The sequence below is a fragment of the Emys orbicularis genome, chromosome 17, assembly GCF_028017835.1.
Source record: "Emys orbicularis isolate rEmyOrb1 chromosome 17, rEmyOrb1.hap1, whole genome shotgun sequence".
Taxonomy (NCBI): Eukaryota; Metazoa; Chordata; order Testudines; family Emydidae; genus Emys; species Emys orbicularis.
The window spans coordinates 3,298,786-3,425,680 of record NC_088699.1 but is presented as its reverse complement, the minus strand read 5'-3'; the positions used below and the strand labels follow the sequence as shown (position 1 = coordinate 3,425,680).

At 44.7% G+C, this 126,895-nt stretch overlaps 3 protein-coding genes across 5 annotated transcripts in view; 1 reads left to right on the top strand and 2 right to left on the bottom strand.

The window, feature by feature from the left end:
- Window positions 1-20,122: 20,122 nt before the first annotated feature.
- On the bottom strand, window positions 20,123-81,319 carry GOSR1 (golgi SNAP receptor complex member 1). 2 transcript variants are annotated; one of them, XM_065418216.1, is made up of 9 exons: window positions 81,260-81,319; window positions 78,222-78,342; window positions 70,710-70,797; window positions 70,352-70,459; window positions 67,086-67,177; window positions 63,869-63,943; window positions 37,590-37,619; window positions 23,474-23,556; window positions 20,123-22,235 (listed from the first exon to the last, which is right to left on the bottom strand). In XM_065418216.1, exons 1-9 carry the CDS (start codon window positions 81,291-81,293, stop codon window positions 22,111-22,113), a joined length of 756 nt encoding a protein of 251 aa, XP_065274288.1. In that variant the 5' UTR covers window positions 81,294-81,319; the 3' UTR covers window positions 20,123-22,110. The 2 variants fall into 2 exon arrangements, with proteins under 2 accessions (XP_065274288.1, XP_065274289.1); XM_065418217.1 differs by having other exon boundaries at window positions 78,228-78,342.
- A 3,994-nt stretch (window positions 81,320-85,313) lies between these two features.
- On the bottom strand, window positions 85,314-111,086 carry CPD (carboxypeptidase D). 2 transcript variants are annotated; one of them, XM_065418090.1, is made up of 20 exons: window positions 111,029-111,086; window positions 103,399-103,541; window positions 102,679-102,848; window positions 101,738-102,102; window positions 100,512-100,703; window positions 99,107-99,274; window positions 97,752-97,861; window positions 97,055-97,157; window positions 96,310-96,452; window positions 95,437-95,606; window positions 94,427-94,738; window positions 92,052-92,247; window positions 91,392-91,527; window positions 90,424-90,573; window positions 89,863-89,958; window positions 89,710-89,774; window positions 89,133-89,264; window positions 88,623-88,808; window positions 88,191-88,290; window positions 85,314-87,481 (listed from the first exon to the last, which is right to left on the bottom strand). In XM_065418090.1, exons 2-20 carry the CDS (start codon window positions 103,534-103,536, stop codon window positions 87,255-87,257), a joined length of 3,159 nt encoding a protein of 1,052 aa, XP_065274162.1. In that variant the 5' UTR covers window positions 103,537-103,541; window positions 111,029-111,086; the 3' UTR covers window positions 85,314-87,254. The 2 variants fall into 2 exon arrangements, with proteins under 2 accessions (XP_065274162.1, XP_065274163.1); XM_065418091.1 differs by lacking the exons at window positions 96,310-96,452; window positions 97,055-97,157.
- Window positions 111,087-120,485: 9,399 nt separating this feature from the next.
- Window positions 120,486-126,895, top strand: part of TMIGD1 (transmembrane and immunoglobulin domain containing 1) — a 7,759-nt gene continuing 1,349 nt past the window's right edge. Inside the window, exons 1-5 of the mRNA XM_065418503.1 lie at window positions 120,486-120,505; window positions 121,075-121,152; window positions 121,451-121,551; window positions 122,910-123,188; window positions 124,520-124,798. Of these exons, the coding sequence (XP_065274575.1) occupies window positions 120,486-120,505; window positions 121,075-121,152; window positions 121,451-121,551; window positions 122,910-123,188; window positions 124,520-124,798 (757 nt within the window). The remainder of the gene's footprint in view (window positions 120,506-121,074; window positions 121,153-121,450; window positions 121,552-122,909; window positions 123,189-124,519; window positions 124,799-126,895) is intronic.

Genomic DNA, 126,895 nt, shown 5'->3' with positions numbered 1-126,895 from the left:
CTTCGATCCTCTCCCTATGTCACTCGCATAGACTTCACGCTAACCGAACTCAGCATTCGAGGAGGAGCAGGAGAGAGGTAATTAATGCTTCTACAATCAGGGGAGAAGGACGTCACAATGGAGAAGACTCAAGGAGCATGTAGCGTGAGAATCCCCCTGCCCAGAGCGTTAACTGGCAGCATCAGCGAAACGTCACTGAGACAGCTGGGCAGAGGTAGAACATTAGGTTGGCAAAGACTGAAGCCGCCAGCCCCTGCCCAGATGCTGCACTAAAGGGATGGGAGTGCCAAGTGCTTTAGCCTCCTGTATTATTAATATGCCAACCTGATGTGCCCATGAATAATAGATCCATGAGGAAATGGCAAGGGGGTTACGTCTAATTTCCATGGCGGATGGCTTCAACCAAACATTTTGTTCACTTCTTAACATTCGTCTTTGCTTAATGAATTTGCCTCAATTCCAGTTCACAGGGGCGGGAGGGGCAAGGAGAGGAGAAACTTAAGTCAACTCTGCCACGTGCCAGGCTCTGGGAACCCAGAGTAAATTTGGAGGCTGAACACAAGACACTCAAGCCTTTTACATAGTACAGAATTGCACTGATGGGAGTGACCCAGATGCCAAGCATCAGCAGAGCCTGTGGAGCGTGGCACCTACCCCACAATGCCCAGCACAGCTCCCTGGAGCAGGTGCATCATGTCTCTGGTATGCAATGTCTGTTAGTTCTTCTGTTCACTTCTTTGGTTTGTTTTAATGGCGGCTTCAAACGGTTCTGTCCTGTACAAGGAGCTGTGCATGCAGCACAATGGGCAGGGTCTGTGCCCTGCTACACCCCCATTCTAAGTGCTGCCTCTGGCGCTCTCAGGCCTGCCAGCAGCCAGCGAGTCACGGGCCAGGTGACGGAACCAGCGTTCTGAGCCGTGGAAGCGGTCACTGAAGTGTGGGCACAGGCGAATTGTGGGATTGCAGTGGGAGGATAAATTGCAGTGAAAGGATGCTGTTGAGGAACTGAAGCCAGGCCATGCTGTTCCTAAGCCTGTTACACCCCATTCCACACACACGCAGAGGCATGTTGCTTAGCCAGCAGAAAACTGAGACACCTCTCGCTCTGGGCTGGTGACAAGTGCCAGGCTGACAGCCCTGCAGCACCAAACCCTCTCTGTACATAGAACAGAGGTAGCGGGAAGAGGAGCTTCCCCCACGCTGCTCCAGCAATGAGCTGCACACTGCACTGCAGGGACCACATGGCAGGAGCGGGGGACGGGGGGGGGAGAGGGAGTTTCCAGGTGAAGGACCAGTTCAAATGCTTGCATTAAATGCAGAGGTTGCTAGCAAGGGGGCCAGCCTGGGATTTGTGTGGAGGATCCATATCTGTTAGCATTTGGACCAAGCCCACCAGCTCATTTCGTAGAACGGAGGTGAACAGAATCTGAAGAGGTGACCTGCTATCCCATTGCCAGTGCCCAAGCTGGCCTGCCCCTTTGAAGATGACCTGACAATGTGTATTTTTTCCTCTCTGCATCACCAGTCACCAAGTGCAGTTGCTACGTTCGCCTGAAGGTTTCTAGTTTGAAGCTGTTACTGTCCCCCAGGAGTACAAGAGAGAGTTGTGCAATGGCTCAGAAATCCTCACAGCATGGCCACTGTGCTGGAAGCACGGCTGACCTTTCTCGGTGCAGCCTAAGCACTTCCATTGAATCTCACACAAGTTTGCTACTGAACAGAACACTTGCCACATAACCTTCAGTAAAGGGATGAGTGGTTAGAGTTTATGTGACTGAAAGAGCTAGCTTGTAAAGATCAGACTGACAGTTCACCCAGCTCGGGACCTTGTCTTTGATGCCTGTCCCTGCTGTATGCTTCAGAGGAAGGCAAAAATCCCCATAATACACTTTTCAAACTGCCGAGTACTCAAAAGGGAGGATTTCTCCCTGATCTCAGCTGTGCTTAGCTATGCTCTGAAATGTGAAGATTTATGACCTGTGTCATTTTTAGCATAGCTAGTGCAAAGACAGATGCTATTCTCGGTGATATAAATGCTTAATACTTTTGAAACGTGTTGAGATGTTTAATTCAATAAGATCTAGCTGGAGGGTCTTTAGGAGGACGTGCCTGTGGCAGTACAGTACTCTCACCGTCTCTCTCACCACCACCTGAGAATCGAGGGAGATTTTACACTCTGCAGTGCTTTGGTCTTAGGCCCCATTTCATAAACTCCTATCATTATATACTAGTCCACGCCACGCAGCATCAATGCGAACGGATTATTATTTCATCAGGGCAGAGGGACAAGGCAGGGGAATTCGCCCACTCCATTGGTATTCATTGCAGGCCTAGAACCATTCACTGAAGTAACTAGAAAACCATAATAAAAATAAAGGCGCAAGGCTAGGTAGTAAGTTTAAGATATACTGCAGTACATGGGGGTTTTAACTCAAACGGGTTTGTTTCATTTTTTAAACTGCAAAAAGTACCATGTACAACCAGCAACAGCTGCAACTTCCCACGCAAGATTTAACCAATGGAGGATTCCTTTTCCTGGCCCTATTTCCCAACGAAAAATTATCCGAGCCGTATTAAAGATGCAAAGTTTTGATATGAGGCAAAGGAAAATGGGAAGAGGCTAGTAAGAGGAGAGGGAAGGTGGCCCACAGTTCTGAGGGAATGAAGATGAGCGGATGGCAGTGGTATAAATGTTACCAGTTGGAGAGACGAGCCATCACCCGGCCCCACAGGATTAGGAGCAGAGGAGGTTGGCCAGGTCACACTGAGGCTTGTGCCCTATAGTGAACACAATGAACCAGCGGTGAATTAATCATGTCCCTCACTGGCCTATTTCCATAGTCATCGTAGGAAATAGCTAAACTTTGTCAAATGCTCCAGGCACAAAATCACCTGGTTACTCAGTCCAGCCCCTCGTTCCTTTATGAAACACTATCATCACTTGGAAACGAGAAGTTATCAAACCATTTGAGGGTGATTTGGAATCCATCTTTACCACAGCTGCACAAAGAGTTGCAATACTTTTAAACAATATCTTGAACTGACCTCTTAATTACACGTGGGAGTTGATGGGATAAGTGTGTGTGTCTGTGTCTGTACACGCACATATAGGAGATAAAAGAAGATCTCAAGAGGTTTGGCTAATAATCCAAACATTTTGCAGGCAGGGGAGGGTGTTAAGGTTTCCTGCTAACTGCTACTAACATTCCTTCCTAGGCCACGGCTGTCTGGCTAATGCCAAAAGCTACAGCTTGAGAGCAATGACTGTACTGGCTTTTCAGTTACTTCAACACCAAGAGACAAAGCGGATAGTAATATGCAGCACTCAAGGGCCCAGCTGCACACATGGGGATGGTTTGGGACTCAGACCAACGCACAGAACAACGCACTGGCTCATCAACCAGAAACCAACCTGAGACCCAGCCCAGCCAGTCACCCGAAGTTGCTGTCCTAAGTGCCATGTCAAACCAAAACCTTTCTTTTACCCAGTAGCTGTTCTCAGTTTTGCAGTGCTCCTCATCTCATGCACTCAGCTACCTGCTCCCGATCCTTCACGCAGGCCTATCAATAACTCCCAAGCACTGTTCTAAATTAAATACACCTGCCCCACGTGCTGACGTTTCAAACGCTGCTCCACCTAAGTGTAACCCAGGTTATCTGTGCCTGATTGAGACGAGAAGCTCTTGGGAGCTGGGATCAGGTTGTTTGCAGTGCCACACACACTAGCTGCTCTTCAGATAATAAAGGAGTGCACTGGCTGTCTGAACAAGATAGCTCACAAATGGCAACATCCATCAATGTGCAGGATGGGGGTCTCTATAGACAGCGCCTCCGGTGCCTTGGATGCAGCGCAGTGCCTGGCTCTTAGAGCGGGCACCCCCAAAACGGGGTCCAGCTCTTGTCATCCGGATGGTAGTGTCAAAGTGACCTTGCCTTGACAAGAGCGGCCTTGGCTCCCAGCTTGCAAGAGGAAGTTAACTTCTTTCATGCCGAACCGTCTGTCAGCAAATGGAAAGGATGGCTAAGGGGGGCAACGCCTGCCAGCCTCCCTGGCAAAGCTACACACCTCACACCTCTGCCAGATGCACCGGCACCCGGCTACCTGGCATACAGCCGCGGACCAGAGGGGTAGGCATATGGGCTGAGACCTAGAAACCCGCTCTCTGCTCCTCCCTTTCCCCAGATACTCTGCAGTGCAAAGCTTTGATTGGAATGCCCCGGCTGGCTGCTGCCGCCTTCCACGCCAGCTCTGCTGCAAATCACAGCAACAAAGAATTTGCCTGGGAAGCACCAGCTTGGGAGACAGCATGAAAGGGTTAACAGGAGACCGAGCGGGGGAGCTGGGTGCCTGAACAGCTTTGGGTTTTAACATACACCTGTTGGTTCTCTCTCTCCAGAGAGAAGTGTGTGCACAGGCTCACATGGGCACTTTGCACAATACATCACTCAGCCCCCCAGGAGAAGGGGGGTTGGAAAACTGCAGCTAGTAACCCAGAGGGGACTTTCCCTCCCTAGAGAGGTTTAATGATTCCTTTACACTTGCTGTGGTTCATGGAAACCACTGGAAGGGCTCCCAGTGAGACTGGCCAGGGGTCCTCTCGCTCCAGTGAGGAGGAGCAGGTGAAGGCCGTGTCTGGGGTCTGTTTTCGAATGGGTAGCATCACTCCCGCACTCCTTGATGTTAGTAGGGCATGGTCCTGAAGGCCTGAGGCCCAAGTCACTCCCCCGCCCCCAAACGTTTCAATTCAGTGCGGGGGGACAGACGCTCGACCCAGGCGGAGCTGCCTTTACAGGTGAGAGGGAAATGTCCATCCTCAGCCATCCTCTACTCCTGGGCCTCGGGGCTAAGACTCTCGGGTGCGATGGCTGCAGTATTGTAGCCCTATTGGTCCCAGCAAGAGACACACAAGGTGGGTGAGGTCAGTTGTGACAATGACTTCTGTGATGTGGGCCGTCGTCCACTAGGAAAACAAGGACGATCCAATGAGCAGCCCCAAGAGAGGTGCTTTCCCTTGGGCTGGATTCAAACCAGTGCCCTAGAGGGGAAAAGCTCCCTGGATCTAGTCCCAGACATGTGGCTGGAGGGTGAGAGCGTTCTACTCGGTTCTCTCTCCGCACAGTTAACGTGTCGCGTGAGATGGCACCATTATGTTGTCTGAGGGATACCATGTGTCTGGAGCACAGTGTTCATTAGATCAATCTCCAGAGGGACATTACTAGAACGAGTACGTAACAGTCACCCAATTAACAGCTCAGGTTCACCTAGGAGGTAATTACTCATGAAATTTTACACCAATTTCAACTGCACCCAGACAGAGGGGTCCGACCCACCTAAAACATCCGTTTCTTACCCTTGCCAATTATGCTGTGCAGAGGACGTGTCAGGGGAATGAAGGACAAGGGACCTTCCGGATCTCCTGGAGGTGGCTGTGGAGATCTGTCACCACGTGTTAAGGGACCCGAAAAGCGAATGCAAGGAGGGGAAACCCTGCTGGGCGCCAGAGTCTGTCGCTGCTCTGCTGCAGCTGCTACCTACCACGAGGAGAGACGACAGGCCAAGCGACTTGCACGTCCTCCTGACACGTGATTTTTTATATCAGTAATACCACTGCTGTGAATTCACAGCGCATCTCCGAGGAGGCGCCGAGTGGTTTAGTACATAAGGCCACCCACCCTCCCGGAGGGGTGGATATTGTTACAATCATTCATCTGGGAGAAGGATAAAGGGAGGCAGTGGCAGAGCCAGCAGTAGAACCCAGGCAGCCTGCATCACAGTCCTCTGCTCTCACCACTACACTATGCTGCCTCCCTTTATGTCAAGATGAACACGTCCCTTTCCCAAGCAGAGTCCGTGAAACGCACGACCCTGAGTTACTGCCTGGTCTCCCCTGATGTGTTTGTAGAATATGAACGTTTCCGACGTTAGCTCAGTTCCATTCCAGTGCTAGTTTCATGAGAGAGAGTGAGTGTGTGTACGTACATACATACAATACAGTAGATATGGTGAGGGCTTGCGTTGGCCTCCTGGCAACGTGTCTTGGAAACCTAGGAGATTGGATCCCCGGCTCTCACCCAGAGCCCTGTGGTTGGGTGATACCTTCTCTGTCCTACGGCAAACTGCAAGACAATGGCTAGGCCGTTAGTGCAGTGCCAGCTGAAATCAGCTCACTCACCTGGTCCTCCCCAGCCGCGTGGTGAATCCACCTGTTTTCAGGCGGGGCTGTCCTTTCCTTACGGCTGTACGGCAGCTAGTACAATGAGTCCCTGGTCCCTCTCTGGGGCATCCAGACGCTACCTGCAGTAATAAAACAGTGTCTTTGTAGGTAGCATCAACAGTCTCTTCATCATGAGCCAGAGAGAGGACGGTTTTAAGGGGGGAGGAATTGTCTGGACATGCAGAGGTGGCCGAGTCAGCACAGGCCGGAGTGGGAGTGGATAGCACCAGAGGTAGGAGAGCAAGTGCAGGGCAGGGTGCTTGGAAGTGCTGCAGTGGGGTGGACACAAAAGCAGGTGGAAAGAAAGGGCTGGGCCAGCACCTGAGGAGCAGGGATGAGCGTTTGGGCTAGGAACACAGGGTTACAGGGAAAACAAACACCGCGGAGATTAAAGGAGATGTCCAGGCCTCTAGCCACAGGGGACTCCACACAGGTGACAGCCACAGCAGCTGTCCGAGGGCGCAGAGAATCAGCAGCTCCTGCCAGGCAGTGGCAGAGCATGAGGTGTACTGCACCCACCGCACTGCACCGGAGCTGGGGAAGGTGAAAGGCAGAGAACGAGTTCAGCTGCTTGCTCGGCTGCCATCCCCTCCCGCATCCTCCCGGGATCAGCGTGCTGTGGGTATTCCTTCCGCCCTGCCTGGGCAATGGCTTCTTTGCCTGTACACACAGATCTGGACGACAGCTCTCACCACCCTGCCAAGCGCCCTGAGACGCCACGTGGCATCTAGCAGGAAATCAGGAATTCCAAGCATCTGAAGCTCAAAGCTGTCAGGCTGGTTACCAGAGTCGGTTTAGCTTTGCAAGAGGGAAGGGCAGCGCCGCGTCCGCTGAACCAGGAGAAGGTGAACTCTGAGGCACCACAGATGCCCCCTTGCTCGTAGAGAGAGCCCTAGTGCAGAGCAGTGTCCTGAGCTGCACATCCAGTTTTCAGTTGCGAGTCATCTCTCCATTGGAATGTCGTGTTGAGTGGCCGGAGGCAGCGCTCGTGGGGCTCGGGGTAGTGCACTCTGACCCAGAGGGGCTCACAGTAAGGCCAGTGATCACCCTTAACGGTCTCCGTACCAGTGGTTAGACAGAGGAAAGAGCGCCGCCTTTCCCCTCGGCGGTAAGGATCAGTTTCCAGGCTGGAGTAAGGCCGGGGGGGCAGGGGCCTGCAGGGCAGTAGCTTGGTTTACTCTTGGATACAGCAAGCTGGAAAATGGTTTATAAAAATCTTAAGAATCAGCCCTTTGGGATCCATCAGAGAGAGCTTTGCAGATACGTACAGGCATTAACAAAGCAACTGGCCAGGATCCGCATGGGACCTCCCACCCCTCGCCAGTGCCCATGTTTTACCCAACCAGGAGACTCATTCCTAACCAAGGATGGTGGAATGCAACCCCCCGGAACCCTTTAAAGCCACTCCTACATTAGCCAGATGAATCTAGAGAGTAGCTGAGTGCAGCCTTACGGGGCATGCTCCCGTGCTGGGCCAGGGAGTGAGGGGCAAACAAAGGCTCCCTACACCAGATTCCTGCTTGGCTCCGGCTCCAGCCCTACAAGCCTATTAGTTCAGACCTAGCCCATAGGAGCAGCTCTCACCCCTCACCGAGGAGAGCGCAGGACCACCAAGCGCTTAGTGACTGGTCAGGGAGCTCACACGCAGTCGTCAGTGACTCTGCTGCAGTGGAAACACTCCCAGCCAAGAGGCGTTAAGGTGGCCAAGCAAATCCATGGTGCCGCCCAGCGCGCATGTGCTCTAGAACTGAATGGCACTTCCTTTGTACTCTCGCACATGACCGTAACTCCCTGCAAGGCAGAGGAAACTCATCTCATTCTACAAGCCGGGAAAGCACACCAGGAAGAGGGACTAGATCATTCCGGCTCCATTGTACCATACCTTACCCCTTCCACAACTGCTCCCCTGGGACAGGGCTGCAGGAAGGGAAGCTGCTTTTAGAGCAGAAAAAGGGGAATGAAAATGAGATTCAATAACACCTTTCTTCTTGAATGAGCTCCTGACAAATTATCTTTCTTTAGGCAAGCTATACTCAGGGATCACGTCACCCACCCAGAGGCCTGCTCCAAATACCAAGTTGCATTGGTTTCATTAATGGTGTGGACACTCAAGCATGTCTCAAAATGGTTTGATCTAAGCTGGCTTGTATGTGACCTAAGCTAAACAATTAAAGATGTTCAACCTAATGTCCATGCTTTGGCAAAGGAGGGGACCAATTTAATTGCATCAGAAACAGATACATTTAGATCTTCCTGACTGTGCTGTAGACAAGGCCTGAAATGCAGCTACCTCTGGCGTAGGAGCGAACAACCGCCCAACAGTTTAGGGTCAGAAGTGAAGAAGGCTCTCCCCCGCCACCATTATAAACTTACCAGGGTTATGTTAGGGAGACAAATTGTCATGGTTCAAGTTGCAATTCAGCAGGGCAGCATGGTTAGCACCCCATCTTTTACAGAGTGTTCCCCGGAAATACACACACTGCCCTGATGCATTGCGCCATGACCTAGGGACCCACGCAGGCCACCAGTCTTGACCTTTGACTGTCTCCTTACACATCACAAGCATTAACAGTCCTTAAAATAAAGTTCACAGAATGTAATAAAATGTTCACTTGTAAAGTATTTGTTAACACCTGGCCTGAGAGAGAGACCGTGTGGCCAGCACCTTCGAAGCGGACAAGCCAAGGTTTCTTTTTACACCTGCAATGTTCCTGAACCCCCTAGAGCACTCTAAGGAGCCACTCCCCTGAAAACCTGATGCCGCTGCAGCACAAGTTTCACATCAGATACTCTTCATCCGTGACAGGTTACATGCACAGGTATCACTCTCTGAAGGGCACTATCAGGTCAGTGCTGGAAATAAGTTCCCTGTGCTCTCTGCCAGTGCTTGTGCCTCCCAAACCACCAGTGGGAAGACCGGCACTGCCACTAGCTAGTGGCTAACCCAATGGGATTTGGGCCTGCATGCTCAGGCACCTCACATTATGGAGAAAGGAGGCAATAATGCCCCTTTTCTGCGCTGCTCTGGAGAGGAAAAACCCTAGAACTCTGGCTCTGCGCTGAGCACCTGGCAGGTGTGTGTATACAAAGAGAGCCAGGAGGGAGTTAAGAAAAGACCAGTAAATATTTTAGGGGCTGGAGATTGTCCCTTTATATGGCAGTCCTGGAAAGGATACACTGCACCCGTGTTCTGCAAAGGCGATCAACTGATTTCCAGGTGAAGTTTAAGGTGCCTAAATGGTTTGGGTCCTGGCTGCTTGAGATGTTTCCTTCTCATGTGGTAGTTGTGATCATCTTGGGCATTCAGGTTAAGAGGCCCCAGATCTCAAAGGGAGAGGGTTGCCAGCAAGGCATTCTTGGCTTCAGGTCCTCAGGTTTAGCACTCACTTCTGCCGTTGGTCCAGGTGAACCCAGCATTATTGATCTTCATGACAGATCGCAAGATTCACCTGTTTTCCAAGGGGGTTAGTATGGGAGATGGACAGGAGTCTGTGGCTGGATTTTGGAAAATCCTTCCTAGGGAGGTTTTTTGAATGTCTTTGACATCTTGACTATTGTTTAGGTTTTTGCAATATGCTTAGAGAACTTATTGACAGCTTCAGTGGAAAAGTCTGAGTATATACTTGTTACCATCTGCATCTGGGGAATTTTAGCACCTGGAACATTACCAGACTGGATAAAGCACTAAGAAACATACTGTAGGGAACAACTCTGCATTCTCAGGATGATGGACCAAAAGAATAGCAGGACCTTTCCCACCTCCAATGAGACTCAAAGTGACTTCTCATAGGAGAGAGCTGTAGTTCAGTGATATCTGAGCACCTCAGCCACCAGCATGATTCTGAATCAAAAGCCATAGCTTAGTTTCACGTGCCTCCAAAGCCTCTAGGAGGCCAACCAGAAACAGGGAGAGTTTAACTGTGTAACATATGGCTTTTGATCACTGCCAGTAATTAGAGAAGAACTCACCAGGCGCAGAAAGGACTAATATTTTGCAATTCCTCCTGCTCTAATGCTTTTAGTTTCATAGTTTCGTTTCCATGAATGAGTGAAGTAATCAAGCAAAAGTTGGCTGGAAACCTGAAAACACTTCGGAGAAGGGAGAGAATGTTCGAATCCTTACGAAATGTTAACAGATGTGTTGGGCCGGTGATCTAATGGCTACTGCTCTGCTCAGCCGTGTGGAACAGCTTGGTTCAACCTTTGGTCCTGATTTCTGCCTTTGGCATGCTGCAGAAGTTACACATTCTGTCTTGGATGAGAAGAGCACCAGACATTTCAAAGAAAACCCTTGGAGAGGGGCACGCTGCACCCTTTGAAAACATATTAAATTGGTCCTGAAAGAGAATTCCAGCCAAACAGATGAGAGGTTAAATGTAGAATTTAGCTGAAGATCGCAAGTCTCTGGGGTAGGGACTGTGTGTGCTCACACATGCACTGTCTAGCACAGTGGTACCCTTGATTCTGACTGGGGCCTCTGGACGTTACAGCTACATAAATATAAAATAAATGCCAACTTTTGACAAAATGACGCTGTAATTAGATCTGAACAAGAGACCAGAGGTGACAATGAGTATCGCTGAAATGCAGGCCAAATGTTTGGGAAGAAGGGGAAAGCATGTGACAGGATGTACCGCGTGCAAAAAGGGAAGATAAAGAAAACATACAGGATGCAAGATCTCGAGGAAAACGATTATAGAAGATGACACCAAAAACACACCATTGATTGATAAGGGATACTCAAGGGAAACTGAAGACAAAAGAAAATGAGAAAATGACTGGTGAGGAGAGAACAGCAAATTCTCTCTCTCAAGGACGTACGGGGAACATTAATTACAGTTTGAGACCATGTATCCAGAGAGAGTGCCCAGCTTTACTAGCAGTGCTGAAAGAATTCAGGTAGTGAAGTCCAGCAGCCTTAGTCTTACATCAGGAACAAAGAAAGAAAGGCTATGAAGGGCAGGGGAGAAGTTAAGAAAGCCTAAAAGAGGTGGCAAGAGGGTAAAGCATGAGATGTGGCAAGAATCACACATGTAACCAGCAAAAAACAGATCAAGACAAAACAGTCCACAGGAGTTTCTACATTAAAAAGAATTGGAAAAGCTGAAACTAGCAGGCAAAAATGGCACAAACCAGAAGAGCTGTAGATTTATTCAATACATTGTCTGCGACCGGTGAGGATTTTGTTGATTTAAATCTGATTGTTGGATACTCAATTCATAGTAATGAAGAGGTGGGATTTTGATCTGAAGAGCCCACAACATACCTTTCTACCATGATAACTGACATAAATGGGAGTCAACTGTGAGAAAGATTTTAGTGTCACTGGGATTCAATATTAATTCAGCAGAGGTGAGGCAGAAGTGGTAATTAATTTACATGAACCCATGCTTATAAAACAGTTATGAACATATCCGAAGGAATGGGGAAGATTAAGACAAGGATAAATTCATAGCTTGTTCAAGGCATTCATCCCAGAGACTAGACTGCCCCTACAGATTGCCGGCATAGCATCTATGTCTGAATCACCGCATTTTGGATAAATAGTAATTGCTTGGACAATTTTTGGAAAATGTAAACCTCTACCTATAAGTGTTGACTATTTTCCCTCTCAAGATCTTGAAAATTAAATCCATACAGTAGCATGCGCTAAAGATCTCCCCAGTTTCAAGGAAACAGTAGATAAAACACAAAAAGCCTATTAACTCCTGCCTCTTCTTATGAATGTAGAGAAAAATGCTCAGTTCTCTTTCAACAAGAAACCTTCTCATGGAATTGCAACAGGATTAAAGAACTGGAGCACAGCTCATCCATAATGCATCAACATCTGTGGCATTTGATAGCGTCAGGAGGGACATCAGATTTTGATAAGAACAACAGTCCTATTGAAGGTTGATAGTTAATAAAAAATTGTACCCTTGTGCTACTATAAATTATTGACTCTAGAGAGCTGGAAAAAAGGATGCAGATCTATAAATAATTTACCTTTTTTTATTCCAAATGAAGATGGAATTTTATGCAGCACTTACCACCAGCACTGGAAGTGCAAAACCCGTGCATTCCACTGTCTCAGGGGGAGATGAAACCTCCAGATCTTTAAAGCAATACATGGACTTTGTTGGCTTTAACTGGAGGCATGTGACCAAAACCCTTTACCACTCTTTAAAAACATGTGTTAATTGAAGTGCCTCATAAGCAAATCTAGGGAAATGTGGTCTAGATGGAATTACTGTAAGGTGGGTGTGTAACTGGTTGACAGACTGTACTCAAGGAGTAATTATCAATGGTTTACTGTCAAATTGAAAGGACATTTCTAGTGGAGTTTCACAGGGGTATGGTTCTGGGTCTGGTACTGTTCAACATTTTCATTAATTACTTGGATAATGGAGTGGAGAGTGTGCTTATTACATTTGCAGATGACACCAAGCTGGGAGGTCTTGCAAGCACGTTGGAGGACAGAATTGGAAATTCAAAATGACCTTGACAAATTGGAGAACTGGCCTGAAATCAACAAGATGAAATTCAATAAAGACAAGTGTAAAGTACTTCACAACTATAAAATGGGGAATAACTGGCTAGATGGTAGTACTGCTGAAAAGGATCTTGGGGTTATAGTGGATCACAAGTGGAGTATGAGTTAACAATGTGATGCAGTTGCAAAAAAGGCTAATAGCATTCTGTGATGTATTAACATGAGTGTCATATGTAATACACGGGAAGTAATTGTCCCGCTCTACTCTACACTGGTGAGGCCTCAGCTGGAGTATTGTGTCCAGTTCTGGGCACCACACTACAGGAAGGATGTGGATAAACTGGAGTGTCCAGAGGACAGCAACAAAAATGATAAAAGGTTTAGAAACCCTGACCTATGAGGAAGGGTTAAAAAACTGGGCATGTTTAGTCTTGAGAAAAGAGATTGAGGGTGGACCTGATAACAGTCTTTAAATATATTAAGGGCTGCTATAAAGAGAATAGCGATCAATGTTCTCTGGGTCCACTGAAGGTAGGACAAGAAGTCATGGGCTTAATCTGCAGCAAGGGACATTTAGGTTAGATATTAGGGAAACCTTTCTAACTATAAGGATAGTTAAGCACTGAAAGAAGTTTCTAAGGGAGGTTGTGGAATCCCTGTCATTGGAGGGTTTTTTAAGAACAGGCAGGACAAACACCGGACAAGGATGGTCTAGTTCACTTGGTCCTGGTTAAGCACAGGGGCTGGACTAGATGACCCCTTGAGGTCCTTTCCAGCCTACATTTCTATGAATCTGAGATTTAGAATGAGGCTGGGACTGCAGGGGCAGGAATGTTTAACAAACAGGCACATGAAGGCTATGGAAACCTATCCTTACTTTCAGATACTATTAACAAGGCCACAGCTTGGTGATTCTGAAATGTATTATGAAGTGGGCCTCTTTATTTCATGAGCCTCACTGAAACACACAAACTCCCATGTCTCTTGTTGCTATCCAGCAACATGTCAATCACATTCTCTTGCTTGAAACAAATTGCTCACGTGAATGGAAATAAAAGATGCAAACGACTACAAGGCTAGCCCAGGTACAGGTGAACAAAGGTAACTTGCCAAGTGTCCAGGTACAGTACTTTCTGGATTTGAATACCGCAGGGGCAGGACTGCAGTAGCACTCACAATGAAGCTGTACTGGCAGAGGTGTCCTGAAGCAGCTGACACAACCCCACCCTACCGCATGCTACTATGTCTCATACATTCATGACAACAAGGCCAATTTACAAATTGTTTTAAGAACTATTTGTTTCTAATGCAGCTACTGAGGACAACCCGGTGCTATTGAAGACTGAGGTTTGCATGCTTTGCTTCTCTGGTCATGTTGCAAGCAGCTTTATAGTTATGCAAATCATTAAACACCCCCTAATGAGGAACTGCACCATCATTTGTTTTCTTTCCACATCCCACCCTAGTCATTGTTTTAATCATGGTCATCTTGGATTATCACAATATACAGCTCTGAATAAAACCAAAATTGTTAAACAGATTGTTATAAAGAGGTGGGTGATAAATTGTTCTCCTTAACCACGGAGGACAGGACAAGAAGTCATGGGCTTAAATTGCAGCAGGGGAGATTTAGGTTGGACACTAGGAAAAACTTCCTGTCAGGGTAGTTAAGCACTGGAACAAATTACCTGGGGAGTTGTGGAATCTCGGTCATTGGAGGTTCTTAAGAACAAGTTAGACAAAACCCTGTCAGGGATGGTCTAGACAATACTTAGTCCTGCCTCAGTGCCAGGGACTGGACTAATTGGCCTGTCAAGATCCCTGCCAGTCCTCATTTCTATGAAAATCCTGTTACAGGCTCTCAGAAAAGGTGAAAGGATTGAATGAAGCTGGGGAGCTGTCCAAGGTGCTGTAGTTCCTTATCTCAGTCCCTGGAACAGACGGGTGGAAATTGCAAAGTACAGAACAGCTCGACACTAGAATATTGGCTCTACTTGCCCCCGAAATTATCTTATGGGTCTTATGGTAAGAGCCATTTCCTTTGTTTATCTTTCCCTTCTGTCCAGTAGCAGAGTTGCTGTCTCTTATGAGAAGGGTAAATTGAGCATGCTGCCTATTCCTTCATAGGTCCACAGCACATTAACGCTTCCATCAGAATCAGATTACATGGCATTTTATTCTGATTGAAAGAGACTAAATAAAACCTGAAGGCACATTAAAATGATTAAGCTGCCCATTGCTTTAGTGACACAGATATGAAGTCTGTTCTACAGATGGGTAAATTGAAGCACATGGATAAAGTAACTTACCCAAGGTCAAGTATCAGAGGGGTAGCCGTGTTAGTCTGAATCTGTAAAAAGCAACAGAGGGTCCTGTGGCACCTTTAAGACTAACAGAAGTATTGGGAGCATAAGCTTTCGTGGGTAAGAACCTCACTTGCATCTGAAGAAGTGAGGTTCTTACCCACGAAAGCTTATGCTCCCAATACTTCTGTTAGTCTTAAAGGTGCCACAGGACCCTCTGTTGCTTTTTACCCAAGGTCATACAGCGAATCAGTGCAAGAGACACAAATAAACTCTGACTACTAATCCTCTGCTCTAGACGCTATATCATACTGCCTCCCCGGTCACAACTACCTCTACTACAAAGTACTTACTTCTGATCTCTCCCTTCCCAGGAGTCTTCATGGATTAGTATAAGAAAAGCAGATGCCTTGTACCCTACTGGGCAAGCCTATAGGCCATTTGGGTGAGGGTGTGTGTGAAGTTTTAAGATATTCCCACTGGGCGTGCATTACTACATTTATGAAGATAACCAAGAGTTTAGAATGAAATTGAAACTTGGAAGAATTAGTTTTGCAGTTGGGGGTCTCATTTTAATATGACACACACACAAACATAGGCACATGACGTCTATACGAAACAACCTCTGTCAAAGAAGAGGTGTCTAGGACATACAGGAAAGAAATAGCAAGTGACAAAACAAACGAGGGGTGATTAAGTATAATCTTAATTTAGGTGCAGTGCTGCACTTCAGGGCAATGATTAGCTGCGCAAAATCTACCTTTTCTACACTCAGAGGTTTTCTGTCACATCCCATGGCTTACTTATCCTGTTTGAGAAAGTAGTTCAAGGTATTACTGGCAACAATGTGGGTTTTGTTTTTAAACAGAAGTAACAGTGTTATCTGGCTCTCTAGAGAACCCAACAACAATTCCTATTGCCTGCCAGCAAGGATCCATTATTTGCAAGAACATCTTCATTTAAACGGCTGTAAAAATACAGTCGTTTCATTGGCAGTCTCTGGCTGGAGGAAGACGTTAACGTTGCTTAACTTTTAATCAATCAAGTCCTTTACAAGAGAAAATAAAGCTATTTTTTAAGTTCTGCTACATCAGTGTTCAAACAGGCGATCACACCGACTGCCACGATGCACTTCCAAGGCCAGGTGGCAGAGGTTTGTGCCCCAAGATGAGAGGTGGATCTGAATCTCCATAGCCGGGGAAGCTGAGCTAGCCTGAATTAAAGCAAGTGCTAAAAGTGACAGCATGCCCGGCTCTCTCTAATCCCTTTTGGCTATGGACAGGTTTTCCTCCAGTGCTCTGCACAAACATGAGAAGTAGCAGGCAACAGCCTGCTGGCTAGGTGTTACATTGTGCATTCAAATGAAAAGGATAGATACAGGCAGTGACTCAAGGGAGCAGCCCATTTCTATCACTCTGACAGGTAGTCTCAGATGGATGGCAGGACTAGTTGGCATTTATGTGAAAGCTAAGCTTATGCCAGGGGGCCTCTGCCAGGTGGTGGTGAGGGGGGAAGAGGGGAAGCAGACAGACCTGCACTTCTAGGTAGAGGAAAATCAGCTTAGGGAAAAAACACCATCACAAGAACTAAGAATTTCCTGCAGAAAACAGTGTGAAATGAAAAAAATGAATCCACAGTGTCTAAACATCAGTGGGATGGGGAAGGAGGGAATGTGTTAAACTGTGGATGGAGGAGGTCATTAAGTTTCCATTAAATTATACTTTTTCTGAATTCTCGTGTGAGCTGATAACCTCACAAGCATATAAAAAGTAGAGGATTTTCCTAGACTTCTTGAGTTGCTATTGATTACCTCTTGGAGAAAAAATTCAAAGGATTTTGAACCAGTGCCTACATAGATAGGATTTTTCAGATTTTTTGGTACATGTATCTGCAGTTTAATGCCTAAATGAGCACCAACGCCTGTGTTGGCGTAAACGCTTTATAGTATTGGGTCACAGAAGCCTTTTAGCTCACCTTGAAATGAGGAAAATGCTTGCTCCCACTGCCTGAAACCCCGTCAAAGCAGTCACCATCACGATACTGAAGTGATTCTAACGTAAATGCCCACAGCAAAAAGGAGAATGGACCAAATTTGCATGTGTGGGAGAAAGCACATGCATGGCTGTCACATTTTGTTATACTGTCTACTTCAGTAACCAACACCATTCACTTCTGGTGTGAGATGACAACAAATTACACAAGTCTTCAACACAGTATGGCAACTAACAAGGCCAGTGCAATTTTAGTCACAGATGTGGAGGAATCCTGTGGACCTCGTTACCAGAAAAATACTGACAAATTAGAGGGGATTCAGAGAATAAATGAGTATGGGGCTAGAGAGGCTGAGAAGGAAGGAACTATGTCCATAGTGCTGGCCTAGAGAGAACTAAAAGGGTAGGGATCAAAGTCTAACAACGTAATCAGGGTTTAAACATCAAGAAGGGAGAGGAACTATTTAGAGTGGAACAAATGGGTATAAATAGGAGGAAGGGTGTCCATTTCTGCTGTATATGTGGAAACACTTCCAGTCGGGCTATAGGAAGGGATAGAAGTCCTATTGCTTGGGACATTTAGGACAAGATGGAGAAAAACATTAGAACATTTATTCTACGTAACAATCCTGCACTGGTAGGGAGATGGACTGGATGACTTAAGTCTTGTCCACCTCTTAAAACTGAGGTGTAGGCAGCCTGGGACTCTTACAGGGAAACAAAAAAGCACCATCATTTAGAATTCTAATTTATTATTAAATTACATAACAAAGCTTTTCTATACAGACAGAAAATGCACATTAGGTGAGAACAAAAATAATTACAGGTACAATAAAATAGTTAGGTTTCAAGAAGCCATTTGAAAAGCAAACGAATTAGAAAGTGCAATTGGAAAAGAACATACATGGGGCTGGGTTGGTATTTTCCATGAGAAAGAATAACCGTTAGTCTTGACAGAGTGTGACTGGAACGGCTTCCCGCTCTCTGAATGGTGGGCAGACCAACAGCTTACTCATTCAAAGCTGAAAGCTTCACACTGCAGGCAAATGTCCAGTCATGAGACGAGAGACAGGGCACAAGGAGCAGATGTCTCCATGGCTCAGCTTTGTCGGAAGTTGTCTTTCAATGTATTCTGCACATTGTTACATATGCTCCCTTCCCTGCAGGGTTTCGTAACACCAACTTTGTCACTTTCTAAAGGAGGAAATCATTCTGAAACCCTTTGTAACAAAGCCTGTGTCCTCCTTCCCTGCCTTGAATGTTAGTTGAAAACAATAGGAAAAAAATCCTGTTGTGCATCAAGGGTGCTTGGGAAGCAACTTTTAGTTACTTTAGTAGTTTAACTGTGTTGGCTAAATTAACTACATAGCCAAAAGTGCTAGGCCAGCCGTTACCCCCTGTGCAGCAATTCTCAGGGTTCCTTGAGGAATAAAGCCCTGGCAGTTGAACTATCAATGCATGTCTCACACCTACATGCTGCCTACAGATCTACTTTTGCCTTTTTATTTTCAACACCCAGTGAAGAACTTTATGTTCTGCACATTCTGATTTTGTTGGGCCCTTCAAAAGAGGACTTTTGCACGGAGCTGAAGAAAAGCATTGCTTGGTTATCTAATGGAGCGGTGCGAATTCCTAACTGAATTCAGAACCCTATGCCCAGAAGTTCCTAAATTTGCCAGGGATTAATTGAAGAATGAAAGTGCTGTGTTTTCCATTACAACCTCTCAGCAGCAGGCAGACTCAGAAGCACCGTCCTGTCTTATTAATGAAGAGGGATCTGGTGAACATTCTACTGGTCCCAGAGACAGGCTGAGGGAATAAAATAAAACCCTTTGTGCATCCTTACTTTGCACTCTCTCTCTCTCTCTAGTGAAGGATACAGAATAGTGATCAATAGTATTGCAGGAACAGCAGTCTGGTACCGAGGCTGCCAAGCACAGCATCAACAGGCAACACTCATTTGGCATAAAAACGCCTATAACATTTTCAGGGAATTCATTGCTGTGCATCCTACTTACGGGCAGGATTTTCAGGCAGCACTGGATTTTACCAGGATTGCTGCTCGGGTGACTGGAGTCTGAAAAATCATGCTGCAACTTTTAGCCAGAAAGTGGGCCAGGAGACTGAAGAGGAAGAAATGTTCCTGTGTTTATTTGGGGCTGGGTAAAAGAGGGCAGAAGAGCTCTTTCTGGAATTCGAGGAGAGCTGATGGCTTACCAGACAGCTTTACAACGGGTGGCTGGTCACTGACAAACAGCACATGGAAAGAAGTGATAGTAGAGCCCCCGCAGGTCAATGTGTTTCCCCTCTGAGAGGCGATGGAGACTGAGAAGCATCTTGAAAGTGATCTAAGCTTGTTTTTGTGCTTTGGCCACAACTTCTCCCTACAGCTCCTGCTGGTGGATAAACAGGAAGGCAACACTTCCAGTGTCACTGATGGGACTACTGAGGGGCCCCACCTCCAAGACAGGCGCCTCTAACTGGCCTTGAGAACCAGAAAGGCAGAGAAGTGCTGGACACAATGAAAAAATATGGAAATACATTTTGCAATAGGAGGCAGGTGAACAAGCTGCAAAGAGAGGAGCAGTGGGTCAGAGACTCCGGATTAAATCTTAAATCAGCCCATTGTTTTCTGTTTACTCTCCCTTATTTTAAGGTCCATTGTCCCTAATTATAGAGCCATGCTAGAAAGAGACTCATGGCATTTAGCAAGTCTCTCCCCCAGGCCAGCCATTCTATCCATTTTAGAGAGATGCTGGATGCCTGCTTGTGTCAGGTACATGGCTGACAGTAGCTCACGAAAGGGCAATTCTGCTAGGATAATTAAATATATTTGATACAAAACCCTCTCAACACCAGCACCAAATCAAAGTCACTGAGCAGTTGCCAACCACTGAAATGCCACCTCCAATATTAACCCCTCATTTTCAAAGGGAATTCATCATATTTCTACTCCTTTATGCCCTATAACATATCAGCTCCTCCACAGTCCTAACAAATTGATTGATATTTGCTACAATCTGCACATTTTCCATAGCTTTTTTTAAATACACAGTAAGATTAAATAATGCACCAAATCAATTAAGCTCATTAAAAAGACTGGTCATCAGATTAAATAAATGAATTTATTTACGATTTGCAGGTCTTATAATTGCCAACTACATAGCAACCAAATCCTATAAACCCTAATGGAGCATAACTGCCAGTCAGGGCCCTTTGAAAAATCAAAGAAAATAAAGTATCAGGGGAGAAGAGTTTTGATATATAGAGATTCATTAATAAATTTCCTTTATCCTTCAGTCTTTATCAAGAAAAAACCTAATGAGCACTTCATTTCAAAACCAGGGATATTCCCCAATCAACCAAACGACCATCCCTTATTTAAAAAGACAAACCTCAATTTTACTAGCAGTAATTGCAAGTGCCTTCTAATCCCCAAAATAACCGACAAAACGAGTCTTTGCAGCCTGTTTGGCACAAAGAGGGTATTCTGCACATAAGCCTTTTTCAAGTCCAAATGAACAATACAGTTTATACAACTGTGTGGTTTCATACACACACTACACAGGCACAATTCTTTACTCCCTCCAACAGGGTACTGCACATACACTATAAAAGCAGTAATAAAATGAATTATAACTGTTGTGGGTGGCCTGTCTTCTTCTAGCACAGAGGAGGACCTGGAGACAAGGGAAGGTCTCCGGACCGCCTCTGGCAACTATGATTAATGGGAAGACACATTAAATTTGGGAGTGTTGTAAGTCAGTTGTGCAAATAGTTAATCAAGTTCTTCAAAAAAGGCCAGTGCCTCAGAGTTTTGCTAGTTATGGTTATAAGACAGGCGAAGATGGCATAGAACAACTGGAAAGGGGAGAGAACCTGTAATTTGTAGATTTGCTATATCAAAGACATTCCTGACATTAGATTTCTTAACAGATATGCATCTGCAGAGACAAACCCAACAGGTTTTGCTAACAATCTAAAATCTCTGCTGTGTTTGGACAATGAACAATTGAAAAAAATATCTGTGTACATGTGTTTTGCAGATACTAGAGAAGAAACGTAATTGCATATTCAGCCACTCATTCATTTAACTCTTTACTATGAGGAGTTATGTATTTAACAATTTTGCACACAGATACATTGGCCATCAGGCATAACCGATGTATTTTCCCTTTCCAATGTACAGGTTAGACTCCATCCTACTTACAGTGTAAAAATATGAATGCTATTAGAATACCTTTCATCTAAATTAAAATAGACTTTTGAAACTATTATGTCTTTATGAAGCCTTTTGTGATATCAGCCAAAACCAAAATATTGACACCCAAAAGATTACTTTCAGGTGAAAGCGTGTTTGGTCACTTTAAATGACTTAATACTACGGTAAAACTGAGAGGATACTATGCTCCCTTTTTCCAAAGCAGGACTGCAAATATTTCCTGGAGTCCCCTTAAAGCCACAAAAAACCTTGTAAGTGCTCCTCAGATAGCAGTTCAGACATCTTCTGTGCAAAAAGTGAATTCAACAATCCTTATCTGTCTCAGGAATTTGTGGGAAGGAGCACAGTTTTCACAGCACAAGTTAAGTAGAAATGACTCGCAATAGCTCAATCATGAGTAAAAAACGTAGAGGTTGTAATCAGTAACAAACCAACCTGATGGCTTAAAGCTGCAATATCCTTATTATAGGGCAAAAATATCTAGTCCTGTACTTGACCTTCAGGGGAAACTGGCTTCCTGAAGAAATTCCACCTAAGAGAAGCTTAACAATTGTTTCACTTAACAGCCAATGACAGATTTCATTACCATCATCCAGTAGGGAAGATTCTCTACTGAGTCTCATAAATGTTGTATATTACTTACCTTGTAGTGAGAAAGGGGATTAAAAAAAATATTTAAGCAAAATTTGACCAAAGAAAAAGAAATAGTTTTGGCAGGGGAGGAGAAATACTGCAGCTTCAGCTCAAAACCAGTGTTGTAAAGTCTGCCACCATAAACCTTAGACATCATGCTGATATTCCAGCCATCATGTGCAGGCTGTTTATCAGGTCTACTGACTTCCCCCACCCACTTCTCCTTGATGGGTTGGGAGCAGATAAGGTTATCAGAGTCTATGGAGAATGTCCGTCAATGGAAAGCGTATAGCAACAATAAGATGGTACAGATGCCAATAACGCCACCCAGGATGAGAGAGTCCCGTCGCTTCCGTAGGTTGATCCTTTGAATCAGATTGTTCACTGCGGGAAACCGATCTTTGGGGGTCTGAGTTAAGGTCATATTAGCAAGCAGCATCAAAACTGGGCAGAGCCCACACAGACGTGAGCAGCAAAGCAAAGAGTTCAGAACTAATCACAAACCAAAGAAAACAGATGTGACAAAAAGGCCTTATGGCTAGTTAGCAAGATTACAATTTTACTTCATTAATAAAAAACAATGAGAGGAAGAGGATAACAGAAAAGCGTAAAGTTGGTGTTTATGCAGAAGCCTATATATAATCCAGCATGAAATCTGGGCTAGCTGAATACAAAAGGTTGTGAAATTTATTTAGCAGAACACTAGTAATGGTAACGGGAACAACGGATGGTGTTTGGCTACAGAAATAGTTCCTATCCCCCAGATGAAGACTGTTTACTGCATGGCATAGAGGGAAGAACTGCCCTCACTGTAAAATGCGGAGATTTATTTAATGTATAAAAATGAGATCTGCAACAAGTTCGCAAGTTTCAGAGCTTTGTCTTTGCACCCACGAATCTTTTAAGGCTAACGTTTATTGAGCTGCTTTTGTTCTTGCCAGTCACTAAAAACAGTCTAATGAAATTTATGTCTCATCAAGTTACATATCTCCAGGACATATCTTCTGTCTAATCAAATGAGGCTAATGCCCCTCATTGTGCTGCTACAATGGAAAAGAAGAAATAGTAGGAAAAATGGTAAACACGCATGACTTCACAATCCAGCACATTCTTTAGCCTGGAGCATGAAATGGGGGAGATGAAACGAACAAACTAAAAACTTAAAATCAAGAGGTCTGAGTGACACAAGGGGCTCTTCAAGTCATGGAAACATTTTGCTCTGCACTACAGCCATGACACATCCACATCAAACTGCAGCCATTTGTCCCTGAAAGTAAAATGCCAGGAAAACAATAAAATACAATAATACTTCTAGCAGAGTGTATGTAGTTGGAGTATGTTAGATTTTGTTGTTCTAGATCTCTAAATGAAGATTAAATGTTGGCTTATATGTAGTATTCAAAGTTGCATTTAAAAAACCCAACAGCTAAGTTTATCACACTGGTAATCCGAGCAAGACATCTTATTGATGGAGTGGGACAGGCATAATGCAATCTTTGGCTCAGCAGATGTATGATGACTGTGTTATATTGCCATTGCCTGTTAAAATACGTTGAACCCCAAATTTGCAGAATGAATTGTGTCGAGATAGCTTCTTCCTGAAGGCACTCGCAGCACAGCTCTTTCAGAAAGGATACTGGCCAAGGTGTTCATTTTGCTTTGTATTGACTTCAATATCCCTCTCTGCGAAGTCATATTTTCTTTTGTTGCCATGGCAATGCTGGAGGAGGAAAAAAAGAATGGATCAAATCGCTGGTACTAAAAATAACCTGGAAGCTGAAACAACGGAAAAGCAAGGTGTGCAAAGCTCCTTCAGATGAATGGGATGTAGCTACCCTCCAGAGATCACATTTTCTCCACTAATCTTCAACGATTAGCCTGTTGCCACTTTTCCTTTTAATAAGCTATGAGCAGGCAAAAGCGTGCAACTTTGGTAACAGTGCAGATTATTAGAACAAACAAAATAACACAAAAAGATGAGACAACATTAGAGACAAGCCTAGAAACATTCTTATGGCAGAGATCCTAGAATCAGGAGTTTGGTTGAACTGTGGGGATCCACGTTTGTTTCGCTCAAGACAGCACCTGAAAGCCTTGTTTGATACACTATGGTGTGATGGATATAAAAATAATTGAGTAAATGAGAGTTCAATCAATCATAATTAAAAGATTTAGAACAATGTGAAAAAGTGAACTTTCTAACGGAGAGATGATCAAAGTGCAGCCTGAGGTCAAATACAGCCAATGGAACTCTACAAGGATCACACGTAGTTTCTATAGCGTCTATGTTCTATGAGAGTGCTGCCATCTATTCTATTTCATGCAAGGTAGCTGCAGTCCTCAGGCTCCTGGCAAGTTGGCAATGAAGGCTCATCAGTTGGGCTAAGCTTGTCCTCTCCGGTACTAATTTATCTTTTACTAGTGAGTTAGAATGGAGGGTTTTCCTCGTCAGCTGGAGTAGAAAGAGATGCCACATAGTTAGATTACCCCAAAACACTCAATTTGTTTCCATCATGTCACCAAATTCCCTTAAAACACTTGTCCTTGCTGAGACCTCTATCCATGAGCCAGCCAGCTCACGTAATTCTAATCATACAATGCTGTTTTAGCACTAGATGCAGCAGCTACACATTATATTTTACAAACATACAAGAGTATGATCTAGATCAGAGGTTCTCAAACTTGGAGTCGGGACCCCTCAGGGGGTCGTGAGGTTATCACATGGGGAGTCGCGAGCTGTCAGCCTCCACCTCAAACCCCACTTTGCCTCCAGCATTTATAATGGTGTTAAATATATAAAAAAGTGTTTTTAATTTATAAGGGGGGGGTCGCACTCAGAGGCTTGCTGTGTGAAAGAGGTCACTGGTACAGAAGTTTGAGACCCACTGGTCTAGATGATACTAAAATAACTTTTCATAACAAAAGTACATGTTTCTATTTCAAATCTCATTCATTCTGGAAAAGTCAGGCACACCTCCTTCCCCCCTCAATGATCAAGAACACTGTCAATAATCAGGCAATTAAAGATGCTGACAAGGCATTTCAGAAAAGTTTTTTGAAAATTTGGTTTCTATTCTGTTATAGGACAAGGAGATCAAACAGAAAACGAATGGGCAGTCTATTACTTACAACTGCAGCTCAAGTTTTATTTAGCTAACCTGAATGGAATGGCTCTCTCAAGACAAACATTTAAGCTCAGTTACACCTGGGGGAAATAGAAAGATGTGAGAGCTGTGGCTCGTGGAGACCTAGCGTGTTTAACAAAGAACAGGGAAGAGAAAAGGACAACATAACTAGAGAAGTACCAGTCTCCTTGGCTGGTGAAGGTTTCAAGAACACACAGAGTATACGCCATATATACCAATATGACTGGATAATAGCTGAGGATGCAACCCTTACATTTCTGTTGACTAAACCCACATGAGGAGCATAAAGGTTTAAAAATCAAATGGGTCCTGATACAGTTTGAGGTTTAGATTGTCTGAGAAGTTTTGTTTTGGAGGGGGAAAAGATTAAATACTTTACAAGCATTACAACATAAAATAGAGCAATAGGAGAACAAGTTCAATGCTGCCCTTCTCAGAGGGGGGAACCCACATTGTTAGAAAAAGAGCTCTCTCTCGCTGAAGATAGAGGCAGACCCCCAACCTTTTCACAATATTTTTAACTTGCTGAGCCCGACATGTCTTTATACAGAACAGGAGTCCCTGCTAATTCTCTGAACGCTGATCTAATGTCAGCAAGAATGAAGAGTCAGGAATGCATTGGAGATAAAAGCCCAACTCTCTTTCCCAGGTCCCATGGTATATTGCTAAGGTTGCATTCTGTTGATAACCACAACATTGTTAAAATAAGGTCAGTTATGACCAAACTTCGTTGGTTGTGTCTATGCAGCACTTGGAACCCCAGGAGTGAGCCTGCGCGCCTGGATTGAGAGTCTTGGGTTAGTGGGGCTCACGCTAGTGCTCTAAAAATAGCTGCGTAACACCTCTTAGAAGTTGCGGCTCAGGCTCTGAAACCTAAGGAGACGGTGGGCTTCGGGGCCTGAGCTCCAGCTGGAACTGAAACGTCCACATGCTGTCCATACAGCTGTTTTTAGAGCGCTAGCGCGAACCCGTTGGCCTGGGCTGAGAGCTTGCTCACATGGACTCCAAGATGCTGTGCAGACAGAACCTTTGATGCTGGAAATGTTTGGCTCTCAAGAGCAGGTTTATAATGAAAAGGAATTTATTTTGTTTCGGGAAGTTGGGCTGATCTGCACATAAAAACTCATACTACTACAACTATATCAGAATAGTTAATGCCATTCAATCATCCTGGGGTAGGTGCAGCTAACCAGTAGAAAAGTGCTAATATTGGTATAGCATAGAGCTGTACAGGAAGAGGAAGAAGCTCTCTCTGTATATAGCACCTTTATACTGATGTAACTGCACCCATACTAAGAGTTCTACCCATAACACTATTTTGGTGAAAAATAATCACTCTACCAACAAAATCGTTACACTGGGAGACTTTTCAAGTGCAGAACAGGCCTTTCTTGATCTCTTTAAATGTGACAATACATTTTATGGGAACCTGAAACCAGAATAATTAGCAAGGTAGCAATAAAGGTCCTTGAAACAAGACAGTCACCTTGGGACAAAACAGTTCTGGATCATCCTAAGGCACAATATTGCTTTGCTGCGCCTCTGTGACACTACAATCAACAGTAGCAAAGCAGCAGGGAAGATGGACAGAATGGCCGAGTCCAACAGTTGTCTTTGGAGAGCTGTAACAGAGTCAATACCAAAAATCACTTGTATTTCACTAGGGGAACAAACACACACTGGGTCAATTGGTCCCTAAAACACCTCCCTGTAGCATGACACTGCTTTTGGCTTCTTCCACTTTCTACTCTCTCTTTTCCACTCCAAGAAGCCCTTTTTGCTCGTAACTTCACCCTCTCTATCACATGCCATGCATCCTCCCTCCCCTACTTTAAAAAAAATCTGAACTGTATCATTGATCTCTTAGGAGACTCTTTTCCAACTCTCATGCCTCCTCTTTTCTTTTGGTTTTTGTTCACACTCAATTGGAAACCCTTAGGGGCAATGCCTAAGCTACCTGAGAGTTTGTAAAGTATCATGCTCATCTACAGAGCTAGAAGAGTAGACCAGAACATTACTATTAATATTAAATAACAGTACTTTTGGGAAGGCAAAGTGAATCAACCCAACAGCAGTGTTTGGAGGAACATGAAGTAAAAGGAACATCATCAATGGCTTCCAATATCATTGTGGAGTCATGGTATCATCTTGTGTCTTTATGGAGAATGTTTGCCTTTCCCCCCCAAAGCTCCTTACAGTTAATTCTTCTGAATAATATGTATTGACAGAGTAGATCAATAAATTATTTCACTTTAGAGTTCCATTAGCACTAGAATCAAGTTGAAAGCTTACTGGTCAATTGGGAGCTGATCAATCATCGATATTTATAAACAGTTTAGTGACAAGCATGTGTATTAAACTCATATTTCCCAATGACAACTCCATAAAAGCAGACTAACATTCAATATCTACGTTGAAGTTTAAAAAATTCTTTAAGAGAATTGAAAGTCATCAGGGTAGAACTAACAAAAGCCTTAAAGCAATTCCTGTCTCCAATGGACTATTTTGCTTTTGTCAATCATCTTCAGCATTCTTTTTTATATATTCATGTCAGATCAGCATAAAACAAAAATTGCTGGCTACTTGGAGAAGCAGTAGGGATTTCCAGGCATCTCCCTTATGATCTCATCAGATCTTATAAGCTAAGCAAGGCCAGGATGGCTTCAGCACTTGGATGGAAGACAAAGACAAAGCATGTTGCTATTGAACAGAGGTGGTGTTGGTAGCTTTGTAGGCAGAACACTCGTTCAGTAGAGATTTGGAAGAAATGTCTTAGCATGGTGATAGTAGGCAATACCTTGATGGAGGAACCATCTTTCAAAGGAGATGTAAAACCAAGGTTCTGACCACCATTAAACATCCCAAAGTCATTTTATATAAAAGTGAAGTGTTAACCCCAGCATCCTGCTCAAATTGAAATTGAGGTAATGACATTCTGCCTACCAGAAGTTCCAATTGGCTGTGACACTTTTGGCTTCCTGTCTTAAAATGTTCTATAGTGTTGGTGTGCACTATTAACACCTACCCTATGTCACCCCCAGAGGTGGTTGACATGATTCCTATAGTTTGAAAAGTGCTTTGAAATGATAGGAGCTATATAAATGCAAGGTATTCTGAGGCAAAGGGGAGAAAATTAATGCTATCAGTCCAAAGAGCTGTCATCATCAATCTGACCAACGCTTCTTTTTGAAGGGCTTGTCTGACTCAGTTAACTAATGTCTTTCACGTCTACAGGAAGAGCAGAGGGAGGTCACATATAAAAAACTGGTCTAGGAGTCTTTTTGTGAATAACAGAAAACACACCACATGGCAAATCTGTTTGTTTCCATGGGTACCTGAACTAACTTAGCCCAGTGAAAGAGAATGATTCATCTTTATAGTGGAGATCCCTTTCACGTCGAAAATTAACATAGAAGGGAAAGAGAAACAAGCTACAGCAATCTGTCTTTATCCCAATACTACATAAGAATGTGGTGAAAGGATGTTCAACAAAAGGTATTAACAGAAATTCTCAACAGGGCATCAACAGCTGAGTACAGAAAAGAAGCAGCAAGTTATCATCCAATGCTAAAAAAAAGTTTGTAAATAAAAATTGGATGCATGTCAGGCAGTATATGTCAAATCACATGTCATTTGTAAGGTCATTTATATACATTTGTAACTAATGTGACAAAGTTCCTCCTCTATCTTGGTGGGTCCTGCGCTTATTGGCGGATTTTCTTGCCTCAGAGATTCACCATGTGGGTTGGGGAACAGCCCAGAGACCTTCCCCTCTGGAAGAACCCACAGTCCAGGTCAATTGGGAGGTTTGGGGGGAACCCGGGCCCGCCCTCTACTCCGGGTTCCAGCCCAGGGCCCTGTGGACTGCAGCTGTCTATAGTGCCTCCTGTAACAGCTGCATGACAGCTACAACTCCCTGGGCTACTTCCCCATGGCCTCCTCCAAACACCTTCCTTATTCTCACCACAGGACCTTCCTCCTGGTGTCTGATAACGCTTGTGCTCCTCAGTCCTCCAGCAGCACACCCTCTCATTCTCAGCTCCTTGCGCCTCGTGCTCCCAGCTCCTCACACTCGCACCACAAACTGAAGTGAGCTCCTTTTTTAAAACCCAGGTGCCCTGATTAGCCTGCCTTAATTGATTCTTGCAGCTTCTTCTTAATTGGCTCCAGGTGTCCTAATTAGCCTGCCTGCCTTAATTGGTTCTAGCAGGTTCCTGATTACTCTAGTGCATCCCCTGCTCTGGTCACTCAGGGAACAGAAAACTACTCATCCAGTGACCAGTATATTTGCCCTCTACCAGACTCCTGTACCCCACTGGTCTGTGTCTGTCACACTAAGTACAAAAGTTTTTCCTCCCTAGTGTTTTGAGGTTATAATATCAACAGAAGACCCCAGAAAAGTAATTAGCTACTGAGGAAAGCTTCCAGGGAATTTTGGATTACTGGGCGGTGTATAACTCAGTAACTGTAGGTAGGTAGGTAGCTCGGTAACTGTAGGTAGGATTTCACTACTGCACACAGGAAACTTTGTCTAAGAATTTCAGCTTCAGACCTATGCACTGGTTTCATAGTTAATTGTTCAGACAGAATCCTCATGCAGCAGCAAATCCCCTTTTTGCATTAAGCTATGTATTTTCTTACAACACATCTAATGATTCATTAAAGCAGCCTTCAAGGTATTGAAGAAGAGATGGGAGATGACTGCCAGAAGATAGAGTGCTGCTGAGCTATCGACAAGGTGCCCTGGGGAAATAATTATGAGACTTTATTATGGAATGGAGGATTTCATGTTTTAACATCCGATGAGAGAAGCAGCCTACTTTATAAGTGAGGGAATCAAAAGCTAGTAAACTTTAAAGTTTACAGATTAAGAACTTAGAACTTTCACAAAATATAGGGCACTTAGACAACTTCTACTGAAATATTCTCAGGAAAGAAAATGTGAGGTGAGCCCAATTTTAAAATTGCAGTATAAAGGTGCATAACCAAATATTCCTGAATAGTTAAATGGGATTCCAACTACCTGGAGAGGGTGGGGGCGGGAAAATAAGAATTAATCTACAAAGCATTTGCTTATCCTTCATGCATAATTTGAATGTGTAAAACGTGAGTTAATTTAACTAAACTCTTACCCTTTGGAAAACAAAATATTCTTAGCTGAAAGTGCAAAGAATTATTAAAATGAAACAAGGTAACCTTTTGGGGACCTAGCTTCTCAACAATGAGATCACAGGTTCTTAAAGCACATTGCCTGGCAGGGGAGGTCAATTTTAAGGGGGGAGGGGAAGAAGAGCTCAACAATGTAGGTTTTCAGCAAGCTTTGTTAATGACATGTCACCAGTTGGTGATTTGGCTTTCATTCAGAACAGCCAGTGCTGGATTATCTTCAAACTGCAACAAGTAATGAATCATGCATAAATTATACTCAAACATGCAAACAAAATGTTAGGATGTATTAAGAATATGATGCAAATGTTATACTGAAATCACATTATGCCTTTATATACATTGATGGTGCACCCCCATCTGGAGTGGTGAGTTCTGTTCTGGTCATCCTGGCTCATAAAAGATATAGCAGAAATAAAAGGTTATGTTCTTTAGTTAAAAATCAATTAAAAGTGGGTCCTTTAAGAAATTAAGCATCTGTGTCATACTGAGAGTACCTACCTCTGCCTTGTAGTGACACCATGAAAGGGAAACAAAATGAAAACTACTGTGCCTTTAAAAATAATTTTATCTAATCTGAACTACAAATACTAAAACTCATAATTGTAAAACTATTGCACAGCATCACTTCAAGACAGAGTTAAGTACATTGAGTGCATTTCCATAGCTTAAAGGAATCCAAATATGTTAAGCGTAACCTTAACTCTGAATTTATTGGATTTGTAATAAACATTATAGGGAGACTGTAATTATCCCAAAATGAATTTTTATCCTTGTTACAGACCTGTACTCTCGACTTGAACTCCCATTTTAACTTTTTTTTTTGGTCCTGAGATAGAGGGCCTCGTACTTTGGGACAGAAGGCAGCCTCTAGCTGATTGAGGTAAGGAAGAAACATCCCTTATTGGCTGGTTATTTCATACTTGTCCACCACGGCATTTCCCGCACCTTCCTCTGAAGCATCTGGCACTGGCCACTGTCAGAAAATGAATACTACATGGCATGGATGTTTGGTCTGATCTCGTATGGAAATTTCTACAGACAAAACAAGCTTCCAGATCTGAACTTTTTTTTCTTTTTAGAGAAACTGAATTTTGTTGCGGGAACATTAAAAATGTATTGAGTATATACTTTCAGTCACATAAGAGTTACTTGGTTGTCCTCCATCAGTCACAGGAACATAAGGAGGAAACAGCTAGTAAGTTTCTTTTAGAATACGCTAGTTATCTGAGTTCTGGGAGAACCAAGATCCAATATCCCTGGTCTCTCCTGGAAGCCCTGCCACTCAGCCTTCTCTCTTGAAATAGAATATATTTAACTGCATAGTGGCAGATGAATTTTATGGTTTTGAAAGTTAGTTTCTGCTTCTTTAACTCTCCTTGGTTTCTTTTGCATGCTTTAGTGTCTAAATATGAATGATCCATGACGGCATCATAATCTGATTTGTCAAGTGCAGGGCTCCAAGCCAAGTACTAACGTTAAATACATTTAAGATTCACTTCTGAGAAGCCCATAAATGTTACTCTACTTCAACAGAAATGGACTCACACACACATATGTATTGTAAAGGGTTCTGAGATGGAAAACAGTTTTCAAACCTAGATTCTTACAAGCACTCAGAAATTTGCTTCTTGCTGCATGCCCAGCAAAGCTATGTTACCAGGAAAGGGTTTGGCAGAATCAATCTTAAAGACTGTTTCAGAACAGATGGAATCTTAGTTTGACAGTCCCATAATCAGCAGCCTAAGAGCCAGTACATGCATGCATACACACAGACAAACCCCCAAAGCCCCTACCCTTTGCCCCCTCCTCCCTGGGAGTAACAGTGAAGTCCCCACTTCAGGAGGGAAGGAAGTGGCTGGGAACATACCTTCAGACACTTGCCAGGTTTGAAAACGTATACAACCAGAGCAAAACAGTGTTTTCTTAAGGGCATTAAGGGGCACTGTGTTTTTGGCTGAGACCCTAAACCAAGGTCCTCGCCACCAAGTCATTACGAACCCTTACAACTTTTCATAAGTGGAGGGTGTGACATTCTGTTATTAAAATATGACCATGTATATCAGCATACAATTGCAACAAATCTTGTACAAAGTATGTCACGTAAGGGAACAATGGAAAAAAGTTATGATTTGCTGAATATGACTGTCCTATTTGTATGCATGTATCATCTTAAGTTATGAATATTGACTGTATACCAATATTTCAAACAGTGTTTGCTCCTGTGGTAACACCCACAAGGTAGTTAAGTTTACATCCAGTCAGGCCAGCATATTGTGAATGGACTATTCAAGTTGATGGCCCATTAAAGAACACTTAGCTCATACAACAGACATGGAAGAAGCTTATCCCTGCCCGATGGACCTTCCTGAAGATGCTTCAGCCAGAATATGGGTAATGGTTGCTCCTGAGTCACTGAAGCATGCAAGGTCACGTGACTAGTTCATGTGACTCTGGACTCCATCTTGTAACTGGACTTTTCACAAACTAAAACTGAGAGTTTTCCCTCCACATGGGAGAAAGCATAGGCACTGGAAGCATCTCCATTTTGCCTCTTTCTTGCTCTGATCTCTGGACTATGGACTTACACTAAGAGGAGCACTACAGTCAATGGACTGGGGACCTTCCAATCTTTTGGATGTTACCAAGACCAAGACATTATAAGCTAGCAGTTTATTCCATCGCTGCTACAAACCTAATACAAGAACTTTGCAATGAGCACATGTATTTGATTCCTTTGACCATTTTAACTCTCTCCTCTTTTCTCTTACAAATAGGGTGACCAGATGTCCCGATTTTATAGGGACAGTCCTGATTTTTGGGTGTCTTTCTTATATAGGCTCCTATTACCCCCAACCCCCCATCCCGATTTTTCACATTTGCTGTCTGGTCACCCTACTTATAAATAAACAGCTAGATATTGGATACAAAAGGACTGTCAACAGCATGATTATTGGATAAGATATGAGTTATATATTGACTTGGGTATGTGGCTTGTCCTTTGGGATCAGAAGAACCCTTTGGTTGATTAAATTAGTTTTAAATAACCACTCATCATTAAGTCTAGTGTCTGGGTGGCGAAACAAGGGCTGGGATACCTAAGGAGACTGCATTTCTGACTTCTTGTTAGCCAGTGTGAGAAGACAGAAGTTCACTTTTGTTGTTGGTTTGGTATATCTTATGGAAGAATAACCACCAGTCTAGGGGAGAGTCTGCCCTATTTCTCAGGAGTTTGTCCTGAACCTGGCATCCTCAGCTGTGACCCACTGAGACACGATGACAGAGGGGTATTCCAGATTCCTGTTCAGGTAACTATCTTCTGCCCTGGATCATAACGTTTCCCACTTCACTTCCTTAACTGTTGTGTAGCGACGCTCTGCACAGAGTAACTGACATTTCTTTTCAGAGGTGGGGCTCATGATCTCCGTATAGAATTTGTATGTCGCTTTGGGTTCTTTCGGAATAAAAGGTGCTACAGAAATAAACAACATTTGTTTCCAGCAATGAATGCATCCAAACAGTCAAACTCGCACGCAGAGCTACAATTTAATGCAGGGCCTATGAGGAGCAACTGTTTTTACTGAATGTTAAGCTGTGTTTTTTTGCCAGCCATATATGTAGGAGTTTCATTGCTATGTGAAACATACCAAAACGCCTACTTCTTGCTCTGTCAGTTGAGGCTGCAGACAAATCTATATTAATGTGACACTAAAACAAAGCTCCAAAGGAGCAAGACATGCTTTTAAAACCAAATAGTTGATGTTCTATTGGAACACTTCTGCTGATGTTCTACTGGAACACTTCATTATCTGCTATGAACTCAGATCCTCTCACTTGTTACATTTAACTTTATCATAGCATACACGAAGCAGAGGTTGTTTTGCAGGAAGAGGCCTTTTAAACTCTAGTATTAAACTACTGTGACAATTTTGGGTGGGTCACTTTTTCCAACGTGTTTTGTTTGCCATCTTTCTAACGGGTGCAAACAAGGATGAAAAACAAAGGAACATCTGTCCCCCCACTTCCCCCCAAAAGATTTTGCCAACAATTTTCCGTCATGCCTCTTATTACTGAAGCTAAAACTCAAATAAGATCTTCCTCGGTTGCCATCCATCATATTCTGCAATGAAGTCAAAGTTTAATGTAAGTGGAGTATTGCCAACCGCAAAAGTTCAAAAACAATGTCCAAAAATATGATATTGGCCCCCAAATCATGATATTTTTATAAATAGATTAAGTCATGTTTTTTGGTCTGTCTCCTGATTTTTGACTTCTCCTGCTGTGGAATGCTGGGCGTCATGCTTCTTGGCTCTGAGAACAGATTGTCATCTAGCGGTTACAGACACCATAGCCAATGTAACAATGCCCCTGTTTGGGTCACCTATTGCCAGTGAACCTGGCACCAATGGATGAGAAAGCATGATTCTCTATCACTTGAGCTAAAGAACCATATCTCCTAGCATGGAAGCAGTACTAGAGCATAAACCTTTGAATGTGACAGAGCCGCTAGAGGGTGACAGAGTCACACTCAATTAGCACAGATTACAGAAAAATCTAATATACCATGTTCCTTTGGAAAGACTGCAAGGCAGAGTGGATGAGCCTTAGCCCTGTTATATCAGAGAAAGTTTACAGCCAAGGGATGTTCTGTTAAGAGGGGAAGGGAACATTTTCCTTCCCTCTGTCCCATTGAATAAGTCACTCTATGTCTAGACAGAAGTCAATGTATCCCTGAAGTAAACAAACTGTATTGACAATCACCACCAGAACGGAGGGACTTTTTGCAAAATCCTAAGAGAAATACTAAATTAAAGGTATCTATGGAACTTTCTACTAGTCACTGGTCGGACAGAGCTTGCAGTCTGATGTATGCTTCAAACAATACTCCACAAAACTATGTTTCAAAAAGTATCTATGGTAAATGAAAAATACAGTCACTAGTAAGCCATTGCTTCCTATTTTGAGAAAATGACAAAGTCTGAAAGTGGAGAAGAAAATCCGAGATCACTAAATACATGTTTAAATACAGAGACATTTATGTCTAAATCTGCCCAAAGCAAGTGAACACTGCCCCCCAAAGAACTGCCGTGCCAGGCATCACATCCCACACATCTCTGGGCAGAAATATGCTGCTTGAGAAAACCTTGTGTCACGTAAGAGCTTTTAACAATTTTTGTACAAATGGATGGGGAGTTTCTGAAATGCTCAGACCGCCTTGGGGAAGCTATACCTCCATTAGTCACAGGTCCAGCACAAGCACCAGCACAGCAGAGACCATGGCCCCCCTCCCCTACCCATTCCTGTGGAGGGACCATACAGGGGAGTTCACTCTCTGGGCTTATTGACTCCTTAACGTCTCTGCTGAGACTGCCAACCAGGGGGACAGTTAGTGCTAGCTGTGTTGGGTAATGTGGCCATCTGCCCACTGGTAATAGGCCTGAGGTCATCAACAAAGGCCCCCCACAATCACAAAAGGCACTTTCCAATGTTTCTATGTTGGCTGCTTAGTAACAAACCTTTTCAAAAACGATTAATAATGATTTTGCAGCCTTCTGAGTTACATCTAAACAATGAACTACAACAGATGCAACTCTTGAAGACAGACAAGCATTAGTAGCCAGAAAAGCTAATTACATCAGTCACCCAAGGAATCAGCATTCAAACAGCCTCTTCTACACAAGTCCATGTGTTTTAATTGGGCAGCAATGGACAATGCTCTAATTAAAGAGCTGGATGATTTTCTAACTAGTAAATTCCCTGAAGATGCAGCGGGTGTTACCACCAATTAACATCATACCCAAATGTTTGCAATTACTGGAGAAGGAAAAGGGCAAAACAGAAAATCCATTCTGACTTTAAGCAGAGCCTGAATTGTGGTACAATACCTGAAATGAAGCAATGCAAATTAAATTACATATTCTGGTAGCTGCTGCTTGTGGCTACCAAACAAACCAGATTTACATAAGATAACAGAGAAGCTCCTTGGCACTCGATGGGATGGGGAGCCAGCCCCCTCTTTAGAACTAATGAACTGTGCAATGAGGAGCTCAGGAACCCACACTCCCAGAGGCAAAGTTCATCTGTTAATGCAACAAACACTCTAAGTAAAAGCAAAGAGCTCAGAACCCAACCATTCAGTCAACAGACTGTAGGCAATATCGCATCACACGTAGATCTCCCCACAGGTGCTGAAACACAATCCAGAGAGCAGGTGGGGGACTCAACTGATAAAACATTAGGTCACTTTGCAGAAGATCAGACTTCAAAAATCTCAGGCCTTTTAGCCCTCTAGCTAGCAGGTAGCAGTGAGGAGATGATAAGAAATGTGGAGTTGATGCTTAGTTTTCACAGGGTGGGGAGAGTGTCAGCATATAAATGCTCCTTAGCAAAAGTTGTTTTGAGCAAGGCAATGAAATGGGGGGTTAATCAGGAAAGCCAGTTTTTGAAGGTGTCTTCAAACATTGAGGGTGTTGAATCAAGCAAGTGGGGCTCATGTAAACAAATATCCATCTTTCTACATATCACAGTGCTGACCACTCTAATGGTTTCTGTTAGCTTGATGCACCTCACAGTACATTACTGTGTTTCAACCCATTCCCCCATTACACTAATAGTACTGAGCTAACTGTATTTCAGCTTGCTAGCCAGCCCTTAATGGACACACTTCACATCTTGTTGCACCTCTTAGTAGCAGTGTTGATCACTTATCCCATTACATGCATTATCTGAAATAAAATCTTCCCTTCAAAAAAATTTTATGAGAGAGAATCTCAAACTTAGGACGTATTTCAAGAATTCTTAATTATTATTTTGCAAAATCCCAGTGCTAGATGGCAGATTGGAAAGGGCATGTAAGAGAAAAGTAATTTATAATGCTGGAATATGATGCTTCAGAAATCTGACATTGAAATTTCCAGTCCAATGCAAAATGGTAGGATTTCAACCACACAAATAAAAATAAATAAAAAAATGACCAGCCACACAATAGTAATATTCACGCAGGTGTTTGCTTGTAAAAACCTCCTCTCTGATATGAACTGCAACGCTAAGGTAGTGAATGTGGTTAAGGATTACAGAAGCCATGTAGCACTAGTTCCTTCATGGGCGGGAGGTGCTTCAAACTCTCCGAATAGTTCTCAATTCTTTAGCCTGCCTGAACACTACTACACTAAATTTTAATAATTACTGTCTATACAAAATCTTTGCATACAAGTCTAAATTGCTAAATTAAAATGGGCAAAACATTTCAAATGACAGCACTGCATTGCTCTAGAATGGGTGGATGGAATCAAACAGACCTAATTTTATTTGCAATACACTTGTATGACTTAGATTCAGTATGGGTGTTGTATACATAAAACAACTGATTACTTTGAACAGCATCCAGAGCGAATACTGATTCTATAAAAGATAATACAGAAATTAGTAAATCCATTCCTACCTTATTGTTTCTTCTATCAGCCGATCCGAGCTGGAAGCAAAACAAAAACAAAAAAAACAATGGTCAAAAAAACTAACAAGCACTAAATATTTTAGATCACTACAAGCAATGTTTTGCAGAATACAGCCCTTTAACAGTTAGCCCTGGTGGTGATTTATTTGGGGGGGCACCCAAATGAAGACTTGGCCCGTATAATGAAAGTCTTAGCAGAAAATACAGTAGAAAGCCTTCGCAGAAACATATTAAATATATTTGTTTGGCGAGAGCACAACCTCATCCTCTCCGCTATCTCAAATCTTGGGCAAGGCCCAAATGGACCTAATATAACAACAGTTGTCAACATGGTCAAAACATAAAAGCTGAAACTAAATTCCCTTTGACTAAATCTACACAAACTGGTTTGGAACTATTCGCTGAACAGCGTGTGCACTTCATGATGGAAAAACGGGCCACGCTATTTCTGAGACTGGCACTCGGAACCAAAAAGGGCTAGAATATTTATATCCTCAAACTATGGAACGTAGAACTTGAGAGCCACGCACGTGCCACCTAGCTGACCACTGCTATTCAGCAAGTTCCATTGCTACATCCCTAGGAATATGAAGCCCACAGCAGCGCTCTGTGGAGACAATGTTCACGGAGAAGAACAAACAAAACGCCTAGAATATTCAAACGATTTTGTTTTTTTCTATTACTCAGGTTATTGTAAATACCCAGTTTCATTTCAAAGCCATATTTTATAACAAATTACAAAACACTGAAAATAGAAGTGTCTCGTAATAAAGCAGGTAAAACTTTAACGTAGCAGTGCAATGTATCACCACAATATTTCAGTATCTGTCATCAGGTGATGCTCCCATATTTCTAAATTTAAGAAAATCTAGTCTAATATATACATTTTTTAAAATGCACAATTAAATCAACAAACACTCAGAATCAGATTAGGAGTGTAAAAAACAGAAAAAAAAAAAATCTCCCTGACCAGCATGAATTAGCACAAACAAACAAAAAATTCCACCCCTCTCCTCAAATCAACACAGCACATTCAGATATGTGCTGTAGGACTTAAGTGCATTTCTTCTTTCTCTGTGCTCCATACATCACTGTTTAACAATTTACTTGCCTTCATCTTATGCAATGTTTATTCCACAGAACTACATGAACCCTAGAAGAGATGCCGAGAAAGGGAAGTGTTTGCTACTTTAACCTGGCATAGAAATCAATCTAAAGTTTTTATTAAAAACAACATACAGTTCTCCACAGTAAAGTCAAATTTATTGCTGCCACGGTAAAAGGGTTATAAGAAGTAAAAGAGGTACGGTTATCCTCACCTTACATTCTTTTTGCTCCCACTCACTTCCAGGTCTCAGTTTTTCCTTCAATTAGTTCAAGAAAATAAGTTTCCATGAGCCATCTGAAAGCAGAGCTGAGTTCTGCCTCCTCTTTGCAACAATCTGCCCAATTTGAAACTTTACCAGAAACCCCCACACGTACGCCCCATCACACTAGTGTGATCACACCAAAGTAGCAACTTGTGCAGTATTTTTATATATTCACTCTCCCAGGAGCAGATGCTAACACAAGATGTCCCGATTTGTCTGTGTTAAGGAGAGTGAAAACAAACAAGTTGCTATTTTCAGTGTAGTCCATGGCTTGGGTTAATATTATGAAAACATGGAGAGTGACTACAGCCAGCCAAAAATATTCAGCCTGAAAAGAAACAGAGAGGACTCAACTGAGGCACTCAAGATTGTAAAAGGTGTAGTAAAAGTAGATTGGTCCCCTAAGCCCCTAAAACAGTCACTCAAATCAGTGGCAAGTAAATTAGAACAATCTAAAAAACCTGCTTCTTCGCACGATCAGTAGTCAGTCTGGGGAATTTACTATCCAATGAGTGCAGAGAGCCAAATACTGTAGTTATGGAGACTATGTAAAGATAGCCAAATGTCAAGTTTCAGGGCATTCACTGATCGCTAGAGGAGATAGGAAGGAAAGAAACATTTCTCAATGGTACATAACCAATTTGAGAGTGTTCCTTTAGAACACTATCTCCTCTAACTCCAACAGGTAGATTGTGTGGGTGACCCAAAATGATGCTGATCTACAGGAAATAAGAGACTAAATAACAGATGGAAAGCACAACTGTGTACATTTCTGAGTTTTTGTATATTAACAATGAAAAAGACATTGCAGAGTTTGTGAAGTGCAGAGTACGAACTGGTAATTGGACACAGTGTGCATTTATGAATATTCTTTGGAGCCAAACAGTTCCATCAGTGGTGTGACATGATCATTTGTTTGGGTGTCTGGTTAGGGGAAGAATTATGGGCAGTGTTATGGGCACCCAAAAGGCATCTCAAAGTCTGCTACTGTCTACAATGCTGTTATACCTAATGGAAATGCCAATTTTAGTCTGCAGGTATTTTTGTCTCAAGAATGACTACTGCTCCATACATGAAAAATCTTGGAATGGCAACCTCCCCTCCCCTGCCTCCAAAACAAAAAACAACAAAAAACAAAAAACAAAAAAAACAACCCAAAAGTTTTTGCAAGTGTAAAATGTATTCTTGCAGACCTCCTCTTCTGTTCACCATGCCACAAATGACTAGGGTCTGATAATTCAAATAACTTAAAAGCCAGCCATGAAGTGCTCTTTGGTGGTGTATTCAGTGAAAGTGAGACTCCCACAAAGTCTGGGATGGGCCATGAGCAGCCACATGGTGCCTTTGAACCAAAGGAAAGTTACAGCCCTATTTAAATCTATTATAATTTACAGGGGCAAGATGTCACTGTCAGCCTCAGACTGAAGCCTAGCAATACACGTCAGAAATACCGTACAGAACTCATCAGCTCTTTGTAAACCTAAATGGTGAGTGTAGAACACTTTCATTTCAGTGGAGAGGAAAAAACAGAATAGCTGAAATTGTTCATATAGAGACCTAAGTGACTGACATTCTCCCATAGTCTTCCTAAAAGCAAAGGTTTTCAGGGCATGAAGTGATGGCTTGTCATTTCACAGTGGAGCCACTAACTGTTCTCTCTACCTTAAAAAGCAAGCGCTATTTAGTCAGCTTTATTATTTAATCAGAAGATTAAATACCAAAGCACCATATTTAAAAGCTTCAGTCCCACAAGCTGTGCAGCAGATTAACAACTAGTTTCATCATATAGAGCTGATATACTCATCAGCCGCAATATTTGGTTTTAATAAAATATGGTTAAACCTACAGCCAGATTCTAAATGCTGACAGATCATATCCCAGTTCAGTTCAATGCATAGGAGTTTTGACAGACTGCTTAGTGTGAAAAAAGGTATTTCTATAGCAGTAACAGTTTACCATAAAAATATGTAACTATTCAAAATGAAGTTGTGTGTCTTTATTTCTATTCCCATTACATCTGATTACCAAAATGTGTATAAACAGAATCTCTTTTCTAATTAAGTCTTCTTCCAGCTGGATGAATCTCATGCTGTCATAAACAGAGTGCATCTGCTCTGAAGCCACTTTGGTCACAAACACGAGTCAAGCAATAGGCAATGCGTTATCTTATTTCTACTGCACCTTATAGCCCAAAGCACGCCATAAACTATCCACACACACAAAATCACTTCAACTCCAAAATAAAGCTACCTCTGTGGTGAAGACTGGCAGAGGTGGATAATCTGTGCTAACACAGCCATACATCTTTCATCACCTACACCATTCAGGTGGATTAGAAGAAAACTCCACCACAAAAAATGTTACAGCCATCTGAACCGAAATAACAAAAATGCAGCAATTCTTGATTTTTAGAAATGGCAATCATTTTCATTTGTTCCAAAGGTACCAGCTGCATGTGAAAGTCTCTTCAGAATGAATGAAGCACAGGCAAGTAAGGCTGACTTGTGTAGGACAGAACAGACGTGTCTTAGTGTTCTTATATTAGATGGTCGACCCTTCTATTCTTGTCACGTAAATTTCCTTGAAGCTGGGAATTCATGCAAATCTACTGCACACAACTACTTCAATATATCCTTCTTCTCAATGTTCCAAGGTCACTCCTTCCTTCAGCTTCACAGTGAGAGGCAATCAAACAGATTGACAGTATTTTCTAAAGCATACTCCAGTCACCAACCTGCAGCATGTGTACAAACCTCAGCAGAAAGTGAACTAGGATGTGTAATTATGCAGTTTACAGTCACGGTTACTCAGCTGCTTTGTGACTTAGACATTTTTTCTGAGATTTTGTCCATGACTCTTTAAAGAGATAGCAGTAGTTTAGAGACAAGATCAATGTATTAGAAATCTTAAAGTTTAAAAGAAGTATTAAACTTTTCGAGAGTCAAACTTGAGCATATGTCGAATCATAGGAAGTCAGTCCTACTGACAAACCATGATCTGTATTCACATGGTCTCTCTCATCAAAGGCTTTTAAAATGCATTGAACTCCACAACCACCCATCCAAGAGATAGGTAAGCTTTATTCCATCCATTTTACACCTGGATATATCAAGAAACAGGGCGGTTATGTGATTCACCCAAAGTCATACAGTACATACATGGCAGTCAGGAAAAGTCCTGAAGCTGTAACTACTAGACTACACTTCTACATTTAACACAAGTTACTTTCACAAGCTGGTATTACTGTGTGCATACATTTCCTGGAATTCCACCCAAGAGGAGAGGATGGCTAATGCTTCAACCCACAGCACTGTCTTGACTCTCTTCCTGAACATTTGCTGCACCTCAGTAGAATATTTTGTGTTAATCTCTACCGCAAGGATGTTAAAACAAGGAAGCTTGATTTACAGTGTTTTTAAATGACAAGTTTACTATTTTTATATAAGTACCTACACTTTATCCTGCTCAGAAAATAAATGTGAAAACAGAGAATTTAGTATGGTGACCGAACACCTGCACTTGTAGCATGGAGAGAATCTAAGGTATCTGCTGACTTGTGCAAAAATTCTTCAGAGTTTGATTTCAGGTGACTTCAGTAATTCAAAGTACACAAATAAAGCATGGCAGAACAAAATTTTGCAATTTTCCTGATTTGTCTCAAAAGCGTGAGTTATTTCAATTGAAATGTTTAATTGAAATATTTTAAACATTCACAGATATCTAAGGAAGTTAAATCTCTACAGGTAGCTTGTCTAGTTCTATTCAGACATTGTTTGCTTGTGAGGAAATCAGAATCCCATGTGCTAAGGAGGTTTTTTTGTACAAATGTTAAAGGAACAGAAAATGTCTGATCAATACTTTAGGAAGCATGCACTGTGCTTTACTATTAACAATTTAATTTTGTTCAAATTTGATCTAAAGATGGAAGGACATTTAAACTTATGCGGCAGGAGAAAAACAAACCAGACACACTATACATACCTTAATAAGTGGTATAGAATATGAAAAGTATGCAAAGTCAAGAAAAAGAAAATAAGTTCATATTCATTGTTTTAACTAAGCAATTAGTAGCTAACTGAGGCACGAGGTAGTTCATTTCCCTGCTTAACTGACAAGCTCAAAGCATAGACAAATGTGCTCCTTATAAAATATCATGACTTTGCTGTTCTGTTTTCCAAACGAAAACTGCAAATCTGGTGGACATTACTCTGTGAACATCTAAGCAAGCAATGATTGTTCAGGGCAATATTACTCTGATTTGCCATCTGTTTCAATATGCCAGGAATTTTCACCTGTCCACACAGATGGAGCTTTGACGTCGGCATTTAAAAATACCTATGAAAGGAATGATGAAAAGATGCTGAAACAATCAAATACTATAGCACATGGCATGAATCCAACTGTAGCAATAATGCATATGAAATAATCAGGCCTTTGTGCAAGTACTGTAACAATAGGAAAGTTCTTCCAATTTGTCATCCACATAAAGACAGTTATAGATCAAGTGAAACAAGAGAGGGCTTGGGGGATGGGGGGCGGGGGGGGGGGGGGAGAACCCTGCTCACAATACAAAAATTTTAACCACCAAATATCTTGCCTCCCAAGTCAGGTTTGCCAGCTAAATAGCAGTGAATTCAATCACCGATGCAGACTGTCACTTCATGACTAAAAAAGGGAGAAATCTTTGTCCTATTCAAGCCAATGAGAATTTTGCCACTGACATCCCTGGGGCCAGGATTTACCCAGTGGGTTTACTTGACAGGGAACAAAGTTATGTCAGTGTCAGCAAGACCGTTAATTTGTACATACCTCAAAGTCCTTTTATGAAAGAAGGCTAAGGAGGGTACTTTAACCTCTGAGATACAATCAGATGCTTCAAGCATAAACGTCAGGACCCTATTTCATAACAGTAAGAATCATTTTGATATAAATGAGAAAACACACAGTAGACTGGCTAACAGCATTTGCTGGCTCTTTTTCCTCTCTTTCCGTAGCTGGAGCTCATTTCATTTGTAAAGCTAATAGCTTTCCTTTGTTTCTCCCTGTAACGGGCTCACTACACACTGCAGGTCTGGGAATGCAGCGCGCACTGCAACAGGTGCCCCTTGCTACTCATTGGTTGCTTTGCAATAGTCTTTCTTCCAGTAATTTGGCTCTCCAGCCAGGTCACTGTTTGTTCCACCTCTTCTGAAGTTACACAGTTCAACAGGATCACTGTCCAAATGCATTTCCAGACTGGTCAGCCTCACTTTGGCCTGTGTGCCACTATCTCAGTGACTGGCAGGGGAACCCAGGCCTCCCACTACACCGGGTTCCAGCTTAGAGACCCTCTACCAGCAATCTAGGTCCTTAGTCCCCCTCCCCTGTTGCTGTTTCCCTGGGTTCCTTCCTACCAAGCCTCCCGATCCTCTCTTTCCTGCTTCTGGGTTTACCACTGGAGCTTACTCTACTTCCATGGCTACTTCACCCCTCCTAGCTTTGTGTCAGACTCCTTACTCCAGGACAAGATCCCACTGCATACTCTCCCCTTGGGGCTTTCTCCTGGCTCCTGATGACCTCCCTCCTTCCAGGAAGTGACTGCAGATTCCAGCCCCCTTCTGCTTTCAGCCTCTTGACTTTATAGTGCTGGCCTAGCACTTCCCTAGCTGGGCTTCACTCTCAATTAATCCTGGCCCTCCCTTTCAGGTGATGCCAGGTGACCTAACCGGCCTCTCATGCCCTTGTTAACATTATTGGCTGGGGTGGGGTGCACACCCTATCTTTCAGTTGGGGGAGTGTGATTAATTGACAACCTGGATTCCACCAAACTGCTTGCATTAGGTCATTTCTATATTCAGAGCCCTGGGTCACCAGGCTAGGAAACTAGAAGCTTCAAGGAATGTAATATTACAAAATGCATTTAATATTACAAACATACCGACCAGGAGAAGATATACTTGACTTGTACGGCCAGCCATTCAATCGTTTTGAAAAAAACAAGTGGAGGCTCTAAAGTAAAAAGCTCTGGTTGATCAAAAGCAAAGATCAAACATCTCTCTTGTTTTGGGCAAAAAGAAAAAAAACCTTAGATCATTCAACTTTTTAAGATTAAGTAGGGAATGAAAACTAGAATACATTTTATTCTGTGGTAGTGAACAAAATGTTTTGTCCACCAAAAAGGAAACTAAAAATGAAATTAAAATGTCCACCTTTGTAATGCTACTGTCCATAAAAGGGAACACCATAAAAAGAGCCTTGTGCAAACAACAGGAAAGTCCTTGCTGAGCCTCTAGCAAAGTACTGGTGGAAGCAGCAGCTTGAGGTATGTGAAAAGCATATGACAAACAGGGAGGAGTAGGGGGATAGATTTGACTACAAAGTATAAATCTCAGGTCTCCATCAATATACATGACAAAATCTGAAAAGAGATAATCAGTCAAAAAGGTAATGACTTGAGATGAAATGAGTGTTTTCAGGGACAAATGGCTCCTTATACGGAAACGATTTTGAGAGCAGATGGATAGGAGGCACAAATCTCTGAGCAAACTGCAAGCTTGCAGGTTTTGCTTCATGTGTTAATTAAAACAAATTCTTGAAGATAAAAAAAACTCAGAGTAAGAGTTTTCAGACTTTACTTTCTCAGAGGCATAATGAAAAGGTGTAGCATGTCTGCAATCCTCAAGCATAACGACCTGTACAAATATCTTGCAGGCACATGGGACATTAAAATTAAGATATTACACAGATATGCAGAAATCTTGATTGAACACCCCATTTATAGATGCTAAACATCCAAGTGGGCTTGTTCTGCAGATCACTGTAGTGTGGAATTTAACATTTGATAGCCAGAGAGTTTCATGAAGATTGAGAGCAGACACTAAATTGGTAGGGAGACGACAGAGCAATACTGGCACTAAAGAACTTATCTTCTAATGCAACTCCCATCAGCATAAGCAATCTGTTAAATCTGGAGTGAAAGGCATCGAAGTATAATCACTCACGCTGGCCAGTCAGCATACAATGTCACTGGGAGTTTAATTTCTTTCCAGATAGTCACATGCAGTTTATGCATCACAGAAATATGCAAGTGAGAACACAGGGCAAGCAGTCACTGAGTGATATGCCCGGAAATGCTTATAACAACAGCAAGGGGGGGAAGCCTCAAATTTAAAATTCCAACAACATTTCCTAGACAACTTGCCACAAATGCTTTGGCAGAATTATTTATTAAAACACTGGAGACTGAACAGGAGCCACACTATGTGGCACATTCACAGACAGCAGATGTTGGCATCATCTATGAAATGTTTTCTGATTAGACTAGTGTGTGAGGAAAAATCAGCATTATTCAGCTGCTCAGGATACATATTTGCTTACTATTTATGATCTCTCCCATTCAGCCTCAATTCTCTCTCATACCCACCAAAATTGCCATCTAAATCTTTCCTTCCTCTCTCCAAGGGGCTCCTCAGGAAGGACTACCCTGAAGTTATAAATGAGAACTTGTAAAGTGCTCAGATACTACAGTAACAAGCCCAGCATCAATACCTATAGACAGAATACCCCACCCGTTAGTGCTGTATTCTGGGCCTAAAGCACAAAGAGAAACCTACTGATTTAACAAAGGCTACTTACTTTTTGTCCTTTAAAAAAGGGATCCTATAAGGCAGGGGTAGTCAATAGGTAGACCACGGGCCAAATCCGGACCGCCAGATGCTTTTGAACAGACCCTGAAATCTTTTTATTTACTTATCGTCATTAATGTATTTTATTATTATTTTCTCTGGAGTCTGGTCCTTGACCAAGAAAATTGGACCTTGACAGAAAATAATTGACTACCCCTGCTATAAGGCTACCGCCAAGCCACTTATTTCCTGTTAGTTTCCAGTAAACAATTTATCTGAGGAGGACGGTTAAAAGCCTAATATAAAAACAGAGACTATCCCAAATCATCTATACCTCAGAAGTTTAAGTGAAGCAGCTGGTTTCCTATCACTAGTAAGAGCCCAAAAGTGATTGGTTGGATGGCACCAAGATCCCCATAATGAAGTTTCGGAGGCTCTCTGCTCTTGGTAGTACAGGTTCCTGGAGAGACCAACCCTTCCATAATTGCTGTATATTACCCACCGGAAACATACTAAATGAACTAAAACAGGGACAGCCATTACTGTAAGTCATTATCACTAACCACAACTGTCAGAACAATTCCAGTAAATCACTAATGGACTATATCGGCTTTTCTTCAAGTTTTACATACTGTATGCAGCCCCAACATTACAAGTGCTGCTTTCATTACATGTTGTAACCCAGGGAAAAATTGAATATATTTTTGTCCAAGAAACAATCAATACTTAATCATTCATATGTAAACGTTTTAAGGAGCAGCTTCACAAAAGCTGAACACTAACCTGACAAAAGAGATTGGGTCTATCAAGATACAACACTACACACTAATTTGCCTACACCTCTGAACAAGGGGACTGCACAAGTGCATCATGGGGAAGAGCGTTGTCTATTAATTGTACTCTTGCAGACAACAGATCATCATGGCTTCTGTATCCCATTCCTAGTTCAACCACTTACTGTGTAAGCTTGCGTAAGACAGTTCACTCCTCTGTCAAGTGGGCATAATAATGCTTACCTATTTTATAGGTGGGAGAGACAAAGAGAAGGACTGCAAGATTAATATCTTCAAAAGGATTATTGTCCTGCAAACAACAGCCCTAAATGTTGCTCAGGGTATTAATGCAAGTCATTTCCAGCAAAACCAACAAAGAATGAAAGATGAACACTGCGGTTTTTCTTTTAATACTATTCTGTTCACAACTCTATTAAAAAAATCTCTGTAGAAAGCCTTAATGTGCTCTGCCTCCCCAATTCTGTGAATCTTCATCCGCTGTCCCTTTTTTTTTTTAAAAAGAGAGAGAGAGAGAGAGAGAGGGAGAGAGAGAGAGATGGATGCAGTAAAGCATGGGGCTTCCAGCTAGGGATTTGGCCAAATTACTGATATAGCAACTATCTGCCCATTCATTATGTTTCAAAAAATGATTCCTATAATTGCAGGGGTAAATACACAACACACTGAATGTCTGTCAGTTTTAAACTTTAAAGTGCACTCTACATTTAAATCATCTGTAGCCCAAATTTGAGATGCAATTCAGTAATGTATGATGATCTGCAATGGTGTTTTGCCAACTTGATTTCTTGTAAAATTTCCTGCACTCTCAGGCTTGTCTTTTTATCTGCTGATAGTACAAGCTGGCTTTCTTCCAAAGGTGAAATTATACTCAATAGAAACAAGTCTCTCAAGTGAAAGAAGAGCATTCTTCACCTTTAACCTGACAGCAAAGCTAAAGAGGCTGGGGATAGGGAGGGAGATGGAAACTAGTTCTTGTTAACAATGGGGATTTGAAGGAGATCACCTTTAGAAGGGGCGAGCCACTACACTATACCAAAATGCAGACCCCAGGGACATCAAGAGGTCTGTTTCAATGGCCAATGAAATTCAATGGCCAATGTTATGCTGGAGGATTGACTAGATCAATGGTTCTCTGCCAGGAGGCCATGCCCCCCTAGGGGGCCGTGAGCCAGTTTAATGGGTCCATGGGGCCCTGCGGCAGAAGCCCCGGTGCTCCCCGCGGGGCTGAAACCTGGAGTCTCGAGCCCTGGTGCCCCCGTGGGGCAGAAGCCCACCACCCCCAGCTGAAGCCCCATTCACCCAGTCCCGCAGGGCTAAAGCCCCAAACTCCAACCCTGCCCGAAGGCTGAAATCTGGAGCCCAGAGGCCCCCCCCCGGCCAGCTCTGTGGCTGAGGCCCCAAGCCCCCCTTTGCTGAAGCCCTGAGGCCCAGCCCTGCAGGGCTAAAGCCCACGACCCCTCATGTCTGCAGCCAGGAGCCCCAAGCTCCCCGCTCTGGCATCTGAAGCCAGGAGCCCCCCCACCCCACGCCATGGAGTTTTTAGATCGGGGGGGGAGGGGGCTCAGAAAGAAAAGATTGAGACTAGACTAGACTGGATTAGATGATCATCATCCCTTCTGGCCTTAAAGATCTAAAGACTCAACTAATAGTTTTGCTGGCAAAAAAGTGAAAGATGTCTACACTGAAACAGGATCCTTCGCCCTCTTAGATTCTGTTTTGAAGTCAGCTAATTTTCAGAAAGCAGATGGCTTCATGTAAGCAATAAAGTTAACACTGCCCTAAATTATGAATGTCAATTTTAGGAATATACTAATATTCCTAACCCAACATTTTGCATCTCCCATCAGAAGTGTTTACAGTGAAGCAGATCAATATATCAGGTTCACGACGACAGAACGAGACTGCTATGAGGAAGTCCCTAACATGAAGAATGAAATGACATCTCATCAAAATCTTGCCCTTGACTATAAAAATTATGCAGGTTTCTTCTCCACAAAGCTGAGTGCCCTGACACTGCCTCCCTAGCTTTCAGTCTCCCTGCCTTCCCCAACCTTCGCTGCCAGATACTCTGAACACCCAAGCTCTCCGCCTCACCAGCAGCCAGGCTGGAAGGCTCTTGTCAATTTCACTTCCTGAAGTGAAATTGACAAAAGTCTTCAAGGTGGGCAGTTGAGAAGCAGAAAAATCTCAGTTTTGTTCTCCTGAATTTTTCTATAAATCCCTTCCCATGAAAATTTTTGCAGTCCACTTTTCACCCTCATTCAGGATGAACATTTTTTTAAAAAATATGAAATTTCTCGCTAGAAAGGGTTTCCGTTTTCCAGTCAGCTCTGATTATTTACATCTCCAGAAAAACAGGGGATGGATTCAGAAACCATTATTTCAATATAGCTCCATAAGTGTACATAATGCCATCCCAAAGGCATGAATGAGGCTGGCATTTCCAAAGATGCCGTAAGGGACTTAGGTGCCCAAATTTGATTGCACTGCAGTGGGAGTTACACCTAGCTTCCTTGGACTCCTTTGCAAATCCCAGCAATAGATTGGAGGGAAAGGACAATGATCTCAGCAGCAGTCCTTTGGATGGGCTGGACAAGTTTGTTTCACCCTCCTCTAAGAGACTTTCCTCTAATAGAAAATCTGTTAAGTCCTTTGGGGCTAAACACACAACCACTGATGTATAATAGGCATCTACAAAAGTACGAGACATTTAAAGATCCAAGAACATTCTTTAAACAATGTACATTATTTATACTGGGAATTCCGGGTTACTCTACTAGAGTCTGTTCTAAACCCATTCCCACCACTTTCTCAATGAATAAATAATAAAATACTTGCAAAACCCAGTTTTCAAAGGCACCCCACCTCTGCAATAACTTATCAGCCAGAGTTGTGATGAGTTTTAAAACAGGGCAACCCCATGGTAATGAAAACTACAATAATGCAATATCCTGCTAATTTTCACAGACGCACCAAATAACCCCCACACCAGAAATGTAGTCTTAATTTCATGCTAGCTGAAGTTAAATAGATATGAATACATGGTAACAGCATTGTAAGCTCTTTACTTACTGTTTTGCACTAAAATGTTTTTCAGCCCACACAACAGTGCATAAGGGTCTTCTTTCCTGTCAATTAATAGTGTTCACATACATTATGCACACACACAGTATATCAACTATTACAACTGCTACTGTCTTGTTTGATGAGAGGTGAGACTGCTCCCTGAAATAGTAAATACCTACAAAATACAAAGTGATTATAGAAGACATCAATGTAAAGAGTTGCCTCTGTTATGAAGTTTATGAAGAAAATGAGACTGGGTAGTTGCAACACCACATATTTCAAGCATTGGACAAATCACTTCTCAGTACACAAAGCTGACAGTTAGATATTCATTTCATTAAAATGCTGTGCTGAGGTGGTAAGTAAATGCCTTGATGTTACTCAAAACGGGCTTTTAAATTGCTACAGACTGACTGACGGGTACTTCACAGTAAGACACCAACAAGACGTAAAACTACAAACAGGGGAGGCAAATTTTATAAAGCATCTATTCAGCATAAACTCTGAACACTGAACTCAGTGTGGGAGGCTCCTTTAAAAAATAAAATAGCTTTTTCAAAAATTGTAAACAAAAGTGATGCTGCAGAACAAAGCAGTCACTCACTCTGCTCAAGATGTGCTTCTGCTTTATTAGAGCTAACCCATGTCAAAGACTTTCAATAATTGTTAGGCTCCTAATTTCAATAAAAACCTTGGGGGACAAAGCTGTTCTAGTTAAGAATCGGAGTTCAAAAGAATGCTGGAAGCAAATCAAACATGCATCTTTTGCTTGTTTATTTCAGAAACAGGCAACCTGATGCACAAGCACATGTGGCTTTTTAACTTTCCTTGATGTATGGTTAAATTCCCCACACACACACACACACCCCGTAGTACTGTTTCTAGGTTAACGCAGAGAACTGGGAGTCAGAGCTGGACTTTATTCCCAGCTCTGCGCTCTTTGATCTTGGGCAACTCACTCCCCCTTTGTGCCAAATTTCCCTTTTCTGTATCATAACATTTACCTACTTCCAACAGGTGCGTTGGAGGGTTAGTTTTTTTAATATCTGCAGTTATTTCTAAATGTAATGTCTTTTTAAACATTTAAGCCTTTTGATTTAAAAAAAACAACATTTGGCTAGTTATTACTCTCTTTTATGCCTTAATCAATTTGGTTATTTCACATGAAAAACAACTAAGTTATTTATTTTTGAAAAGTTGTAACTTGGCATCCTTAAGACTACTTCTATATAAAAAGCCAAATTAGGGAAGGCCATTCTACCTAGATCTAAAGCAAAAATTATTCTGGGGTTCTTAACCTAGACTTTAATGATCATTTGTCCATGTCCTAAATTCATTAATTCAACATGATAGTCTCCATTCAGAAGCGTCTTTGGACTAGAATAAAGAGTACTGCATAAGTCAAGAATGAAGAGTAAGGGTAAGGCAGAGGATGTGCCCATGACTGGCCCAAAAAAAAGGGATAAACGCAAGTCAGGAATACGGTATATTGATACCACTGAAGTGGGAAGGACGAAACCCGAATTAGCAGTATTCTCCAGGTCTAGATGCATTCCGTGGAGAAGTTTGCACAATTACAGCCAATGTTGTTAGCTGCCAAACTTTGTCTGTGTATTTCATTTTAAATCATACCAAGGTATCAAATTAGCACAACAATCACAATATTTAAAACAGTTTGTAGCTGGAGCCGTGTGTTTGAAAAGCAAACCAGCCATTAGGAAAACATTCAAGAAAAAATTTGTTTAATAACTTTCTTTTCAGGATGCAACCAATGTAACTGATATGTATGAACTGTTGGTTGGGTAGTAGCTTATGTTTTCTTTAGGTGGTGGTTGTTGTTTTTAATAGCACATAGTATGCTCTGACAGATATGAATTTAAGGGAGGCCCACAGCCAGTTCTGACTTCTTATTTTTCACTGTACCCTGCTATTGCAGGAGATCCTCCTGGGGGGATAGGAAATGGATGAACAAAGCAGACAAAACAACTGAAACCTAGTACGCTCTAGTGATTCACTATATTTGAGCTAGCTAACATGTCTCCATGGGCCTAAGAAAGGGTCTGACTACAGTATTGGGTTAGCTGTTACAGCTCACTGAATGACTGCTTGGCAACTATTAATCTGCAGCCTATGTTAGGGATAACCTATGTCACTACACAGACAAGTTACACAAAATTCACCTAAATTATCTCAGAATGTCAAGTGCCAATACTAGATTTAACTTTATTAAAAAAAAAAAAAAAAAAAAAAAAAAGATAAATGAAGAAACTTCATAGTGAAGCTTGTAGCATAAATGCCAAGTCAAAGATTTCAGGGTTTTTAAAATGTGCCGGCTCTTATGTGACTGATTTTTTATTTGCAAGATTCCCAACTTATGAGACTTATTCAAGGGAAAATGGTAACTCCAATGCCAGGGGATCTGCTGGATCATACCATCACAGTGCAGGAGATTTCTCTTAATAGCTGGTGGACAATACAGACTGCACAGTCATGTTAGTAATAGCCAGCTCCTAAAAAGAAATACAAATTCAAAGCCCAGGCTGATGCACCCTCTTTAACTCTGCCTGTTCTCACAGGGTATTACAGCTCAGCTGGTACCTACCACCACACAGATCTAAGACCTGTAATATATCTAGACATGATAGCACAAAGCAGGATTGGATGTTGACCTTAACGCAGAATATCATTGCAGAAAATATTTGAGATTAACATGATTCACCATAATTACTCCTAATCATCAGTCTAGCAAACTAATACTAGTTAGTCAAAGCTGGCATTCTCTTTAATTCTATGTTGAAATACATGTTCGCCTTCCCTAATTTGACTTTTTATATGGAAGTAGTCTTAAGGATGCCAAGTTATGACTTTTCAAAGATAAATATCTAGGCTGTTTTTCATGTGAAATAACACAATTGATTAAGTCAGAAAAGAGAGTAATAACTAGCCAAATCTTGTTGTCTTTTTAAATCAAAAGTTTCAGATTATTATGGTTACGTCCCAGGTCTTCAAAATGGCACTTACACATTAACATTCTTACAGAGCCTCAACTCTGGTGGCAGGATCATGCACATGAGTGTATCCCCAATCCACACAGCTAACAAGACAGTTAGAAAGAAACCACACATTTGGTTTTAAAAAGCTAATGCTTTCAGATAACCATAGTGATTAATTACAATGATTAAAGAATACATGTTAACCTCTTAAATCTCATTGATTTAGCTCGATGCAAAGTCAATGTCAGGCACAAATAGCGTGTTCTATATAATAACCCTTTTTCTTTATAAAGGGTGCTTTTTTGGATCCTCATGTTTTTGAAGAAACTTCAATATTAAGTATGTAGGGATGAAAGGCAATCAGATGGTAATTTTATTCTAATAAACCTCAAACTCCATTTTTAAAGGGGAAAACGCTTTTAAATGCTGGAGTGATTGGCTGATGTTCATATGCTTTTATTTCAGTTATTTATAAATAATAAGAGAGCATCTCTCTCCACTGCCTGCAAGCTTTGAACTTTCCCAAAATCTCAAAGTATTTCAATGACTGGCTTATATAGTTATAGAATTACATTCATATGAGCTATGAAGCTTTTTTCTGAAAGATATGACTTATCATCTATTAAGTAATATTTGCAATGGCTTGGCAGCCTTGTGGATAACTATTATGAGATACACCTGCGAGTGCTGGAGAGGCAGACCCTTTGAGTATGTCTACACTGCAATCAGACACACACTGCTGGCCCACACCAGCTAAGACAGGCTCATGGGGCTTGGGCTAATGGCTGTTTAATTGTGGTGTAGACGTTTGGGCTCAGGCTACAGCCCGAGCTCTGGGACCCTCTCACATCGCAGAGTCTTAGAGCTCAGGCTCCAGCCCAAACCTGAATATCTACAACACAGTTCAACAGCCCCTTAGCCTGGAGCCCTGAAAGCCCAAGTCGGCTGGCATGGACCAGCTGCGGGTTTTTAATTGCAGTGTAGACATACCGTTTGAGGAGAAGTGGCTCGTGTCATTCTGACATAGCCCCTTCAGCTGATGGTGGAGCACCATTTATAGGCTCTTAAAAGAAGCCCATGGAGTCAATACACACAAACCCAGTTAAAGGAAGGACACAGTGACAGATGAGGGTAATCAGGAAAATTTGGAGGATGGTCTGGTTTGAAATTCCCTAGAAAAATAAAATCAGCAAGGATAAATATGTTTAGAAACTGGAAACACTTTGAATTATCATGTACCTTTAGATAAACTATGCCAATCTCGGTGCGCCAGACACCCACTCTCCCTTCATTTAAATCACTCCCCTGAAGGCCCCCAAACAAAAGACAAACTTATGTATGAGTTTGTCAACTTACTATTCCAAATCCCGTTCTGTGTCCAGTCTTATCTTTCAGACTAAGCTCATGGAGCAGGGGACCACTTATGTGTATTTTATACTGCACCAGGCACACCAGCAGCGCTTAATAAATAGTAAAGTGATGGTAATAAAGAATTATGTACGCATTCTTGCTAAGTTTTAAAAAGCATAAGCTTTAACAAGCGTCCTAGAACACCTCGCCGCTTCCTACCTCCTCCTTCACGCAAGCTGGCCCAAATTCATAAGATTTGCAACCTCAGAACTACAGTATCTTCATTTGTGCTATATGCCATCTGTGAACACTGGGAAAGTGAGAATCAATTTGGATTCCTGCCTAACACCTGAAATGAAGAGTCTAAAGAAATTCTGACTCAAGAGTCTAAATTCACTAAGCATAAATATGCTGTCTATAGCTTGAGGAGGAAAGTGTATAAATGCAGATGATTATATACACAAGGTCCTCTCCAAAATTGGTCTTTTTGGACGTTCAAAATTCTGCTTAGAGAGGCCATTTACGACACACAGAAGCCAAAGTAATCGCCTTAGCCTCTCTCATCAGTTAGTTGTAGCATGAATAATCCTTTATTAGCATCCTTTATCCGTGTCAGCCTATTTATGTGTGTCATTCAAATTGCACATGGGAAGAGGAAGACACAAACTGATGGTATTTAACTGCACTTGGGGAAAAAAAACTACCCAACAACGCTACACGGCCTCTTGTAGTTAATGCCCAGCACACAGACATTTTAACCTAGTTTTCTGAATCCCTTCTCACTGTCTGCCTTCCAGTTCAGTAGACAATGTAGTGTGGCCTTGTATTAGAAGCACACAGTACGTTTGTGGCTAATCAAAGTACGTCACATCAGAAACTTATACGGGAAAATATTCCAAATTAATTGCATTTACTATAGCTGGTTTCTTTCAGTCTTTGCGGATTTCTTCATAACTATCTATGAGGAAAGAAAATGACAATATAAGAAGCTGCTTTGGTTAAAAAAACTGTATCAAAGCTAGGACAACAGCATGACAAAGATAAATGGGCTTCATACTGTTACAGTAACTGAATGAGGTTATATTGCCTCCAAATTAAACCACAATTTAAAGAACTTTACTCAGCAGCAGCTTTAAAAAAAAAAAAAAAGTACACCACCCTACTTTAGCACGTCTCAAACTGTGGTTGAGAGAGCCTGCAATCACCTGGTGCTGGCTCATGGCTCCGCCTCCTTCCCATCTGCTTCTAGGGACAGCCTGAGGGGTCAGATTAGGAGTCTTGCTACCTAAGAGAAGGCAAAGGAACAGGGCCGCATGCTAAGGGCATATCTACACTCACCGATAGATTGGTGCTGCTGCAATCAATGCAGCGAGTGTCAATTTAGCGGGTCTCATGAAGACTCTAGCTCCACAGAGATTTTTGAGCACTTGGGAGAATGTGTCCCTCAGCTAAGTTACACAAACGCCTCTTTTAGTTCTAGTGTAGATTATTTTGTAAGCTAGATGATAACAGTGGCTGATTCAGAGACCTTGGAGAACTGAAATATCAAAATTAAATAATACATACGGCCTTATAAAACCCTTGAAAAGAAAAACCTATCAACGGTGTGCACTTTTATCTAAGCCAGTGCATAAAGGGAAGGACAGATATTCAAAAGAAAATAAAGCAGCGGAGCCAAAAGTCAATGATGCAGTGACCCCAAATGACAATACAGATACATCACAGCAAGAGCTGATGTATTACGTTTAAACACATCTATGGAGTGCTTCACTTAGTTCTTCACTGAGTGCAATGTGTGTAATAAAATCTCTCTCGATATGAATTTTTGGAAGTCGGAGAAAGGATAGATAAAATGGTTTACACCCAACCATCAATGTCAGCAAACAGCATTCATTTAATCCACATAAACTGCAGATATGTGATATGAAGAAAACATTCACACACACTCTATACTGCCAGTTTAAACGAACACATTAGCTCCTCCTCTGCTGATTTAGGATACAACTCCTGGTCAATTACTGTAGAACTTCCCAGTGCTACATTTTCCAAAAGTAAATGCTGAGCGGACAGGGCTCTTTCCTCTTAGGACAGCATTTCCAAGGAGGTTTCTAAATGGTTAAATATTGTCCATTCATCATTAAGGATGCTGCTTCTTTTTGACAGAAAACAGTACTACGAGAAAGATAATGATTTATTTGCTCACCTTGCCAAAAAATATACTAACAGGAAAAGCGGGACAAACTTGCCTGTTTAACTGTGAGAACCTGAGAGAAGCAAATTTTCACAAGTGAAGCGCACACATTTATCTATTAGTCTTGGAGCCTCTGCATAAGATGGGAACGCAAAAACAGAACAATATTTCACCTAATTTCTGGTCTTCCCCCCTTAACTACTGAGACCTTTACATGATTCTCTCTTACCTCAACCTATCCATAGCCCCAAACAACTCATTTACCTGTCCAGAGAGGTGGAAAACCGCCCTTGACCTACAAGTCTGATTTCCTTTTAAAGCTCAGAATTAAAGGAGCTACAGAAATAATGGAATTCCTTCAATTCACAATTGTGAAGGGATCAGTTGGAAGGTGCAGAACCAGACAAATTCCCCCAGTGTCTTTGGAAACCCTGTTGCTCTTGAGCCTGCCAGAACAGGAGTCGGAAGGCTAAACGGAGCTGAGGGTTGTATGCATCCAGCACTCTGTGCTGTTAAAGTCATCAATGAAGATTGAGCAGCAGCACTATGGGATGGTACTGCAAGAACCAACTGAACTATGCATGCCAGCACTCACTGCCAAACTAGCATTTGTACCAGCAGATACTGGTCAGCCCTACACAGGGCAAGTGCAATCCGCATGATGGCACAATCACTTATGCACCACTGGTAGCAATTTTGCATACTACAGGCATGCCGGGAGTCCGCACAATGGTTGGGATGTCAAAATTCTCTAGGAACTTAAGCCAGCTGTGGGTAGGGGGTTCTTTTCACCCAAACTATTGTATGTAAACATCTCTGAACTTTCCTCCCCTTTACAATTCATCTACATACGTATTACCAAGCAAATCAATTCTCCATTTTGCACTCACATCATCTTTCCAGAAGAGATAACAAATGTATTACACTACTAAATGTAGCAGATTAATATGCTGCATGAAGGCCTTTGAGTGCTCTGGATTTTGAGAAAAAAGAAAAGAAAAAAAAAAGCTGAATCCACAGAAGAGGCTTTAGAAATTCCAGTGAGTGAACATTCCTAGCAATTTCTTCAAGTGCCTGATTAGCGTTTTACTAAATCAAGCTTCAATAGTTTATGCCAACTTGGGAGTGGTTTTTTTCCACATTACTGAATGTTTTAAGCCGCTGCCTTTAACATTTACTTCCGTTCAGTCTCAAAGCAAAGGAAGCAGTTGGTTTCCCCCATAGAAAACTGCAACAACTGTTTAGCCCTACAGTATGAAATCAATAGTATGGTCAAACTGCTATCCCTATGAGTGCTCAAGCTCCTGTCCCAGAGTGCCTCAATGAACAACTACTCCTCCCTAGAATGATCATGGTGCGGGTTATTTTCACACTGTGGGGAAAGAGTAAAAAAGGTAAATTTAGAAACAAAGCAGGAGTTACCGTAGAAGAGATTCCGTGTCCCTCCACAAAGTCCTCAGAGAGCCACACTCACAGCACCCCTGAAGTGCAGAAAAATTATTGCATTTCTTGCTGGTTCTCTTCCAGTTTCTACCATCAATCAGACGCCACTGTAGACCGAAAGATCTAGTACTTGCCAATGTGATTTCTGAGGAATGTTTTCAGAGCAAAGAGAACATTGCCAGGAGTTACCGTTGTCTCCTTTTGGTCCCCTCTCATACAGAAGAAGAAGGGGTAAAGGATGAGCCTGGACTCTGTTGGGTGAACTATAGCCAATGGATCTGATAATGGCATATGACAGAGACTGGTTAGGGAGAAGCACATAGTACTCCTTCAAAAACGTTGTTACATAGCATCTCCCATGGGAACCACCAGCTCTCCTGATTGTGCCTTGTAGAAGAAGGTAGTTAAATACAGTGGATAACCATGTCAATTCTTACTACAACCAGCCATTACCAGGACTTAAAATAAACATGCAGTAGGCTGAAGTATTTACTATATCAATGACAGGGTCAAAATGGTGCTTCATATTGGCAAGAATTCCACAAGGCTGAGATACAGTACCAATGTTTTCTCAGGAGCTCTGCCACAGCCTTCTCAATTTCATTTTATTTTTTAAATATTTAAGTTCTCTTACTGTCACCTTCATAGTTGATTCAGACACTTCAGCTATCTCTACCAAATGGCCTGGCATCACAGCCTGTCTGCAGTGCACACCCTCAGCAAGCAGGTCCTGAGCATCTCAAAATTCAGAGTTTTGTCAGAAACACATTTGGTATAATTTGCTAGCTCCTTCTGGTTTCTATGGACCATTCGCCAGCTTCCACAGCTTCTTGGCAGTAATATCACACTAATTACTTTCTCTGATGACAAGTATGTTGAAATCCTTTAATATTTTCTATGCCAATATCTATTTTTGAGCTAAGGATTCTCACTTGAAAAGTTCTGAATATCTTGCAAGCTTTTGATTTCTTGCCAGTTTTCTTATGCTCTGACACCACATTTCTGCACATACTTCAGAGTTATCTCAAGTTTGCAGTGTGCCCTTCCATGTTCTGCCATGACATTGTTTCCTCTGGGTTTCCAACACATTTAGAATAACTTCTCACTCTATATAATTTTTTTATACATTTTTGTTTTTAATGTTTTAATTAAAAAAATCTTCTTACATTTTGCAATCAGTCCCTGGAAGATGTTCTCTCTACTTCTGAAGATGTTTTCCTTTTGCCTAGAAGGCTGGAGGGTTGGTTGGAAAATGTTTTGAAGAGCATTTTATTTAATGCAGCTACAGTATTAATTTATATGAAGGTAATAAGAAGAAACTGACTTGTGATGGATGAATGACTGGAACTCCCCAGTTCCAAATAGTTTCAACTAAATGTAGGACTAAGGGTCAGCTTTAGTTTTAATATCTAGGCCAGCATATTTAGTGGTTGCTGTTGCAACTCTTCCCATATATGCTGTAGCAATTTCTTCCACACTTAAAAAAAACTGCTCTGAAAAAGTAAGCAGAAATCACTACATAGGTGTTGAAGTATTTATTTCCATTTGAATTGGAATTTTAAGTGTTGACTGTTGCATTGCGTTTAACTACTCTGAACAACTACAAGTAAATTTCACACTAGGGATGTGTGTGAAAATAAAAATCTCACACAGCGGTAAGACAACCTGCATTTTTTAAGTGACTATATAAAAGAAAAGTTATACTTCACGTGAATCCCTAACAGCTATTTCATCTTCATATAACCTTTGAAAATCTCCAGAAATGCGAGGGCTCATTCAAAATAAATAATATAGTAACAAGCCTGACAATGATTCAGCTCAGCATTTTACATTGGCTGACTGATTATAATGGCCTACAGTGAAGCACAAGTCAGGCAAGAAAGCTACCTGTACTTCATCAACCGAAAAGGGCACCATCTTCTGTAAGATGAATGGCTACCAGGGAAAATTCTATCGAGTACGGAAGTTTACCAAATTCATTTTTAGTCAAGTATATTTTGAGAACAGATAAATAGCAGCATTTTTATTAACTAGATTTAAGATGCAAACAACTCTATTAATTCTAAACCTCACATTATCTGTTACAGTAAGAGATCACAACTCAACAAAATATCTAGTTGAGTGTCAACTGGGCATATTTTGAGAGAGAGAAATAATAGCAGCACAGCTGTTTCTCCAAATGATCTATTAAATAAGCCTGAAGAACCCTTTAATATTTTATACATTGTAGACACACACAGGCACAGGAATACTCTGACCCGCCGTCTGAAAAGGATCATCCTTACTGTGAAATCAGACTGCTATCAAAGAATAAAAGTCATGAGCCAACATAAGTTAATCACCACAATGAAACTTTGTCCCAGGAAAGATTAAAGTAACCAATACCTCTGTAAGGTGCTTGACCTGATTATTTCTAAAAATGTTCATCAGATGAAACATACAAGATATGTAATGGGTGCCTTCATTGCACTATTTTAGGGCCATTTAAAGATCTGTTGATAATTTCCTCTCTATGCACTTATCAGAAGTGTATTTTAGAGGAACTGCAAGAGGAAATTATTTGCATTTTTTTTTCCAGAAAATGACAAATTTATAACATTACTTAACACTTGCTTTTAATCCTTATGATATGGGAACAAACAAGTTTATTCAGACTAATAAGCACTCCTTGTTCTTCATCAGTGCACTCAATTTCTATTAGGGTTCACCTCCAAGACATTAAACCTATTGCATTGTTTCTGTAGAATTTAATAACATTCTTGATTATAAAGGTTAACAACAGATGCAACTTAAAGGAAAATCATTAGCTTATGCTTTAGACCGGTGAATTTCTGAATGCCACCAGGGATCCCAAGGAAAATTGTGGCCTGCCCATACTTCATCACCCATCTAAAAACTGTATTTTTAATTTCCTGTAAAAGCTTTTTACATAGTCTTGGCTACAACACAAAATTATCTTTAGGAACAGATAGCCTACAGATGAAAACTTTTCCTATGAAATACTGCCCCCTTGTGACAGCCTATAGTTTACGATGGCTGGGGTGTGGAAACATACTAAGTCATAGAAGTCTGTGTTTCTTTGAAACCCAAGCCTTTTCTACACAAATATAGACTCATAGAGTTTAAGGTCAGAAGGGACCATCATGGTCATCTTCTAGTCCGACCTCCTACACATTGCAGGCCACAGAACCTCACCCACTCCTAAAATAGACCCCTAACCTCCGGCTGAGTTACTGAAGTCCTCAAATCACGGTTTAAAGAAAGACTTCAATTTACAGAGAATTCACCATTTACACTATTTTAAACCTGCAAGTGATCCGTGCCCCATGCTGCAGAGGAAGGCGAAACCCCCCCCAGGATCTCTGCCAATCTGACCCAGGGGAAAATTCCTTCTCAACCCCAAATATGGCTATCAGTTAGTTAGACTCTGAGCATGAGACCATATGACTACATCCTGAATGAAAGGAAATGCCTAAAGAGCCACAGCTTTGTGACACCGTTCCGTGGGATTTTGCTCCTTTTCACCCTAATGTTTTTGTGCATATTTCCATTTTTCATGCCTGGCAGCACAGCATCATTTTGGACAGAAAAGTGTTAAACATAAAGGAGGAATAAATTCCAGTGTGCATGCTGATTAGTTAGATCTCATTTGAACAAGAAAAACAGATTGAATGTGCTTGTTTCAAACTCCCCATACACACACAGTTGAAATCATTGAGTTCCTAGAGCTTTGAGACCATGTAACTTGGTATCTGAGGCAAACTTTCAAAACTACAATTCCCTATGGATGGAGAGTAACAGAGATCATCTACTTTACAAATAGATGAAGTCCTTCATAGTTAGATTGAGAAAAACAGAACTAAGGAGAAGTCTTTGGGCTGCCTTTTTAGTTTTGGTTAAAAAAAAAAAGATATCAATTTTAGATGTATTTAAGGGTATTAGTAATTCTGGTATGTGGATTTAGTCTTTTCTGCACACTTAGCATAGACAAGTGAAAAGCAGGTTATCATTCTATGTCTAACACTGACAGACACAAAAGAAGAAAGATTTAGTGACATAAGTAGAGCAGAAATCCAAAGGCAAATAGAATAAAGAACAAAAGCTGAATAGTTTTTTTGCACATACAGTGGTTACGTAGAAGATATTCCACAAGGAATAGACAGTACTGAGAAAAACAGGTACAGCAGTACACTGCTTCTTACAATTGGGAGACAGCCCTTGTATATTTAAATTTAAATTAATGGAGATATCCTATCTCCTAGAACTGGAAGGGACCTTGAAGGTCATCGAGTCCAGCCCCCTCCCCCTGCCTTCACTAGCAGGACCAAGTACTGATTTTGCCCCAGATCCCTAAGTAGCCCCCTCAAGGATTGAACTCACAACCCTGGGTTTAGCAGGCCAATGCTCAAACCACTGAGCTATCCCCCACCCCCACATATGTCAGCTTCTAGGTGGAACAGCATAGAATCAACTACGAAGACGGCTGTACATTCATCTTATCAGACAGGCATATGCTGGTATTGCTAATACAGAAAGACTGTTTTTAAAAAAAGGATTAAATAAAAATCACAGAGTAAGAAGAGGCACACAGCCAACAACAAAATCAGCTTGTAAAATATCCCCAAACACTTTCAACAGCAAAATTTGCTATTGCTGGTGGCAAAGAAATGTTTATACGTGACCTCAGTGTAACAATCTTGTACCCTGTGTTCTTTCCTATGTAACGTACATTAAAGAGTTTACTTTGTTCATTAGAACCTGGCCACTAATATATTTCAATCTGGTCTGTGTAAATCTTGTTTGTTTAAAAATCTTCTATCCAACACTTCATCAGCAAAAACACAATAGGATTATAAACCGATCATTATTTTGGGGAAATCTAAGCAGAAATTGTCCAACTTCCAATGTTCATTAAACTGAAATAAGAAGGAAGCGCAAACAACAAAAAATAACCATTAAACAAAGCATTTCAGTTAAAATATGATTGCAGTTACACAGGGAAAGATTCTTCCAATTACAGCACAACTTAGCTGGATATACAGTAGCTGCAAAACCGAGGAATGGAAGTGTTCAGAACACAAAATAATTCATTTGCTGCCCTGAGAGAATTCTTCCATTTAGCCTTTAATTAGTAGTTTCAGCCACAAAACATCTAAACTCACAAGGAAACTGCCATACTGGTACAGGCTACTTAGCCAACTATCCTGTGTTCAGTAGCGCCATATGCTGGATGCTGCAGAGGAAAGTATTAAACCCAAGTAGTGTCCTAGCACCTTGCAGAATATTATGGAGGAGATTTTCTCCCTGACCCCAGTTGAGCTTGGTTTTTATGTTCTGAAGCATGAGGATGAATGGCTCCTGTAATCTTTATCCTAGGCACGGTAACTGTAGATGCTGTTCTTATTCTTTTACCGTAAGAAAAAGAATGGTTCATCCACATATTTAAGAAAACCTACTTTCGAAGGTGCTCATGTTCTTTCAGGAACAGTTCTGTTCTTCTATTGTTCACACCGGACCCACTTTTATACGATCTAAGATTTAAAAAAAGAAAGTGAAAAACAATGTTGCCAGAAATACTTTTCACAAGGCAGCATTTATTGATCTGCTTGTATCAGGGCTGTCGATTCATTGCAGTTAACTCACACGATTAACTCAAAAAAATTAATTTTTTTAATCACAATTAATTGCCGTTTTAATCGTACTGTTAAACAATAGAATATCAATTGAAATTTATTAAATCTTTTTGGATATTTTTCTACATTTTCAAATATATTGATTTCTATTACAACACAGAATAAAGTGTACAGTGCTCACTTTCTATTATTTTTTATTACAAATATTTGCACTGTAAAAATGATAAACAAAAGAAATAGTATTTTTCAGTTCACCTCATAGAAGTACTGTAGTGCAATCTCTATCATGAAAATGCAACTTACAAATATAGTTTGTTGTTTGTTTGTTTTTACATAACTTCACTCAAAAACAAAACAATGTAAAACTTTAGAGCCTACAAGTCCACTCATGGGATTTTTCGCATGGGATTTTGTAAACGGCATTGCAAGGTATTTACGTGCCAGATATGCTAAACATTCATATGACCCGTCATGCTTCGGCCACCATTCCAGAGAAAGTGCCTCCATGCTGATGACGCTCATTAAAAAAAATCATGTGTTAATTAAATTTATGACTGTACTCCTTGGGGAAGAACTGTATGTCTCCGGCTCTGTTTTCCCCACATTCTGCCATATATTTCATGTTATAATAGTCTCAGATGATGACTCAGCACATGTTGTTCATTTTTAGAACACTTCTGCTGCAGATTTGACAAAATGCAAAGAGGGTACCAATGTGAGATTTCTAAAACTAGCTACAGCACTCAACCCAAGGTTTAAGAATCTGAAGTGCCGTCCAAAATCTGAGAGGGATGAGGTGTGGCACATGCTTTCAGAAGTCTTAAAAGAGCAACACACCGATGCGAAAACTACAAAACTCGAACCACCAAAAAAGAAAATCAACCTTCTGCTGGCGGCATCTGACTCAGATTATGAAAATGAACATGCATCGGTCAGCACTGCTTTGGATTGTTATTGAGCAGAACCTGTCATCAGCATGTCCCCTGGAATGGTGGAAGAAGCATGAAGGGACATGTGAATCTTTAGCGCATCTGGTATGTAAATATCTTGTGACGCTGGCTGCAACAGTGCCATGCGAACACCTGTTCTCACGTTCAGGTGACATCGTGAACAAGAAGCAGGCAGCATTATCTCCTGCAAATGCAAACAAACTAGTTTGTCTGAGCGATTGGCTGAACAAGAAATAGGACTGAGTGGACTTGTAGGCTCTAAAGTTTTACACTGTTTTGTTTCTGAATGCAGTTGTTTTTGGTACATAATTCTACATTTGTAAGTTCAACTTTCATGATAAAGAGATTGCACTACAGTGCTTGTATTAGGTGAACTGAAAAATACTATTTCTTTTGTTTTTTACAATGCAAATATTTGTAATCAAAATGATTATAAAGTGAGCACTGTACACTCTGTATTCTGTGTTGTAACTGAAATCATTATATTTGAAAATGTAGAAGACATCCAAAAATATTGAAGTAAATGGTATTCTATTATTGTTTAACAGTGCGATTAATGATCATTAATTTTGTTAATCGCTTGACAGACCTAGCTTGTATGTTAAATTCGGTTATTTCTAAATCACCAAATGGAAAAGTCTCAGTATCATTAAAATACTTTTTTTTAAACTGATAGACTAAACCATAGAAAATGGATTCAAGTGTTTTACCCTACCTATACATATATATGTATGTGTGTGTGTGTACATACATATACATATACACACACACACACACACACACACACACATACATACATAATTTTCCAAGAGCAAAGTGGAACCCAACCCTAACTAGAGAGAGGCTATAAAAAATCAGTACATACAGCTTCCCCAGTTTCACCTGGGCTCAAAATAACCTCTCTCAGAAAAGAGTTTGCTATTTTCCCATTCAGAAGCATGTTCTAATTTCTCTTTCCCTGAGGGAAACATTCTGAAATGTACACTGGATAGATAAAGGAAAGGCAGATGCCCTCTGCTGGTGTTCCAGAGAGACTCACTAAGGGGTTGTAGAAGGAAAAGTAAACTTCCAATTCACATCCAGGCTTAATTATATTGCAAACACTCGAGGTTTGTTTTTTAGAGATTCACTGAAAAACATTCTGCTTGTTTACTATTACGGTTTATTGCTACCAGGGAAGTTCACATGAAAACACAATCTTTGCTCCTAAAAGCAGTAAATGCTCCTGCTGCGATCCCCTCACGTGAAGTTAAAATGGTTGTGAGGTTTGTGTTGTCACAAAGAAATCCAACTCCAGGTGACGAATATAGAAAAGCAGAAGAGCTCCTACAAAACAGAAGATCCTATATTTTCAAACAAAGATCCCTAGAATTAAATCTAGGGAAGAGACACACACAAAAATAGGTTTCAGAGTAGTAGCCGTGTTAGTCTGTATCCGCAAAAAGAACAGGTGACACAAAAATAGGACAGTGAGGATAGGCAGAAGTATTTCTCAAAAGGTTTTTCGAAGGTTAAAGACTCTCCATGAGGCAAAAGTTATCTGTGATTTACATCCACAGCTGTTAAATATGATCTCTAACAAGCACGCTAAACAGCTCAATTCTCAAATGCAATTTGCATCTTTTAAAAGCTAGTAATCATGATTACAAGCTGCTTGTATCAAAAGTGAATTTTGAGACAATCAAATAGCCAGATCTGATTGAAACAACGTATTAATTCAACCTGAAACTTAAGACAATTGCTCCAATCAGAATAGTCTTTTTCTTCACTTTACATTGGAAGCTTTTGACCCTCCTTTAAACGTATACTAATTCATTTGATTTAGGGAAGCACACATCCCACGCTACTGGAAAGGAGAGCCAGGATTATTTTAGTGCTGGAACATTTGGCTAGAATAGATTTAGTTTCAATGTACAGCCTCATAATACGCCCGACAATGTACTTGAAAGGAGCCACCTCTGAAAGAAGCACTTTAAAAAATCATGCAAAATATCTCAGAAAACGGGGTAATGATTCAAATAAATATGCTTCTTCCAGTCAGGACAAGAGAAGTGTTTAAGTCTATTGCTATTGTTTATACTCAGACTTACTCAATATCTTTCCGTACTGATCCCAGGAGATTTTCCCTTTCCCGTACTGCCAGAAAGTTGGTTTTGGTTTTATGGAATTCATGTGTGTAATCCTGTAACAAAACAAGTATTTTAAGCACCATTAGATCTTGACAATGGCAACACTCTGCCAACAAGATCTGACCAACAGGTACTAAATGGGCAGAAAACTAGCCAATAAAATGGCTAGTAAAAATGGAAAATAGGCTTGAAAGTTTTATTACTTCTACTGCATTACAGTACTTGCTTACTAATGATCTCAATGGTTAAGGTTATACTGGAACTTTCATTATAAACCCCCTCCTCTCGTTTTCACATAAAATAAGAATGGCCACACTGGAACAGACCAATGGTCCATCTAGCCCAGTGTCCTGTCTTCCAACAGTGGCCAATGCCAGAATCTTCAGAGGGAATGAACAGAACAGAGCGATTATTAAGCGACTCATCCTGTCATCCAGTCCCAGCTGGTGGCAGTCAGAGGTTTAGGGACACACCGAGCATGGGATTATGTTCCTGACATTCTTGGTGAGCAGACACTGATGAACCTATCGTCCATGACCTTATCTTAATTCTTTCTGAAACCAGTTATACTTTTGGCCTTCACAACATTCCCTGGCAATGAGTTCCACGGGTTGGCTGTGCACTGTGTGAAGTACTTCCTTAAGTTTGCTTTAAATCTGCTGCTTATAAATTTCATTGGGTGACCCCTGGTTCTCGTGTTATGCGAAGGGGTAAATAACACTTCCCTATTCACTTTCTCCACACCAGAAATGATTTTATAGACCTCTATCATATCCCCTCTTAATCATCTCTTCTCTAAGATGAATAGCTCTAGTCTTTTTAAATTCTCCTAGTATGAAAGCTGTTCCAAACCCCTAATTATTTTTCCTGACATTCTCTGTACTTTTTCCAATTCCAAGACATCAGAACCCCGTTTATCCGAGCCTCCATTACCTGGCTCTCCATATTAACAGTGGTCCATGAGCCCCAGTCAGGTGGTCCACGGATAGTTCTAAGGTTTGCGCCTCGGCGGCCGCACACAAAAAAATGAAGGGCCACCCACCTAATTAGTGGAACTGCGCAGGCGTGGCTCCACTAATTAGGTGCCTGGACCCTGGAGAAGACACACATGTAAGGTGAGGTGGTGGTCTTGGGGGGGAATAGGAGGTAGGTGGGAGGGGGCAGTGGGCTGAGAAGGGGGGAGGGGGGAATTTGGGATGTGCAAGGCTGCAGCAGCCAGAGAAAGAGGCGACTTTCCCCAGCTCCAGGGCTGTGGCTGCCGGGGAGAGACCCCCCTCCTTCCCGGCCCCAGCTCGGGGGCTGCTGCGGTGGGGGAGAGACCCCCCTCCTTCCCAACCCCAGCTCAGGGACTGCTGCAGTGGGGGAGAGGGGGCACATCCATCTCATTAGAAAGGTTACACCACTGATACTAAAATATGAGTTGTGTGCTTTTATTTGTAGAACAAAAAAGTTAATTATTATTAAGTTGGTTTTTTTTAATATAGCACTTTTATCCAAAGCGCCTTACAATAGTTATCCAACAGTACAAACAACATTTGGAAAGATCATTAAGTGGTCTGCCGAGACCCTCACCAACTTTCAAGTGGTCCGCGGAAAAAAAAGTTTGTGAACCACTGCATTAGCGTGCTTTTTAAATGGATAGTGTCTCTTAAATGAGAGTCTCCCACACAGCATGTGAGTTTAGGCCATTTGATGAGCTGACATTAAAATCCTACTCTCAGAACCTGGAAATTCACACATTTACCCTGCAGCTGGGAGGTGTAATTCCCATCTCAGGTAGACGTCCATGCGCTAGCTCTGCTCAAGCCAGTGCACTAAAAATATTTGTACAGCATGGGTGGTGGCTAGGACTAGTTGTCCAAGTATGTGCCCAGGGCTCAGATAGGATTGTACTCAGGCAGTTAGCCCAAGTGCTGCCTGTGCCACCATGGCCAACCCCACCATTTTTAGAGTGCCAGCTTGAGCAGAACTAGTGCATGTTTGTCCCAAACTGGGAATTACACCTCCCAGCTGCTGTTAGTTAGTTTGCTGAGGTTGATAATATTTAAATCTCTCAGTAAGAAATGCATCAATAATTAAATTACAAGACTTCATAGATGATCACATTTTAAGGCACTACCCAAAGTGCCTTTTGTTTTTGGGTTTGTTCTCGTTGTTTTAAGGCAATAGCATCTAATGGGATCTTAACTGAATATCTGTCAACTATTTTTAATGCAGATTTAATTTTTCCCCTCTCAGCAAAGGAAACATTGAGTACTACAGAGAAAAGGTCCAAGACATGGGTACCACAGTGAAAGCCTTTCTAAAAGGGCAACATCAAATAGAAACTGGATGTCAGCTTGTGCAGAAGTCTTGCACTCCCTGCATGACATATTTGGGAAGCTAGTGAAGGAACACACACATTCAAATATTGAGAAATTGTGAAACATCCCTAATAATTTTACATCAAGATCAGGTAGTCACTAAACCAGGAAAACTGCATGGACCTCTTGGGACCGATGGCAGAGTCATCTTTTTGGTCATTAATTTTAGCTGCATTTAAACCTTTGAATATGAGGGTCACTTTCATATTCAATGCTTTCAATTGCTTATTTCAACAGCTTCCTTGGGACAGCTTTTTCTTCATCTGAGAGTCCCAATTGTAATTAAGTTTATGTAACTACTGGATGCTAACAAAAAACAGAGTAGAATAAACCCAAGCATGAAAACCTTACATCACAGACCCAAAATAGCTTCATTAGATCGTTTTTGAAATATACAGAAAACCAAGAAGGTAAATGTTATAAAGATGACCCTTTTAGGATAGAAATGATTAAATAATTCTATCCACATAGTGCGTAAAACCACAACAGCTGTGGGTAAGATTATTTCCTTTTGGTTATTAGGATCCTATTTTCTATATCCTTCCCTTGCAGCATATGAGACAAAGACATCTTTTACATCAGACATTTTAACCTGCTATGCATTGGTCACAACTAACAACTGATAGCATTTACTTTTCAGTGATATAGCATCCCTCAAACTTCTCCCTGCCAATCAACATTTTAGGGTTGTTGGTTTTTTTACACACACACACACACACACACACACACACACACACACACACACACACACACACACACACAACACAAGAGTATTTGGATTTTGTGTGAGGTTATATCAGTAAGTATCACTACAATGAAGAGACAGCATAAAAACAAGTAACAAAAGTATTGCACGGGACTTACCTGCAATATGTCTCTATGACGCTGTAACGTGTGCATCAGTGCTGCATTCAGGGATGGGACTCCCGCGCTGTTGGTGTACTCCGCCATTTTGTCATTTATTCCAGTAAGCTACAGAAAAAAAACAAAAACAAAAAACCAAAGGGACACTTTTCCGTAAAGAAGCTACAATGCTGATTAACATGTTTTCAATGAAGTATCTACCAACCACTGTTACCAGTATTACTAAACATCTTGTTTTGTTTAACGGAGGCATATTGTCATCAAGTGCACATTCTACAGCCTATGCAGGAACGGTAGATCTATTAAGGTCTTCAAAGTCCTATTAGGTATTGAAATAAGAATAGGAGAACTCATTTACCCTTCCCAGAAGTTGTTCAATCTCCACCGCCATGGTTTCAAACATTCTGTCTTGGCTCGACCCATTTAAGAGAGGAGTTGTATCAGAACTAAGAGGAAAAGAGCAGCAGCAATTACTGAAAGGCACAACATCCTTTTGTGACTATTCGGACACCACGTGTCAATATCAGGCATAAGTACAAGGGCAATTTTATTTTCTAAGTAGGTTTCCTAAAGTCAGAAATTAACTTTAGAAACAAAAAAAAAATAAAAAAATAAATTTTCCCTGTATCGACTGCCTCATTAGTCCAATACCTCAGTTGAAATACCACGAGATATATACCCCTCAAAGAGTCTAAGGCCATGTCTACACTTACAGCAATGCCGCTGAAGAGCACTCATGTAGCCATGTTATGCCAATGGGAGAGAGTTCACCCGTCGACGCAATAAAACCAGCTCAACGAGCGGCAGTAACTATGACAGCAGGAGAGGCTCTGGGGCCAACATAGCGCTGTGCACACGAGCACTGATGCTGGCAAAACTTATGTCGCCCAGGGGTGGAGGTTGTTTTTTTTCACACCACTGAGCTATGTAAGTTTTGCCAACAGAAGTACTAGTGTAGACACGGCCTTACTTCCCTCTAGAAGCTAATATCTGGTACTGAATCACTGCACATCACGTCAGAAATCATTACTTGCCGAACAATGATGCTTCTTTCCCACACTGTTCTTTATGATTCCATTTTAGCAGGAAAGTGGGTTTCAATATTAGTATGTTATAATTATGTAAATGTACATTAACAATACAGGGCTAGAAACTCCTGCAGACACATTTTAAACAAGAACAACATGCCACATAGAAAAATTGGGATAAATTGTGTTTTCTACATAGTCCATCTCCCCTATGCTTGTCAAAGCAGTTAAAAATTACACAGGGAAAAAATCACACACAAGCAAGGGGATAGGCGCAAACACACAACAGACTGACACCTGTAAGGTAACAGCTTACATCTTTTGAAGGCAATACTCTTTTCTCTGGTAACCTCCAATTATTGGGATAGGAAGAGGAAAGAAAACTAGTGTCTTTTCTACCATCCATCTTTCTCTCTGGAAACGAGAAGTCAGTGGTATGTCCAGGTTATATTGCAAACACTGCACAATACAAATCTGGCAACGTATAAAAGAGAGAGATGGAGGCGGCGGTGGTGGCGGCAGCAGCAGCCCTGATTCAGGAAGGGAGTGGTCACTCCTGGCGCTGCTCTTGGGCTTCGTCTGGGAAACAGATTCTGGGTCACTCTGCTCACCCTGAGCAATGTCAGAAGAGACACATTCAATCCGACAATACATTTAGACACAATCCATTTTGGTGTCCTCTCTTTGAAACACAGAGAGAGAGAGAGCTGTTGTACTAGGAGAGGAGGAATGTGGCTTTCAAGGGGTAGGATTGCAATCTACTAACACTTATTGGGAAAGGCAGATAAAACAAAGACAATCAGACCAAGAGAGACCAAGGTTTGTTTCTGTGGATTGGGGGGAGTGAAGAGAAAATGAGAACAAAATTAACTAACACTTGGGCAGTCAAGTTGGGCTGCTTCCATTTAGGTGTCTTATTTGTATTGCAGAAACACTGATAGACCTCAATCAGGGATAAGGCCCCATTGTGCTGGGTGCTACATGCAATAACACACACACACTCCATGCCACAAAGAGCCTACAGTCTTAGCCTCTAAGCAACAACAGGTGGACACAAACAGAACCAGGAAGAGGGGAGAAAGAAGGAAAAGGTGACAGTGACACAATCATGTTCAGAATAAGCAGCAGAGGTCACAGTACACGGGATGCCTAGATATTGTTGAATAATTGCGGCGAACAGCAGAGGCTAACAGAGGGAGTTTGCCTGGGAGCTGTCCGAGAGGAGGTACGCTAAGTGCTGCATTAGGGGAGCTGTGTTGGTGAGTATCTGAGGCTAGGTCTACACTACAGCGGGGGTCCGACCTAAGATACGCAACTTCAGCTACGTGAATACCGTAGCTGAAGTTGCGTATTTTAGGTCGGCTTACCTAGCGGTGAGGACGCGGGAAAGTCGACCGCTGCCGCGCTGCCGCCGACTCCGCTGCCGCCTCCTGCCGAGGTGGATTTCCGGAGTCGACGGCAGAGTGATCAGGGATCGATTTTACCGCGTCTTCACTAGACGCGGTAAGTCGATCCCCGATAAACCGATTGCTACCCGCCGGATCGGCGGGTAGTGAAGACAAAGCCTGAGTGTCTGTTGCTGGGACAGTTTGTCAGTTTGATCGTGTGCTTGATTGCTTGCTTGTTTGTTTGTTTGAAAAGTGTGAATTGGGAGTGCTTTGTTCCAGGTGGGCCTTGAGTGGGCCTGACTGGTATATAAGGGCAGTCAGCAGCGAACCAGCTGAGCGGCAAACAGCAGAGGCTAACAGAGGGAGTTTGCCTGGAGAGAGCTCACTGAGGCTTTCATCTTCAGGTTTCTCTGAGTAGTTCTTGCAACAGCTGAGGAAGCTCTTAAGAGGAAGGTGAGCGATCAGCTGTTGTAACCTGCACAGGTTGTGCCATGTTTGTCTTTCTTCCACAGGACAGAAGCGACTTTGTCTGTACAAAGTGCAAGCTGGTCTCCATATTGGAAGAGAAGGTTCGAGGTCTGGAGAAACGAGTATCGACTCTGCGTTGCATAAGGGAAAATGAAGATTTCCTGGACAGACGTCAGGAGATGCTTCTACGGCCACAATGTACTGAAGATTCAGAGCAGGCGCAGCAGGGACAGACGGATGATGAAGTTTGGCAGCATGTGACCTCCAGAAGGAGAAAGAGGAGCGTCCATGTACCAGCAATGGAGATACAGGTGAGCAATCGTTTCCATGTTCTCTCTACAGGTACTCATGTGGAGAGTGGAGTAGATGACCCATCTGAGGGAAGGGAGCAGAAGGAGACTCCACCGATTGGAAGGCAAAAAATGCACTGTCCTAGGGATGGGGGTTCCACGACCACCACTCCCAAGAGGAGGAGGAGGGTGGTGGTGGTCGGGGACTCCCTCCTCAGGGGGACTGAGTCATCTATCTGCCGCCCCGACCGGGAAAACCGAGAGGTCTGCTGCTTGCCAGGAGCCAGGATACACGATGTGACGGAGAGACTGCCGAGACTCATCAAGCCCTCGGATCGCTACCCCTTCCTGCTTCTCCACGTGGGCACCAATGATACTGCCAAGAATGACCTTGAGCGGATCACTGCAGACTACGTGGCTCTAGGAAGAAGGATAAAGGAGTTTGAGGCGCAAGTGGTGTTCTCGTCCATCCTCCCTGTGCAAGGAAAAGGCCTGGTTAGAGACCGTCGAATCGTGGAAGTCAACGAATGGCTACGCAGGTGGTGTCGGAGAGAAGGCTTTGGATTCTTCGACCATGGGATGGTGTTCCAAGAAGGAGGAGTGCTGGGCAGGGACGGGCTCCACCTAACGAAGAGAGGGAAGAGCATCTTCGCCAGCAGGCTGGCTTACCTAGTGAGGAGGGCTTTAAACTAAGTTCACCGGGGGAAGGAGACCAAAGCCCTGAGGTAAGTGGGGAAATGGGATCCTGGGAGGAAGCACGAGCAGGAGAGCGCAAGAGGGGAGGACTCCTGTCTCATACTGAGAAAGAGGGACGATCAATGAGTTATCTTAAGTGCCTATACACAAATGCAAGAAGCCTGGGAAACAAGCAGGGAGAACTGGAAGTCCTGGCACAGTCAGGGAACTATGATGCGATTGGAATAACAGAGACTTGGTGGGATAACTCACATGACTGGAGTACTATCATGGATGGATATAAACTGTTCAGGAAGGACAGGCAGGGCAGAAAAGGTGGGGGAGTTGCGTTGTATGTGAGAGAGGAGTATGACTGCTCAGAGCTCCAGTATGAAACTGCAGAAAAACCTGAGTGTCTCTGGATAAAGTTGAGAAGTGTGAGCAACAAGGGTGATGTCGTGGTCGGAGTCTGCTATAGACCACCAGACCAGGGGGATGAGGTGGACAAGGCTTTCTTCTGGCAACTAGCAGAAGTTGCTAGATCGCATGCCCTGGTTCTCATGGGAGACTTTAATCACCCTGATATCTGCTGGGAGAGCAATACAGCGGTGCACAGACAATCCAGGAAGTTTTTGGAAAGTGTAGGGGACAATTTCCTGGTGCAAGTGCTGTAGGAACCAACTAGGGGCAGAGCTTTTCTTGACCTGCTGCTCACAAACAGGGAAGAATTAGTAAGGGAAGCAAAAGTGGATGGGAACCTGGGAGGCAGTGACCATGAGATGGTCGAGTTCAGGATCCTGACACAAGGAAGAAAGGAGAGCAGCAGAATATGGACCCTGGACTTCAGAAAAGCAGACTTTGACTCCCTCAGGGAACAGATGGGCAGGATCCCCTGGGAGAATAACATGAAGGGCAAAGGGGTCCAGGAGAACTGGCTGTATTTTAAAGAATCCTTATTGCGGTTGCAGGAACAAACCATCCCGATGTGTAGAAAGAATAGTAAATATGGCAGGCGACCAGCTTGGCTAAACAGTGAAATCCTTGCTGATCTTAAACGCAAAAAAGAAGCTTACAAGAAGTGGAAGATTGGACAAATGACCAGGGAGGGGTATAAAAATATTGCTCAGGCATGCAGGAGTGAAATCAGGAAGGCCAAATCACACTTGGAGTTGCAGCTAGCAAGAGATGTTAAGAGTAACAAGAAGGGTTTCTTCAGGTATGTTAGCAACAAGAAGAAAGTCAAGGAAAGTGTGGGACCCTTACTGAATGAGGGAGGCAACCTAGTGACTGAGGATGTGGAAAAAGCTAATGTACTCAATGATTTTTTTGCCTCTGTCTTCACAAACAAGGTCAGCTCCCAGACTGCTGCACTGGGCAGTACAATATGGGGAGAAGGTGACCAGCCCTCGGTGGAGAAAGAAGTGGTTCGGGACTATTTAGAAAAACTGGACGTGCACAAGTCCATGGGGCCGGATGCGCTGCATCCGAGGGTGCTAAAGGAGTTGGCGGATGAGATTGCAGAGCCATTAGCCATTATTTTTGAAAACTCATGGCGATCAGAGGAGGTCCCGGATGACTGGAAAAAGGCTAATGTAGTGCCCATCTTTAAAAAAGGGAAGAAGGAGGATCCGGGGAACTACAGGCCAGTCAGCCTCACCTCAGTCCCTGGAAAAATCATGGAGCAGGTCCTCAAGGAATCAATTATGAAACACTTAGAGGAGAGGAAAGTGATCAGGAACAGTCAGCATGGATTCACCAAGGGGAAGTCGTGCCTGACTAACCTAATTGCCTTCTATGATGAGATAACTGGCTCTGTGGATGAGGGGAAAGCAGTGGATGTGTTATTCCTTGACTTTAGCAAAGCTTTTGATACGGTCTCCCACAGTATTGGTCCCTTCTGACCTTAAAGTCTATGAGTCTATGAGTATTCTTGCTGCCAAGTTAAAGAAGTATGGGCTGGATGAATGGACTGTAAGGTGGATAGAAAGCTGGCTAGATCGTCGGGCTCAACGGGTAGTGATCAATGGCTCCATATCTAGTTGGCAGCCAGTTTCAAGCGGAGTGCCCCAAGGGTCGGTCCTGGGGCCGGTTTTGTTTAATATCTTTATTAATGATCTGGAGGATGGTGTGGACTGCACTCTCAGCAAGTTTGCCGATGACACTAAACTAGGAGGCGTGGTAGATACACTAGAGGGTAGGGATCGGATACAGAGGGACCTAGACAAATTAGAGGATTGGGCCAAAAGAAACCTGATGAGGTTCAACAAGGACAAGTGCAGAGTCCTGCACTTAGGACGGAAGAATCCCATGCACAGCTACAGACTAGGGACCGAATGGCTAGTAGCAGTTCTGCAGAAAAGGACCTAGGGGTCACAGTGGACGAGAAGCTGGATATGAGTCAACAGTGTGCTCTTGTTGCCAAGAAGGCTAACGGCATTTTGGGCTGTATAAGTAGGGGCATTGCCAGCAGATCGAGGGACGTGATCGTTCCCCTTTATTCGACATTGGTGAGGCCTCATCTGGAGTACTGTGTCCAGTTTTGGGCCCCACACTACAAGAAGGATGTGGAAAAATTGGAAAGAGTCCAGCGGAGGGCAACAAAAATGATTAGGGGTCTGGAGCGCATGACTTATGAGGAGAGGCTGAGGGAACTGAGATTGTTTAGTCTCCAGAAGAGAAGAATGAGGGGGGATTTGATAGCAGCCTTCAACTACCTGAAGGGGGGTTCCAAAGAGGATGGAGCTCAGCTGTTCTCAGAGGTGGCAGATGACAGAACAAGGAGCAATGGTCTCAAGTTGCAGTGGGGGAGGTCTAGGTTGGATATTAGGAAACACTATTTCACTAGGAGGGTGGTGAAGCACTGGAATGCTTTACCTAGGGAGGTGGTGGAGTCTCCTTCCTTGGAGGTTTTTAAGGCCCGGCTTGACAAAGCCCTGGCTGGGATGATTTAGTTGGGAATTGGTCCTGCTTTGAGCAGGGGGTTGGACTAGATGACCTCCTGAGGTCCCTTCCAACCCGGATATTCTATGATTCTATGATTTGGTAGGCAACCCAGTAGAGGGGAGCTTTAGGGAAGGTTTTGAAGGATGATGATTTCTCTCACTTTAGGATTGGAGCGAGTTCCAGAATGATTCCCATTGCAACAGACTCATAATTAATATACAGTGACTGATCGAGAGAAGGCTGCATGTGCATGGGCACCGTTTATGAAGTTAATAATGTAATTGTCTTCACATTTCAGAAAGAATTAGAGTCTGGTCCTCAAGGTGGAGAGACTTAGAAAACTTAACTATGCTTGACTGGGGAACGCACATAAACCGGACACTAGGAGACGAAGAACATTTATTAGCTCTTTTGATAAAAGGCTTATTTTTTAAAAAGGAGTTCTCACTAGTAATCCTGAAGGAAAACTTGAAACTAGCGGCTGTACCTGTATTGGTTAGAGCAGAGGGCTCAGAGTCAGAACTCCTCAGTTCAAACCCCAGCTCTGCCACGTACTCACTATGCAAGCCTGGACAAGTCACAACAGCTCTGTGCCTCAATTCCTCATCTTTACAATGGGGAGCATAATGCTAGCCAGACCACATGCAGATTTAAGAGGCTAAATTCATCAGTATCCAAACTGCTTTCCGGCCTTTGAGTTGAAGTCCTTAAAAAACTGCAAAGTATTTTCTAAATGAATATACAACTTGAACACAGACGGTGCAGCAAGTTGTACTGCCATACACAAGGACACACCCCATCTATGGATTACCACAAATACAAACTAAAGCTTAAACACAATTCCTTCTAATGATTTACATCATGCTAACGATGCTCCACTATCCTTGAATGGGCACCACACATATGGATCACCACCACCACATCAAGATCAGCATATGGTTCCTAATGCCCAGGAAGGACTATTCTAATGAGCTACTTGAAAAACTAAGCATCAAACAATAAAGAAAAGTGGAAGATTAAATGAATCAAGAGTATTTAAAGCAGCCTTTTAAAAAAACATGAAGAAGTCTGTTAGTACCTATACCTGTCGCGTCTTCCCTCTCGGGCGCTGCTGTGACTGTAGCTCGTGCACAGTTTGCTGAAGGAGACCAACTTCAGATCAAGCTCATTCTCCAGCTGTCTAGCCTGCTTCCTGAGATCTGAACAACAACAGAATGATAAATGTGAGGTTAATAGGTCCCTTTACAATCCAATATATTTGGGATTTGCTTTTTTACAATAAACCATTTTGGGTGCATAACAAAGGAGAGGAAGTCAGAATAAGAGACTACATCATTAAAAATGAGAAGTCAGGCAAGATCTGTTACAAAAGAAATTAAATGCCTAGATGTATGCACAAGTCATGAAAATACAGAAGTAATAGATGTTCCATCACAACGGATCAGACTAGTGACCCAGAGACTTAGCCAGGATGGAGAAGCCCTCTCGTGGTTATTTAGAACTGGACTGAATGAAGCACTGGAGAACACACTGTTTAGATTTTTAAGCTCCATAGGTCAGGGACCCCATGTCTTCTGCTGTGTTTTACATGGTGCCACTGTTATCAGTGCACATCATTATAAAGCAACATCCCGGCATTTGACTCATGGCCTAAATGATCTCCCCCATTACTAGTGTCTACAAATGTTACACAGTATGGTCTCACCTACACACAAGACCAAGTCAGCAACGGCAAGTTAGAAACTACCACATTTCAGCCAAGTAAATTGGAAAATCTCAATTACAAACTTCTCTAAGAAATTCACGCACACAATTCCCACTGCCTTGTATGCTCCTAATTCCCTTTGGCACTTTTGAAAATCTCCACCAAAAGATTACCAGCTGCTCCCCTCCAGAAAATTTCAGCTCAGTTCTCTTCTGGGGTGCAATAGGACTCGAGTCCTCTTTAAATGCTAGTCACACTTTTACAGAGACACCATTAGGCTGAATGGGCCAAAATCAGACCAGCTTTGTAGTTTTATACCTGCTTTTGCAACATCCAAGTCTTTACATGTCTTTTCCCCTCACAGGAAGATTCCCCCCCCCCCCCCCCCCCGGAACACACCTCATTAGCACAGCCTGATCTTACACTATTTACAACACTTTGATCAGTAAAAATTTTCAAAACCAAAATCCCATGCTTCTTCTCTTGGTCTTCATTAACTCTACTCTTTCCTGGTCATCCCTGGAAAAGCCTTCACAGTCATAGGAACATAGGATGTGTCAGACTAGATGACTGGTGCTTCAAGCTGGTATGCCACCTTTAGGCGAGGAAGGCAAAATGTCCCATATTCAGCCTAGCCAATTGGTGGTAGCACACAGATGTGAAAAAGTTGACATCCTACCATAGACCATTTTAGAGAGCTTTTCATGAACATTTTTCCATTCCTACCTCCAAAATTTGATTCACCTCTTCTGTAAAGCAACTACAGAGCTGTGGTTACAAGAATAAATCAAAGTAGGGCACTAATAAAGCAACAATATAGAAAGAAACTTGTTTAATATAACACAAGTGGCTGCTGGGTTATCTCCCATTTTAAATTTGTGCTATTTATTTCTTCTCCCTGGATACAGGTCTTCACGTATGCTAGAACCAAAACTGTCCTTGTTCCCTGCAACCTATCTTGCATGTTAGCTATACATCCAATTTTGGACCTTGTTGGCATACTGGTCAGCAATGAGTTTTCATCTAAGAAACCCACAGTACTACGAGATGGGAAGCACCTGCATCGGATGCAGAGATGAGACTCGGTTCTGCAATTTGCTGGTCAAATGAAGCTTTAGAGAATGGAAACCCTAAACGAATCTGGGATGGGGCTAGAGCTAGCAAAATGCATGTGTCTTTGAAAAGTAGCAGATGCTTCACTAGACGGACACGCGGCTCTCTAGGTCTCCTGGAAGCAGTCAGCAGACCAGGTGGAGAATGGCTGCAAAGAGAGTATATGGAAGGAGAAGAAGGAAATCCTTCTTGACCATTGCAGGCTATCAGTTTGAGACTTTTAACATAAGTGCAAAGCTACTCTCCTTTTTTCTGTTTTCAGCATATATTTACAGTAGTCCTGGGGTCGCTGAAATAAAGCATTCACAAGCAGAAAAGCAAACACACAGCTATATTTCTACAGTGTTAATGCTGTCACGGTGCATAGTACTATCAAAGCTCCCAAAGCCTGAAGAGACACAAGAGACATTCAAGGAGGAAGAGCAATCAAGCTCCAACTTATCTCTTAGGATCCTTGGCAAACTGAGCACTACGGCACCCTTCACCCTGGTCCCCAATCCCAGGACAAAACGGGGGGAAGACCTAGACAATGGCTGGGAAGGGAGAACTTTTCCAAACAGGCTCTGACAGAATTAAAACAGCCCCCTACCAAGGGCCTGAGCCGCCGCAGGAGCTTGAGCTGCTAAAGGTGGGGTCTTTTCTCCAGACGGGTCTCAGTCCAGCCTGAACCCCACCCGTCCCAGCCGTGTGCGTGTCTGGGGACGTCCCCTTCACACCCGTGACTCAGAGAGAAACTCCCCCAAAGGCTAGGCCGGTAATGGGACCCCAGGTCACACCTCACCCAGCCAGGCCCCTGAGCAAAGGCTAGGCCTCAGCTTCGCGATACCATGATCTCCCCCAGGGACACCCCTCCCCAGACCACCCGTCAAGCCCCTCAGATCCACCCCCAGATCCCCTGCCAAACCCCCTCAGAGCCAGCCCCCCAAGGCCCCTTAGACCCAGCCCCCCTCAGAGCCAGCCCCTCAGCCCATCTCTCCCAGACCCCCCCAGAGCCAACCCCCCCGACCCACCCCCAGAGACAAACCCCCAAAGCTCCCCCAAGTCCCCTTAGACCCAGCCCCCCTCAGCCCATCTCTCCCAGCCCCCCCGACCCCCTGCCGAACCCCCGCAAACCCAACCCCCCAAAGCTCCCGCCAAGTCCCCTTAGACCCAGCCCCCCAGCCCATCCCCCCAACCAACCCCCGGGCCCTCCCCGACTCCCCTCAGATACCCCCTCTCCGGGCACCGCCCGCGCCAGGGCCTCGCAGCGCCCTGGCCCGCTCCCTCCTCCCCCCAGCGCCGCCCTGCCCCCCCCTCACCTTCCCAGTAGTTGCTGCTGCTCCCCGCCGCCATGTTTGTTATCAACGTCAGCCTGCCCCCGGCCCCGCGAGCCCTAGCGATAGAGGACAGGAGCCAGAGCGTCCCCCCGGGGCGCTGGGACCGACGGGAAGTGAAGGCCTCCCAGCGCATCGCCACCTGGCGGCCCCCGCCGGCATAGCGGGGCTCTGCCGCCTGCCCGCAGCGAGCCGAGCCGGGCGGCGCAGCCTGTAGCGCTGGAGGGACCTGGAGGTGCGGCCCCCAGCTCTGTCACGTGCTTTTCAGCCCGGCCCGGCTCAGCACCCGCGGGACTGGGACCCCCCCCCCGGCTCAGCACCCAGGGGTGCTGGAACAATTTCCATAGTGAAGGTGCTGAGAGCCATTGAACCAGAAACCACTGCAAGCCAGGGGGGCTGCAGCACCCCCAGTTCCAGCACCCACAGGATGGGACGGGGACCCTACCCCCAGGCTCAGCACCCACAGGATGGGATCCCCCCAGGCTCAGCGCCAGCCTGCAGGAGGGCAGGCCCTGCCACGCGTGCCACAGTGCAAAGGGCACCCAGCCACGTGGGAGAAAACAGGCAGCACCCACCTCCCACACCAAGCCCCAGCCCCACTGCCAACCCCCCCTACTCAAAAATTACCCCACGGGCCTTAAAAAAAAAATCATTTTTAAACATAATGAGCGTAAGGTGTCTTGTGGCTGCGCTCAGCTCACGCGTCCACGCTTTTCCCCGAGCCACAGGGCTACTTTCATTTAAACCAGCCAAGTCCCCCAACAGCACATGCCTCCAGGAGCAGAGGCTTTACAAGCACCACCACATCTCACCAGAGTTGGTAACAGTGCTTGGGTGTGACAAGTCTACTCACCCTTCCCCTACCTCTTCCCTGAAGGGCAAATGAGCTGCTGCGGCCTCCCGCCAGCTCCGGGGAGGGCAGTTTTATATCCAGGCTCCTACATGTTCATAACAGTTTTGCAAGGCTCCATTTAGATGCATCTGAAGAAGTGAGGTTCTTACTCACGAAAGCTTATGCTCCCAATACTTCTGTTAGTCTTAAAGGTGCCACAGGACCCTCTGTTGCAGAAGACACTAGGTGTGTCATATAAAAAACTCCTTAAAAGAGAGGGTTAGGTATCCCCTCTTCAGAGGTGGGTCCAGGAATATGTTCAATGTAACATACAACAGCTGCAGCTGGTAAAGGCACCAGTGCTTTCAGACTGATAGTTAATGGAAACAATTACTACGTGGCAGCTATGGAAAGTTATGTCTATTATGAGACACCACAGCTTTGCAATAGGGCTGGTGTGAACAGCTTGAAGTCTTCCTAGGTGTTTGTACACCTAACCCCACAGAGCCCCACACCTGACAAGTGCCTCCGGCTACTCTTACAGTATAGCCCAGAGCAGGAGCAGGCCTGATCCATCAGTAATAAACAGCAGCTCAGCACTTCACCTTGGCCTGCAGTTCATAAGAGCCTCTTGGAGCTGTAATAACCTTCTTCATGCTGGTTGCACGTTTTACTGTAGCAAGACCCACACCTGGTCCCATGGAGTTTAGCGTGTAAACAGTTTTGGTGAAACCTCATTAACCACAGCTCATGTCGGTGCTGACAGCCACCTACAGAGCCCAGAGCACTTGTCCTCAGAGCAGAGTTTTACAGCATTATCCTCACACAGGCTTTAATTTCCCATTCACCTTTGCTAGATGGGGGGGGGGGGGGTGAAGAGGAGAGAGAGAGAGAGAGAAAGCTGGCTGCTGCCTTCCAGTCCAGCTTGAGTTCAGTGCATTGTGTTTAGAGTCAAAAGCAGTGAAGCAGCAGGTACGTGCCATTAGAGGGGCAGTATCCAGAAGGCAGACGCGCAGTGAAGCACAAGCTCTGGCTCCCATAGATTCAAGGGTTAGAGGTTGCCCTGTTGGACACCAAAGATAGTTTAAGAAATAACAGGAAGTTTGAAAGGGAACGGGGACTGAGGGGCCCAAGCTACAGGCAAGCGGAGACAACAAGGTAGCTGCTTTGTCATTCTCATGAAAGTTACTAAGATTTCAGCCATTGAGACTAGCACAAGAGACATCAAAATAATTTTAATAGAGTATTAGATTTCAGTATACATGTAAAAAACAGAGCACGCGCCTCGTACAGAAAGTTTGGTCTCACATGGCACACAGATTGGTTTCTTTTATTTAACCTAAAAGTCAACCGTTTGAAGTCCCTTTTTAAAAGTTTACTTTTGAAGGCACAGTGCATGGACCTATGCACTCCAGAGACAAGTGCATGCGGGTGGTGCTGCCACCTCCAGAAAGGGAGGGGAGGGGGTTTGCTGACAGTGGCTGTCAAAGATGGGTCAAGGATGGCATGGGGTGTTGCAAACAGGGGTGCAGAGGGCACTTTGTTCAGCAAAATCAGTTAAAAACCCAGCTGTCATTGCCATAGAAGAGCTGCACGTTTGCCCATAGAGAACTAAGCAAAGCCGCATCCCATGCAGCTTAGACAAGTCTCGCTCACAGGTATTTACACAGTAATTCACACCCGCTTACCTCACACAGTCACCTACGCAGCTAGTTCAAAACTCATTCTGTGAGGGGAAAGGGCTGATGCAATGCTCTGAAATGCCTGTAGACTCCGAACACAATTTATTGCTTAGGGGGCAGAAGTTTGATTTAGAGGGAGAACATCTTCATATGAATGAGGAAGCCCTAACTCCCACGCAGAACCAGGTACCAAAGCAGGAAAAGCGAGAGCCAGAAGAGGACTCTGAGAAGTCAACTTTAATACAAAATCCCAATTGATCTGCTTTTGACCTTGAAAGCAAGACCTCTGGAAATCAGGCAGGCTTAACGTTACTGAGTGATAGGGCACTGGATCCTGCATAAGAAGCTGAAAGCAGAAGAAATGGAGCAAAGTCATTTATTCAGCACAGCTGTAACCTGACATGCTACTTGTGTGGTCCCTGCAAGAGTGAGAGACAATGCAACAGCAGGTCCTTAACACTGTGGTATAAGGGCGGGCAGGAGCTCCCTGCTTAGCTTGGCTGCTCGCAGAGGGCCTCCTGCCTGCTTCCATCACATGCTTAACAGCATATTTGCCAATTGTTCTGTTAAGAGGTTGAGAAATGCCACGTTAAAACATTTCCACAATGATCTTCTCATGAGTTTGGCAGCTGCGTGGAGCCAGTCCGATGGCAGACAATACAGCGTGGGAGTAGGTCTGTCTGGTACGTATGGGGCGCGTCCCGGGGAGAGAGGAGCATAAATAGCCTCATACTCTGCAGAATTACCCCAGACTTTTGCAATATGAAGCCTTGTTTTAAGAAAGGGTAAAGGGGCTACACGTAGTTCTCTCTACCCAGAGTTCAGTTCACATCCCCACTGGACAGCAGTGTTCACAGCTTTCCAGCGGAGACACTCGCTCATCTACTAAGTCAAACCAATGGTGTCAGAGCATTGCTGATGTTTCACACGGCTCCAGGCACCAGCCTGGCAAGCAGGTGCTTGGGGCGGCCGCTCCGGAGAGGGGCGGCACATCCAGCTATTCGGCGGATGGTCCCTCACTCCCGCTCGGAGCGAAGGACCTCCCGCCGAATTGCCGCTGCAGATCGTGATCGCGGCTTTTGGGGGGGGGGGGGCGGGGGGGCTGTTTGGGGTGGCCAAAACCCTGGAGCCGGCCCTGACCCTGGGGAAGGGGGGCTTACAGCCACACCCAGGTTGTACTGGAGACTCTCCCTGACGTGGTAGCTGATGGGATGGTTTGAACACAAGTTGGGGATGTAAATACCATAAAGCTCCAGTCTCTCTGGGTAACTGGAGAGGAGTGTGAACACTGGCAGTACAGCTGCACTTCTTGACAGAGGACCAAGCTGCAGACCTAATACTATCAACTCCATTCCATCCAACAAATACAAGACAGCTTCCAGGTCCCAACACACATGCCCACTCTTCCCCCGTTCAATCGGATACCTCCCACCCAATAATGTAGGACGAGAACTGCTGTCTCCAACACAACGCTTGTTAGCATCTGAAGTTCTTGGAGAAGCCGGGGGGGGGGGAGGGGGAGACTAATAGGAAAGGTGGTGAACAAACACCATTAACCTTTTGCAGAATTTAGTATTTCAGCAACAACTGGTGGGTTACAAACAGATCTAAACTGTCTGGTTCCCTTGGCAGCTGCATTTCCACAAGGGCTGCGAGGTCCTGTTGGGTGCATACAGCAAAGGCTGGAGAACCTCAGACCTTGGGTCTTACAAGAGGATTTCCTTCTTCGCTCCAGGCTGCAATATCCTGAGTGGATCTGCCAGCGAATCATTCATTTCAGGCAAGAGCCTGGCCTGTTTACTGCATCCTCTATTTAATTCCTGCAAGTACTATACTCGTGAAGCACGCAATACCGGCATTTGCTTCATGCTGCTGGGCCCTAGTCCCCTCCTCAGAAAGGGGAGGCACACTGGAAAGACAGCCAAAGGCCTTGGAAATCAGGATGTTTGATTTAGCTCCTCTTGGCACAGATTCCTCCCTTTCTAGAGGAGCCTTTTAGCTCCAACAATAGCTAAGTTTTGAATCCAAGTGTTCTCTCAGGTAGAGAGCGCGTCACTCAGCTCCTGTTTACACATCAAGTGCTACACACACACACACACCCCTCCCAGATGAACTCTGGTCACTGACATAAGCCATTTCACTATGAAAGAGCAGGAGGGACATTTAAAGGAATTCTGCTTGTGGTCCTTCAGCGACGTGCCCATCCTGCTGGCTGGATGTCAGGCAACATCAGGGTTCAATACAGGAGCAAAGAGGTCAGCTTTTAACAATAGCAGTGGTCAGTAATGGGTATTTTTCTGTATCAGATGGACCTGGGAGAGGAATCGAAGTCTTGCAGGTATTTGAGACTGAAGCTGAGTCATGGAGATTGCGCGAGCGCTCAATGCTGCTGCAGAACACTAGCTGTGTTTACTGGGCTGTGGGCAGGTTTAAGTGCTTTTCAAACTCCGGCAGACATGAACAAGGCAGAGCAGGCACATTAGTGACTAGTAGCATTTAGACAATATCCACAGTGAATGGTTACCACCATCTGCTTGGAAACCCTCTCAAGTTGCTCTTTTAGCATGCTATCCTGTCATGCTGCTGTTACTCCTCACTCATGGGTTACTAGCTAGTCTCCATTCTCAGACAGGCAACGCTAAGTGTCATTGGGCTGGCTACATGGCCAGCCAGAAGCAATAGGGGTTCTGTACAAGACTGTTCAAATGAACCTGAGGATTTTCTTTTAACTAGAGAATGGCAGAGTTGCACAGCTACCGGACACCCAACTCCTACTGAATTAACTGTAACTCTCTCCCACTTTGGGTGGAGAGCTTCTCACACCTGGACTAAATTATTCCACCTGTCAGTTTTCAATACAGAGGCAATTCCATGGACAGGCTGACTGTAAAACTTATCCCCCTGCAAACACTTCAGCAGTAGAGCAGAGCAGGCCATAGTACCTCTGCACCCTTGGAGTGGGATGGAGCAACCAAAAGCCGAGCTCATTGTCCATTTCTAAAGCCACTCACTGGCAGCGCAGCTGAAGTCTTGGCGATAACTGATCAAGGCTTCCCCAAAATGTACAGAGTGAAAAGAATCAAAAAGGTAGAGATAAATAATGGCTTTAAAGCTTAGAACGATGGACCCCGCCAGGCATTTGGTAATTACTCCACTTTCCCCGCGCTAGGCTGGACTGTCGAGAAAACTGCTAGAACACACTAATAAGTTGCCTTCCAAGTGTTTCCATTACATGGAACTCTAACCCCTGACCTAGAAACCTGACAGCGTTCACAGCCTCGGACATCAGCCGACGCGTGCATAAGTAGGAGTGGAGCAAAAAAGAACACGGGAGGTTGAGAACTGCCACCCACGTCTCTGGAGCTTACACATTCTGCAAGCTAACGTTCCAGATCTCTGAAGCATAAGAGCAGCCCCCCATTGTAGGGCTTGTCCATAGGGAGCTTTCCTTTCCACTTGGTATCTATCAGTGTTTGCTAGAGTACAATGTTTCTTCTTCAGTGTCTGTCTCATCCTGGAATTCGTGGCTCAGGAGGGATTTCTTAGAGCCGGTGGACATCATGCGGATCTCGTCCTCATAGTCGTCATTGTGCTGCCGTAGGCGATGGAAGCCATCCTTGTGCCTGTTGGACTTGATGGAGCAGACGCACCAAATGATGCAGGCTGTGAGGACCAAAGCTGACATGGTGGCACCTGCCAATGAGAAAACACTTAAGTCAGGGCCATGAGAGTGCCCACGCTCCTACTAGACGCGTCCAGATTCGCTGTCACTTACAGCACGAGCTGTGCCCATAAGAGGGACGAGCTATAGCGGCTTTTTTCATCCAACTGTGCCAATGCACCTTCCCCTAACCTGCAGCAAAGGGCCCTTCCTGTGCAGCAGCTTCAGGTGGGCAAAGCTGGGACTGGCACAGGGTTAAACCCAAACTTTCCTCGAGCTAACCAAGAATATGACCTTTGGCCTCCACAGGTGATAGCCACCTTATCCTTGAACTCCTCCAAACCCATGTAGTGGTCTGGCAGTAGCCAGCTGTGCTGCTTTCAAGGTGGCCGAGGGTAAGGGACGATACTGTCTCTTACTCCCCCGGCCTTGTCAGAAGTAGGCTTTTCCCATTGCTATTGCCATCCCGCCTCGTTAGCTGATTCACAAAGGGCCTCAGTAAGAGTGCTGCAAAGATCTCCAATATCCACCCTCTTAGCTGCAGATACAGCATTAGCAGGCACAAACTCTGTGGGATAAACAGTGAACCTAGAATAAAGGGCAGGGGAATGACTCAGGACCAGAGACTAACTTAGTGTTACGGAAGGGTGGAGGGGAGAAGAGAGAAAAATTATGGTCAGAGCTGGATCTCACGTCATGAATGTGCTCAAAGGGTCCTGAAAAGACGGTCTCTCACGTTACCTGCTACAGTTACCACGAGCTCCCTTTGAAGGCCAAATATCCTGTTATCCATGTCAAACACGATCACCACAGAGCTGGCGGCATCATGGTGCACCTGCACCTGGAGAAACAAATGTAAGGGCCGAGAACGTTCAATATTTTATGTTAGCATCCAGGTAGGCGAGAAGCACGTGGACATGCCAACAGCAAGTGTGATGCAGGGGAAAGTCACGCCTCAACCATCTCTCCCGCCCCCCCCAAGGGCTCATGGTGGGAAGTTCTCTTCCATCCACTGCACAAGTTAAATACAGCTACGCTGGGCTGAAAAGCAAGGCTGTTCAGCAGCTATTGAAGACTAAATAGCTGAAAAAACAAATCGGAGTAAAAATTAAGCAGGACCCAGGCGATAGACAAGACAGGGAAAGAGATCCTGTGATACGGCTGCGCACTCACCAAGACATGTTTCTGCTGATATCCTTCAGCTGTGGCACTGATGTTATGTAAACCCGGAGCCAACAGCACATGGAAATAGCCACCTTCCTTTGTGTATACTCTCACACCTTCATTGAGTACAATGACTGCCTTAGACACTGGCTTGCCACTCTTGTCTTGAACAAATCCATGGACTCCCTTATGAACCTGAAATCAAGAATGTCAGACGCTCAGAGTTCACATAGAGGGGTGGGGGGAGATACGTGAGCGTATTAAGATTTATTGAAATGTGAAATAGACCACCACCCTCTGCTTAGTAATTAAAATGCGCAATACAATGAAGGGCTGTTCATCTCACCGTAAGGCAAAGCGTCATTGAGAGATTAGCCAATTCCCTGGCTGACACACCACATCTCATTCCTCTGGACCTACCACCATAGGACTTCAGCAGCAAGGACCAGGCCTCATGTATCAATGTGCTCCCCCACAAGCCCCCAGGAGCTTCTTCTTTAAGAACCATTCATCTCTCACCTCCACAAGCATGCTAAGGAGAGACTTCTTATTCTCGGTCCACAGACTGGGGAGCTGTCCAGCACTTGGGAAGTAACAGCAGCTGGTATACACTGTGATCTCAGGGCAATGGCCAAAAGTGACACTGAAATCCTGAAAAACAGGGGAAAAGGTTGTGACATGGATAGCGTTTAAAAGGAAAGCTTTGGAATGAGATAACTGGGGACTTCGGCATAGTTTTGCCCAGAAAATCTGTTCCTTTAATACTACAGTTGAACCTCAGAGTTACAAGCTGACCAGTCCACCACACCCCTCATTTGGAACCAGAAGTACACAATCAGGCAGCAGCAGCAAACAGTACAGCACTGTGTTAAACTAAACAACTAAAAAAAGGGAAAGCAGCATTTTTTTTCTGCATAGTAAAGTTTCAAAGCTGTATTAAGTCAACGTTCAGTTGTAAACTTTTGAAAGAACCACCATCACGTTTTGTTCAGAGTTACAAATAGTCTCCATTCCTGAGGTGATTGTCACTGAGTTTCTACTTGTAGTTTAAGCCTGGCTATGCACTGAGGCGGAGTCAAAGCTCTCTATGAAATACCTTCATACTGCCCAGGTGACTGTGCCATTCTGCCCCCCGGATGACACCTCCTGGAATGTTCTTATCTGTACAGACAGACAAATGTCAGAAAATCCTCTGCAAAGAGTGGACAGCACAAAAACGGCCACAGTCCAGGGCATCATATGCACGTACCTGACTCATTTTTACAGCCTGGCTGACCTAGATGCATTGACGGATGGTTGTTTGCATACAGAGATGCTAAATGTCTCAGAGTTTCTTTATTTTCCACTATAAAGAGAAGGTTAGAACATTAGTAGGAGCTGCCTTTAACCGAGGCAGCTAAATTAATGACATCGCACAGTGCTCAGAGGGCCTCAAACAGGGCTCAGTTTCTAAACTGCATTTCCTGAACATTATGAAGTTTGGTCAAATGGACACCGTCACTGAATCCCATTGCACTGGCTTGTTTTTAATAGCTCCCAGATCATATACTCTCAACCCTTCCTGCAACGGACAGCGCAAGTTCTTACACTGCATAGCTTAACACTGGTCGCAGTGCCCCAGCTGTCTTCCATCATTAGCCAGGTAGTCTAATTTTCATTTCGCTCTCAATTCAGCAACAAGACAAGCCCACTCAAACCCAGATAACCAGCTATGCCGGCCCAGAACAAGCCTGCAGCTGAACACGGGACTATTGAAACAATAACTGATCCTAAGTGCTGAGTGAGGAGGCTAGTGAGGAGTTAGTTGTACCTGTCTGCACAGGTTTATCATATGGGTAAGTTACAAGCAGAGATCCACCATCCAGTGCAACAGAGAGGCTGAAATCTCGCTTCAGGATCAAGTTCTCAATGATTGCTTTGGTCTCCGGCTCTCCTATCCCAGAGTACGATGAGAAATTGCCTAAAAACAGAACAGACAAAGGAAGTCATGAGAGCTCAGCAGAAGAGTCTCCCTCTGCGATGGTAAAGGCTTCCAGAACTACACACTTTGCTAGTGTTTGTATCGACGCCAGCTGCAAGGTATTTCTGTGGGGCCACTGCCATAACAAGTGGCACCTAACAGCATTTAAAAAGTAAGACATGTGGTCAATGAACTGCCATCAGTGGCTGCATTCATCCACCACCTCCAATAGACCTTGCAGGTCACTATTTCCCACCACGATCTAGGGAGCAATTCTTGCAAGTTATCTCCACTTCAGTCACATAACTGATGCCGTTGTTCCCCAAAATCAATGCTTCACGCGTCCCCAGGCAACAAAGCCAGCCAAAACATTGGTCAGGAACACAGACTCCAGACAGGACAGACTTGGGGTGCTCCAATGTAATAGCTCTAGATAATTAAGGAGGAGGAGGTTGGCAACAAAAAGGAGGAGAGCTTCTGGGTTTAAAAGATCCTCCCACCCCCCGGAACCATGAAGTCAATATCAAAGTCATTAGGTGTGTCTTATTTCTAGATTCTGCTAGAGAGTATCATGAACAAACTAGGATTTTCCTTCCCTCGCAAAAAAAGGTATTTAAAGTTACCCTCTGTAACCTGTCTCAACTCTAAGAACATCACGATATCCCAGCCAGTTAGAATAACTGAGGCATAACTGAAGCGGTCAGCAGTGCTGGACCTTGCAACAACATGACTGACACCAAGTCTAGAGTGGTTATCGGGGAGATCAGTTCACCACTGCATTGGTTTTTGCCAAGAGACTAAACATTAACTAGCTTTACTTGTGAAGTCTGTGTCCAGATCTTTGCCGTGAGCATTGGTTTGGCCAGTCTTGGATGTGCAGTCTCTCTCCTGAGCGATCTCACGCCCGTCTGGATTTAGGGATGGCACAATCACAATTCTTGTCCTGTCAATCAGCTGTCAATCAACACAGAGAGAAGACAAAGTTCAGCAGCTAGCCATGAAACGTGCTCGGCAGACTCCTCCCCGAGACAAACCCAGTACTTTAAAGCTAATAATTCCCAGCACTTTCACTTGCTCAGGCTCCAAGAAGCGCTGCCTACACTGCAGAAGAGTTAGCCTTGGGTTTTCACCATTGTGCCCAGGATGGCAGGAATAGAGGTCTGCAGACCCTGGCCAGCTGCTGCAACCCCTGTGCTGCCAGCTGCCTCACAACAGTCAGGGAGGGACACCTGAACGCCCCACCCGCCATCAACTCCCATGGTCTTTGCAGGAGCCTTCCCCCCACCACACATGGTTGGGCCCGAACAGAGTTTACATTGTCCTCAGACACCCCCCCCCCCCCCCCCCCGCCAAGTCTTTTGGATTTCCTATAACCCACAGCCCTGCATGAAGAGGATGGTTTTCGGCAGTAACCACCCTTTGTTCAGGCCAAGACCCCATGGCAGGTGGGGAGGGCGTCACAGATGCTGCCTTCTTACCTTGGTGATGGCTGCATTCTTTTTGTAGTTCATACAGAGGAACTCTGCCAACGCCAGGAGCAGTTCGGTGCCAACCGGAGCATTTCCATGGATACCAGCAACAAAGCGGATCTTGGGCTCCTCGGGTTCAGACTGGTTGGGTTTGTTGGATATTTCAAGGGACCACATTTGACGGTACTCAACGCTGTGACCCAAGCTGCCAACAGATAAGAAACAGAAGCACTGATTATTTATGGCTGGAGAACCACCTCTGGCCTGGCCTTTGTGCAGGTCAGCGAGGGGCTGGAAGGAGGCAAAGCTGTTGCCCTGGGATGCAGCGTGACAACACTGCCTTCTTTGACCTGACCCTGAGAAAGATCCTCACCAGACAGGCGGGGACCCAGAGGACATCACCACCTCTGCAGGCTCCAGCTAGATCCCATATGCCACTTGGGATGTGACATTTTTGTCTTCCCTTCCTCCCCCATGTGTGTCCATTTCCTACCCTACCTTATTTCTTCTCTTTTCTAATAAGTCTGGCTTATCTGGACAAAACGACAATATTTTGCAACATTGCTGTAAGCCTGTGACCCGAAACGCAGCTAAATCTAAAGCCCTAAATGGCCCAATGCTGATAACATTTTGCCAGGTCTCAGGGGATTTCTAAGACCATGTGATATGCCGCTGATTTTCCAGCACTGAGGTTACAATGTGACAGAAGCTGCATTTTCTATCTCTGCTGTCTTTTCTCTTCCCTCTTGTGTGCGCTCATCTTGTTTGGTCTTCTAGGAAATGGGACTGGACTTTTAACAGCTCCAGCTTATTTCAATTAACTTCTCTTTCCCCCAACAGGACAGTTATCTTTAATGCCCTCTAGGAGATGGTCAGACAAGATTCCCTACAAGTAAGAGGAAAGAGAACAAGGAATGTTGTTAAAATGAAAGCCCTCCCCAAATGTTTTAACGGTTGTTCCTTTTTTCCTGTATCTTTTAAAAAGTTTTAAAGGATTTACAGCATGTTTGCGAGGTGCCAGACATGGTCATGTTAACACCTTCGACTCCTTGAGCCCATATATTCCATCTAAATTAATACAGTATAAAAGGGATGCGGCCAAGGCCCATTTAAACCCCATTTTTGACATGTGAGGACTATAACCCCAAGGGTAACATTTCATCAGTGACTGGATTTCCGACTGATAAGCAAACAGAGGGACACCGCAAACCAAATTCCATGTTCTGAAAATGCTACAGCTGACTGCACAAGCCATGGGTCACTGCCATTCATGAAAGAAGTGGAAGCAAGACAATGACGATTGACGGAACTGGAAGCTCAACAGAATCTACAGATGAGAACAGCAGCTCTGGAATAAGTGTGGGCAGCACACTAGCATTGCCAGGCACGGCATAGTCAGGCAAACAGTATGTGGAAGGGATATAAATCAGCAGATCGCACCAGGCCTGGTACTGGCCCCAGGTGCCATTCTGCCAACACCAGTCACAAGTGAAAAGACAGAGCGAAGGACCACAGCAGACAGGGGACCACATGCGGGTGGGCTGGTTAAAGAAGGCAACCCAGAAGGGGTCTCTAGGGCAACAGTGATCTGGAAGAGGGTACAAGGTCATAAAGAAAGGAAAGAACAAAGGAATGTCTGAGATCATACTGCCTGGGACACCAGAGGGACAGAGCCATTCAGGACACCCCTCCCACTGATTGCTTTCATTAGTGACGCTGTCCCAATTTGGGTAAGAACAGCAGAGGGCGCTAGAGAGGAGGGGATGCAGAAGAAAAGGCACTAACTGGAGCGTATGGAGAGATGCACATTCAAGAGCGCGAAGGCAGGATCTCCTTTACCCGGAGAGATACAGCTCTTCTCCGGGACCTTGATGTTCCTACCATGCAATTGATCAAATGCTCATTTAATGCTGGTCAGTGACTCAGCCTTAACTGTGATACCTACTCATCTGCTTCTTGGCCTCCCCTCAAGATCCTTCAAGACACACAACCATATATCTGCTCATTTCTGCCTACAGCCCTCCCTCCCTCCGCCAAAGGGCCTTTGGGATTCCCCATCTTTGTCCCTTCATACTTCAATCTTCTTCCCCCTCTGTGCCTGCTGCCCTCTATTCATATTGTAACCAAACCTTTTCCTGGGGGGTTCAGTGACAACCCAAAACCTCTATGGCTTTGAGATTAGAGGTCCATCCTACATCCAGTACAGATACCTGCTACAGGTATTGTGTGTCGCTTATATTAGCCATCTTCGGACAGGGACTCTAGCTTCCAGTGCGTGTAACGTGGTGAGCGCACTCATGGCAGGAACATCACATGCTGTATGCTACTGTACAGCCACAGGCTGTTTCTTTGGGAGGCCAGGAGCTAGAATCAGCATCACTTACTTAGTGAGATTTGTGATCTGAGGGTAGTTCAAGTTGAGGGCTCTAAGAAAGTCGGACAGGTCTTTGTATGGACGGTAGCGGTAGGGAGAAACGTCCATTGAAGAGGTTAGCACGAGGTGTTCCAAGCCGTTCTCAGCAGAGAGGTCTTTGATCAGGGTCTCAAACTCCTTGGCAGAGGGATCGCTAGTGTCTTCATTGGTGATGACCGGGAGCTTCCCCTCCTCAACTTTGGAATCTGTTCGTGAAAGAGTGAAGTTGACTTGCACCGCGCCTCTGTTCCCGACGGTCACGGTCTTGGTGAGCGGGTTATACCTGAGAGAGGAGAAGACATACAGGGAAATTGAAAGCAGGTTCAAACATGCCATTTGTTGCAGTATCTTCCCCAGCTCAACATCATGTTAGACTGTAACCTTTTCTCCACCACAATCTAAGGCAAGGTGCACAGCAAAGGAAAACAAAACAATAGCAAGGCAGCTCTGAGACAAGACATTCTGAATACCATGCTAGGCAGGGGACCCAGAATCTGAGTGGGAGCCAGTGATCACCACAGATAACTGCAGTTCCTACCAGCAGGTGGGGCTGGGGAATTCAACAGTCCAGCTGCTATGGTACAGGGCTATCAGGTGGGACTAAGCGAGGCAGCTTTGGCTGGAATGGTGACCAGGCTTTGGCAGATCCAGAGCAATTAAGCTATTCTTGAGCAGCTCTCTTTATGGTTAAGTTTCTCCTAAATAAATATCCACTTATTAACCACCTTCCACCACACAGAACCATCTGTGATGGTTCTCACAATAGAAGCCAAGCATTCCCATGATTGGCAGTTCTGTGGACTGAATTCTCTCTACCGGACAGTTCGGTCGGCTGGTCCCTAGGGGTTAAGTGCTTTGCTCAGGATAAGCACAAATCACGGCGCTCACTTCTGGCCAAGGGGGAGAGGAGCTAGCAACACAGCTGAATTAGGGGAAGGTTTGTCCAAGATCAGTCATTTGTCCAAGGTGCCAGTCACTCACCCTCGGGCGGAGGCTGTGATTTTGTAAGACCCCGGAACCAACAGGCGCCAATAGTCTCCAGCCTTGTAAGAGGTGACAGGGTGGTCGATGTCAGCAACGCTAATAGTAGCATTTGAGATGCCCCTTCCAGCTGTGGCGTCCAGCACAAATCCCTTGACACCCTGGTGAACCTGGACAGAGGACCAGAAAACCAACACGGTTCAGTGACAAGTCTCTGGGGCATGTACACCACTCAGCATTGCGATGTCCAAGCATCCCATGAGTCACGGCAACAAGCAGCAAATCGCTGTACGTTCCCTTTCAGTTCCAGTCCTGGGGGGACGTGAAGGAAATCCTGGCCCAAGTTCCAAACGTACCCTGTAAATACCCGGTTTGAAGTCAGCTTCATCTGAGGGGCACAAGTAACTTTCACTCAAGACACAGTGGTACAGTACTTTGCTACATCTGACACTGCAACATGCCTCCATTTATGCATCATGTCTGAAAAATGCCTCCACAGCACTCCCATTCCAAATCCCAGAGAAATAATAGCATAGGGTCTCCTCCAGACTTCTGAAAGGCGAAGAGACCCCAGATGAAGTTTTTAAGCCTGTTTCTGAGCATGCATCACAGGCTTAAGCTTTTATAAAGGATTTCTGCTACGTTCACAACTCATCTTGTGTTTTTTTCTGATAATCAGGATGGTTTCCCTGACACTGCAACAATTCCCATTCTGGCCAAGCAGCAGTGCTCGTTCCAATCTGCAGATGGGCCCAGAGTTAGACACACTCAGGATCCCCTAATGTGAGCAGACTTACATGGGATACTTCAGAGGCACTGTAAAGCATTATGCAGCATTTCTGTCCCTGCTGGCTGGTTATTGTAGCATCTCACCTGTTTTATGAACTGGAGCAGAGACCGGTGGTTCTGCTCCCAGTATTTTGGCAAGTCTTCAGCATTTGGGTATTTCACACAGCCTAACTCAATGGTCACTTCAAAGCAGTTTGTGTTTAAGTAGTTCCAATCTTGCATCCCCCCTAAGGCAGAAACATCAGAACTATAATTAAGGACCTCAAAATCTTCTTACAACAATCATAAAATACCCTGGCTGTTAAGTTGTAGAGCTTTGAGAAGTTAGAGACACACAGGGTGAAATTCTAACAGCAAAATGCTGCCTTGTAACAGAAAACTGAAGAGGTTTATACAGGGCAAGACCTCCCCCAGGCTTCAGAGAACTGTCAAGATGCAGGAAGGACAGATTTATTCCTAAACTAAACATTTTTCACACTTGGACCTCAAAAATAGAGACTGTAGCAAGTTATGTTTAAGTTTTTATAAACCCTCCTTCCCAATAGCCAAAAGCAAACCCAGGAGAGCACAGCCCACCTGATCACAGGTAGGCATAGCACAGATTCACCCAGTCCAGAATAACTTTGTCCAACTACAACTTAGAGGTTATAAAAGGGGCCCAGGTCCCTCTGGGCTAGATCCACCAGAGAAGAGAGCTAGGTGATTAATCGGAAATTCTAAAGACAGAATCTCTTTTCCACAGATACATTCATATTGAAAAAACTGTCTGAGACTCGAGATCCACCGCACTCAAGGCCATGAACAGTTTTTTCCCCACGTGGTGTTTTACCTTGAACATTATACCAGTGAGCCCCATTAGTGATGCCATGGGGGAAATACTCATTGGGGTACATGTCCTTACAAGGGCTGCCCTGGTACATCTGAGTATTTTCCTGAAAAATAGAAGTGATCACACATGAACCCTGGACTTTGCACGTACCGTGGCGACACTTTCCACGTTAAGTCCATTACATTTGAATATGCATCTTGGACTTGGCAGCAAACATTAAATACAGATGGATATTTATTAATACATATAGCCGCATACAGCACAGTTCTCGGAGCTACTGCTAATCCAGCGCTGATTATCTAGAGCCATGGAACGCCCATTCATGTCTGGTCATGCCCATGACTCCCACGGTGGCTCATTTGCCGTATGCACTACGGTCCCTCAGCCCAGAGTCTTGCATAATCAATTTTTAATGGCTTCCAAATATATGGACAGGGTGCTATTCCTACAGCACCTGTCAGGCTGATTATGCTGGAAATTAGCTCCTGCAATGGCAGCCTCCTGAAAGACTGGTTCTGCTGTAACCCAGGGAGGGATGGCAATATTACACTTAAAGGGCAAGACTCCATGAACATTACCTACACTCAAGTGTTTTTTTCCCCCCCCCAACAGCTGCAGTAGTTTTTTGCAAACCCATCAGTCACTACGAGTTACCGAAGCATAATGAGCAATTGCTTTGTTTTAGCTATAGCTTTACCTTGGAATACGAAAGTGCAAGCTGCTGAAACACACCATCATCTGGTGATTTACTGTAGATGGCTATTCCTTTCTCATCATCATCAAAGGGGTAATTAACCACCAAAGAACCTGCAGGGGAAACAAGATTCTACTTAGTGTGCTTTTATAATGGATCTTTAAATCCTAGCATAGAGGAAGCTTTTCCAAAAAACGCCAGAGAACAAGTCTGTATTTGCCAAGGCATGGAATTAGCCACAGTACTAAGCCAGGTAGATAAAGGAGACCGTGAACATGTAGTAACAGTTACCAATCCATCCTAGTGGAATGTTCTTAACCCAAGGAAGTCAGAGCAATTCTGAAACTGGAGTGCTCCAACTAAGCATTTTGCCCTTGCACATAAGAAAGCTGGGCACAGATCCTGGGGGCAATTTTCGAATGAGATGGGAAAGCAAGAGTCAAGGAAGCTTACAGGAGAGGAATTTGGGTCAGTGGTAGCCTTGGCCAGCCGCAGTTCTGAATACTGCATCCCTTCACCCCTTAGGAAGACTTCTTGTTACAAACATTTGTGCATAAGTCAAGTCTTGGATAAACTAAAGAGATTCTTACAAAGTTACATTAACAGCACTATGAGACACTTGACGTCAGTGCTGGTGGACAAAAACCCCAGCACTGTAGCCAGGTCTGGATCAACTTATCACTGCACTAAAGAATTCAGTGTATTAGTACTTGAGCAACCACCATCTGCCAGCAGCTACAGCCCCAGCAGACAAGCAGTCTGAGGAACAAGCTAGCATGCAGTGACTATTAACTTAGATCACTCCAAGAGGCAACTGATTCAATTATCGGGAACCTAGCAGCTCAGTGATGATGCCAAGTAGTTCCAGCTAGGTCCTTTCATTTTATACATAACCAGACATCCAGCCCACCTGAGTGCCTGGCACCGCAGATGCACTTAAGATGAAGAACCCTGAACCACTCAGAAGTTAATTCCATGGAGACTTTAACGTGGCTCATTTATCGGTGCTCTTATCGCGCTCGGCACTAGAAGGTCTGGGTGCCTCATCTTTCAGATTCTGAAAGAACGTAGCAGTTTCCCCTCAAGATGACCAGATAAACTGCCCCCCCCTCAGGGATGAGTGGCAGTAACCTTCTGCCAGTGGCCCCTCCTTAATGCACTATGGCCATTTGCCAGGCTCTTGCCTAAATAGAGCAAAAGGAAGCCAATTCCTTAGGCCAGGCCAAACAGAGAAACTTCTGCTGCTGCTCCTAGACACAGAGCAGAAGCACCCCAGTGTTACTCAGCCTCCACAGTGGGGCAGTGACCCCCTTCTCCCACAAGGGGAGTTTTACAGCAGGCTGGTTTTGTCTACATACCTCCATGCAAGTTTGCCGAGAGTACGAACGGAAAGGCCCGGAGCCAGTTCATGACAGCGAGAGTCTCTGGCTGCAGCGGGTCGGTCGTTGGGAGGAACTGGTCTGGGAAGTTCCGGTTCAGGTCATAGTTGTTACTATTGTTTCTGCCAACTGTGCTGCTTCTGTCTCCTGAGCAACAAACAATACATTCAGCCTGCATCCCCCCACATTCACAGCAGCACAAACCCATTACCAGTTTGCCTCAAAGCAAGGGAAAAAAGGGGTTGATTTCAACAGACAGCAATACATCTGCTCCTTACCCAGAACACTCCGTTCTCCACCAGCCCACTGTTCCACAGTCCCAGGGAGTTTAGGAGATATACTAATGGGCTGGCTTCCTGCAGCATCCTGCACCCCACAATCTATTCCCCTAAGTAGGGAGCCCACTTCCTGCATGCATATCTCTGAGAGACGGCTGTCAGCTGGAGTGGTCACCATTACGAGCCTTTGTCCTCTGCTCTCACTAGGTTTCTGATTTTATTAGTCAGTACTTTGAGAGGGATGACAAGTGCAATTTAAACTGGGGAACAATCTAGATGGACTGATAGCATCAGAGAAAAAACCCAGTGCTTACATCTCCAAACTAGTTTCATTACACCCGATCCGCGTTTAACCAAGTAAAGAGCTACTACTATTTTTTTGCCTTCCTCTGTAGTGTGGGGCACGGGTCACTTGCTGGAGGATTCTCTGCACCTTGAAGTCTTTAAACCATGATTTGAGGACTTCAATAGCTCAGACATAGGCTAGGGGTTTGTTACAGGAGTGGGTGGGTGAGATTCTGTGGCCTGTGTTGTGCAGGAGGTCAGACTAGATTATCAGACCGGTCCCTTCTGACCTTAAAGTCTATGATTCTATTTGAGGAACTGGCTTTGCCCTTCAGAGAGCTCACACACAGCTGCTTTACCCATTCTAAGCTCAGGATAAGTTCTGTATTTTATGATCCTTGGAAAAGCACTTTTCAGAGTGCCCAGCTCCTAGCATGGATGTTACAAAGCCGGCAGCACCAGAATGCTGCAAGTTTGAGTTGTGTCTAGACAATGCTGGGTTTCTTTGTTTAAACATTTGCCTTGGGAAAGCTACAAGAACAGAAGAGGAGGACTAAGGCAGGGACAATTTGCAGCTGTTGCTGAAGCGTAAGGGGCACCTCAGCCATTTAGAACTCAAGCACAGCACTTTGCACATCAAGAACAAGTGGATCCACCCTACCACAAAGATATAGCAAGCCCGTTCTCTGCCCTTCCTGAACAGGAAAAGTTTTGTGCAACACAAATCAGGCTCCTGGCCCTTTCACCATGACTGAGACACTCCCCAACGCCCACTCTTGAACCTACATGCATGAAGGCTGTTTAGTAACAGGCAGAGCTACCTTCTTGGGATTTTTCATAGCCATCAGGGTTCATGGAGGGCATGATGTGGATTCGGGTGTTAAGCACCAACTCTGTTACTTCAGGATCCGTTCCAAAGTTCTTGCAGAGATAATCGATGAGATTCAGAAGCAGTTCTCGGCCTATTACTTCATTCCCATGCATATTCCCAATGTACTTGAACTCTGGTTCACCTGGGCAGAACAGACATTTCAGCAACAGAACCAATGCAGGCTCATTGTACCAGCAGCAATGTTTTGACGTAAAGCCAGTGTGAACACTAGCACCTCAAGCCCACTTGTGATAGGCCTCTGAAGCCCCTTGCAGTCCTTGTCACCTCTTTCCCAGTTTACCTCCTGGAGTGAGATGGCATCAGCTGGCCACGGAGACAGGACAACTCCATGTAGGGACGAGTTCCTTGCACAGCTCAAAGAGACTGAGATCCCCCTGGAATCTCTTTGAGTGACTCAGATGAGGAAGGCAGCAGTTCTGCATCACCAAGAGGGGCTAATGCAGTGGGCAGTGTCCAAGGAAAGCCCCCACAGGGGACCGCTCCCCATTTCCCTGGGAAGCTCAGGCAATCCACCTGGGCAGACCAGGGAACTGAGCTCTGCACAATGGGTTTGTTTCATACTGCAGGTTGAGCGTGCAACCCACCCAGCGGCACTGTGCAGTGCATCTGAGTCTGGCTACCTTGTCTGCAGTGTCTGGCTTGCGTTATAGCAGCCACGGTGTGGAACGTGAGCGGGAGGACCAGCCACACCATGGCTCTAGGGCACCAGTCAGCATCCGTATCCAAGAGCGCAGGCAGAAACAGTTCTGCTCGCAAAGCTTTCTAAATATCGATAAGCCTAGACACGACAGCCGTGAGGCCTCCCACAGCAGTGCAAGGGGCTGCAGAAGAACCACTAGGAAGGGCCGCCTCATTTAACCAAGTGTTCCCTACACATGCCTCTGTTTCTCTTGAAATTGCACTGACGCCCACAATGTGCTAAGCTATTTCCAAACAAGGTGACCGTGTCCCTGCCTGGCAGGGCTCACAATCCAGCTATCTGGGCACGACTGAATCACCAGCACCCCCCAACCCTCCCCAGTTTGCACATACAGCTCCCACAGCTGTACTCCAAGGCATCTGAGAAGCCATCTGGCAGAGGCCCTGGCGCACACTCTGCTCCGGAGGTGCCCAGGCAAGACGTTACGGAAGGATTTCATGGGGCTGGCCAGTTACCTGGTTCGTGGACGCCTGGGTTATCCGATATCTCCATCACATACAGCTCCCTTTGTTCCACTGACTTGCCCACCGAGTAGAGGCGTGTGATGTTGGTGTACTCGCTGGCGTACCTCCTCAGGAAGATCTCCATGTCAGGGAAGTGGTGGTGGCGAAAGTCCTCAGGCTGGAGCGGCTGGTGGAGAGAAGTTGGGCTTGCTGCCTTCGCTGTGGCAGTGGCATTGGTAGCGGAGCCTGGGGCAGGAGAGGCGGCAGCTGGCGTAGGGTCAGGAACAGGTACCAGGACAGTAGGTTGCAGGGAGAAGTCCACCCCTGTTGCAGCCCCTTCTTTCACCTCAATGTGCTCTACAGTCATTGGCACATAACTGAGAAAGACACGAGTCTGCTTTCAACAGGAGATTCAAACAGTGAAACAGGAAGCTATAAGCCCAGCCCAGGGCGCTATACCAGAGCCGTCTCTTTTCCCAGCACTACCTCCCACCACCACATAGAACAGGGCTGGTACTTTAAAAGCTACACCAGAGATTCACCAGCCCGCACGCTGTCAGGTCGCACTCTGCGTTACCCGCGAGGACGACAACCCTGCCAGAGTCACGAGAGGCTGAGCTCCTGTCTACCGCTCTCTTCTCAACAACGGCCCCTCTAGGGCTGCCTTGGCAGCAAGCTACGGGAAGGGACTTGAACCCCTCTGGTGATGCTACCTTTCTAGGCTTTACCGCTGCCTCCCTCACCCACACTGCGCCGCCCCAAACGGTGGCGCTCCAGGGGCAAGAGTGCTCAGTGTGGAATGCAGGACAAGTCAGCACATGGAGCTGCAGCCTGGCACCATCACAGGAAAGAATCAACCGTAGCAGCTTCTAGCCAAACCCCATAAGCATGAACAGACTGTGGAAGTGAGCACGTGTAGCCGTACAGGACCCCGTCTGCTTCAGAGACGTTACCCTACGACAGCTGCTGTGATGTTATAGGTTCCAGGCACGAGCAGTCGGTGGTAGTCCCCGAATCTGCCCGCCGTGATGTTATGATCGATGCCAGCAACAGCAATGGTCGCGTTTGCCAGGCCAGACCCAGTGACTGAGTCCCTGACAAACCCTTTTACTCCCATGTGGACCTGAGGAAACAAATCAAACAGGAACTGATCAAGACAAATCACTCCAGGTACAGATGGATCCTTGCCCCATTGCCACCAATGCTGGTAAGTTTAGAACAGAGTTAGCTGGGCAGAAGTGCCCACCCAGCCTGTAATTCAGAGGGAAGTTTGGCTGGACCATTCCACTAGGAGACAAATCCCAGGATAAACGAAACAGATGCTACCGCTCGGAAATCCCTTGGGCTCCCCATGGCAGGTCTGCTTTCCCCATGGAGAGGGACCAAAACCTGTCAACATTTGCAACCCTGTCTAAACAGGCCCTGCCACGTAGAGCAGCGATACTGCACTGCAGCAGGACCACAGAGAAGCAAAGCTTCCTTATAGCTGGTGACTTCTGTTCATTCATAGCTGCCACATGACCACAGGGCAACCTAAGCTATTAGCCATAGGGCCACAAACACTCCACACCCTGTACTCTGGGGTTTGATCTGCCAGTCAGGTGCCCCTAGGCCTTGTACCTCTGGTGCGCAAGCCCCTGTTCCACCTCCTGAGAAGACAGAGCATGTTTTACCTTCTCAATGAAGGTGAGGAGAGATTCCCGGTTATACTCCCATTCCTGCTGAAGCTGGGACGCCATTGGGTACTTGCAGCAGGACAGCTCCAAAGTGATCTCAAAGCAGTCGGCCCAAACGTAGTTGTAATCCTGCATCCCCCCTGGGGAACGAGAGAAGATTGGTCACAAAGAAGAATGCTGGTGAAATGCCAGACTCAGGAAGTACCTCCCACCCTGAAGCCCTCTTGCAAACCAATAGCATCTCACGGAGCTATGAAGTACCTGTGGAGGAGGCTCGCAGGGCTGAACGCAGGTCCGCCTTGCTCCCTACTTCTGTATCAGGTCAGGAGAACAGCTTTCAAAGCGGTTGTGGGTAGTGACAACAATGCTGATGCAGCTTTCAGAACTGCCACCCGCACCCGGTCCGCTGCTGGGTGCGGAATCGTCCCCCTGCCTCCAGTGCTACCAAAGTGCCATGTGGTTCTCCCCGTACCCTTGATCTGAGGCTGCCATTTATCCATCACCACTCCTCCCCCTTCTCCAAGCCAGGATCACCCCTCACTTCAGTCACTGGTGAGCAGTTACAGCAACAGCAGCCTGACTTTCGTTCTGATTGGGAGAATCAGCTGTGACAGTATTAGCCCCCTGCGGCACAGTACCCGTCATCGCTAGATGCTAGCCTCCCAGCCCAAAGAATCGCACTACCCCACTGAACGGCTGCTTCCTTAGATACCCAGCAGTATTTGGGAACAGCTCACTAGCTAAGAGCTAGGTCACCCAAACCTCCCTGAGTATTTGGAAGAGTGAAGGAGGGCATGGGCTTGAGTTTGTTTTAAAATCTTAAGATGATCTAGAGGCAGTTCCACTTTCTTTGCTCTGTAACCTTCCACCTGCCTTGCAATGGCAGCTGCAGGCACTCGGGTAAGAGTCTGAAAGGCTGCCTAGTGCCAATGAGCACCTCTGTCCCTTCTGTTGGGGGGATATTTGGAAGTTCCTATGTCCACACTTCACTGAGTCAGCTCATCTCTCCATCCTGGACAATATGGACTGAACAGAGCACTGCAGCTGTTCCACCACAGCCCTTCCGGCATTTCAGGGTCACGCCTCACTGTTACATCTCTGTCACACAGCTGTATTACAGCTCCGAGCGCTCGACAGGTTTCAACCGTAACCAGCATGTTACAAAACAGCCAAACAAGTTCATGAAACAGGCTTCAAAGTCACTCTGACAGACCAAACCACACTGCTGCAGCCAGGGCACTGAGTGTAGCACTTAACTCAGTGTTTCCCAAACTGGGGCCGCCTCTTGTGTAGGGAAACACTGACTTAACTCTACTTCGTAAATAACAAAAAATTAGCTAGTCTAGCGGTTATAGAGCCAAGAGCAGAGACACAATGCTAATTAATCCTCAACACCGAGGTGAACTCTTACAGCAGGATAAGATGAGGGGAAGAAGTTAAGTGCCCTAAAGGCATTTTTTTTTTTTTTTTTTAAAGAGACATTGTCAGATCAAAGAGGACCCAAACTTTATATGGTCAATAAAAGCTTTCACAAGATGAGACCAATATGGAAATATTTCCAGGAGTCTTTTGTTTAAGCAAATGGAAATGTAACGAGTTCACATTCTGCTGCAGTGTTAACAGAACTACTGCAGCACTGTGCTAGTGCAGGAGAACCCAAGCCTGAAACTAAACAGAAACAAGTGAACCGTGCGGCGCTTCTCCATCTGGGCAAACAGACATTGGAGAATTACATAGATCTTCGCTGAAGGGTTTGGCAGTTTGTTTTTTAAGAGCGACTCTGACAGCCGAAGAAGAAAAGGTCAGCGTTCATCATCTACCTTCAGTCTCAGAAGCAACTCACAGCAGTCTGCTTCCGCGAGCAAATGCCATGTGGAGTAAAACAAAGCTTGGCCAGTTGTTAACCATCTGTTCATAGCAGGAAGTTATGAGTTTGAGATACCAATACATGAAAAGTGTATCCAGTGCTTCACCTGCCATTCATGGGAGTTTGAGACAAATGCTCAACCAAAACAGAGTGGCAGACTAGAGTAGGTCTCAAACACATCACTTCTTGCAAAACTAAGGGCAGGTCTTCACTACAGGGGGGGAGGGTCGATTTAAGATACGCAAATTCAGCTACGCGAATAGCGTAGCTGAATTCGACGTATCGGAGCCGACTTACCCCGCTGTGAGGACGGCGGCAAAATCGACCTCCGCGGCTCCCAGTCGACGGCGCTTACTCCTACCTGGGCTGGTGGAGTAAGAGCGTCGATTCTGGGATCGATTGTCCAGTCCCGACGAGACGCGATAATTCGATCCCCGAGAGATCGATTTCTACCTGCCGATTCAGGTGGGTAGTGTAGACCTAGCCTAACTCACAAAGAAGTCCACTGCATGCTATGGAATTTGAATTGTGTTAGCTACACAATCACACAGCCCTTTACACAAAGGATTCAGAGGTTTGCAGAGAGCCCAAGTACTCCTTCGCTCAGCATTTAAAAGACATCTGTGACTAGGGGTGTCAGAGGACACCACACAGCAGAGCACAAAGAACAAAGCAACAAGTGTCAGAAACGAAGACAGAATGTACTTTCATTCTGTGGAGCTGGTTTAATCTGTTTGGGGATAATTAGGGCCCTATGAAATCCATGTTAACGAAAACACGGACAGAACCCAAACAATAACATGGAAGCCAGGCTCTCCCCGGCACTGCAGGTGAGCAGGGAGTGTAGGGGCTGGGGGGGAAAACCAACACCCGAGATTTAAGGGCCGCTTCTGAGAACTCCATTCCTGGCTGTGTCAGTTTCATGTCAGCTGAGCAGGGGCACCATTTAGGGAGACTGGGGGGGGGGGGGGCACCTCCCCTTTGCACCACAGTGGAGTGCAAACAGGAAAATGAACCAGTGCTCCTCGCTCTTGCTAGAGGAACTGGAAGCCCTTAGTTGTGGTCTGAGAAGTTGCTGCAGAGCAGTCTCAGCAGTCCCCCCTCTCCCCCTCCCCATGTTTCCCTGGCTGTGTAGGCAGCAGGAGAGCTGACCCCCCCGCCAGGCCCTGCAGCCAGCAGCAGCACCAGCAGCCCCGGGACCAGGGGGGCACTCAAAGCACTTCATGCGGGTTAATAGCTCCTCAGTACCCAACTGACCCAGGAGAGAGCAGGTTCTGGCTAGCCTTGGCCCAGAGAAGAGACCCGTTGAGTGCTCATCTCCTTAAGTGTCCCGGCCTCCAGCTCGGGCGAGAATCCCACCAGCAGACCCGCTGTGATAAGGGGATAAGTACAAGCAGCAGAACTCAACCCCCTCCTTCCGAGATCTGTGTACAAATGCCACTGTGCTCTTATTCCCATCCCCTACCAAACTACACAACAGGTGGATGGCTGTGGGAATCGAGCCCTGGTCTAGCCTACTAGTATTATGAATACCATCAATGTATTCTGTCTGCAAGGAGGAAAACCCTTCGGTCCAGCCTCTTTAGCAAAATCTAAAGTCACTGGAAAGAGAAATCCCTTTAGCCCCAAGCTTGCTGGGCCAATATATTTAGCCTAAGAAGCTATATCATATGCCCCTAAGGATGCCATAATGAATATGTCCTCTTCCCCTGAAGAACAAACTGTCCCTTTTGCTCTGCAGGGGACAGATGGCACAGAATAAGCTAAAGAGGTGATTAAACAGATGATGCAAGTCACTTCCTTCTGATCAGAGAACCGATTGCTCACTGGCGTGCTGCTGGCAGCAACACCAAGCAGGCAGAGGAATGTTTTGGTCCATTAGTCAGCGATCACACCTGGGGGAGGGTGGGGGTAAAGGGGGAAATCCAGCTTCTAGGCATTAGCTACAGAACCTCACACTGCACAAGAGCTTATTCCCTTAGGGGAAGAGACTTCAGGAGGTGAAAGAGGCTTTGAAGGCTGAATTTGCCTCTCAATCTTGGGTAAAGGGATGGGGACCACATTGCATCCTCAGCTTAACTTCAGTAACCAGAGAGATAAAGGAGCAAATATTCAAGCAATCCATTTGCAAAACACCTAGAAGATAATAGCCCTTTTGGCTTCTGCATCAGCATCCTGGGCCTTTTAAGCAACTGCTACTTTCAGATCCTGGCTGACGAGACTTTTATGCATGTGTTCTCCCTGAGGAAGTGACAGAAGGAAGGCATGAGTGTCCGTCCATGGGGTTTGAAATCTGTCCAGTACAGAGACAGACTCTATATTATTACTTTATGAAACACAGCAAGCATGCACATCTCAAATATAAGAATTTCCAAAAGGGCTATTACGTCATTTCCCTTTTTAAACCCAAGAGCCGCCACGGGATCCCATCTCCAGTAACAGTACACCAACTCCACAGTGCTCCCAGTCCAGCACTGAGCTACAGAATGCCCCATGTGACAATTCCACTGCCCCACCAGCCACCCAGCTGAGGTTAAGAATAACTATGTTGTGTGCAGGGGAATTAAAAAAAGGAACAGTAACTGAGCATGGAACAGAGATAGTCTCAAAAGGTCTCCAGCCTGAGCTGTGCTAATCTAAGGAGCTGGCGAGCAGAAGCCAAGTTCAGCAGTGGCTCAGAGGACCACATTTTTTATGACTTGACCTTCAGGATTACTCCCATGGCCCTGCACATGCCACCTTAGTTCAACACCACACCCACGCAAAACACACACTCATTTGCAAACTCAGAAACAAGGGCCAACAGGATCTGGCCACAGCACAAGGTTTGACCAGTGACTCCAAGTCCAGGACAATGAATCCCACAGCAGTCTACCTTCTGGCAGGTTTGATTACACAAGATAAAATACAGCAGGAGAAAGTTGCTCTGTTGAGAAATTATGTCCCTTCCTCCCCCTCCTCCCCACATGGCTTTAAGTCACTTAAAACCTGGCCTCTTTCCTGGCACATTTTAATCTGCAGGCTGTAGCATACACATGGCCACAAACCTTTAGCAGTCCTGCTGCAGGCATTGCACATTAGCTGAGATTAGGAGAAGGCCCACTTTGGAAAATGTACCCATAATCCTCTCCAAGGGGTACCAGAATCTTGGGGTCTTCATTTCATAGCACTTTAACAATAGTTCCAGAGCCCACTCACTATAAGCCTCAGAGATCCCTGGCACAGAGCTGAAGAGTCAGGTGATCTTTAATATTTGAATTTTTGGCAATTTCAGTAAATGTTGCACATAGCTGGCTTCCCTCCCCTCTGCCTGCCCTTCATCCGACACCACCCATCAATGTTAATGCATTAAAAAACAGAAGGAACCCACCGACTGCACACATCATCACAATCAGTCCTTGCTGGAAGCCTTAAGCTCCCATATTCCCTTCTCATTTCTCAGCCTCTTTGGGTCATGTCTCAGTTATAATCTCAGGGCAGGGACTGACTTTATTGATTGCAAAAGCACCACATGTGAGCATGGTGCCTTTAAATAGCAATTACTAGAACTCGTTAAAGCATTGTTTATGAGACTAACCACATATGTGCATTTAAAGGCTCCTGGATTGCCAAGTCTCACCTGTCCTTCACTCTAGTGGTTGGTGCAAACACAATGTTTATAAGTCACTAGCCAAGCCTTCTTGTGTGTGCTGTGAATTCTATTTTGCTTAGTTTCCCCACAGTCACTGCCTCTAAGTCACATAAAAGCAAGTCTGCGGGGTTGGAGAATACCTGAATTGGAGTTTACGGTTCCCCATTGCTGAGGGGCTTGTTATCACCGTGAAGTTGGAAGCCTCTATAAGTCTCTGTACTGGACAGATTTCAAACCCCACTGACTTACAAAATGGAGGACACTCATGCCTTCCTTCTGTCACTTCCTCAGCGAGAACACATGTATAAAAGCCTTGTCAGCCAGGATCTGAAAGTAGCAGCTGCTTAAAAGGCCCAGGATGCTGATGCAGAAGCCATCAAGAACATGCTTACAAATCCTGGCTGTTTGTGCTTGGCTAGTTGTTGTACACTAGAGAGCCAGTTTCAGACTTCGAAGTTACGAGGCAGTCTGCAAGTGCTTACCTACTACTGCTACCAAACCTCAGGATTAGGAGGACACTGAGGCTGAGAGACCCAACAGCAAATGTTCCTCCACAGCACACTTATTTCAGGTACACAAAATGGTTAGCTATGGATCAATTAGTTCATGGCAAGGTCTGCAACATTACTGCTGTAACATACAAGCTGACGGGCTTAGATGGTTTATACAACTGTCACCAGAGTAAGGTAGCTCCAGGATATCCTGGTTCTAGCTAAAGCAGTCAGGTTCCTTCCACAACCCTTCACTTGTTCGGAGTCCCTGTACAAACACAATAAACCTGGTTGAGCCAGGCAACCTACAGCCTGTCCAACGTAGGTGTGCTCAGTGGGCGGGAGTAGGAAGCAGGTATTAAGGAAACACCGTAAAACTGAGTATTATTTGGACAGTGAAATCCCCAGCAATGAATCAGCTATAATGGGGAAAACAGATCTAGACCTTTTCCCCCTACAAGCGTATGGTGTGTTACAGACCAGTATTTGAATTCCGTCCCAAGAAGTGTGAACTTGAGGTTTACACACGAGTCATTCAGCTCCTAAACCCAGACTTCAGATCATCATCATCTTTTAGGAATTACTGCTCAATAAAATTTCAAGCCTTCACTAGGGCTTTCTAATTCTGCAGCTTACGTACAGCTCACTCCATAGCCCCCTCAGCTTCAGAGTGGGCAAAGACTGGAGGGTAGCTGTTTACAGAACTGTGCTACACTAGCTCTACATTTCTATTTTGTCCTCCATGATAAGAAACCCCACCCTATCTGGCAAGTCTATGTTTGCGTAACAGCCTCTGCTGGGAGCTAGGACGAGAGCAAACTCAGGATGTAGTAATGATTAATATTTCTGCTGGCCCATGGGACTTTGCAGGAATAGCATGCCATCACATGCCAATAGGACTGGTATGATAATTTGTGGGAGACAAGTACCCATCAATGACAGAGCAGTCACTCTTCAATATGGCTGAGTCATGCCATTTCCCCTCCAAAGAACAGGGCATGGGGAAGATAAGCTAATCTGAGTTTAAGAAAGGGGCTGTTTAAAACATCAGAAGCTAAGTGTCTCTAAGTTACCAGAGCAGAAGACCACCCATTATCAGACATTCCAGACTTCCCTGAAGAGAATGTTCAATGGAACGTAAGAGACTAAAGAGAATCAGACAGTGAATTGCATCGACCATACAAATAACTTTGTTCAGAGCAATGACTAGTGATCTACTAACTAATGGTTTCCACCCCCTAGACAGTTTAGGTGGGGATTTTCAAATATACCTAAGGCGTTTGTATGCCCAGTTCCCCATTATAATTATGGGAGCTGGCTGTACAGTTACCCTAAGCATATTTGAACACACAATAGACTTTAACCCCCTACACCAGGTTCCCAAATTGTGATCCACCGAGCACTTGCAGGTGGCCCATGGCACCATTTTGCTTCCTTTACAGCTGCATTAAAAGCTAAAAATATATTCCTTTCTTACCATTACTTTTCAACTGCAGCAATTGCTACAAAGATGTTTGGCAGCTAAGATGGCCCATGAAAATATAAGGAGAGGGGAGAGCTCTATGACACATGCCATCAAGATGGGATCCAGACCAAGAGTTGCAGAACCCTGCTAAGCAATATACTGAAATAACTTACCTTCTACATCATACCAATGAGCTCCATTAGTGATGCCATCCTTGAATGTCTCAAACTGCTCCCCTGGGCAGTTTGGGGTGCCAGTTTTCATTATCGGGTGGTTCGAAGCATAGGCTTTTGCCAGGTATTTAAACACTTCATCATCAGCTGATTTGCTATAGATTCCATTGGGCTCGTGCATGGGAGAGTCATCATAGGGATAGCTGGCAACCACAGAGCCCCCGTGCAGGTTCCCAGAGAGCACAAACCTGGTTTTCAACAACAACAACAAAAAATGCTTATTAGAATCAGACAGAGCACACTAGGGCAGAGGTAACTGCCAGCACCCGTCATCCTGATTAATATAGCTCCTTCTGGCCCAAAGTACTTCAATGATGACATTCTGAAATCCACCCTTCTGGGAAGGAAAGTGGCAGCTCTTTCCAAACTGCATGGCTTTTTGGGACAGTAAGTGAACAGCCCTGTATCCAATTAACGCTGCATGACTAGAAGACTTATTAGAGCTTTGCTAATTGTATCAAGGCTATGCTATATCTGAGGGCTTGTCTTCACTACCCGCCCAGATCAGCGGGTAGAAATCGATCTCTCGGGGATCGATTTATCGCGTCTCGTCGGGACGCGATAATCAATCCCCGAATCGACGCGCGTACTCCACCAGCCCAGGTAGGAGTAAGCGCCGTCGACGGGGGAGCCGCGGCGGTCGATTTGCTGCCGTCCTCACAGCGGGGTAAGTCGGATCAGATACGTTGAATTCAGCTACGCTATTCCCGTAGCTGAATTTGCGTATCTGAAATCGACCCCCTCCCCCCCCGTAGTGTAGACGTAGCCTTAGACACATACTCAGCCCATACTAGATAGGCTCCAACAGTATCTGGTGCTGGCCATTGTCAGAGACAGGATAGGAAACTAAATGGATCTCAGGTCCAATCTAGCTTGGCAAGTCACATGTTCTTAAGGCTTTGGTTAGCAAGTGCTCTTGCTGGGCTAAGGTGTCCCAGCTTCTGTAAGTCATGTTCACACAGGCCCACTTTGCTTTGAAATATTCTATTTTGTTTTACAGAAACAAACGGGGGGAAAGGGGGGGGAAATGTTGTTAATCTGAAAAGGAGTTTATTTACTCCTAGCTTGTGGTTTGTCATACAAACTGCTTCCTTTGAGGTTGAGCTCAGACTCACAGGACTACAGTCTGCTGCTAGAATGGCAAATGAGGCAAAATTCAAAGCAGGATTACTTCAAAGCAACATACACATTGATATGCTCAAAGAAAAGGCTTCCCTCTCCTCAGCTGCCTAGGCATTGATGCATCACCATGGCAGCTACTGTCTTTACAGCTTACAAAAGCAGCCATTAGACCATTGTCTATCTTGCTCTGATAGGAACTTTGAGCACGTCCACTTATACTGAAAAAAATTCAGCTCCTTATGCAAAGTTCAGCAGCAGGCAGCCCTGTAAAAACGTTCTGAACAGAACCTAATGGGATGGCATCCGAGAAGCCAAAAGAATTTTGCAATAACTAACCTCAGGGCTCCATTCACTTTAAACTGAGACATTCAATTGAGTGTAACATCTAGTGTTACAGGAGATGCAACAGATTTCTTGTTTCCCGTCTAAGACACAAAAATGCAGAGTCAAGCAAATCATCACAGGCAACTGCTATTTAGTTGTCCACATGGACAGCAGATGACAGACAGCTTTTTTTAAGCTTTGAAGAATGTTTGAGTTGAGATGTTTTGCAGGGTTTACTTGCAAGGTTAAGAGGCTTGTGTTGCAGTAAGGAACGGTCAGGTAAATACCAGTGTCAAATTCTAAGGCAAGTCAGAAAACTCAAGAGCGCAGCAGCCCCATGTCTCATTGTTCCTTAGCTTAGTCACAGGCAGCTGTAAAGGTCTCAATACATCGGACAGTCTAAGTGCCCCTGCATTTTTCGGATGCTTTTCTACACTATTCTAACAAATGATAACAAAAAGTTCCAGTTGTTCCCTTGCCATTTGCCTATGTGTATTTGGGTTATTAAGAGAGTTGACATGACCAAAGCCTTGGCTTTTTTTAAAACAAGCTGTAGGATGCGAATCAGGTCACGTGAATGGCATTTAATAAGACAGCAAACATTACAGCCATTAGGGATTTTTAAACAAACGGCTTTGTTTACTCATTCATTTTTGTATGAGTGATGAAGTTAGCACAGCATTATTACTGCCGCCAGCCAGAGGAGAGCTTCATGTGTTGTATTGTTCCTGCATAGATCTGACAAAGTAGCTTTTTTTGTCAGCAGTGGTTTGCCAAAATACACTTTTTTTTTTTAATTTATTTTTAAACTAATAATGTTTGGAACCCAGAGGATTTTCCCCACTAGATAATTTTGAGCAAGAGCAAATTTGGGGCTTATGCTGCAGCACAAAATGAATCTATCAATACATCAGAGCTGACAGTAAAGCTCAGCAAGTAAGCAAGTGTGGCCCACACACACTCAATAGAACTACTGACATGCATAAATATTTGCAGGATCAAGACCTACATCTAGAAACATTTAGCAATAATTCTCTATGCAACAACAGCAAGAAGCAATGTGGGGAAAATGTATTATGGTGGAGGAAAGGTGGATGCTCTACCTGCCACAGTTCATGCCAGACCTCAGTATTTGAGCAGCAGTAGGTATTAAGCAACACATTTGGTTCATATTACTAAAGATCAGACAGCTAATCACGAGGAGAGTTAACAATACAGGGCCACAAGCAAAGGTCACCAATGGTCTTGAGGTGAAGTACATCCAGAAAATAAGTTTATCCGTTACTGAGAGCTCATTTAGCTTGCTGTGAAGAAGGAGTCAACATGAATAAAAGAACAGGAGTACTTGTGGCACCTTAGAGACTAACAAATTTATTTGGGCATAAGGTTTCATGGGCTAAAACCCACTTCATCAGATACATGCAAGTGGGTTTGGGCCCACGAAAGCTTATGCCCAAATAAATGTGTTAGTCTCTAAGGTGTCCCAAGTACTTCTCGTTCTTTTTACTGATACAGATGAACATAACTACCACTCTGAAACCTGTCAACATGAATAGTTTAAGTTACTATTGCCTTGTTTGATTAGCCAGGAAAACAACATTGCTAGTGGTCCCTTAAGTGCAGTTGTCTATAAAGAAACCAACATGGTTTCTCTGCCAGGTGCACATGGGCCTTTGTGTAGTTAAACAATAAAATGTTCCACTGTTCCATTCATAAGAAGTCTGCTAAACAAGCCAGCACATAAGTTAGAGCCAAGTAGCTAGATGCCCCAGCAGCCGCGGATTACAGCACAAAGGGAGCTAGACGGAACTGGTACAATGCAGACAGAACCACAGGAGACTTCAGGGTAAGGAAAATGTATTACAATGGCTTGACCATTAGTTCCGCTACCTACCTCCAGCCCTCACCCCATCAACCTCCCTCCCCACAGTCATCCCCATCTCCCAAAGCCGAGACGGGATCTACTGGCTATGAGCCCGAGGTCCTCGCCCCTTGGATCCAGACCCCTCCTCAGTCACACCAAAATTTCACATACCGACAAAGCACCTTCAGTTCCCCGCTCCGAAGGGCTCCCCCCGGCTCCCCCCGCCGAGGGGCTCCCCCCACTCACTTGTTGCGCTGCATCCAGGCGATCAGGGCCCGCACCTCGGGCACGGGCTCCAGGTCGGGCTGGGCCGCCCCGAACTGGTCGGGGAAGCTGCGGTTCAGGTCCTTCCCGCGGCCGTTCTCGCGGCCGCCCGGGGCCGCGCCGTCGCAGTCGCCCTCGCGGGCCCGCTCGAAGCCGTCGGGATTGAGGCTGGGCAGCAGGTAGAGGTCGGTGGCGTTGAGGAGGCGGCCGGCCCGGGCGTCCCCGCGGGCCCAGCCGGACACCAGCTCCTGGGCCAGGCGCAGCAGCAGCGGCCGGCCCAGCGGCTCGTTGCCGTGCATGTTCCCCACCAGCTTGACCTGCGGGCGGCCGGGGATCGGGGCCCCGCCCGGCTCCGCCTCGGGCCGCGCGGGCTCCAGCCCCGCCGTCAGGCGCAGCGCCCACAGCGGCCGCCCCTCCACCGACTGCCCGATGCTGAAGAGCCGGGCCAGGCCCGGCGGGGCCCCGTCAGCCAGCGCCCGCAGCGCCGCGCCCAGCTCGGCCGAGTGCAGGTAGCCCGGGGCCTCCCCCGCGCCCGCCGCCGCCTCCGCCTTCTTGATGTGGGCGCCGCCCGCCGGGCCCAGCCCGAGCAGCAGCCACAGCACGAGCCGCCCGGCCATGGGGAGAGACGCGCGACCACACACAGGGCCCAGCCACCGCACCGGAGACGGGCGCGCAGGGAGGGAGGGAGGAGTGGACAGCGGGGCAGGCGGCCAATAGGAGGGTGGGGGTGGGGACAGCTGAGGAGGTGACCAATGGAGGGGCAGGAACGTCTGAGGAGCTGGCCAATGAAAAGCAGGAACAGGGACAGCTGAGCAGGTGACGAATGGGAAGGCAGGGACTACTGAGGAGTACCAATGGGAAGGCAGAGGCCGGCACGAAGCGGATGGGGGCCAATGAGGGAGGAGAGAGCGAGAGAAAGGGGAAAGGAACCAATGGGGGAGGAGGAGACTGGGAAGGGCGGAGCGAACGAAGAGGTAACATGCCAATGGGGGAGGAGAGGACCAGGATGGGCGGGGCGAGAGATGGACCAATGAGGCAGCCTGGAGGGGGGGGTAAGGCCCCATGCAAGACCAGGTGTATTAAAAAAACGCGGAGTTGGTAACGTCACCAAGAGGGCGTGGCCAACCTTAAAGGGGCAGTGCTCCGCGCAGTAAGGCTAACGTGTCCAGCTCGGACGTGGGGGGCGCCCCAGGGCTGCACAGGGCCCTGGCGGGGCGGGGGCGCTGGGGAGCGGGGCTGGGCCGGTCCGGTCCGGGCCAGCCTGTGGCCGGCGCCAGCACTGGGGCGGATCAGGGCGCGTTCCCGGTGCTGGCACAGCACGTGGGTGGCCCCCAGGGCGAGGCAGGTCTTAGGGTCCCCGGGCGGGGCTGGGCAGGAGGCTGCGCCCTGGGGGGATGGGCCCCGATGAGGGTGCTGGGCACGGCGCTCAGCTTGTTCCCCGCTCTTCCTGCCCGGAACCGCCCGGCCCTGCAGGGCTCTGCACCATCCTGCCAACAGCTGCTGCCGACTCACCCCTCTGCGCCTGGGCGCCATGTCTCCGAAACGTTCTATGCGAAGTGGAACGGGTGCAGACTAGAGAGGCGAAACACGAGTGATGAGGGATCCGGAACTGCTTCCATACGAGGAGAGATTAAAAAGACTGGGACGTGGGAAAGAGACGACTAAGGAGGGATATGATGGAGGTCTATGAAATTACAAATGCTGTGGCAAAAGGGAAGAGGGAAAGTGTTATTTCCTCCTTCACATAACACAAGAAGCAGGGGTCACCCAATTAAATTAACAGGCAGCAGGTTTAAACCACTCTTGTCCACCAATCCCTAGAGGGGTTCCTTGTAGCCAGACAGAGAGAAAGAGGAAATTCTATCCATATATTAAGTTGTGTGGTTAACAATAGTTTGAGGGCTTTGTTTAAACTTCTCCCTTCCAATTCCTGGAGGAATGGAGCTTCCACATAGTATTCCCCAGACATTGTGTCTCATGGTTCAAGATGTGGACTGCTATTCTGAGCAAACAGAGGTACAACCTGTAATCTCATTCTCTATCCTTGATGGGAATAGAGCAACAGCTTTCCTGCTTTAAGGGCCAACAGCAACTATAATTATTAACAATATATTCAAGGTATATTGGCTATCTATACATCTCACAGTGGAAACCAGGCTGCATGAGTTCTGAATCTTCCTGGGGCAACAATGACCCACTGTAATGGTTTAACAAATAGAGGGGGGAAATAAGAGAAGGTTTGGTGGAAGGGGGATGTTGTGCTAAATATATTTGCGGCATTACTCAGGTGCTTTACTTCTCAACACTGACATTCAGCAAAGGGAGAGAATAGAGTTGGTTGCACTCATGACGCAAGTGTTGTTGCAAATTACACTGCACCATGTATTAAAATAGGATTACAATCAGGGAACTGGAATGATTGGGAAGATGCCAATGACCTCTGAGCAACACCTGAGGCACTATTGTGAGCACATTTTCCTGGGAATAGGATTAATGCTATGCTTGGTTAATTCTTTGCTTGACAAATTAACCAATCTCTCAACCCTAGATTATGCATGTTTTTGCATATCCCATTACATATCTAACTCCAGGGGCAGGTTTCAGTTCGCAAACCATTTCTCAAGAAGAGCTTGAATGTTTTTTATCTATAAATGTCAGAAAGGTCATATGGTTCATTATTCAATGATGGATGTTCTGAATGATCAAATCTGGCCTAAACGAGGTCCAATGTTTGAAGTCAGAGTCTAGAACATCAAACAGAAAATAAACTTTGTCCCATTCCCTGTCAAGTCCTAAATCTCTTCTTCGCAGGTTTGCCAGGCTTGGATTAGACTCAGGAATTGATTGGCGATGATTAATTTAGTTCTTCTGGGCATGTTCAGAGTCATATCTAAGGAAAGATCTCAGCTTGTAAAATGCGCTACTTTCACTACTCTTATCATTCCCTATCTACAACAGGACAGGTGGTGTCTTATAAGCACAGGGATCATCATATATAGGAACATTGGACTAACCATACTGGATCAAAGCATAATACCAGATGCTTTAAATGAAAGTGCAAAAACCTCCATAATAGAGTTATGGAATAATCTCTCCATCAGAGAAGTTTCTTCCTAATGTGACATGGTTAGTGGCTGATTTATCCTCTGGAGCATGAGGATTTATACCCCTTATAAATTTTTATTCTGATCACCGTCAACATGGACAATGTCATCCATATAAATGTGTCCTTTTTTTTGAGTCTCACTAAGTTCTAGGTCTTCATGATATCCTGCGGCAACATGTTTGACAGGCTAACTGTGCACACATATACAAAAAAGTATTGCCTCTTGTCAGTTTGAAATTTTCTGCCTTTCAATTTTAGGTGCTTGTTTGACAATGTAACAAGTGGGTGAGGGAGACTGGCATCAGGGACCAATCGGAGGTGGGAGTCAACTTCCTGACAGCAAATGAGAGCTGATAGGTAGGGTGGGGATAGGCCGGGAAGGGCCCTGAAAGTGAATACAAGTAGCGTATGTTTGATGCTGTAGGAAAGGCAGAACCAGTGGAGGGATGCAAAGAGAGGAGTCACATGGTCAAAGCAATGATCTTTGCAGCAGCATTTTAAATGGATATTAGAGGGAGCAAGGTTTAATTTGTCAAGGCCAGAGAAAAGGATGTTGCAATAATCAAGACATGAGCTGATGAGAGCCCGGACAAGAGTTTTAGCTGTGTGGATGGACAGGAAAGGCCGTATCATAGAGAGATTATCTAGAACGAATCTGAGAGCCTGGGTGTGAGGGCCAAGAGAGAGGGCCGAGTGAAAGATGACACCCAGGTTACGGGCCTGAGTGACTGAGAGGATGGTGGTGTTGTCCACAGTGATCAAGGAGGGAGGGCGTGGGGAGGGCTTGGGGGAAAGTTTAAAGGCTCTGTTTCAAGGGCGTCATTTCAGATTTTGGTAGCAGGAGGCAACTTTAACCATGATTCCCGGGGCTATTTTCTACTGCATCAATAGTCCACAGTCACTTAAAAACTAGCCCTAAAATAGCCCAATCTATTTATTTAAAAAAAAATGTTATTAACACTTGGGTCTATACCTTTAAAAAGAATCACTATCTAGAGTTTAATTAAATGATGGATGTTAGCAGCATAGATCTATAACAAAGAAATGTTGGCAGCCAAATCTTACAACTTGTTCAGATTGGCTTAGGTTTATGTTCACTGAAGAGTTTCTACAAATAGTTATGATAAATACAAAGGATTAAGTTGGAAGGAGGTTTCTGGTGTGCTGCTGTAAGGATTTGATAGAGTAAACATCATCTCCATGAAACTCACTGATCTGTGAGACTCTGCCACCCTCAGAAATGTTACAGAGTAGGTACAACAGGAGATAAGAATACTGGAAGAGGAGATACAGCAGAAAGCTGCAAAATGGCTGCTTGAGGGGAGCAGTCCAGGGGCAGCAGCTCCTCAAAAGGTATCTGGGAACAAGGTCCCAGAAAAGTGCACCCCCACTCTGGGGAGATTTGGTGAAATCCCGGCATTCACAGAGGGATTGATGTTGCTGTGTCACAGCCTATGGACCTGACCCAAAGCCCAGTGTAGGCAAAGGAAAGACTCCCGCAGACACGTGGGACTAAATGGCAGAATAAATGGCCACACTGGGGCACTGCCATTCATTGCAAAATTAAAGAGTTGGGAACAAATAGGATGTTTGAAGTGTAATTTAAACAATCTTTGTGGTGTGACAGCACGTTTGTTTCTTGACAGCAGGGAAAGATCCCAGGTGGTCATTCTTCAGCAGGGCTCTTGCTGTGTGGGGGTAATTATCCCCTGAATGTGCCTGGGGCAGCAGCCCCTGCTCCCCCTCCCCCTCCAAGCATCTCTGTGTCTACTGGGGTCCCAAGGGGCTGCTCCTGCCCTTGTAACATGTCACCATGGGAAGGGGAGGGGCAGATCAGGATGAAATCTGCAGCAAGCATCTTCTGACCTAAGCCCAGAGTTTCTTTCCCCTGAGCCTGTTTGTTTCAGGAAAATTAATTTGAAAAAGGTGCTGCAGAAGCTCCCAGCCCTGCTATTGGCTCTGCCCGATACACCTCTGCATTCCTATTGGCTGAGCAAAGAATAGCCAGTGGGGTGGGGGAGTGAGTGAGCCACATTACTCCTGGCTGGGGGGGTGGGGGGGAGTAAGCAGTGTGGGGGTACAAAACTCAGGGGGGCTGCAGGCCCCCTCTGCCCTACCTAAATGGCGCCCGTGCTCTGTTTTAGCCATGCTGAGCTAGGGATGGCAGCTAGACATCCAGGAGGAGATGTCAGAGACAGGCCCCACTCTGATTCCTCTCTCCAAAGCACCTTGGGTAGGTATCAAATAATTTTGTTTTCCTGAAAATGGCTTCTTGTTGTGTGTGGATTTTTTCAACAGCCGAACAAATGTACAGAACTACTAATACATAGTATTTTGTGCACTGGCACCCTCTAGTGTCCTGTCAGTTGCAAAACCATACAGCAGCTCGCCAAACCCACTGGCGCTCTCTGCTGAGTGGGTCAAACATAGTCCACCTTGTCCAGGGTCCCTTTCCTGCCTATGAAATGCACTTTATGGCCCACTGTAGACTGTTTCTGACCCCAGGTTTATGATGAGCCTGATCCAGAGAGGTGCTGAGCACCCAAAGGCCCATCGACGTCCGTGGGACATTCCTTTCGGGGTCAGGATTGGTGAGGACCTTGTGGTTTATAGTTATCATCTTTGTCCTGCTAAGGTATGCTGAGAATATTCAAAACACCATCTTCCCTTAGCACCACGGGCTTCAGCAGCACCCCCAAAGTGACGCTTCGAAACACATGGAGACAAATCCAGACTTGTAAGCAGCCGGAACGCCAGCGAATTCAATGCAGTTGTATCCACTGTAACATCAGGGCTGGCCCCAGTGGCTGAGCTAACTGAAAAATAGGTGTTTCCAGCTTGGAGGAGTCTTATGGGGGCGGAGGGGACTCATTTGTAGTTCCTATGTCACTGCAGTGACCCCGGTCTCCAATCTCCAAACATACGTTTCAGAGTTTGAGCCAGTTCCCAGTCACCTCACTCCTGCATGCAGTCCCAGGGACTGCGAGGGAGAGAATGGGATGGGCTCCTGTCCTGGCTCTTGAGGTCTGAAACAAAGCTCCCACTGGCTTGAATGAATGCCGGCCCAGGCCCCAGCTGAGAAGGAAACATGCCTTATTTTTGGTTGAAATCAGCAATGGCTGACCCAGTAACTTTCCTATTAGTTACTCATTGCCTCAGCTAGTCCCATAAAACAGTGAGCAGTGCAGGAAGAATCCTTAGTTTCTGACTGGTGTTCTGTGTACTCAGAAATTCAGTGAAGGAACAAGGCCTTGAACCCAGTTTATCTGTCTCACTTGACACTGAACTACAATAAAAACATTACAGTTCAGCCCTTATAAACGAGACGAGGAAAGTGCTGTGCATTTCTGAACAGGAGAAGCCTCTTCACAGACTCTCCCCAAGGTAAGCAGCAGGGTTAGCTACCCCAAGAGAGAGGCCCTCTGCCACAGCAGTAACTTCCCATTGCTAGGAAAAAAATAATTTCCGAGGAAGGGGCTAACGATTTAAAGGGCGAGTCGCCCTTCTATTTTAACGTGGAGTACAACCAACAAGAAACTAATACAACATCCTCCTCAGGGCCCCACCTGCCCATCAGCTGTGAAGGGCCTTTCTGGGAGGGTTTTACTCGGAATGTGTGATAGCAATGTATAATTATCCCACGCTGGCAGTATTCATAGAACCATGACTCTCTATCCAACAGATCCCACCTGAATAGATCAGAGATGGCCCAGAAAAGCCGCCTACCTGCCCCTTATGGAGTACCTGTCCTTGCAGTTTTACTTTTGCCATGTCTAGTCACAGGTAAGCAGCGAAGAAAAGCTGCAGCATATTTGTCTGAGCTTCTTAATATCTCCTGATGCTCTGCTTGACACCTGTCACTGGGTGGTGTCCAAGGCGATGTGCTACAGCTCGATCCCGCCCGACATTTCCTAGATTGTAGTAATCGTTCCTAAATAGGCTACGCATAGAAAGAACTGATCTGCTCAATATGGCATCGTGAGCAACCAGAGAGAATGAAGAGGCTTCACCATTTTAAAAAGTGTCATTCACACTGAATGAGACTGGCGAACTCCAAGGGTACAAAAACCAGAGGACTACATTCTTTGAACAATACGTGAAAAACAAAAAGTCTGAATGCTTTAACTATCTAGGAGTACCAAACAAGAGAATAATGGTCTCCGGTTATTTTTTGTGCCCCGAGAGTGCAATTGCCTTTGCATTTTCAACTGACTTTTTCAGTTAATTAAGACATAATGGGGACTAGAGTCTTGAGCTTTGAAGATAAATGACAACTTATTTCTCATAGGGATTATTTTTCTCAGTGAAAATGTCCTAAGGCTCCAAACTTAGAATCTGACTCTGCAGTCCTTGAACAGCAAAACTCTACTGAAGCCAATGCAGACGTAGCTGGTGATCTAACTACCCAGTTATACTCACAAATGCAACTTGAGACAATCAAAAAAATTAGCACATAAAAACATGAGCATGAAAAATTGAGTACATAAAAGCGTGGCTGTGAAAACTGAGCACACACAGTATTTCAGGAGGGTGGAGTATTTGTCTTTATTGTGTCCTTTTGCTGGAGAGGCTAATACATTACTGCTACAGGCGAGTCTCATCTTACGCTGGGGTTACGTTCCGCTGTCAGCGCGTAAAGTGAAAATCATGTATAGTCAAAATTACACTGAGTGTAATGGCGGGCGAAATCGCCCGCACTACAGGTACAGTATTTAAATTGTTATTTTTCTCTCTTTTTTTTGTTTTTGCCAACCGCGCAAAACTGAATTTGCGCATGTTAAATGTGCGTAAGATGAGACTTGCCTGTATATATGTGGTGGCTGGTGGGTTTTTTCTTCACGGCCCAGATTCCAGTGTCAGGGCTCTGTGTTTGCTTGTGCATTTCGAACGCTTACAGCTTAGGATAGGCACCTTTTTATCTGGTTTTGTACATCTAAAGAAATAAAACAAAAGTTGTGCCTGAACAATTGTGGCTGCGGTTTTAGAAGCTGAAGTTATTAGATTTAAGTCTGACAACTCCATTCTTAACCTGTTCTCTGGGGCCTGGGCATTGTAAGAGCAGCCTGGTAATTATGAATATTGTCCTGGCCTGTGCAAAAGGTACAGATTGTGAAACCCACCATGTCCATTTCCCTTCCCAGGTGTGGAGCTGGCTATAAACAATAGTTCTGATAACCAAATACTATCCACAAAGCCCGGCCGTAACGAGTCCCTGTGGTGCACTGTACGTAACAACAGCAGGGCGGAGGAATTACGCTGGTACCGAGGAGACGGGACTGTGAACTTAAAAGATGGAAATAAAATGAATACCACTAACATCTGCATACTTCCAGTCTCTAAGACCGACAATGGAGTCAGCTTTACCTGCAAGCTGGTGCGGAACGAGTCCATTCAGATCTCGGTGACTCTGGATGTCCAGTGTGAGTTAATGGGAGGGCTGATTATGCAAAATAGCTGTGGGCGTGTGAGATCAGTGGGTTTAGCACACCCGTGGGCTGCTCACTAGTTGAAGTCCAGGCCCAACTGTTCTATATTCTTGTGCCTTGTCTTCCCTAGGAAAAAGTGTTAGCTGATGTTAGGTGTTCGCTAATGTGTTCAAAATACACCTTTTTCCTAGTGTAAACAAAACCTTCAAGCCAGATCCGACTTTCATTTAAATCAATGCGGGGTCTTTCAGTTTTCTTCAGTGGGAGATGGATGAGGCCCTTGATTAAGAAGTAGATTTACTAGCTATTGTTGCCTCCTCCACCTAGACTCCCGCTTGAAAAGAGAGGGGAACAAAAGAATCAGAGCACAAAAAAGACCCGTCTCCTCTGGTATCCTCTCTGCTGCAGTGGCCACTGCGGGATGCTAGAGGAATATATCAAATCCTCCTGATGCACCTAAGCTCCAGACACCGGCTGGTGAGTGGCCTATGCCTGAACCAGGAGGAATGAATGCCTGTGGCTATGTCTTCACTGCAAAAAAAAAGGGGTGTGTGTGTGTTTCCAGTGGGATAACTGAGGTGTGTTAGCCATCCCACTGTCAAACCCTAGGAGACACACGGCACTTTAGCTAGGTGAGCGCAGCCATGGGTGGGAGATGTAGGATTGATGGCGCCTAGGTACATCATGGCAAAAACCATCTGCCCCTTGACTCCACTAGGATTTTGCAGCATGATGGTTAATATGCATTAGTTATTACGCTGTAAAAACCAAGCTTTTATTCAGTGAAAGCTGAAAGGTGATGCCTGAAGCTTTGATGACATAAAGGTGGCCAACTGTGCCTCCAGATGGAAGATGTCATGTGATCAATCTCGCCCCTCTCCTTGGTGGCTCTGAATGTATCAAGTTCCAGCAGTGCTTAGCAGTGCATGGGACAGCTATTAAATAAGCTACATTCTGATCTTACAATGCATCCAGTTTAGATTTCTGACTGTAATATCTGATCTTACGACAGAATGAAATTTAACACCAGTACAGCTTGTAGGAAAGACTGTTAAAAGCTGTAGCAGCAGAACTGTTTGATATCGGTGTTTTGAAAAGTAGTCGGGACTCCCTTTTAAAATTATGTCTGGAAATTACTGTTCCTAATGATGACTGCCCAGTTTGTTCAAGTAGTGCTGTGAAGGGTTACAGAATTGCTATACATCATCATTGTTATTTGTGCATGCATCAGAAATGTTGAAAGGGAACTCCTTTTCCCTTAAATAGTAAGTAGGTGTTGTGGTTCTGGTAACTTTGTAATTAAAATAACTGGTTGTTGTGAACAGTTCCCCCTCTCCTAACTGGGGAAGACCCTCCTCCAGTAGAAGAAAAGAATGATGTGAAGCTGACTTGCAATGTGAATTCCAACCCTCAAGCTGAAATGGTTTGGTATAAAGACAACAGCACCCTGACCCTGAAGAAAGAGCGCTATCAGATATACCATACTAGTGAGGTCTTCCAGCTGACTATCAAGAAAGTAGAAAAATCTGACAATGGAACATACACTTGTGAGGCTAAATCTGTTCTCGGAGAGATGAGAAAGGAGTTCCACCTGACAGTTGAAGGTAACACTAATGAGTATTCATCTAAGTGCATAGCAACAATAGCTTGCCTTATGTACCTGACTGGTTAATAATTATAAGGCTACAGCAGCATTAAATGCTTTTCCTGTTCCACCAGTTATTTAAAAGTATTTGGAGAGTGTACTCTGAAGGGGCTTCATCTCACCACCTGATCTCCTGAAGCCAGATGTGTGCATTAGAACTTTCAAAGCATTCCAGTCCCTTCTTTACATTCATGCCCATTAGCCAACTTGAATCCCAGCAATTAGTTGCCGTGAGCAAAATGTTATACTTTATACAGGTCCCAGTACAGCAGTGCAGTCCATACTGGCAAATCCTGGGGCCAGTGGAGAGCCCTGTTTAAGTCGGCGAGGCTCTGTACAGTCACAGGAGCGTGGAGCCATTCGCAGCATCAGGGCACTAGATTATAAGCACTTTGGGGCAGGCACTGTCTCTTCTCTCGTGTTTGCCCAGTGCCCAGCACAATTAGCCCGATCCCGATGACGAGTGGAGAACTCTGGCACGACTGTAATGCAAACAATATATAATAACTTGTTTTTTTCCCTTGATGGAATTCAGTAGAAATTAGAGCAGGGGTGGTTGTAAACAAGACGTTTTATTTGAAGTAAGTAGGGCAATGACACGTGTATGCTTTGAATAGCAGGTTGGGGCCAGGGCCAGGTTGAGCAACAGCTAGAAATAGGCTGACACGAAGCTCACATGCTGATTGGCTGAAAAACTGAATGAAGTATAATAGTTATAATTTGTGCATAGATAGCATGATGCAATCGAGGATCTCAGGCGGCTTGATAAATGTTAATTAAGCCACACAGCTCACCTTTGAAGGAGGATATTCTTATTCCCATTTTACAGATGGGGAAAAAGGAGGTAGAACGGGGCGTAGGGTCTTGCCCAAAATCACAGCACAAGGCAGCAGCAAAGACAAAACCAGAATTGAGAACTAAATCCAGGAGTACTAACTCTGGCTTCTGCTCGGACTACTGGCCTCTCCCAAGAAGCCTAGTTGTTTTTTTGTTGTTGTTTTTTTTAAAGATGTAAAACAATGTGAAGATCCTCTGCTTAATAGCTGTTGAGACATTTGTTTCAAAAGCAAGAGGCTATGCCCTGTTTAGAAAGAAATCAGTAACTTTCTCCGGTCCCTTACTTGGGTTGTTGACACAAAAATAAGAGGATACATTTGAATTGTATCAATTTACAGAATACAAAGGTGCCACAGTAGGGATCTGGTGCATATGTTTTCATAATAATCTACAGCTATCTTAGGGCTGCAGTTTCCCACCCCTCATTCTAATAAATAAATGGTTTGCTGGCTGCAGGGCTGCCCACAAGCCGTTCTCTCCTATCTCTAGAACCATCATAAAACCAGCTGTACTGGCGGTGTCAGGAAACACTACTGCACAGTTGTTTATCCTTACTCTGTGTCCATGGCCTGATGGCCTAGCCCAGGGGTGGCCAACCTGTGGCTCCGGAGCCACATGCGGCTCTTCAGAAGTTAATATGCGGCTCCTTGTACAGGCACCGACTCCAGGGCTGGAGCTACAGGCGCCAACTTTCCAATGTGCCGGGGGGTGCTCACTGCTCAACCCCTGGCTCTGCCACAGGCCCTGCCCCCACTTCACCCCTTCCCACCCCCTCCCCTGAGCCTGCCGTGCCTTCACTCCTCCCCTTCCCCCTCCGAGCCTCCTGCAAACCCCGAAACAGCTGATTGGGAGGTGCGGGGACGGGGGGAGGCATTGATTGGTGGGGCTGCCAGTGGGTGGGAGGTGCTAGGAGCCAGGGGGGGAGCTGATGAGGGGCTGCTGACGTATTACTGTGGCTCTTTGGCAATATACATTGATAAATTCTGGCTCCTTCTCAGGCTCAGGCTGGCCACCCCTGACCTAGCCGGAGAACCTGCTGGAGTGGCCACCAATTAATATTTCCAATTAGTCAGTAAAAATGTCTGGCTGTTTGTTGTTTGCTTCTTTCTTTTTGAATGTTAGAATGAATATCCCATGCATTACCACAGTTTTTGACCTCAGGTTTTAGCACAGTTCAGGTCACTGTGTAGACAGGGACAGGATGAAACCACTTGCTCTT

What these genes read in the sequence shown, in the direction of transcription:
- GOSR1 (XM_065418216.1), bottom strand. Translation starts at nt 81,293, where the DNA reads ATGGCGGCGGGGAGCAGCAGCAACTACTGGGAAG. An exon ending in TTGAACAACTTCTGGGAAGG is followed by an intron (nt 70,460 to 70,709) that starts GTAAATGAGTTC and finishes TTTTTTCTGTAG; the next exon opens with CTTACTGGAATAAATGACAA. An exon ending in CAAAATGAACACCTTGGCCA is followed by an intron (nt 22,236 to 23,473) that starts GTATCCTTTCTG and finishes AGACCCCCAAAG; the next exon opens with ATCGGTTTCCCGCAGTGAAC.
- CPD (XM_065418090.1), bottom strand. Translation starts at nt 103,536, where the DNA reads ATGCAGGATTACAACTACGTTTGGGCCGACTGCTTTGAGATCACTTTG. An exon ending in CTCGGCAAACTTGCATGGAG is followed by an intron (nt 97,862 to 99,106) that starts GTATGTAGACAA and finishes TTTCCCCTGCAG; the next exon opens with GTTCTTTGGTGGTTAATTAC. An exon ending in TCTGGACACAGACTTCACAA is followed by an intron (nt 90,574 to 91,391) that starts GTAAAGCTAGTT and finishes TTCTGTTTTTAG; the next exon opens with GCAATTTCTCATCGTACTCT.